This window comes from Lynx canadensis, chromosome E3 (genome assembly GCF_007474595.2).
Source record: "Lynx canadensis isolate LIC74 chromosome E3, mLynCan4.pri.v2, whole genome shotgun sequence".
Taxonomy (NCBI): domain Eukaryota; kingdom Metazoa; phylum Chordata; class Mammalia; order Carnivora; family Felidae; genus Lynx; species Lynx canadensis.
In genome coordinates, this window is record NC_044318.1 from 19,930,604 (window position 1) to 20,035,118 (window position 104,515).

Consider the following 104,515-nt stretch of genomic DNA (forward strand, 5'->3'; position numbering starts at 1 on the left):
GAACGACATTCATAGGGATAAAGAAACAAAGAGACCCCCAAGGCCTCCCAGCCCAGCAGCTGCCACGCTGGCCCGGCCGAGCGCCAACGCTTAACTTTCTCCCGCTCCCTTCGACGTGCGGGGACCGGGACCTGCGTCCCACCGCTTGCCTTCCACGCTGGCAGGCTTTGGGGGAAGCAGCGGCCGGTCCCCAGCGCTCTCTCACTGCAGGGCCGCTCCTCCCTGAGATCCCCGGGAAGTGGGCCAGGCGGCGCCCTGGAATCTTGTGCTTGAAGAAAATCGGGGAACTGCGCGCCCTTTCCAAGCACTGGCGGAGACTTTGCTTCATCGTCCATGTGCTGCTTCCCCTCAAACAAGCGGCCAGAAGGATGGACAAGTCTGTCCACAGCGAATCTCTGCTGGCCCAGGGGCAAAGCCACCGTGTCCCGGGCTGGGTCGGCCATCCTCAAGTCTGTGTTCTGGGCTCTCGTGGGGTCTGATGGGATCTCCGGTCTGGGCTGTTGGCCCCATGCACGGCTTAGAGCGAGGGCAGACCGCCAGAGCTAGCCGGGAGCCCACCTCTGGGGCGGCCCGGCGCCATGAGCGAGGATTCCAGTCCCGGGACAGAGGGGGCTGGCGGGGTGGATGGGAACCACGTGCTGGCGTGACAGGGCTGGGGAACAGGAGTCTCACAGGGGACCCTGGTTTCCACACTTGAGAGGAACATGGACAGGAAACCGGGGGCCGAGGAGCCATCGGCTCAGTCGCTCAGTGTGCTTCCCTCAGTACCTGGGGGCAGCCTTGTCGGAGGCCGGGCCTTGCCACGCTGATCCGTGGGCGGAGGCACACCCCAAACTTTGCGGGGAGCCCCTCCCCAGCGTGTTGCTGGCAAGAGCCTGAGACGGCATCTGAGGCGAGCGGGCTCCAGGGGGGCCAAACATCCCTCTCCAGGGGCCAAAGGCGGGGAGGGGGGGCCCGGCAGGCCCTGCTGGGGTCCTGAGCTCCCCCGCGCTGCCCCTCCGCCAGGCCCCAGAGATCTCTGCTGCTGCTGGTCGGGGTCGGAGCTGCGTTTCGAGCAGGCCACGGCCATCTCCCCCGGATCACTGCCACAGCCGCCCCACTGGCCTTCCTGCCTCTCGTCTCGCTCACTGTCCACCCACAGGCAGAGAGAGCGGATCTGATCGAGCCACTGTTCTGCGTAGGTCCCTTCGGTGACTTTCCCAGGCTCGCAGGATGAAGTCCACATTCCCTGATGGGAACAACCCCTGATGGCCAGGCCTCTCTGCGGCTTCGACCCTGACCCTCTCCCCTCGCAGGCTAAGTCCACGTCACTCTCGGGGTTTCCCACCTCTGGGCCAAGCACAGGGCTGGTGCACAGTGGGTCCTGAAAGTCCGGTTATATCTGTCTGCTCTTCCCTCCACCTAACCTACCCCTCCTTCTTCTGCCTAACTCCTAGTGTCTGCTTGAACACCACTTCCTCCGGGAAGCCTTCTGGGATCATCCCACTCAGGCCCATTAGGGCATGTGCCTTCAAAGCAGGTATCACACGTCATCATCGGTTCCTTAACTGTCTTCCCAACTGGAGTGAAAGTTCCACAAAGGTAAAGTCTGTCACACGGACACCTAGCACAGTGCCTGGCGAATGCACAGGTGGAGGGCCTCCAGGACGCAGATGTCATCCGGCTCCTGGTCTCACGTCCACCGGCCGCAGCCCTGCCCCGGCCTGACTGCCCACCCCTGCCCGGGGACCAGGAAGGAATACCCACTAGCCCTGCACAGATTCAGCCCCCGAGGTCTGAGCTTGTGCAGGGGACCAAATGGCCAGTCCAGTCACCTGTACAACCTCGATCACAGACCACGAAGGGTCTGCAGGGCCGCCCTTTGGATTGGCGCTCACCTTCGGGACGGTCGGTCGGCAAACGGGGCCACCTCTGCCTCCCTAAGGATGTGTTCCTCTGTCCGCTGGCCCCCCTTCCCGCCACCTCCACCTAAATCTGGGCCCGAATCAGCTCTTCTCCTGGGGTCCCCTGCCAAGCAGTCTTGCCCCTGCTCTAGTCCATTCCCTGCAGTCACAGCCGCAGGGGTCTAAACTACAAACCGCGGGGACTGCCACCCCCCTTCGCCCCCACCATGGCTCCCTCAGCGGCTCCCAACTGCCCTGGACAACTGGACGAGGCCCTTGGTGCTCCAGCTCCTCCTCACCTCTCAGCCTGGCTCCTTGCCTCTGAGGCATCTACTTCACCAGCTGTCCTTCCGTCTGCAGGGCCCGCCTCCACCTGCCCGTGGCTCCTCCCTCTCCGCACCCTGCTGTGTGTCCCGGGTTCGTGTGCCAGTTTCCCCGGCAGCCAGGGCCATGCTTGTGTGGCTCAGGTTGGGTCCCCAGGGTCTGGGCCAGCACATGGAAGAGCGAGCCCTCAGTATTTACTTGGAGGACATCCAGCAATTATCTAGAAGACCAGGCTTCAATTCTGAGGGTCCTTGTGTGAACATACAAATGCGGGGTCCCTATCATGAACTGACATGCAAACAATTTTTTGGTCGTTCAAATGTAATTTATTGATGTGCATAAAGACTCCATTCAGATACAAGTGGAGAGGGTGAAAACAGAACGCTGATGACTTTTTTTTGGTTCTCTCAAAAGAATATTTGGTTCGAATGTTGCCCCACATGTGTCATTTGTGATGACGTTCTCATGTGTGTGGTGTAGACCCTAAGGTGACCCTCGACGATCCCCACCTCCTGGTGTTCGTGCCCTTGTATAGTCTCTCCCCTTGATGGCGGACAGACCCACAACCGTCTACTGACCAGTTGAACACGGCAGAGGTGACGGGATATCAGTCGGTGGTTACATCACATCACGTAAGACCGTCTTGCCAGCAGATGCATCCTGGAGACTGTCTTTGCTGACCTGATGCACTAGTGGCCACACTGGGGAAGCCGACGAGTCGAGGGGCTGTGGGCAGCCTCTAAGAGCTGAGGGGGACCTCCATATGTGGGCCAGCAAGAAGCCAGGGCTCTCAGACCTTGTGGTCCTACAACCACAAGGGAGCTTAGGTGTGGATCCCTCCCCAGTCGAACCTCCAGATGAGACCCTGACCCTGGCCAGCACCTTGACAGCAGTCTGTGAGACCCTATGTGGAGGCCCCGCTGAGCTGTGCCTGGACTCCTGACCCACAGAAGCTGGGAGGTGATACGTGTGTGTCGTTTTAGGTTGCCAAGTCTGTGGGCGTCTGTCACGTAGCAATGGAGAACTGACTGTGTATGGCTCGTCAACGCGTGGGAGACGCAAAGGGGGAGTTGGCAGGGAGTATGGAAACGAAAGTTCGCCCATGGAGCCACAAGGGGTCGGTACAGCTGTGTCCCTGAGTGAGCAGAGGGGGACAGCTTCTTTTAGGAAGTGCATCAAATAGGGGCCATTTGGTTGTCAGTAACAGAAACGAACCCAAGAAAGCTGATGCAAAAAACACAAAAGGAATTTATTGTGTGGCTCTGAGGGCAGGAAGTGCAGAATGGCCTCAGGGCACAGATGGGCTGTGGGTGGCAAGGGGACTACAGAGACACCCCCAGAAATGGCTTCCAGGGAGAGGTGCCCCGACACCACCCCACTTTTTGCCTGGCTCCCCTTAGCTGGCAGTTGAGGTAGCTCAGGCCACTTTCTGCCTCTGGCTTTGCTGTGCCGGATCTTTCCCCGTCCCTAGCTCCGCCACCATGGTATCAGTGGGGGCCACTGGTTTAGAAACATCCGTCAGTGAGCTGCTGCTACCCAATGGGATGTAAGACTCTAGACTGTGAGTCACTGATGTCACCTGGGGCCCTAGAGCCAAGAGACGGCAGAACAGTCTGTGAGACAGGGTGGAATCTCTCGAGTTCGGTTGCAGACCACCAGGGCCACGGCGCTGGTGGGGAAACGGTGGGAACAGACGTCAGGTAAAGAAGCCAGAGAAGGATCGCCTTCAGACCTTCAACTATGAGCATGTGTGAGACTCACTGGGAGCTACAGTCCCAAGAGAGGGACAAGGGTCCATCCGTGGAGCCCCCAGGGATTTCCTTGGTCCAGCTGCATCTAAACTCCTGGGGATTCACAGGGTAGGACCAAGCAGAGTCAGGCCGCCGGGGGCCTGCGCTGACCCCCCGTGGTCTCCAAATGCTGGATTAAGAACAGGACAGATGGGTCCTGAATGCAACGTGTGTCAGTCAGGAATAGGGCCATGACCCTGGTGTTGCTGTGGACGGGGGAGCAGGAAGAGAAGGCCTGAGCACACAGGGCTAGAACATTCTATGAGAAAGCATTCCGTAGAGAAGGGAAGGAAACCATCTGAAGGGGCAGATGACCGGCACCATCTTCCTAGACACCAGCACCTTCCTGGATGAGCAGGATGGCCACCGTGAGTTTAAATCACAAGACCTCTCCTGCTCTCTGGCGGTGTTATTGCCAGAGAAGGGGACGGCAAGGTGGCGACTCTCCCAGCAGGGGTAATCACATCTCTGTGGGACCTTGGAGATGCTTCCACCATGATGCAGTTACAGCTCCAAATGCAAGCCAAGCCACCCACACCCCACTCTGGTCCTCCCCCATTCAGGAAGATGCGCAGTAGCCTTGGTTTGGTATTCACCTTTGACACGCATAACCATCATTTTTCTTTAGATTGGAGCTGTTGGGGTTGGGAGATCATTACCAACAAAGGAGAGTGAAAACCAAAACATTCTTAAAATAAAGAGGGTCTGTGTTGTATTTTGGAGCCAGCAATAATAAAACGCATGTGCCGCTCTGGAGAGAACTGTCCACCGTGGACCTTCCTGGTCCCCAGGCACCAACGCCATCTCCTCGGCAAGCACGGTGTCCCAGCTTCCCCCCGAGTGCCAGCTCAGGCTCCGCGGCATCTCCGAGGTGCTGCACAGATGCCGGATTATGGACAGTGGGCTCCCCGGGGAAGGGGCTCGATGCTGATGGGCAACCGACACCGAGCCTCTTGCTTTCTGCAAGGAACTTGGTCTACAGCAAAGGGGGGATGGGGGAGAGTGAGCCTTAAGTGAATATAAATTTAAGATACATGGGTTTATAGGTACCTATTTTTTAAAAAATACTTTCTTATTTTCTGTTTGTCCAGTGCTTAGTTTTGATGTGTTTTTTTTTTCAATGTTTATTTTTGAGAGAAAGAGAATGCGACCAAGGGAGGGGCAGAGAGAGGGGGGAACAGAGGATCTGAAGCAGCCTCTGTGCTGACAGCAGCGAGCCCGACGCTCACGAGTCGTGAGTCAGACACTTAGCCGACTGAGCCCCCAGGCGCTTCAATAGGTACCTATTTTCAATGTAGTTAATAATTAGTAAGTGTAGGAAGCACTTTGGGGGCACAGGGAATTTTGAGTTGGGAGGAAAAAGGGATTGCCCTTTGCAAGTTACGGCTGTTAAACTTCACAGCTTCACTTCTGTTTCGTGCCACCAGTACTGCGTGTGCTGCTGAAGCAGAACACAGGGCCGGTGTCCTCCGGGCAAGGCACAGGTCGCTGATGTGCCTGGCAACCAACTCCACCAACGGAATGGTTCAAGGCAGCCGACGCTGGCAGCGTGTGTCCCTGCCTAGTCCCCTGAGGAGCCCGCCACGTCTGGGCCACCGGGAGCGGCTGTCATCAGAACAGGCATCCAGCCTGTGGGCCCCACTCTGCTCTATTTCCCCACCTGCTCCTCCCGAGTCTTTCAACCCTGGGAGGGCAGTGCCTTCCCGCCACCGGAAAAGAGCGGCTTCGGGACTCCTGCACTGGGTCTGCGGGGCCGACTGTTCTGTGTCTCTGGCTGGACAGGGAAGGGAGTCAGGACCGGTAAGTGCACAGGAAGAGCCCGACCATGGAACACTCACTGGGGGACAGCCAGTCCGAGAAGTCTCTGGGGCACCTGGGGGCTGGTGTCACTGCCGCGACTTTGCTCTCCATTCCTTCAGGCTTCTATGGTCACAGACCCCCTGACGTCTCATCCGAATTCTATTTGGGTGAGAGATAGCACGCACACGCACGCATACACACAGTCCACGGTCTTGCTTCTAAGAATGATAAAGTTTTCATATAAACCACAGAATATATTTAATTCAAATTAAACATGAAACTAGAATATTGTTCGGTCCTTATCAAGTAGCAATTACATTGTTTAAAAAAAAAAAAAAGAACAGTACGTTTCTTTCTACATTCTGCAATCCGGCAAGGCACAGGTCACATCCAGTTTGCTGAGGTGACGGATCCAGCGGTCACCATCGATGCGCGTGGTTTTCGGGGGCTCGGGGAGGCACAGACCATACTTCATACAAAATGATTCTGCGGCGATTCTGAAGGAGAGGGACCTCCCTCCTAAGGTGTGAGAATCAAAGTCCAAGGAGCAGGAAGTGGGTGATCTGCATAATGAACGCATTTTATTAAATAGTTAACGCGGTGCTTCTTCATTCCGAACGGCCTGCACTAACCGCGCAGCGACAAAGCTTCCTCCCCACGTCCCGGCGAGCATACTCCTTCCATTCTAGCTACTTCGTTTTCTTTTGTCTTTTTCCGTTTTTCCTTCTTTTAGAAATGTTTCTGGGCATGATTTCCTTCCCAGGTAAAGAAAGCCAGCGTCCTCAAGACACAGGTCATTCGGCTTCAAGTGTCAGCCCCCACCTTGTCCTCGGGCTGCGGGAGGCGAGGCCCTGCACGTCAGGCCTTCGTTTCCCTTCACCGGAAGCTCTTCGCTGTTGGGTCTGCAAGGGTAACTGCGCACCTGCCCCTGCTCCACGCGCCAGGGTGGAGGGGGCCGGGCTGGGGGAGGCTTTCTTCACAGGGCGGTGCTTTCTGTGTCGTTGTCTATGTCCAATAGAATGCGCCCGGGCACGTCTCTGCTTGCGGAGTCTGAATGCGTGTCAGGAAAGGTGCTGCGAAGCGGTTCTGAAACTCTAGAACTGGTGTCTGGACAAAAACAGGAGACACGGGATCAGCGCGTGGTAATGCCGAAGCCGCCCGGGGGCGCTCCGAGAGGAAGGGGAGCCGGAAAGTCCGAGTCAGCCCATGCACACACGCCTTCTCGTGCTAGAGCCGCCATGAGCCCTTGGGAGCGGGGGTCAAGCCTCCAAGACCCCAGGGCAGCTCTCGGATGCAGCCTTGCAGCGCGTGCTCGCTCTGACCGAGGAGAGGAAACCTCATTCTCGCCAAGCCCTCTGACGCACTAATGGAACTCCCCTCACAACATCTGGGCCGCGGGGACAGGTGTGCTTCACTGGAGACAGCCCCCTCCTCCGGGGCTGAGGGGTTATTCCTCTTAGCAATGCTACGCCAGCCTCCCACCAGTGACATTCGGGGCTGGATCGTTCTGGCTTGCGGGGCTGTCTGCAGGGTGCACGGCAGCAGCCCTGCCCTTGATGCCCTAGATGCCGTGGCAAACGGCCCCCTCTCCCCCAGGGTGACCAAGATGTCTCCAGACACTTCCAAATGTCCCCTGGCAACAACCGCTGGTTGACAATCACTGAGGTGGATCGCCAACATCCCACAAGTATTTTCTCTTGTCTTCCTAACTTATACTCCAGTTCCTTTTTCTTGTCTTATTATGTTGACTAGAATTCCGTTAGCAAGAGGGCAACGCACAATCCTCGAGCCGTCGGTCCCTCACTCCTAAACTCACAAAAGACATCGTCACCTACCACAGCCCTCCTCCTAGTGAGGCCGGGGAGTCTCAGATGCGCTCACTCAGGAACAAGTGCTCACTGAGCACCCACCTGTGAGGGCACAACAGTGGACAAGCCAGACACGGCTTTAATGAAGCCGGCAGTTGACTGGGGGAGACAGCCCCTCATCAAGACAGAATCCTTTGTCTCTCTAGTAGGTGTGTGTTCTAGAAAATTGTGAGAGCCAGCTGAGAGGTGTCAGGGCTGGTGCAGGAGAGAAGGGAGATGTTCGGATCTGCTGTGGTTTCACGCTGCCGGGCTGGGGTGGGTGTGCTGGGGAGTTTTCCCGTTATGCTTAAGAGATGCTTTTCCTGTACTTGTTGTCTTGTTCAGTGCCTCCCTGATGCCTAGAACAGTGACTGGATGATGGCTGACGCTCCATCAGTTTTACGGCTGGCCAGCTGCAGGGATGGATGGTGAAGAGTCATCCAGCCCGGCCATCTTCCCAATCCTCCCCTCCTACTGCCTCAGGCAGAGCAGTCGTGTCTCAGAGACAAGACTCGTACCAGAAATGCATTGCAAATTCAATCCCCTTACCATTGTCCTAACCCGACCAGACAGATGGTGCAACCAGCCAGCGTCTCTTTTTAGCTCAAAGAGTCTACCAGAGACTGCCGAGCCGCCACGCCCGGTGGGGGTGCGTGATGCACGGGCACCGTATGCACTGGGTAGGTTCCTACTTGTTAACAGGTGGGTGCATGTGCAAACCAACACCGATGGGCCGAAGATCCTTCTCAGAGGACAAACTCACTACCTTTCTTTTTCTTTTTTTACATCACATATAAAGAATTCCTGGATTTGTACTTCCCAGAATTCCTCTATTTTTGATGAGCACGCACGACCTCCACACCCAGGGAAAAAACGTGTGGGGGAGCCTAAGGGAAGTTCCCCCTGCCTCCTGCCTGCTGCGCCTGGTTTGCCTGAGGTTGGCAGGTACGTTACTTCCCAGCCCCCCTTCTCTCTCTTACATGAACCATTTTTTAAAAAGAAGACAGCAGATCCGTTCACATGCAACAGGTAACGTTTACATGCAACAAAGAGGCACGGGGGCAGAGCCAGCTTCCAGAAGGAGACTCCTCTTTGTCACAACGGCTGCCACCATGGAGAGGGTGCCGTTTCCCAGATACGGTGCTAAGCGTTGCACACACGTCATCACGGCACTCGCTGACACCTCCACACGAAATAACTCCACGGCAGTAGCAATGCCACCGTGGAGGTAAGAAAGGGGGACTCGGAGAGACTCAACCCCTCAGAGGATCGGAGCCACACCGGTTGGACTGTGGGGTCTAACTGACACAGCGCTTCCCTCCTCCCGACAGGAGTCTGTGTGTCCTCGGGTGAGGGTCCTGACAGAGAAGATGGTATCTGAGGAGATAATGTGTGAGTCTTAAACACTCTGGTTCACTGTAGTAAAAAGGAGGAAAAGGTTATTTTAGAAAGATTCCCGCAGGAACTCTTTTCTGTTTTTTCAAAAAAAAACGCCTCTGAAACTTTTTGGCTGCGAATTTACATAAGGCATCATTTTTCATTAGATACGTTCTAAGAAGGGCTGGTCTTTGAGCATACAGCTCGGAGCTAAGTTCACAGGACTGATGTCTTATTAAAAAGCAAAAAACAAAAAGAGATGCCCAGGACGCTCCTTCCACTCAGGCAGAACATCACCCCTGATGTGGGGTTTGGACAAATCTAAGTGAGTTCCTTCCTGTTTTGAGTATCTGTATCAAGGATGTGGGCTCCCGGGGGGCCAGAACGGGCACCCTGTGATTGAGGATACGGTCCTAAAGGTTTATCACGTCAACAATTGTGAACACGTGCTTTAGGTTGTCAGTTGACCCTCCAGACAGTCCAAGGGTATTCTCCCGGCCACTCCAAACACAGCCTTGGAATTACACTTTGCAGACACAACTGTGGGGTGACCTATCCCGCCTCCTGACCCATCTGTCTGAGAGAATGACTCCCTTCTGCCCCGCATCGGCTCGCTAGGGCTGTCGGAGACTTTCCAGTCTGTCAGAGACTCTGCATCAACTTTTTATTATTTTTACAAAGGAGAGATTCTGCTCAAGTCTCACTAGGATATTCACCTTGACATGATTCTGGTATCTATTTGTTAAAAATAACCTGCAAAGAGAAGCAGGAGCCACTTAAAAATGTCCAACTATGAGCAAAAATAAACCCGCTTCATATCATGCAGTCATTGAGAAGATGGGTTGTAAAAACATCATAACATGGGAAGGGGCATATGATGTAAGGTAAAATGAAAAATGCAGGATCAAAAGCCATGATCACACACACCCTGGACTTTTAGGAAAGAAAAAATAGAGAAAAACCCACAATATGAGTAGTGAACTTCTTCAATTGTAGCAGCGTGGCTTATCATTTCTAGTTTCCAAATTTTCTTTAATACCTATGGTTAATTTTTTAAAATGTGTTACTTTCAGGATGTAAAAAGAGGTTAGTTTTTAAAAAAAAAAAACAACACTGTGAGAACCAGCAAAGTGCTGAGTTTTGAGTGGCGGCCCCGAGAGCAACAGGACGTACCATCGCACAGCGGACGGCAGCCCTGGGGATATGTATTCTCAGGCTCACGAAATATCATGAAATAGTAAGAAATATCTTCTACTCCTGAGCACTGTCTTTTTAACCCACAAAAGAACTGCTATTGGGAAAATCAAATGGTGCATTAGAATCTAAATATGGGTGCCCTCCTGTGGCTGGGTTTTTTTATTTTTATTTTTATTTATTTATTTTTTTGAGAGAGCACAAGTCGGGGAGGGCAGAGAGAGACGGGGACAGAGGATCTGAAGCGGCCTCTGCGCTGACCGCAGCAAGCCTGATGTGGGGCTCGAACTCACAAACTGCAAGCTCACGACCTGAGCCTAAGTTGGACGCTTCACCTACGGAGCCACCCAGGTGCCCCTGGGCATATGCATTCTTAAAGCACTGACCTATGAGTGTAGGACATAACTCTGATTATCTGTTTTTTCCAAGATAAACATGATCACAGATCGCTAGCGTTCACTTAGGACCCAGTGTATGCTGAGAACTGTAAGACATCTTATTTTATCTGATTCAATCCCTTCAACAAAAATTCTCACAAATGTCACCCTCTAACTGATCAGCCAGGCTGTGCCTTTGCCTGACGTTACACAGAGAGCTGAACTTCGAATTCGGGCCCAAGTCCACAAAGTCTTTCTACTACACCTCAAGCCTGCCTGGTACAGAAAAGGACAGAAATTAGAGAAGGCACAAGGCCGGCCCTGTGACCGCCTGTCACACACGTCTGTGAACACACTTAGTACTCAGAGTGATCGAGAGCAAGCATGAACGAAGCCAGCATCGTTTAGTACATGCACTGTTAGTAGGGATGCAAGCAGGCAGGGTTAGGGTGCCCGGTTAGTAACAGGCCGTTAGCGCACGAGTAACGATCATCAAGGAGCACAAAAGCTTTGGCCAATCAGGTGCCTTTTCCTTACCATTAAATATTCCAATTTGAGTTCTTACTGAATATGGCAGGTCATACATCTAAATTATTTAATAAAATGTTTCAATTAGAACACTCTTGGCTAAAATCTGTTCCTTTAAAAACAGCAAGATGCAAACTCTTTTACTTTCAAAGCTGAAAGGCTTGCGCGCTTTCTACAGTAACAATAAAGAGGAGCTTCGGAGGACATCAGAATCCCTCCGTTCTCCGGTGCTGGTGCTGAGCTGCTAGACGATGGCGGTCAGATCTGCTTGGCGGCATCGATCTCCCCCAAGGGTTTATCCTAATCCCCAGGCTGTAATTCAACTTTTTAGGATTAAATGCTCTAAGCAAATAACCTGTTTTTAGGAAACTGTCTACGGTTTTCCACATGAAAACATAATGTCATAATAAAGGATGGCCTTCCAAGGAAGTTACATTGTTTTTCTTCTTGAAATACCCAAGAATGGTTCATAATAGCAGCTTGCTCAATACTAGTGGATGCATGAATCCTAAACGGGGCTTTCTGTGTGCTCCCAATGGCAGTCCAGGAGATTTTAGGCAATTAAAAGTTACTTCCGCAATACAAAAATAATTGTGGTGGCCTGGGATTTCTTGAGTTTAGGAGAATTCATAACATAGATTTTTAAATACTTAGGTAATATCTTAAGGCAAAGTACTTTCATATAAAATTTCCCTGATCTGATAAAGTACAGAGCATTACAGTGTTGTACCGGATCAATAAGATAGTTTTCTGGAATAAACACATGTGAGGTGGGAATGGTTTTAAAGAACAGACGTGATTCCAGTTGGTAGTTTTCCTATCTACGTAAAAGGAAAGATCTGCGGGTGAAATGCTGGTGTCATGAAGGGTTAAAAGGCTCAGCCTTAATTAGGGTTTAGTCATGTCACTCTGGTGCACGACTTCCATACCCAGTGGGGCAACCCCAGACTGCTGGGTTATAAGGAGTCAGGATGTGGAATCATATTCGTGCCTTCCTCCACGCCTTTAAGGCCTCACTCATTTCCTTTTCTGGCTTCTACAGAAAGTCTTACTCAGACCGAGGCTGCGAACGCTGGCGAAGTAGCCCACCAAGGGTTTAAGGCTCAGATCAGCCGATTAGAGCAATGGTACGCATGACGAGAGCCCTAAGGCGTCCAAATGTGGACCCGGCTCAGATGAGGCTAACGGTGCCTTTTGAAAAGCTCGTATGGTTTAAGAAAGCAAAATGTAAGCGTGCTAGAACGCAAAGGAATTTAGTGTGGGATCTTTGGAAGAAGATCGGTTTGTTTGTTTGGTTTGGTCCTGAGAATTTCAAACATCAAATTAAGAAGCTCCATGCAGTTAACTCGCACTTAAGATATACAATTACAAATTAAAGCTCAAGACACAAGGAACACAATTTTCTGTGCTGACTGCACCCGAGTCCTCTTTGGTTGGATGTGATGAGCCAATCAACGACAGGGAAGTCACTGAGAAGAGCAGGACACTTACAAAAGGCTTACCAACAAGAAAGAAGGCACTCCTAGCATCTTAGGTGAGCGGCTTGAAATCGGGTTCTCAATCTACTGACAGCTACCTCGAATTTGGAGCACTGCAGCTCAAAATGCTTTTGGTAAGAACAAAAGTAACGTCCACATGCTACAGAATGGACGGCAGGGGGGTCCGGTAGCTGCTCCTGAGCACGTGGTCAAAAGCACATTTGCAAAACACGGCTAAGCAGGAGCGTATGGAGCTTGGTGCGAGCTGCTGGGGGGGTTACAGACCTTAGTCCTGGGAACCTTCCCCACCTGTGAGGGCACTAGGAAGGGCATCTATTGGGAAACAAACAAACAAACACACCAATGTGGCTTTGTTTTTTAAAAATAAAAGCTGGAGTGTCATCATACGTTATTAACCATTTATAATACGTGCAAGTTATGCAGTATGTTCCTGGGGGAGAAAAAAGGTTATCAGAAAGCTAGTGGGTTAACCCTCATCATCTGGAGTACCCCCAGTTTGGGGTACACCATTGGCTCATTTTCAGCAGACAAGTCACGCAGTAGAGCTGCACAGCCCAGAGGTATATTCCACCTCGTCTCTAAAACTAGCCCCACGTAGAAAATGGAAAATTAAACTGTTGTGATTCAAAGCTCCTAACGGCCATCAAAAAAAAAACACATTTAAAAAACCCCCATCTACCTCACCCTTAAATCAAATAGTGTATTAGAACACTTAGGGTGGAATTTTGAAAAGAAATCACAATTAAATAAATGCTCAACTGTTTTCGACTGGGTTTTTTAATAAAAACACTCCGTCAGGTGGCCTGCTGAAATCTGTACCATCATCACCACCGGAAACAGGTTTCCATGGGGATTATGGGAAAATGTCAATCTTTCCCTCCCCCGCCCCTGGAGGCCGCACTCTGATGTGATCGCCCCCCCAAGATCTCCCTTCCTGGGGCGTCCGAAGTGGCACAGACCCTGTTTTTTAAAGTTATACCTGAAATGCTTCACTATGAACATTTTTACCTTTAGAAGGAAAATAAGTATCCTAATGAGGAAGAAATGAATTTCATGCTTGTGTGGTCCAGTACCTTCCACATGGATTAGGTCATTACACTTAGAAAAATGTCAATGTAGGAGGTCTTAGACACATAATGAAACTAGAAGTCAGTGGCCAGCTAACTTCAAGGGCCAGGCACTAAATATTTTTAGGTTCTGCGAGCCCAATAATCTCTGACTATACAACTCTGTTATGTTAGCACAAAAGCGGCCCGAGACGATATGTAGACAAATTAGAGCCGCTGTGTCCCAGTAAAACTTCATTTACGAAAATGGGCTGGCTATGGGCCAGATGTGGCCGGCGTAAGGCTGGCTGTCCCCTGCTGTAAACCCAGGCCTAAATGGAAGGGGACAGAGACAACGGAGCGTGGGCGGGGAGCAGTTTCTCACTTACCCGTTACTATTTTGGAGGCAGTGGGAGCTGCGTTGCTGAGGGTGCCGTCCCCTGCGGAGTGGGCGCCAGGGGGATGTGGGGGCGGAGGCATGCTGGGCCGGTTCCTGGGCTTTGGTACTGGTCTCGGTCTCGGTAAGGTTCCGGCGTGTGGCTGCGCAGTCTCAGGGTTAGTCCCCGCCGCGGTCTGAGAAGCGGGCGGGCCGGGGTTCTGTTTTCCTAAAGGCGGAGTACTGGGGGGCGTCGGAGTCTGGGGAGGGGTGTGAGGTGGCTGCTCCAGTCCCTGCTCGCCGGCCGGTGCCGTGGGGGCGGTCGGGCCCTGGCCGCCGCCGCCGCCGGGTTTGGTGTGCCCCGGGGGCGGCGCGGCCTGCGTGGGGGGCTGCGGCGGCGGGTGGCTGGGGGCTTGTATGGGAGGCAGGCTGCTGGAGTACCTCCGGGGCGCCGAGGGCTGCGGGGCGGCGCACGGCTGGCCCGGGGCCTGGCCCGCCTGCTGAGTGGGAGGAGAAGGGCTTCGGGCGGCTGGCTTTGGCGACAGACTGGGCGGATGCTGAGACGGTCCCGGAGAACTCTGGCCCCCGGGGTGGCCGGGAGGCGGGTTTCCTGGTTTCGGGGGTGCAGGAGCAGGTTTTTTAACAGCTGCAAAGGAGGAGAACGCCTTTCAGTGAGAAGGGCACGGCGGCGAGAGCCAACGCCATCTTCCGCGGGCGAACCCGCGTAGGTACCGTGCGCCCCCGCAGAAGGACGCCGTCAGGGGGACACTTCGCCTTGGCGGTCGTCCTCCCCCAAAGCCCTCGGCCCCGTCCAACCAAGAGAAAACCAGCTGCCAGATGGAGGACGTCCTTCAAAATGCCTGACCCGCACTCCCCCATGCGGTCAAGGCCAGGGAAACGCACGGGAGGTCAGAAACCGTCACGGCCCAGGGGAGACTCGGGAGACGAGATGACACAGTGTGACGCGGTCTCCTGGGTGCCGTGGCCCCGCGGCGGGGAGTGAACGCCGGGGGAGCGGCTAGTTGTTCAGCAGCGACGCCGCAGGTGCTGCTTGCCCGGCTGTGAGAGGGCACCCCGGGGACCTAAGAGGTCAGCAGCAGGGGAAAGCGGGTGCGGGTACAAGGGAGCAACCAGTACTGTCTGCAGCTTCCCTGCAGATCCAAAACTGTTCCCAAACAATAAGTTTCTATTAAAAAAAAAAAAAGAAAGAAAGAAAAGCACCTCATACACACACAGAAACCCTTAAAGACCTGTTGTTTTATTTTGCATTTTTTAAGATTTTTTAGTAATCTCTACACCCGATGTGGGGCTTGAACTCATGACCAAGAGTCGCCTGCTCCTCTGAGCCAGCCAGGCCCCCCATGACCTGTTGTTTTAAAAGTTCAGTAAGAATAGGGGCCCCTGGTGGCAGAGTCAGTTGAGCTTCTGACTTCCGCTCAGGTCGTGATCTCATAGTTCATGGGTTCCAGCCCTGTGTCAGGCTCTGTGCTGACCGTGTGGAGCCTGCTTGGGATTCTGAGTCTCTCTCTCTCTCCCCTCCCCACCACTGTCTCTCTCTCAAAAATAAGTAAGTGTTAAAAAAAAAAGTTTAAAGTCCAGTAAAAAAAGAACTCAGTCAAGGGGCCGCCCCCCTACACAGAGTCACTGCTCTTAGCTCACCAAGCTGCCCTCATGTCAGTCCCCTTCCCTGGTGGCCTGATGGCCCAGTAAGAAAAGGGGAGAAGCGAGAACAGCTAAGGGGGCAACAGCCAAGCATGACTGATCTGCCTACACAACATACCATGGCCCCTTGCCCTAAGCCAGTTTCTTCAAGACGGGTTGATTTTTTTTTTAATGACAGAAATTCTTAGGCCCCTTGCCCTAAGCCAGTTTCTTCAAGACGGCTTGATTTTTTTTTTTAATGACAGAAATTCTACCAGTTCCAGAATCACTTGAATGAACAGATATATTCTGGATATAAATATAAATAAATCTGGACGAACTGCCTTAGGTATATCTGCGGAGAGTTGAAGCACTTCACTACCTTCCCAGTATCAGCTGAGATCTACTCCCGTGGGAGTAGAATTTGCTACCAACAGTGGGTCTGGAGACCGGGTTTTGGGCTGGGAGAGGTGGGTGGAGAGGCTTTAGTATTTTTCTTTTTTTTTAAGTTTATTTATTTATTTTGAGAGAGAGCGCGTGCACAAGTGCAAGTGGGGGAGGGGCAGAGAGACAGAGACAGAGACAGAGAGAGAGAATCCCAAGCAGGCTCTGAACCATCAGCACAGAGCCCGACTTGGGGCTTGAACCCATGAACTGTGAGATCATGACTTGAGCTGAAATCGAGAGTCAGATACTTAACCAACTGAGCCATCCACGCTCCTCAGTATTTTTCAAATTGTACCGAGATTCTACTCATCTTCCCAAAAAGGGATAGGGAAATTAAGGAAATGTTTCATTTGCCCAACACATCACCAGCACCAAGGCCGGCCCCTTACATAAACTGTCTCGGTTGAGTCTCATAAGCTCACATTGCAAGATGGACGTTGTTACACCCATTTCACGGTGGAGAAAACAGGCTCAGAGAGGTCAAGTATTTGCAAAAGCTCACACAGCTAGCAACTGGCAGAACCGCCTCACAACCATGTTCTGTGGACTCCTTGGACTCTCTTCATCCCTTTCCTTCTCCCCGCACAGCCTGGCTGTCTGCTCACAGGGCCCAGAATTAAGGAATGAAAAGGGTATAAAGTCTCCTTTGCTCTGCTGGCCTAGAACTTTTGACCCCAGACCTTGGAAGACCTTTTCCCAAAGAAACAACTGACCAGCGGACAAAGGAAGGAACCTTTGGAATATTAGCTGTACTCTGGCTACCATAAACAACTTAAAAAAAAAAAGTTCTGGGGCGCCTGGGTGGCTCAGTTGGTTAAGTGCCCGACTTCAGCTCAGGTCATGAGCTGTGAGGCTTGTGAGTTCGAGCCACGCATCGGGCTCTCTCCTGTCAGCACAGATCCTGTTTGGATCCTGTTTCCCCCTCTCTCTGCCCCTCCCCCACTAGCTCTCTCTCAAAAATAAACATTTAAAAAAGAAAAAGTTCTAGTTTTTTGTTCTGAGCAATATTAATTATGAATTCACATCAAGTAAAAGACTGTTCCTGTGGCGCCTGGCTGGCTCAGCCGGTTAAGTGTCAGACTCTTGATTTCGGCTCAGGTCATGATCTCACAGTTCATGGGTTCAAGCCCAGCATTGGACTCCACACTGACAGTGTGAAGCCTGCTTGGGATTCTCTCTCTTCCCTCTCTCTCTCTGCCCCAACCCCACTTGTTCTGTCTTTCTCACTCTCTCTCACAATAAATAAACTTTAAATAAATTAAAAAAAAAAAAAAAAGACCACTCCAGACAGGAAAGGGTATAGAGGGAATCAGAAGAGGAAGCAGGAGAGCTGGGTGCTGGGGAGATGGGAGAAAGGTGGACTTTCCATAGGACAAACCTATGAAGGTTTGGAGAGGCTGAGGCAGGGGCAGAAGGTTCAGACTAATCCTGTGAGGAAGCCGGAGGTCTGTGGTTTACGGAAGCAGGAAAGACTCCTAATGTGGCAATAAGGAGAGCCTCAACCCAAAAGCAGGATTACACCCAGAATCCAGGAAGAGAAGACCTAATTACGCTCCAGGATAAGCTGGGGTACAGACGAAGATCCTCAGGGGAGAGGACCACCTTAAAAAGGACCACATGGGTCTGTGACCAGGCAGCATATACCTGACTTTGCCTCCCTGCCTGTAATTTATTTTTATTTAAAAAAAATTTTTTTAATGCTTATTTAGTTTTTTTGGAGAGAGAGAGAGCGCGAGCCAGGGAGGGGCAGAAAAAGAGAGAGGGAGACGCAGATCTGAAACAGGCTCCAGCCTCTGAGCTGTCAGCAAGGAGCCTGATGCGGGGCTCAAACTCAGGAACCGTGAGATCGTGACCTGAGCCAAAGTCAGACACTTAATGGACTAAGCCATCCAGGGGCCCCTCCCTGCCTGTAATTTATAAAAATTCCACCTAACATTTATGTTACGCTTTATAAAGATGGTGCTTTCATGGGCATTCCCACAATATACCCCTTAAGAAGGCATTTTAATTTCTACTTTATATTTGTAGGAATTCAGTTAGGAAAGGTTAAACTAGCAGCCTTTGATCCAACCAGCTATGTGACTTTAGGCATAGCTACAGCTCAACTTTTGAGTCTGAGGCCTTTTATTATTTATCACAATTGCCCCTCCCATGACCAGCATTGACCAGGCCACCTGAGAGTAGCTGACTCCCCTGAAGCCGGCTGTCCCTGAGGCCTCTGCCACCCCCTGGGCGGGTGAGATCCCAGCTTTCTAAGAGGTACTAGGGGAAACTGGCAACAAGTTAAAAGACAAATTTAAAAATTTCAGATCAAGAAAAAAATGCCCGGAAAGAAAGACAGTGTTATGACAGAGGAAGACTTGGTGACTGGTAGGGACGGGAGTGGTCATCAGTTCAGAGGGGGTATATTGTGGAGGGCTCATGGAGGAGGTGATTTCTGAGCTGTGACCTGAGTGGTAAAAAGGAACCACGTGTGGAACAGAACAGAGAGCCCAGAGATAAGTCCACGCACAGACAGTTGGTCTTTGACAGGACACCAAAAACACACAGAGGGGAAAGGACGGTCTCTTCAACAGACGGTGTGGGGAAAAGTGGACATCCACAGGCAAAAGAATAAAATTCATCATCAGGGAAACAGAAATCCAAACCATAATGAGGCACCTCATATCTGTCAGAGTGGCTATTATTAAAAAAACAAAACAAAACAAAACAAAAAAACCCAAAAAACCACAAAAGAAGTGCTGGCAAAGATGTAGAGAAAATCGAACCCTTATACACTGTTGGTGGGAATACAAGTGGTACCGTCATTATGGAAAAGTGAGGAGACTCCTCAAAATATTAAAAATAGAATTACCATATGATCCAGCAAACCCACCTCTGGGTACTTAGCCAAAAGAACTGAAGTCAGGGTCTCAAAAAGATACTCGCACTCCTGTGTTCACTGCAGCACTGTTCACAATAGTCAAGATACAGAAACAGCCTAAATGTCCATCGATGGATGACTGGATCAAAAATGTGGGATATACATACACTGGAATATTATTTAGCCTTAAAAAAGAAGGAAATCCTGCCATACACAACAACATGGATGAACCTGGAGGACATTACCCGGGGTGAAATAAGCCGGTCACAGAAAGACAGGACTGCACGAAGTATCTAGAAGAGTCAAGCCCACAGAATCGGAGAGTGGAATGGCAGCTGCCAAGGGCTGGAGAGAGAGCACTGCAGAAGGGGTAACGGAGGGCTGCTAACTAACAGACACAGAGTTCCAGTTACACCAGATGAGTAAGTTCCAGAGGTCTGCCGTACCACAGTGTGCCTGTAGTACTCTTAGAAGTTTAAGAGGGGAGATCTCACGGTAGGTCTTCTTATCCCAATAAAATTTCAAAAGAGCCACGAGAAGATGTTGTGGGTCAGAATGTTCCGGAAGAGAAGACATGGAATGTGGATGCTCTAAAGAGGGAATGAGCTCAGTGCAGGCGAGGAACAGAGAGCAGACCAGCGCTGCTGGCAGCTTGGTGAGAGAGAGCAGTGGTTAAGAGCGGGGCCCAAAGGCAGGCCCGACCACACAGGGCCCACGGGGGAGGTTTACACAGAAGCCGCTGGAGCCTTTCAACCGAGAGATGACACAATCCGCTGTGTTTTCAAACAGTCCCCCTAACTGCCGGGTGGAGGGCTTGCAGGGGTATAGGTGGGGACGATTTGGATCACATGTCAGTGTCAGGACCCAGAAAGCCCCGACCACCATCTTGAGGGTTGCAGACCCATAAAGCTTGGCTACTACGGAGGCTGTGGTGCTTTCGAAACGGAGGGAGGGCTTGGCCTGCCAGATTCCTGGAAAACTGGGAGCACTGCTTCTGAGAAGCAACCTTCGTTTGTTGGACTTTGTGCCTTAAACATACTCAGCAGTGCCTGTTTCTCTGCTCTCCGTTATTTCATTTCTCTTCACTGACTTTGCTCTTAAAATGACTGATTTTTCTGCTTGCCCTTTTATGAACAGACATGGCCACGATCTGTCGGAAAGCCTTGCAAGTGAATCCCCACGCTAACCCAAGGATGTCTGCACATCCGTCCCTAAGGGGAAGGAGTAAAGGTGGCTACTTACCTCGGCGCAGAGTGTGTGGGCTGGGGCCGGCGGAATTGTGCCCTGGGCCGACTGAGAGCTGATGGGAGCCAGCCGCTGTCTGGGCCTGGTTCGGGCCAGCGGCCATCTGACTGTTGCTTCTCCCCGGGGTGGGTGCGGGGGCAGGGGCAGAGTCCTTGGGTTTCGGCGGACTAAGGGGAGCAAAGTCAAGTTAGATGTCGGATGGTCCCAGCTAGATAGCTAATAAGCAAGCTAAAAATACCAGATCCCAACCAGAGTTCTCACCTCCACAGGCAAGGAGGTGATCTGGAATTTGAAACAGTTCACACTGGGTCTACAAAGCTAGTATTTGTTTGGGGCCACACAGGACTAAATATTTCATGAGATTCATTGCATCAGACTGTCTTTCCACTCTTCTGCCCCTTGAACATCATGATAGAGACCATTTCATAGCAACCAACAAGAAATTTCTAGTTTGCCTGTACTTAAGATCGGGCAATACTGAAAAACACAAAAGGGCTTTTGGACTTCAAACTAATGAGATTTTGACACATACAGTGTATAAAACAAAGCAAAAGCTGTGGCAAAATACTAGTGCTGTAAATTACAAAGTACTCGGTTATTATCAATAGTTTGGACTTGAGGAAAGAGAAACCCTTTGATCGCTCAAAGTCTGGAGCTGGTTAGCAGCAGGGGAGACAGAGATCGGAACTCGGGCTAGTTCCCGGGTCAGACCCTCTTACACTAAACCTGACAGCTACATTTTGTCAGGGTCACCAAACAGTGAATGCCACTAGCCAAGTGTACACAAAATGTCTACAAAGCATAGAAAACAAAGGCAAACCGAGGACTGACATTCTATTTGTCCATCTGCAGTGAATTCTGATTATTATCTTAAATAATGTATTTAAGCCTTGATTGAATGGGTTGAATGCTAACAGGTACATGAAAATGTGAGGGTTTGCGAGTACTTTTTTCCCAAAGAAAAAAATTTAAGCCAAAACAAAGACGTGTGGAGCAGCGGTTAACGAGACAACACGGAGCCTCAGTTATTTTTCACCAAAATGTGAACTTGCGCAAATTATGGACTAAAAAGGAATTCAGGAAGACGCAGAGAGTCAGAGTTCAGGTGTGACGACCGAACAAGATTCCGCTCTCGTAAGCAGCTGGCTTACGAGGAGGCACTCCCTCCCCATGCAGAGGACAGGAAGTGAGGGAGCTCTCCTGAGGCAGCTTCGTCTCTGCACACAATGTATGCAGAAACAGGTGATCCTTGTTCTGTGCATCTGTTTTACTCAATATGTGATTATTTAGTGCTTTATAGAGGGCTGCGATAAACATTTGAGCACGTGCTCTGCAGAGGGGCTCATCTTTTACAGCAGCTTCCGGTCCGGAACCACCTGAGATACCACTTGAAGTGGCCTCTGGTGGTCATCTGCCTGGGTCAGTGTGGAGAAGTGAATTCATGCACATTAAACAGAAATCTCAAGTTCAAAGGTCCTCTTTTTTTCAAGCTGCTGTATATTTGTACCCCACTCCAGATGGTTAATCTAAAGGAATCAACAAAAGAGCCTTTTAAGAAAATGTATCATATTTTTTACCTTGTACTCACATTATCAATTTGCCTACGAGACTGAACGCTAGGGGTTGGGAAGGTCTCAGTCACCAATTGCATCTAGTACAGCGTCCAGTACTTAGTCAGTTATTCAATAAGGCTGACTGGATGGACGGACGGACGGGTGGACGGGTGGGTAGATGGATGGGTGGGTGAGTGGGTGAGTGAATGAATGAATGAATGAATGCCAAGGATACTATAAGTAACTTGCTACATTCAAGTGTTAACCAGTTAGCACACTAGATGGCAACAAGCGAGTGGTCAATGGACATCGAGTGCACATCCAACAGCTAAAAGAGGTTTACAATACGGCTAGCCACCTATTGGCTTCCAGCACCGAAGCAGTACGGTAAAGAATGCAAACGAATGTTGCTTCTTTTGGAAAACAGGAAAGGAAGCAAGCAATTTGCAGTCTTTTTTTCCCCATCCTTTGCCAACCAGAAGAGTGAAGGCGAATCCGGTTCACTCTCTGCCGAGTGATTCTGTGGGCCTGGATGCCGTGCCCACAGGCCAGCCCCTGCGAGAAGGCTGGGGCACCGGGCACCCAGCAGAAGCCGGCCTCCTTACCTGTCGCCCAGGCTTGGCCCCTGCTCCAGTATGCCCGCAGAGGAGGGGACAGCCCCACCCCCTGTGCTGCTTTCAGCCCTAGAGCTCTGGGGAGGGGGCTCTGGGCCCGCAGGAGCCAAGGTGCCGCCATCTGTGGGCGGGAGTGGTGGCTGGAAAGCTGGGGCTATGTGCTTTCTATTTAGAGTGCCACCTCGCCGGTGGGCCTGGAAGTCCATAAGCTTCACACCAAAGCTACACAGAAAGAAGAAACAGTCAACACACCATGCAAGCTGACTACTGAGACAGAAGCCCATCGGTCCACGCGTGTTGAAACCCACACGCGTGGACAGCCCCCCGGTTGCCCAGCATGCAGTGAAGCGGCGCGGACCAGGTTCGCGGCCATCCCTATTACCAAGGCAAGCAGCTCACCCGGGCTTTAGACCTGAGCGAGCCGACAGACCCGGTCCCGATCAGTGTCCTTTCTCAGTCTGGGGGTGAACAGCTGCAAGCCAACGGGCGGGCCTCGTCTCGAGTGAGTGGCATCACGTTAGCCTGCCTAGCTGCGTGCCACCCAAGGGCCACCTCGAGTCTGTGTGTTTGGGGGATGAGGTGGGAGCTGAGTGGGAAGGTTGTGACGCCACTCCGCTTCTTGAGCCGAGATGTAGAAACACTGGTACATGAGTGTGCAAAGAATAGACCTGAAAGGGTCGGTAACCTTGGGAAAAACAGTTGCTTTTGGGAAGGAGATGGCAGTTGGAGGGTGGGGAGGAGGAAGATTCACTTTTTGCTTAAGATTTACTTGATGCATGAACTTTCAAACTCTTCAGTTTGAAAAATCGAGGTGCATGGCTTCTTGAGCTCATGTTTACTGGGTCAGCTGGTGGGGAGAATCCACCCTGGGGGGTAACCAAGAATCGTTTACTATATGCCAGTCAGACCCGTAACACTGCATTTTGTAACCTAAAGTCCGTGAAGGCTCATTTCGTGGTGGACAGTTTGTCATCGAGCAGCAGGACCAAATGTGTGAATGGGACTGCAGAGAAGTAAGGTCTCGGCACGTAATAAATGCGGGCTTCGGGGGGACCGAGTAGGGAAGGAGAGCCTTCACCGTGGATTAAAAACAACCACTACCAAGCAAAATCAAACAAAAAAAGATCATAGCTCACTACAAGATCGGGTGATCGAAATAGGAGCCTGCTGTTTAGCTGTAATGTAACACCACGTCTGTGATGTTATTACTTATGCGTGTGCAAGAACAGCACGCTACTCAAACAGGCCTAACTTGGCCTTACTGGTGAGTATGGGGGTATTTCATCATACACACTGAGCAGGCTGGCCTCTGAAGACGCAAATCACAAAGAGCCTTACTAACCTTTGAAAATCCCACTAAAATCGCCCGTGGAGCACAGCACGGAGACCTACTGTCTCTCACTAGATCTGATACTACCCGCCATCTTTTTTTTCTTCCAGAATTGGAAATACTCAAGTTTCTCCAGCTGAACATCAGATTCAGTGGTTGGCTTCCACTGAAGGGCCACGTTCTATCCAAAATAGGTCTCTTTAAACACCAAGTCACACAACTTACTGTGAGAGATGGGTTATTCTCACACTCGCTCCTGGACATCTGTCCACAATATTTAACTTTTCTCCCCCGCCCTCTCTCTTTTCCCCGAGTGCGTTCGGGTGGCTCTGTCACGTGTATGATGCCATCCCACAGACCACCAAGGAAAGCCTGGACGCACACGGTCTGGATGTTAGCAGACAAGCTACCCATCTGTCTTACGTAAGTCATATTAATGTTTGGAATGAACTAGAGCAAAATTCCTTAAATATCTGGACCTAACAATCACGGGGGCATAGTGGGCCATTCTCATGACAGGTCGGCTGAGGCCGGACCAGATACCGAGGGTTCAACCATCCTTCTACATGACATCTGCTGCTGGATGCGAGTGAACAGCTCTGAACACACACCTCTCCTTCTTCACCAAGTCCCCTTCCATTACTGCCATGCTGGCAGGTCGTTTCCTCTCGAGGGTCCCTGAGTCAGAGTCATTTCCAGTGTGAGATGAGTGATTGGAATTTGGGGTGACGAGAGGCACGAATGCTTCTGAGACGTTAAATTCCACCTCTGCAACAAGAGAAAGAAACAAGTGTACAGGCACACCTCGGAGACGCTGCAGGTGCGCCGTCCGACCACTGCAACAAGGCGAATATCGCGATAAAGCAAGTATCACGATAAAGTGAATACCCCAATAAAATGAGTATCGTAATGAAGCAAGTCAAGTGACTTTTTTGGTTTCCCAGAGCATATGAAAGTTAGGTTTACTCTATACTGTCATCTATTCAGCATGTAATAGCATTATGTCTAAAAACACAACGTATATACTTGAAATAGAAAGTACCTTATTGTTAGGGTGCTTGGGTGGCTCAGTCGGTTAAGCGACCAACCCTTGATCTCAGCTCAGGTCATGATCTCACAGTTCACGGGTTCAAGTCCTGCATTGGGCTCTGCACTGACGGCATGGAGCCTGCTTGGGATTCTCTCTTTCTCCCTCTCTCTCTGCCCCTCCCCCAACCTCGCTTTCTTTCTCTTTCTCTCAAAATAAATTCACTTGTCTTTTAAAACGATTTTATTCCTAAGAAATGCTAACTATCATCTGAGCTCTCAGTGAGTCGTAATCACTGATCACAGATCACTACAACAAATATAATGAGAAAATTTGAAATACCACAAGAATTGCCATAATGTGACAGAGACACGAGATGAGCAAATGCTGTCAGAAAAACGGCACCGACAGACATGCCCAATGCAGGGTTACCACAAGCCTTGTCTGTAAAATAATGCAGTATCGAGACGCGCAATAAAGCAAAGCGCCATAAAATGAGGTTTGCCCGTGTGTGACAAGAGAGCATATGGGGGCACAGAGCTTTAAAACTCCCTCTGCAACGAGAGCCTCATTCTTCAGCCCCTCAGCCCTCATTGCTTCACAAGTGGAACCCCTGCACTCTCCTCTTAAGAATGGTTTGCCAAGAGGTACCTGGGTGGCTCTGTCGGTTAAGTGTCCCACTCTCGATTTTGGCTCAGGTCATGAGCTGGTGGTTCGTGAGATTGAGCCCCACGTTGGGCTTGGTGCTGGGTGTGGAGCCTGCTTGGGATTCTTTCTCCCTCTCTCTATCTCTCTCTGGCCCTCCCTCATTTGTGCTGGTTCTCTCTATCTAGTAATTAAAAAAAAAAAAAAAAAAAAAAAGAATGGTTTCCCAAGCCAGGGGAGGTAAAATGAAGGAACTAGAAATAAGGAAGGGGTGTGATTCAGAATATAACTTACATGATCCCTCTGCTTTCTTCTTTGTTTCAAAAAAAAAAAAAAATCATGGAATATGGACAAGGGCAATAAGCATGGATTACTTCTTTGGATAAAAAAATGAAAAGTATTTACATTTTGATTATAAAATGCAAATAAAAGGCAACACCAACTCTGTACTGCCTGAAGCAGTTTTTCCAAGACTCGTTTTCCCAAAGAAATCTTGGGCAGAATGCCAGGATTCACTCAGACATCACGTATTTGTTGAGCAGCCTCAATGAGGGAGGTGGGATTCTTGATGGTAAAGAAGAGGTGAGCCTGGCCTGGGGTCATTCACAGAGCTCACAGAATAAGGGGCGGGGGTCTGGACTCCCAAAACATGCCGACCAGTGGCCCCAAAGAGGGTCGTGGAAACTCTGAGGATCCCAGGACTACAACAGACGCAGTTTGAAAATCTACGGTCTGTAGACTGAAATCCTACTTCTCTGACATGCCAACTCCGACCTTCACAAAATGGCTCCAATCCACCTATCCTGTGTTACCTTCCACCTTTACGAAAAAACCAGCTCTCTGCCTAGAGAAACAAAAAGAGGTCTTCCCAATGGAAAACTGCATATTCAGTGTCACCTCTTCTACAAAGCAGTCCCTGGTTCTTTGTGCCCAGCATCTGACTTTGTCAAACTATCCGCCTTTCCTTCTCACTCGCCATGTGTTACAATATCTGTTTATGTGTCCTTCTCCAAGGGCCAATTTCCTCCAGGGGACAGCATGTCACCACCAGCATGTGGTGCCTAGTGGGTATTCCAGTATACGCTGGTTAGAGAGAACAGCTCCAGTGTTAAGTGAAACAAAGCGAAACACAAAATAATGTGGTGGCCAATATGTCAAAGATGAATGTAAGCGGTCTATTTTACACTTGATCTTAGCCAAAAGGCCGAGAAGCGATTGTAAGCGGTCTATTTTAAAAAGAAACGCGAAAAAGGGAAACCAGTTAGGTAATGGTGAAGGGATTACTGATGCATTTTCTTCTCAGAAGAATTTCTTATACTGTTATTGTGTTGCTTGGGCGGTCAGTGAAGTTGGAAAGGTGAATTACCTTCAGGGAAGAACCAGTCGGCGTGCTGAATGATGGGCTCAATGACCGCAACCACGTGGACAGATGTGGCCGCTGCCATTTCAGCTAGCGACCTGCAAAGGACATTCACAAAGTCAAAGTGCTTCCCCCAGGCAGGTTGTGTCACGGCAGTGTAATTACTTTAAAACGATAAAATCTTCAAGCACAAGTGCAAAAATTAGGTGCACGGGGCTCTGACCTAGGAGTGTGGCGGTGATGCCCCAGGAGGAAAAACTACCCCCACTTGATTATCGCTCCTTGGTCTGCGTGCACCGTGTTAACAGCGAGTGAGCCAGTGAACAACAGTGTTCAGTCCAAATGCTGATTTTAAGTTGGTTCGGAACAGGATGTCAACCAGGCATTTTCCCACCGTGTTCCCACCGTGTTGCCCGTGGTAGTTATCTTGTAAGACCCAAGATACCACCACCAGTTTTGGCACCACATACAGCAGAAAGTATGTATTGTTTGCTGTGCCCCTCGTATCAGAAAGCCTGAGCCCCCACAGTAAACATAGTATTAAGGGGGCACCTGGGTGGCTCAGTCGGTTAAGCATCTGACTCTTGCTTTCGGCTCAGGTCATGATCTCACGGTTCGTGGGTTCGAGCCCTGTGTCAGGCTCTGTGCTGACAGTTCAGGGCCTGCTTGGGACTCTCTCTCTCCCTCTCTCTCTCTGCCTCTCCTTTGCTCTCACTCTCTCAAAATGAATAAATAAACTTTAAAAAAAAAAAAAACCCACGGTATTAAGGCTGTGATATCTGGTCCCAAGATGCGTGTTCAGAAGTTGACAGTGTGAATGTCAGGGCTCAAAAGGAAGAAAATAAGAATCACTATCCCCGCTGTCAAGGAGCTCACGTTCCAGTTCAGAGTCAGAACACCACAGAAGCCAAGAAGCTGCGAAGGCCTGACACCCAGGGAGCCCCCATGTGCTTCAGTGAACTCACCTCACTGACCTCAATGTTTACAACACGGACTGTTACAAGGTCTGGGTCATAAATGAGGACACTGAACCCCCAAGAGGCTGGAGCCCTTGCCTGACTGCCCCAAACCTCCCTCTATACCCCTCTGACCTCTCTTCCCACCGGGAAGAACATCTTCACCCCCATTACCAATCAAGCAAACGTTCTAGCTCCTTTCAAATTCCAGCTTAAAATGCAAGCGTGGTTGTACATTTTCCCCACTGCCCACTCAGTCCTCCCTTCCGTCCTTCTGGATTCTGATTGCCCTTGTGCCTTAGAACCCTACTGGACTAGGGAGCAACTCTTCACTCATGATCTCAGCCAAGTTTTCTTTTTGAGGAGATACTATCTGCTGATTGATTTGCAAGACCTTTCAATATATTCTGGACACTTCTGGAGGAACCCCTTCATAGTTCGTGAATTACCATTTGCTTAAGGTGCTTTCTGACATTTAGAAGTTTGTAGCTGTTGAGACAAATCTATTCATTTTTAAATTATTTACACCAATTTTATGTTTCGAAAAGACCTCTCTATCCCAAAAGGCAGTAAGTATCTACCTGCCATGTTTATGGCATCACTTTTTATATAATTAATCCTTTGGTCTACCTGGAATTTATTGGCTGTAAGATATGATGTATGTAGTTAACTTTGTATATCAACGTAGTGTTAGTTTTGCTTTATGATATTGGATCTTTTTAAGTAATCTTATACATAATGGTTGGGCGGGCATGAGTGAATAAATAAATGAAAAAAAAAGAAAGGTTTTAATTCAGAAAGTCACTGCATTTTTTTTTAATGGAGATGAGGACTGCCCATGATTTTCCAATATGAAGAAACATGGAGGGAGTCCTGGGGTGGTGGGGAAGGTTCGGGATGTGGCCTGGGGGTCCCATGACTTCCCTGCTGTGCAAACTTAGGCAAGTTACTGGTCCTCTTCTGTAAAAATGAGGACAGAAGCACCTTTTAGAAAGGTTATTTGTGAGAATTGAAATGAGGTTAATTATTATGCCCCTGGACAGAGTAAATGTCAGTGTCAGTGATTTTCCAGGAGCTTTCTAGCTGGTCTCCCTGACCCCTCTCCTCCAATCCACATTTCTCAGTGCCAGCAAATTATCTATCCAAATATGGTTGGATGAAGTCATTCTTCTGCTTAGAAACCCTGATGCCTCCCTGACCACTTATGATCCCTTAAATTCGTTCTAAACCTCAGCAAGATACGTGAGGCTCTTCAGAACCTGGCTCTGGCTGCATAATCCCCAGTCATAGTCTCCTGGCCCCTGATCATACAAGACCATATGACAGCACTCCCAGACCCAAATTAGCAACCAGACCCTTCCATGCCTGCAATGACTTTGCTTATCTGGTCGCACCTGCAGGAAGGTATTCATTCATCCAAGTACAGCCCAAGTGCCGTGCGAGGCTCTCCCTGAACTTCTCAGCCTGAGCTGTGTTCCTTCAGTAAGTACCATGGTCATCCAACTTTATAACATCTGTGACAGCATTCCCACGAGCACAGACTATGTGCAGAGCTCATCACTGTGCCACAGCTGTTCATCTGCCTGACTGCCCAAGAGTGGGACCCTCTGAGGACTGTGCATGTGACCAGCACCGGGGACAGGACCCAGTTCATAGCTGTGTTCCAAGAATGTTGGCTAAATGGAAAAACCCAAGTTCAGAAGCGCAACTCTGAAGTGCATCTTACACCAGAATGTATTCCCACCAGGTGGAGAGAAGAGATGAATCCAGGCATACGGGGAAGACTTACCCTTCGTTTTTGGCCCATAGTAAGTTAGGGCCTAACACAATTGCAATGTTGCTGGGAGTCATTTTATTAATGTCGCTGGTCTGGGCAAGCTTTGCAAGGAACTTGATTAAATACCTATGGAAGAAACGAGAAGAGAGGAAGCATGTACTCCGAAACCTTTGCACTTATAGCATCCTCCTGCCCACGTGCTCAGTTCCAGATGGCTCAGGTGCTAACTGCAGAGTGCCGCTAAATCAGAATCTGGCTCAGGTTCAGTATTTTACAAAGTCCTGTGTTCTTTGCTTCAGAGAACAGGAAGCCCCACGTTAGGGCTTGGAAGAGGAAAAGAGCTCACGTGTAAACCTCAATGATTCAATCCCTATTTACTGTATATTTCTAATCCATTTCTCCTTTATGCCCTACCTATGTACCCCTCAATTACAATATGATTAGCTGTGGGCTCAATATATTTTAATACAAACATAAAAAAATACAAGTATAGGTACACTGCTTAAAGGAAATCGTATTTGAAAATGCTTTATGTGGTAATTATGAAAATCTCCAATTTATCATATAGATATACTCTCTTCTATATAAGCACAGCACCTCAGGGGCGCCTGGGTGGCTCAGGCTATGATTTCGAGGTTTGTGAGTTCAAGCCCTGCATTGGGCTCCGTGCTGTCAGTGCAGAGCCTGCTTGGAATCCTCTCTCTGGGCCCCGCCCCCTCTCTCAAGATAAATAAATAAACTTAAAAAAAATTATCTCTGCCTCTACCCTGCTTGTTCTTTCTTTCAAAATAAATAAACAAACTTAAAAATAATTAAAAAAAAAAAAAAAAAGCCGGGGTGGGGGGGCGCGTGGGTGGCTCAGTTGGTTAAGCATCTGACTCTTGATTTCAGCTCAGGTCATGATCTCACAGTTCATGAGCAGGGCTCTACGCTGTGGTGCAGAGCCTGTTTGGGACTCTCTCTGTCTCCCATGTCTCTCTTTGCCTCCACCCCACTTGCTCTCTCTTTCAAAACAAATTAAAAAAACCTAAAAAAAAATTTTAAATACATAAATTATAATATATCCATACAGTAGAGTACTATGCAGCCATAAAAAATTGTTATATACTGATATGGAAAAATCTTTAGGATGTATATCCAGCAAAGAAGTTAAAGAGAATGGGGGCGCCTGGGTGGCGCAGTCGGTTAAGCATCCGACTTCAGCCAGGTCACGATCTCGCGGTCCGTGAGTTCGAGCCCCGCGTCAGGCTCTGGGCTGATGGCTCAGAGCCTGGAGCCTGTTTCCGATCCTGTGTCTCCCTCTCTCTCTGCCCCTCCCCCGTTCATGCTCTGTCTCTCTCTGTCCCAAAAATAAATAAACGTTGAAAAAAAAAATTTAAAGAGAATGATGTATACAATATATACTACCATTTGGTTTTTTAAAAAAAAGGGAAGCATGTGAGAGAAAGAAATGTATGTATGTGTATATATGTGAGAGATTCTTCTCTGTACAGCTTTTGAATTTTGAACTATGGGAACATACTCCCTATTACAAATACAATTAGTAAAAATTATAAAGAGTAAAATAAACAAAAAAAGAAGCCAAATCCCAAAGTTCCACCATAGTTCTAACCAAGACTATCTGTAATCCCAGGCTGGGTGTGCTAAATGAAGCAATGAAGGTTACTAAAAATATTAACATATTCCTAAGGCAAAGTTGATACTTAAGGTATTAAAAGGGAATATTTAGCTTAGTTTAGTGGTAGAATCCAGGACTGAAATTAAAGGTCGGGTAACAGGGGCGCCTGGGTGGCGCAGTCGGTTAAGCGTCCGACTTCAGCCAGGTCACGATCTCGCGCTCCGTGAGTTCGAGCCCCGCATCAGGCTCTGGGCTGATGGCTCGGAGCCTGGAGCCTGTTTCCGATTCTGTGTCTGCCTCTCTCTCTGCCCCTCCCCCGTTCATGCTCTGTCTCTCTCTGTCCCAAAAATAAATAAACGTTGAAAAAAAAAAAATTAAAAAAAAAAATAAAGGTCGGGTAACATACCAGAAATTTCACAAGTATTTGTCATTTTGGGCCAAGTCCCCTGTACAAAATTCTCTTTGGTTTTCAATGACTTAGGGCTACCTTTTATCCTCTCTATGCTTCTTCAGAGTCACATTTTAAGTCCAAAGGAAAATAGAGGTTAAATTCTAGAAATTTATTCTGTGGTAAATTTTCTTAGAAACCTAGCTATTCCATAAAGCAATACATCATCTCCAGTTCTTGACCTTTCATTTAATGGGATGATTTATGCTCTATTAAAGATAAATTTATGTAGCGTATAAAAACACTATTGCAGAAAATAGAATTATTAATTTTTGCCTTTTACATGCTGGAAAATCTTATTTATTTACTTACTTATTTGCTTGCTTATTTACTTACTTATTTACCCATCCATCCACCCATCCATCTATCTCTATCCCCAGTGTGGGGCTTGACTCACAACCCCAACCCCAAGATCAGGAGTCACATGCTCCACCAACTAAGCCAGCCCAGCGCACCCCCATAGAACAACTTAGACTCTGAATCCAACGTGCAGTCAAGTCAACTTTCCATGAGAACCTTCTTCCCCGTAGCTGCAGTGGTAAACTGACCAGGTGACTCACGTGTTCGTGCAGACGCAATGCAGGTGCTTCACGTGCAGCACGATAACACACATCAAATCCCATGCCCTGCGCCCCCCTGGCACCCTCCAAAGCACTTCTGTAGTGCGCTTGAATTAAGTGGCCTCTGCTGCAGGTGGAACCTTTCTTCACTCCAGAGTCGCTGTGGCTTGGTAGTTTAATTTGCAGAATGCCGGTCATTCGTACCTGAAGTTAACAAAATTTTGTGGTGGCAACTTCTGACATGTTCTCCATAAATCTTGAAGTTTTTTGTCTTGATCCTGCACACTGAGGAAAAAAAAAAACCCGGTATTCATAACTCTTTATCAAAACACCTATTAGTAACACCTGTGTCAACAGGCTACATTAACAGCAATGTCTTCGTTGACAGAGAAAGCACAGTTGTGACACAGGGTAGATTTGGAAATAAATAAATTTGGAGTCAGATACCAACCAAATATTTAACTCTGGGAAGTTGGTTAGCCTCACTGAGACTCAATCTCCTGACGTGCCCAACAGGGGATGAGAGTGTTGATTCCACCGAGTGACTGTGAGTTTCCAGAAGCATCACCGTGCAAACTGCCCGTGCCAGTGCCCGGCACTCGTGAGACAAGACACCACCGAAAATTCTGTCTAGAAAACGCGTATCTCTGTGTGTGGCTTCATGGAGCCCAGATCTCTTGTCGGCCCAGCCACACATGAGGTGGCCAAGCTCCCAGGTACTCAGGTACCAGTGTCTTTCCCTGCCCTTCATGCCACTCCAAGTCTCCAGGCCAAGAAGCCCTTTTCTGTGCTGAAGCATCTGCAGGAGCTCTTCTGCTCTACAGTTCCAACACACAAACTTTCACAGACACAAAAAAGGGCCAGATGAGATCAGTCACCCCGGCCCGCCAGGAGGAGAGCACGTTAGAAGCTGCCCACACAATACACCTTTGGATCTAAAACATCCTCCACAACTGAAGCAATCTGGAGTTACAAGAAGGGGTCAAACGTAGTTATACTTTAAGTAAGCTTCACGCCCCATGTGCAGCCCAACACAGGGCTTGAGCTCACGACCCTGAGATCAAGACCTGAGCTAAGATCAAGAGTAGGATGCTTAACCTACTGAGCCACCCAGGCGCCCCAAACACAATGATACTTCAAAGGCCAGTCGATGTGTCACCGGGATGGGATGGTGGCCCATGCTGACATTTCTCAAGTATATGGAATCAATACACCAATAAACAGATACCTTCTTTGAAAAGTGTATTTCCTCACAGGGATGAGTTTGAGAGTCTCAGAACTGAGAGAAGAATCAAGTTCGGGAGGAGTAGAGGCTACCTAAGAAAAGAGACCCCAGAAAGCTCCCCTACCTGACACTGATGTTGGGTTCCATTTATTCAGCCCCACAAACATGGACCCTTACAACAGGTTGGGCCACACGCAGGTTCCAAGGATATGACCACAACTAAGAACTTATTCTGACTTTAAAAACCTCATCACCTACCCAGGACGTGTTTCGCATTCTGTGGCCACAAAGGTTCTGGTGCAAATGCGGTTAACACGATGGGGCAGCCCCACCTCCTGCTGCAACCGAGCTCATCAGACCCAGCGGCCCATCTGCTGGGAATGGGTGACAGTGGCTAAAGACAGGGGAAAGGGTGGAGGGGAAGGGAGATTTGTTCCTCTTCCCTTAGGGGTGAGGAATTAGGGACCTGCCGGAGGAGGTGAGTCAGAACTGTGAGGCACAAGCTAACAGGGAGGCAGGCTGGTGGGCCAGATTGAAGCCCCTGGGACTTTTTGGACAAAGCTGCCAGCGGCTCCTGGACAGAATGAAGCTGGGGGTGGAGGGGAAGGGACAAAGATAGAGGCACAGTCTTTGGGTCCGACAGGTCTGGGTCTAAATTCCCACTCTGCCAATTACTTGCTGTTACCTTGGCCCTGTTCCTCCCCAAGCCTCAGTTTCCACGTCTGTAAAATAAGGATAATGGCATCTTCCCTTTAGGTCATTGATTGTGGATTACAGGAGGTAATGGGTACAAAGATTAGTAGGTACTTAGGACACAGTAAATGCTTAGCAAGTGTAAACTGTCATGACTGGTGCCATCAACATTGTGTTATTGTCCTGCTGAGTTTCCACAGTTCACCAGGCACATCGCCACTGATCACTATGACACCTGTCCCCGTTATAGGGCTGTCTTCAATATAAAAGGGGCTTGGGATCAGCTGATCTATTAGTGCGGGTTCCACTATATGTCTTCATCGACATACATCACACATATTGAAGCCAATGCACTAGGGGTGACTTTCCTATACTAATAATCATACTCACACTCAATATTTTCACCCTAAACTTAAGAGCATGCTAAATAACGAATGTGCTATTTTAATGTTATTCTATATCCCCCAAGAGTAAGATAATTCACAAAGGGAACATAATATTCCATAATATTCCTTTAACTTATAAAACTCCGTGTTCTTTAAACTTACCTTGCCACTTGGGTCCATTCTTCATACAGACTGAAGGTCATCAAAGGTTCAGGTAATTCCCGTAAATAGGACTTTAAAGCACCTGGAATTATTAACACTCACTTTGAGTATGTCCAGGGGTAAGCATGGGAATCTGGGACGTGTTACTTTGCAAGCTGAAATGATCTCAGTTACCACCTTCCGAGAGTATCTAGAACAAGCCACGAACCAGCGGGAGTGGCTAGAGAATTAGGTGCTCCTAAAACAAATTCTGTCTCTTGCATAATATAGAGAGGGATCAATGGAAAATAAAATTAGCTTCAAAGTCACCTTCTAATAGACATCACTTCCCCAGGAAGATCTCGAGTCTGAAGGTGAAAGAAGGGAAGGAAAGGGGCACTTGGGGTCTCAGTCAGTTGAACATCTGACTTCAGCTCAGGTCATGATCTTACGGTTCATGGGTTCGAGTCCCTTGTCGGGCTCTGTGCTGACAGCTCAGAGCCTGGAGCCTGCTTCAGATTCTGTCTCCCTCTCTCTCTGCCCCTCCCCTGCTTGTGCTCTCTCACTCAAAAATAAACATTAAAAAATTTTTTTTTTATTAAAAAAAAAAGAAGGGAAGGAAATACAAGCATGTCTCCAAATATCTGGATTATAAACCACCTTTACCTTTTACGTAATAATCAAGAAAACAAAGAAACAAATAAACCCTCCAGAACAGAATAGACGTGTGTGTGTGTGTACACTCAGCTTTTTAAAAAAGTTTTATTCATTTAAGTAATCTCTACACCCCATGTGGGGTTCGAACCCATGACCCTAAGATCAAGAGTTGCACACTGTTCTATTTGTCCTTTCAGTTTTTTCCAATTAAACTTATATAGGGAGACCATTTCAATTTTATCTGTCACTTAAACCTAAAATGAAAAAAAAATTTTTAAGTAGGCTCCACACTCAGCACAGAACCCAACGCAGGGCTTGAACGTCAGACCCTGGGATCATGACCTGAGCTGAGATCAAGAGTCGGATGCTTAACTGACTGAGCCACCCAGGCACCCCCAGAACTGGATTTTTGACTGATGCTCTGTCTGAGATGCGACCTGCCACCCACCCTGAGGGCGACTCCTTGCGGCTCACCTGCTACAGCGTGGGGGTCTGAGTAGAACTCATCCAGATGAGAAGTGGAGCAGTCTAAAGCAGCTTTCAGTTTCTTTAACTTGGAGGCCCCAGCTCCAATTCGGAAAAGGCCCTGAAGACAACAAAAAGCCATCAGTGTCAAGTTCAAGTTGGGGGCGGCAGTACAAATCCGATGGAAGAGCCTTCTGCCCCAGCCCTGCAGACCCCTCTCCGAGGGCAGGAATGCTGCCTGCCTTGTAGGGTTGCCAGGAAGGGTGACGAGGACAAACGCAGGCAGAGAGCAGTGCATTCCCGATCAGCGAGAACTCGTGCCCTGCCCCGCTGCTAAAATACCTGTCTCTATTAGAAATCTAAATGCGCTATTTTATACTTCCACAAGGCTGATTGCTACAGATTTTCTAAATTTAGGATTCTTTTGTATTTTTTTTAATGGACATCGCATGAGAAATTGTTAGACTAGGCCCCTTAGTCACTTTCACTGCTCTAAAAGTTACTTGGAGAAAAACACGTGAAGGTCGCCCAAGAAAGGCAGGACTGTGAAGACACTGGTCCAGGAGTTATGAGATTCGGGTTTTAAGCAAAATAAATCTAGGCAGGGTTCCTCAGTCTCAGCAGTACTGACATTTCAGGAGCGGTAATTCCTCATCATGGTCCTGTCCTGTGCATTGCAGGCTGCTTATTAGCAGCAGCCCTGGTCTCTGCCCACCAGAGGCCAGGAGCAACCCCCCTCCAAGATCGTGACAATCAAAAATGTGTCCAGACTTCGCCAAATCGCTCCCAAAAGGGGAAAAAATTTAGCCCCGGCTGAGAAGCTCTGATCTCGGCTACTAGAAGTTGGGGGTCATGTCAGTGGGGGATGGGGCAGTGCCTGGAAGCAAACACAAGAGGGCTTCTAGAGTGTTCCTTGATCTGGATGCTGATCACACAGGTAGGCTCAGTTTGTTAACATTTATCAATGCATCACTTATGATACATACATTTTTCTATCTACATTACACTTCAATACGGTTCTTTTTTTTTTTTAATTTTTTTTCCTAACGTTTATTTATTTTTGAGACAGGGAGAGACAGCATGAACGGGGGAGGGTCAGAGAGAGAGGGAGACACAGAATCTGAAACAGGCTCCAGGCTCTGAGCTGTCAGCACAGAGCCTGACGTGGGGTTCGAACTCACGGACCGCGAGATCATGACCTGAGCTGAAGTCGGATGCTTAACCGACTGAGCCACCCAGGCGCCCCTCAATACGGTTCTTAAAAGGAAAAAAAAAAAAAAAAAAGACTCGGCATTTGATTTTCATCCCCCCACCATGAGCTCACTGTGTGCCGAATTCCTTATCTACATAGGGAGTAAGTAACAAGACCTGCTCGGCTCCTGGGTTTTTCTACCATACCCATGAAATAAACCTCCACCAAAACTGCACAGTACCACACGAGGGTAAGATTCTCGCTACGAACAAAGTTCACGGAAGCTCTGGTCCATTTAATGCATCATGAAAGTCAATGCCACAAATCACAGCCAGAGTCTAACGTGAAACAATCAAGGGGACAAAAGAAAGTCAGAGTGTACTGCAGGCGGGAAGGGTAAGTATTGTTTTCCTATGAATTTGGTTTTATTCACAGTGTCTAATGTGCAGGGTCTCAAAATGTGGGAAAACCACCAACGGGTCTACACAGTACAGACGGCGGCAAGCAGGCCCGCTCGGCGCCCTTACCTCCTCCTTCATGCCTGTCTCCAGAAGCAGCATGACACAGGCCTCGATGGGCAATGCGATCTCACGCCCGCTCCGCTTCAGGTGCTCTTGCAAAGGAGTCCCAAAGGCTGGCTTTTCCGCCCACTTATCTAGAGCAGCAAAGCATCCAGTGAGACACCCAACAACCTCACGGCATCAATGGGGAGTCTTTTTCCTTACCCAAATTACCAAAGGGGATCTTTTTTTTTAAGCGGACTGGTGGTTGAGGCTTTGGGAAAAGGGGAAACATCTGTTCTGTTTGCTTTTGCTGTTTACCATTTACTAGAGCAAAAATAGGCATGGGGCTGGGAGGTTACTTGCAGAGCAGAAGCCCTGAACACCCTCTGTGGCACCCCGTGAGAGCGGCCCAGCTGAAGTCACGAGGGTGCTCCTGCATGGGACTGGCGGGCTGCCTGGCCCTACACCGAGGATGCGTCTAGGCACCCTGATTTCACTGGAAGGAAACTGATTCCAGCCATGCAAAGCAGCACTGGCCTTCCATCTAGGGGACTCCCTCAGTGCAAGAGGAAATAACTTCTTAAGATTTTAAACACAAGCCAAGCATCATCACACAAGACCGGAAGATGGCCGATGGGAACTCGTAGCAAATGCAACGTCTCCGTGACATGCAGTGCTTCTGAATGCCGGCCCCAGACAGGTCCCAAACATTCTGCGTAGGGAACAACGCGGGATCCGCAGCCCCAAAGCAGCTGAGGCTGAAGCCTGTGCCAGCAGTAAAGCGATCATTTATATTATTTTGGGGTCACATACTCTGCTCCACTCCATAAGAGATTTGAGGCAGCTTAGCAGAAATACATACAATAAAGCAGCAAAACAGAAACAAGAGTTTGGCGAATGGATGTGTCCCATTGGGATGAGAAGCACTCGGTTGGGTCTGGCCCGCCTGCGGGTCCTGTGCATATCTACCGCTGCCCAAGAAGCACACGGACGCAGAAGAGGGGAAACCGGCCCAAGAAAAATGCTCAGCTGAGGAACACTTAGTTCCTTCCGGTGACGGGAAAGGTTCCCGTCCTCCTCCGCACCACCAATGGACAATTATCCTTCAGCCGCTCTGCTGTTCGAACCACGAGTTCAAAGCAGGCACGATCACCCTGGTGTGTCCTCTTAGACTCCACTACACAAAAGAGCAGGGACAGGCCCCATCGTGTGATCTGCACATAGTGGGAGGAAGAAGAATGGAATCCCCAGGTCCCTGGGCCTGAGAGCTTGTGCAAGGCTAGAATCGATGGGAAGAGCGAGTGGGGTCCCGGTTGAAGAGAGGTGAGGGCAAGAGAGGCAGGCGCCCTCCTCATCTCTGGCCCTGGCCCCGGCCCCAGCCCCAGCCCCAGCCATGGTCAGCATAATTCCTAGCAGCAAGAGCATCCAGGGGCCTGGCCCTTCTCCGTGACAGCCCTCTCAGAGGCCAGACCTTCCCCCGCATACTTTGTCCCTTTCATCTAAAACGAGGATTCTCAATCAGGCAGAAAACGGCCACATGACCCCTCCCCTGGGAGATACATAGAGTGCCCCAGGGGAGTTCTGCAAATGGCACCTGCCATCACGGCCACCCCACATGCCTGACCCCGTGGTGGCAAGGGCTGGGTGTTCTCCAAACACCTGCTGGAACTTTCTAGTAAACACTCTACGGTGTGCCCTGCCCCCCACCGCGGTGTAATGTTGGCAGAGGGTGGACGTGAGAACCAGTGACCTAGACGACTCCTGAGCCAAACCGCCCTGAGGATGCCGGCCTCTCACACAACAGACCAGTCAAGTGCTGGCTGCCACAGCGGCACCCACAGTTCACAACACCACCCCCCCCCCAAATAAATATAAGACACACATGTAAACGTACAACACTCATTCACAAGACAACGCATGTTTGCTAAGTCACGGCCAAAAAATGGTATAGATGAGGGTCACAAATGCAGTTGTCCACAGGGGCCAGGGACATACCAGCCCTGCGCCTGGCGCCCGACCCACGCTGCCATGTAGGAAAACAGATCCAGGGTTGCCAGACTCCCACAACTTCCAGGAGAAGCCAGAAACCAGATTGCTACATGAAGGTGTCTGGTGTTTCAATGATGGCAACATTTTTTTTTTAATGAGACGTGGCTGTTTGCGACTTCTGGCATAGACCACAGATGCTAGAGTGACTCAGGAGACAAGGTGTGTGCTGTTGGCTTCAGAGAAGGCTTCTCAAAGGAGGGGGGCTTAGATGAATGAAACAGACCAAGGAAGACCAGCTGAGAAAGGTCCAGGGACCTTGAGTCTCAGAAGTGATATCTGATTCCACGGTTCACGCGTGAAGTGACACAGGCCCGGGGGGGACGGCATGAGAGGAGGAGAAGGCCTAGCAAAAGGCAGAAAGGGCAGACCCCGGCAACAGGTGGCTCCAAGTTCAAGCCCAGATGGTTTGGAAAAAGGCGGCACTCGGGAGAGCCAGAGGATGAAGGGACAGCTGGCATGAGGGGAAGAATCGGCTTGCTTTCTGGGATGTGTGGAGTTTCAGGGCACAGCAGGCCCTCAGAGGGAACCAGCACTGAGGAGGCCGTGAGGCCAAAGACGCTGGTGAGATGGGAACTGTCACCAGGAAGGGGCTCTGGGGACAAGGAGGGCAGGAGGGGGAAGAGCACAGCCCTAACAACGAACTTTCCTGTTCCCTGTCACTGGCTGACCTACTTCTCTAGGGAAAACAGCCTTGGGAAAAAAAGAGGTTGTTTTGGGTTTTTTTTTTTTAAAGTCCTGCTCACAAAACCCAATCTTCCCTTTTGCTGTGCTTGTTCGTCAGCTCCAAACCAGATTTTAATTCATTCAAAGGCTAAGATGATGACGGTTACCATCTTGTCCTACATGGGGCCAGGCACACGGTAGGTATCCCATAAATACACACTCCTGGAGCTCAGAACTTGCCCGGCAAGAGCCTGCCCCTTGCAAGGCTGGATGTATGCCAGCGGCTTCATTCCCTCGCACGGGGACTTGACCTCGTCATCCACAAACGAGGAAACCGGATCACGTAGGAAAGCAAGAGCAGCTTGCCCTAGGAAGAGCTCATCAGATGCATGCACTCGAGCTGGGTGAATATCTGCCTATGCAGATCGGGGCCTCCTCAAATTTAGAGAAGTGGCGTTGTTGAGGGTGCCGGTGTGCATGCACACCCACACACGCTCGCTCTCTTTCGCGATCACAGAGTCACTGCGCTCAGCACCTGGCTTGAGACCAAAGGTTCTGCAGGGGGAACCTAGGCTCCAAATGCGGGGTCTACACAACCAAACAGTACAATAGGTCCAAAGAAGACAGACTAACTTCTGTCTCAACCAGGTTTTCGGATCTCTGCTGGCAGATGCTCTGATGGCAAATGAGAAAATGAGAATCAAAAGCTCTAATGTTGGGCTAAAACTAAACATCAGAAGGAAGTTCAGTCCACTCATGACTTGTGGGTAAAGTCTGCTGAAAGCTTGAGTATGGAGGGCAGAACGTGAGTGCTGAGAACAAGAGCCTTGTATGCAGGCAAGGAAGAGGGGGAAGGAAGTTGTCTATGGCCTCATGGTTCATTCCCACCAACTGAGTGCCTGATGAAGGGCTATCAAGTACTGGCTTCTAAAAATCCCTTTCGCAAAGTCCAATATTTTCCCCAGAATGTATGCTCTTGGAGTCGCAGGGTCAGAGTTAAACCCAAGGGAACAAATAACTGACCCGGAAAAGGAGAAGACACGAAAACACATACAGGTACTCCCCCAAAGGGTCCAGCAACTGAACATGTCAGAATTGCACATGTCCCATTAGTATGTTAATTTGGGTTTGGAAGAAATTAGAGAATGTGGCGAGGAAAGATGAGATTATGCTGGGAAACAGTATTCTCTGAGGACAAAGGCGTTATCCAAAGGAAATGCATGCAAAGGAGTCAGGGTGAAGAAGAACAGAGCGCAAGTGGCAGAGGCAAAAAGGAGGCATCAGCCAGCACGCAGGTTACATTACCTTGATGGGCTCGCATTTCGGGAAGGGCCTTTTCTAAGACTGCTAATGCTTTTCTATGGTAATCTGCTTGGGCTTCTAATAACTGAGAACAGACCCACATTCAAAAACAAAAGCAACGTTAGCATCGGATGGACACACACACAATGGCTGAGCAAAACCAAAAATGAAATCTTTTGCAAAACAAAACAAAACAAAAAAAACTAAAATGACTCCATTTTTACAATGTTTTCATACTTTGTCAAGGCGAGGTGCTTACCGTAATGAAGAATTTGCCATACTCCCCTTCTTTGGCCATAAAGTTGTACATGTCCGCTGCAAGCTGGTCCTGGTGAGTGGAAGAGAAGAGAGGTCACTGAAGAAAATGGCATCTGAGAATTAATATCCATGAGCTCTTAGAGCAAAACATCATGGAAAGAGCCACAGATTAAACGTCCATCAATTGCCTGGTATAACCATACATTGGGACAACAGCAACAACAAAAAAGGAAGCTTATTAGGGGAATGATGTGGGAAGATCTCCAAGATACACGGTTAATACTCCTTATTAAGAAGTGAAGTATATACAGCCACCTGGGTGGCTCAATCTGTTAAGTGTCCAACTCTTAATTCCAGCTCAGGTCATGATCTCACAGTTGGTGAAATTGAGCCCCACGTCGGGCTCTGCGCTGACAGTTTGGAGCCTGGTTGGGATCCTTTCTCTCTGTCCTCTCTCTCTGCCTCTCCCCATGCTGGCTGGTTCTCTCTCTCAAAATAAATAAATAAGCATTTAAAAAAAAAAAAAAAAAAGAAAAAGAAAAAAATGAAGTGAAGTATAGGGGTGCCTGGGTCGTTCAGTCGGTTTAGCATCCAGACTCTTGATTTTGGCTCAGGTCCTGATCTCATGGTTCATGAGATTGAGCCCTGCATTGGGCTCTGTGCTGACAGTGCAGAGCCTGCTTGGGATTCTCTCTCTCTCTCTGTCTCCCTCTGCCCCTGTCACTCTCTCTCTCAAAATAAATAAATAAACATTAAAAAAAAAAAAAAACAAGTATAGAGCATTAGTTATGCTATGTTACCACCTGTGTAAAAATAGAAGAGAAAAAAATGTTATATTTTTGCTGCCACATTAGCATAAAAATATCTCCGGAAGAAAAAACAAGAAATTGGCAATCGAGGTTACCTTTTGGGAGCAGAGGAAATTCGGTAGAAGCAGGACAAGGGTGGAAGAAAGACTTACTGTATATTGCTTTATGCTTTTGATACTTGAACTAATGTAGATGAATTGCTTATAAAAATTAAATAATTTGCTTAAAAGTGATAGATTAGGCAATTGTGTATATATATATATATATATATATATATATTTCCTATATTATATTTGAATTAGATTGTATTTGAATTACATATGTATATATTTATAAAATGTACTTCTTTCTGTTTTTAGCATCAAGGTGCACAAATTAACATGAAGGCCCTTCTCATTTATGAAAAAACTTAGAAATGCTAGTTGGTAGCAACAAACATTCGTTTAGAATAACTGGGAAAGCAATGGAGTAAATTCATGGAGACCCACCACACATCTCCAAAAAAGAAAGGGAGAGAAAGAAAAGAGAAAGAGGGCAGGGCAGAGGAGAAAGAAAACAAAGGAAGAGAGAAGGCCTTTCACTCATAAGTGGAATTTAAGAAACAAAACAGATGAACACAGGAGAAAGAAAAAGAGAGGGAGGTAAACGATAAAAGCTACTTTTTTTAAAGTAAGCTCCACACCCAACATGGGGCTTGAACTCACGACGCCAAGATCAAGGGTCACATGCTCTGCCAACTGAGCCAACCAGGGGCCCCAGAGACTCTTAACGACAGAGAAAAAAACGAGCATTGCTGGTGGGAGGTGGGCAGGGGTTAGACTAAATGAGTGATGGGCATTATGGAGGGTACTTGTTGGCATGAGCACTGGGTGTTGTATGTAAGTGATGAACCACTAAATTCTACTCCTGAAACCAATATTACACTGTATGTTAACTAACTAGAATTTAAATAAAAACTTGAAGCATTAATTTTTTTTTAAAGGAAAAGGCCTGACAAGTGGAAGCTGGGGATGACCTGGGTGGGTCTATGCCACTCTTGATGGCCAAGGTGTTGGAATCTGGCAGTCACGTGGAGTCAGAGGACAGAAAATGAAGCCTTGGGTCCGGCAAGGTGAGGAACTGTAACTGACAAGTATGCTCACATCACACACAAAGATCCCCGAGAAACTATATCCTCAGCGGAAGGGTGGATCAGAAAATATTCGCTCAGTAGCATATGGAAAGAATAGAGTATATGTGTTTTGCATTGGGAAAGTAAAAATATTTTCCTGGATTTTACAAATACAGCCTGATTTCATGAAGGTCTGAAGTCTATGTTTATAATACGTGTGGTTCAGGAATCCTCAAACTGAGAAAGTTAAAGTTAGTTAAAAATGGCCTTGAACTGGTAATACTCTGTAGGGAAAGTCACTCCCAATCCTTAACAGTCCCACAGATAAAGTCTCTCTTAAAATGAACTCACAATACAAAATTGCAAAACACAGGAAGAAACAATCCACCATGAAGTAAACTCCCACCACTCTCACTGAGGAAACAGAATTACCAAAGATTCTTACAGTAAGTATACATAAAATGGTTAAAGACATTAAAAAAAAAACAGGCACTAGAGAACAATATCATAGTATCAAAAAAGGCTGACCTGAAGAAATTTGAATGGAAAAATGCAGTAAATGAAATTCCAAACTCAATGTTGATTAATTATACAGCAGATGAGACTTAGCTACAGAGAAAATCAGTGAAACAGAACTTAGATGTTGGGAAATTACCCAGAAGTTAGCATACAGAGACAGAAGATATTTTCACAAGTTTTAACCATCTGAATTGAGAAGCTCTGGGGTGGAAGTCGAGAGAAGACACATCAGCCCATAATGCACCAGTCCAGACTCCCAAGACCTCTGTAACTCTTCTGCACAGGAATAAGCCACTATGAGACCATTTTATCAGAAGCATTTATCTGAAGGTCATCTTTTCAAATGCAAAGGCTATGGCATGACTTTGTGAGTTCAGTTTTAAACAACTCATTTTACTGCAGTTAATTGATCCTAAAATTCATTATCTGAAGAATGAATTATAGCGTGACTTATACAAACTAAAATATAACAGTCCCAACACTATCTAATAGAATAGAGACCATTTTTGGAAAAATGCTGAATAGTAAGAGGAAGAAAAGCTTAGGTCAATGACCCTAAGACTCACCAAAGACCTGTTTCTTTAACACCTCAAATAACATTTAGAATAAAGATCTATCTTCACAGATAGATGTACAGAGAATGAGATCACTTAACCATCTAATCTGTAATTTAATGACATAAAAAATAGTATTTCTCCCAAATAAATCACAAACCAATTGTCCCAGCAACATTTAAAAAATAATTCTTCTCTTCTCTACGGATATATGATGACCTCTTTACTGTATATTCCATTGTTTAAAGTAATAGCATTGAGGGGCGCCTGGATGGCTCAGTCGGTTGAGCGTCCGTCTGACTTTGGCTCAGGTCACGATCTTGAAGTTCACAAGTGCCAGCCCCATGTCAGGCTCTGTGCTGACAGCTCAGAGCCTAGAGCCTGATTCGGATTCTGTGTCTTCCTCTCTCTCTGCCCTCTGCATTCTGTCTCTCTCTCTCTCAAAAATAAACAAAAAAAATTTTTAAAATAAAGTAATAGCATCGATTCTAGAAAAACTATGCTATTCCACAGAACTATTTTTGTGCTTATTGTGCATTTTTGTTAAAGATTTGTTTAAGTAATCTCTACACCCAACATGGGGCTTGAACTCACAACCCTGAGATCAAGAGTTGCACACTCCACCAACTGAACCAGCCAGGCACCCCTATGTACGTTGTTGTAACAGTTGTAACTTTATACAGTTTGCTATGGTTTTCTTTTTTTCCCCATCTATTCCTTATTTTAAATAAGCTCAGACATTTCTGTCATTTAAAAAATTAAAAAAAATTTTTTTTAAATGTTTGTTTATTTTTGAGAGAGAGAGAGAGAGAGAGAGAGACAGAGAGCAAGCAGGGCAGGGGCAGAGAAAGAGGGAGACACAGAATCGGAAGCAGGCTCCGGGCTCTGAGCTATTAGCACAGTGCCCAACGTGGGGCTTGAACCCATGCACCGCGAGATCATGACCTGAGCCGAAGTCGGACCCTTAATGACTGAACCACCCAGGCGCCCCCTACTTAAAACTTTTTTAAAGGCTATGCTATTCTTAGTATAAAGTAATACAGTCTTGGAAAATAAAGAAAGAAGGCAGAAGAAACTAGAACGCATTTTTCATATCACTCAGAGTATTTGTGCCAAACACTAAATAATCTGCAATATTTGGCCTTTCATCCATCATTTGTAAAAAGCAGACTGATGCAAGCGCGTATGTATCAGGGAAGTCTTGTACCTTGCACTGCTCTACTTTATTTCCAGCTTCATCCATCTCTTCCTTTAGGGTATCTATTTTTGATGGAAGCCCCTGGAAGTTGGTTCCTGAAGATTTGTGAGCTTGGTTCCACCTGTAAAACATGGGGGCGATCAGCATCTGAGAGCTGGCTGCACATACTCAACCTTGCGGAATCAAGGCCCTGAGGGAAACAGACTCTTTCCCCAAAGCCGATTCTACCTGGGATCGGTATGAGTACCTAGGATGCCAGCTCCTCTTGAGTTTATCCTCTAGGAATGGAAGCAAGCAAAAAGAGACATTACATCCCCACTGTGATGGGACTCTTGCAGTGCTGGGAGTAGCTGTCTGCTCTGAGTATAATCCTGTCTCATACACGCCCCACTGCTAGAAACCATGCCATGAACCCCCTTTCCTGTAGTGTCTGATCATGGCACCGTTGCCATGAAACACTCCTGTGCTTCCTGCTTTGATCTGGAATGTTCCTGTGCCCCTGGGAGTCGGTCCTGCTCCTGGACCCCTGGGACCCTTCCTGCTGCCATCCTCCTCTGTGATTACCTCCAGCAAGTAAAGACCGAGCTTTGGTCATGCAGCTAACAATCCATAGCTAGGAAAACACATGTAGAACTAAAAACATCTGTTAAGAATTAATATTCTAAAGATGAAGTTTACAGAAAGTCTAAAGCATAATGTGGGAAATTTACATCAAGTCAAAAGGACTGAGAAAAAAAAAGGAAAGAATTATACCACAGCAAGAGTAGGGGAGTGCATGGGTGGGGAGGGGTAATAATCTAAAACAATTTCTGTTTGGTTTTCAGGTGTGCTTTGACCTTCTGTTCGAATATGAATTATGTCTGCTATTGTGGAAGCAATTTAAATGTAAACATGGATATTACACAGATGCAGCATGAAAACCCGTGCGAGCAACTGCTCAAGCTTCCCAGCTGCTGCACTGCCCCCAAAACAGTAGGCTCTACCTTCTTCCCAGTTCCTGATGAGGCTCTCCTCCAAAGCCGGCCTTCGGCAAGTCTGCCTAAGCAAGACTGGCGATGCCACGGAGTGGCCAGAGCACGGACCTGGGAGGCTGACAAGCTCAGGTTTGAAGCCTGGCTCTCCCACACTAGCTGTGTGACCTTGGGCAATGACTTAACCTCTCTGTGCCTCAGTAATCTCATCTGTAAAGCTAAGATAACAAACACTTTGCAGAACCGTCATAAGGAATCGAGAACAAATCGATATGCATGTGCACGTGTGTGCATATGCTATCTGCCCCATTAGGGATTCCTCCTTAGGAATTAGGTAGTAATTAGTCATTAGGTACTATCATTTTCCCCCAGGGAAAAGCCACAGGAAGAAGTAAAGGTGAAATATTCAACTGTGTGTTTCTCTGATACCTGCTTTGATTGGTTAAAAGTGAACAAGATCCTGAACGCAGATCAAGAATCAGTGTTGAAATCCCCTCCGGGATACCTGTATTGTAGACGTAAAATTCCTGGGGCACAAGCACCTGTAATGTCGCTCAACCAGCTCCGGGGAGGGAGCATTCACGGCCTTGTTTAACGAACCATTAGAACATTCTTCCTTATCCTGAGCAAAAGTCTACCTCAGGGTGGCCCCACTCCTGGTCCCGGCTCGGGGATTCTCCTTACAGATGTACACATGACAAAGCGTGAAGCAAGCCATGTAGAGAACCTGTGCAGGTTCCTCTCTCATCTAGAAAAGGAGTCTCTTCCCGAGAGAACAGAACCCCTGTTCCCTCTCCAGTCCTCACTGAGGGGGCCTCTGAATTTAGTCCCCGGCACGAAGTCGGGCACACAGGACACACCCGATCGAGATCTGTCGAAAACATGAATGAGCGAATGAACAGGAACTGGTGGAGGAATCAGAGGAGGTGACACGTCATGTCCGTCGCTCCATACCTGGCACGCGGCAAGTGTCCGGTAAGTGGTGGCAATTATTTTTACCATGTGTTAATTCTTAGACGCACCCTCTATCATCTCAGTATGTCCTACATCACCACATGTCTTAACGAGTGACCCGTACATTTAATGGAGTGGTGTTTCTTCACCCCTCCCCCAAGGAGATATCTAGTCAGTGGTGCACGGATAGTCACCGGCATCTCAGGAACGAGGAAATGCTGCATGTTGCATTGCTACAGATGTTCTAAATCTGTTAAAAAAAAAAGCATCTGACAGGTAGAAGCTTAGTAAATGACAGTTATATCTCCATCCATTTGCCAGAGAGAAATAGTCATCTCTGCTTCACAGGACTGCAGTGAGAATTAAGTTACAAAATAAACAAGTCACGGAGATGAAAAGTACAGCAAAGGGAATATAATCAATAATATTGTAAGGACACTGCATGGTGACAGATGGTGACCACACTTATCGTGATGAGCACTGAGTAACGTACAGAATTGTCGAATCGATGTTGTGCACCTAAAATTAATACATCATGTGTCAGTTACACTGCAGTAATTTAAAAAAATTAAAAGAAGAAAAAGTGAGAGCTAACAAAACAGGGGTCGATCAACAAAGCCACCTTTTTTTTTTTAATTTAAATAAAGTTTTATTGGAACACGGTCAGGCTTTCATTTACTTATGGTCCGGGGTTGTTTTTACACTACAATAGCAGAGTTGAAAAGTTGCAAAAGGGACCATCTGGGTTGCAAAGCTGAAAATATTTACTATCCGGCCCTTTATGGAATGTTTGCCAACTCTTGTGGTAAAGCATGAGAAAGGTCGGGGCAGGCGGCAGCTGCCTCCATAGATATTCCCTATTCTCATCCACGGAGAAAGCCGCATAAGTCACGGATACACATGCCCTCAAGGACAGAGCTGGGCTGGAGTCCTGCCACGAAGCACCACAGACAGTCATCTGGCAGCAGGCCACAAGTCGGCAGCCCTCTGGGATGGTTACTTACTTTTACGGGGAGTTTTCTCCCTTTGGGAGCAGCATTCGATCATGAAAGTATCATAACCACACAGGGTTTGGACGTGGCAGGACCCTCAGGAACTGCTAAGATCACAGATCTATTTATTCCTACACTCCACTATCCTAGAACAGGATGTTCTAACATCATTCCCACTGCCACACTTGGGAGAATGGGCCCTCGAGGCAGGTGTAAGTGGGTGCGACTTGGTCTGTGGGTCAAGTGCGTGAATCTGGAACCCTGCATGCTGTCCACTGAGTGGTCTTCCTCTCGTCCGTACCTTACCTGGCTCTGACCGAATCCCAGTCTAACACCAATTTAGCGAGCTGCTTCCTTTGTTTTTGGATGTTGGGAATCTCCAACTAGAAAGAAGAACATACCACAGACCGAATGCGATAAGCTTTGGGGTTTTTACCTTAACATCTGAAAAGGCAGTATTTATTTACATTTTTCCCCCTGAGGCATAGGATTTTGTACCCTCAACTGATTCCCCTCATTTCCAAAAGGAAGCATATGTCAAAGTCACCGACTGTCGTGAAACTTGCAGACCCAAGCGAACCATTCACCACGCAGCCCACACCGGTCTTGGCTCTTCTATGCGGCCTGGCAGAAGCACTCACCTCTGCGATGCTGCAGAGAGGATCCACAATCTCTCCCTCAACAAAGACCTCGTGCTGAGAAAGTTCTAGAGCCAGCTGGTTCTCAGCATTGCCACACGTCTCCAGAATCTTCCTTTAAAAACACAAGATACCCCCACAACAAGCATCCGCTCGTTAAACCAGGTGCCCGATTACCATACTCGGCCAGCTCTCTACACGATGGGGACACCTTAGGGTGCTACACGGTAGAACCTTAAAAACGTGGTAAGTCTGGGGCATCGCCTAAAATGCAAGCCCACGGGTTTGTGCTCTAACATGAAAAAGGCACTCTCAGATACACTTTGTGAGTACGTGTGTGGGATGTGTGTGAACAGTGAGGTGATGAGTCTAGGATTAGCTTCAGGGGAAGACCAAATGTTCTCCAAATAACCCTGGAATTCTTTAGAACCTTATGTAAAGTTCGTTATGTGCTGTTTTATGTCTGTCAGTGAGGCCAGCCGAGGCAGGGTTTGCTCCGGAGTTAATGCAAGTGCTGGTTTTCTACTGGGGATGGTGGGCTAAGCTCAAGGGACATGTTGCATGAAAACCATGTCTGCTTTTGTTTTCCTGGGAGCACGCAGTTGACGTCACACCGAGGACGCGTGCGAATGAAACGGCTGCTCTGACTCTGTCCTTCCCTCTCTCCTCATACCCTTCTCCTTCTCTCCCTGCCCCTCGAGATCCCCACGGGGTCCTTTTAAAATGACCAACGTGTGTGGCGCTGGCATGAGGTGGCCATGGTGCTATCATTAAGAACACGATCTCCAATACCACGCCGCCTGGGTTTGAATACGGGCTTTGCTATTCACCAGCTGTGGGGTCTTGGGCAACTGACTCACCCTCTCTGTTTGTCAATTTCTTCAATGGGAGGTAGAATGTAGGTTGTCTTGAGGACTGAACGAGTGAGTACACGGAAAACACGTAGAGCAGTGCTAGTGCAGAGCAAGGACTCCCTCCATCAGCCGGGAGGACCAGGAGTGCCAGCATGCACACACCAGCCACCCTCTTCCCAGGACCATCACTCCCAAATATGGGAGCATGGACAGGACGGAGGAAGGGTGAAGAGTGGGGGGAAACTATCATCCTGGAAAGGACAAAGTTACGGGGTGCCTGGGTGGCTCAGTCAGTTAAGCATCTGACTCTTGGTTTTGGCTCAGGTCATGACTGCACGGTTCCTGAGTTCGAGCCCTGTCGGGCTCTACACTGATAGTGTGGAACACACTTGGGATTTTCTCACTCTCTCTCTCTGCCCCTCCCCCCATCAAAATAAATAAATAAACTGCAAAATAAAAAAGAACACAGGTAGCGTTGTAGGGCATGGAGTATAACAGGCCCCTGGAAAGGGGGCTGTGGAGTCCAAAGCCCAGGGCAGCTGGGAAGCACAGTGAGCGGTATAGCAGAGACAGCAGATTGGCTCAAAGGCCCCCAGCCTCATGTAGAAGCAGGTGGAAGGAAGGGTTAACCTTCCCTCTTATAGTAAAAACAACTTCATGATTAGATTTTTAAAAGTTATTTATAGAACACATGCCTACTGCAAAAAAAAAAAAAAAATCCAAATAATTCAGAAAACACAAGATTTTGAGACAACCACCATTGATATTACGGTGGCCACCCTCAAAGGAGGTGGCTCTTAAGGACTGGACGGGACTGCTCAGGGAAGGGACATGTTCTTTATACCGAGGCTCAGGGGAATAAAGAATGACCCTATCGATCACTTTCGCTAGTGGCCCTTCCAATCATCGGAAGCCAGCGTTGCTCCTGCTAAAGGGAAGACTGCCTGCCGTCCCGGGGGCCCAGACCCCACTTCTTCCCATGGAGACTGCGCCATTCTCCTCCTGGAGCATGAGCCACACCGTCACGCTCACGGCCCCTCTGTCACGCAGATGCCTGCCGCGCACAGCACCCGCCCACCCGCTCCCGCTGACGCGCAGGCTAGCGGGCTCGCTCTCTGAAAGCAGCCCACTCTTACCCCAGCAGGGAGTCTTCCAGCTGAGTCGATGCTTCTTGCATGTTCTGAGCAAGAGCGGTCAGAGGGAGTTTTTTCTGGAAGGCAGAAGACAATGTGTTGTTTTCATTATTACTGATACCCGTTCTCAATGACCAGCCGCAGATCATCATTCGGTGATTTGTCCTCCAGGCACACTGCACAGGTAAGAGTTAGACTGTCTGGGTTCAGGATCCAGTCTCACACATGTGCGCTGTGTGACTTAACCTCTATGTCCACGTCCTCACGCCTGGATGATACCGAGGCATGATAACAGCAAGGGTGTCCTAGGGCTGTCTACCCACCTAAGGAGATCTTCAACGTCAAGTACCTAGCATGTGCTACGTACTTAGTAGGTGTTGGCTGCTAGTATTATTGTTGGGGTAGCTGTTAACTGTTCTTATTAACTAATCAAGTACATACTGTGTCTGAAGCCCTGGGAACATAAGACACAGATCTTACTCTCTGATTATCATAACACATAAATGCAAGAAAATGCTCAATTTCAAGAACTTTTGCTAGAATACTCATTCTTAAACAGGCTCTTAACCTAGCTGTAATCATAAGGGCCCAGCTCTAGTTAATATCTAAAAACGTCTGGCTAAATATCGGAAAAAAATTTTTTTTTCTTAATGTTTTTATTTTTATTTTTGAGACAGAGAGAGACAGAACGTGAGCAGGGGAGGGGCAGAGAGAGAGCGAGACACAGAATCCAAAGCAGGCTCCAGGCTCCGAGCTGTCAGCACAGAGCCCGATGTGGGGCTCGAACTCACAGACTGTGAGATCATGACCTGAGCCGAAGTCGGATGCTCAACCGACTGAGCCACCCAGGCGCCCCTGAAAATTTTTTGAGGTATTTAATCACGAAGCGGTTTTCCTATCAGAGATTTGTTTTGCAGCTGGAAATGACCATAAGGATCATCTGATTTATGTTCTAATTGTACAGTCAAGGGACCTGAAGCCCAGGGTGGTCAGGTGGGCTGGCTGGGCACCCCAGTGAGGGGCAGCAGAGCCAGACCTTTGTGCCATGGGCCTGAGCCCCAGTTCAGTTTCTTTCCACCACTGCTTGATGGCTCATCTCATAAGGGTAGAAAGGGCCTGTCAAGTACGAGTGGGTTGGTTATAGCACATAACGTGCAAACAAAAATATGCATTCAGGGCGCCTAGTAGCTCAGTCGGTTAAGCGTCCAACTTTGGCTCAGGTCACAATCCTATGGCTCATGAGTTCGATCCCTGTATCGGTCTCTCTGCTGTCCGCACAGAGCCTGCTTTGGATCCTTTGTTCCCCCTCCATCTCTGCACCTCCCTTCCCCTTCTCAAAAACGAATAAACATTTTTTCAAAATGCATCCAATGTGGCAATGCTCCCCATGATTTTGCCTCCCCAGTAGAAAGGGCTGTTATGTCAAAGACACAGGGTCCACCTTGCTGTGGCATTGTTGTGCCTTGACCTCTAGCATATCACCTGCCTTTCCCGCTTTAAAGGGCTCCATGTGATACACTTACACCGTATTTGCTTGTATTGTAGAGAATATCTCTTGAAAACTATACAAGAAGCTACTAATGCTGGTCACTCTGGAGAGGGCAGCAGGGTGCCTGGGGACTGGGTGGTGAGAGATCTCACTTTATGTTCTTCTGTATCTTCTGGATTTTGACCATGTAAATATGCAGCCTACTTAAAACAGTATATTGAAATTTAAAAATAAACAACAACTGGGGCACCTGGGTGGCTCAGTCGTTTAAGTGTCCGACTTCAGCTCAGGTCATGTTCTCACAGTTCATGGGTTTGAGCCCCGCGTCGGGCTCTGTGCCGATAGCTCGGAGCCTGGAGCCTGCTTCAGATTCTGTGTCTCCCTCTCTCTCTCTGCCCCTCCCCGACTCATGCTCTCGCTCTCTCTCTCTCTCTCTCTCAATGTCAAAAATAAACTTTAAAATAAAAAATAAAAATAAATAACAATTCTATTTACCCACCTCTCATCCTCCCAAGTTATTTTCACGTAAGTAAATATTAGGCATCCCCTGCCCCACAAGGGGACATTGCCAGCTTCTGCACTTTCAGATCAGGAAGATAGGAGAAAACGGGCAATGTGCCTTGTCATAATGAGGATAATTCATACATGTTAGTCATGCTGCCTTTATAAGGGAAATTAAATCTAGGTTAAGTGCAATAATCTGGAGAAATACACTTTGTGCAACTCTGGAGCTCGGAACCAAAATCATAAAGAGCAGAGTCTACTTTGACAAAATCATTCAAGTTCCCGGCTATAAATAGCCTTGTGGTTTCCATGCCCTGACCCCAAGCCACAACAGTCCTGCATCTTGATGTACATAAATAAGGACATCCCGCTTATTTAACCCCATGCTCTTCGATGAGGATGCTATCCACCAACAACATACTCCTCCACAAACATGGCTAAGCACTTCCTAGGCATGAACAGCTTTTTTTTTTTTTTTAATCACCAGGGATTCATTTAAAAAGATCTAAAGCCATAATTTACGAAATGCATGCCCACTGCCCAAAAGAGAGCCGCTCCAGATCCTACACGATTCTTGCCTCCTCACATGCGTGGGGGGTCTCTCGTGGGACCTTTGGGAGGCTCCTCCTGTGTATTCTAGAGTGCTAGAGACTGCTGTCATTTCTTCCACAATATTGACCGCCGTGGTCACCCATCTTCTATCGTTTCCATGGTGTCTACTCTCTCCCACATGCACAGTGTAGACAGCCTCAGAGGCCTGTCTTTGGCACTTTTTGTTCGAGGTTGGAAAAGGAAGCCCAAGGCATCAGGTTTTAGAAATGACCTTTGCATCCTGCTGCCTAGAATATGCCGGTCACTTGCCACTCACTGCCCTCGTTTATGGCTGGGCTACCACCTCCTCTGGGAAGCCTCCCCTGACTACGTCTCTCCTCCTGTGCCTATTCTCAGTCCTCCTGTAATACCCTGTGCACACTTTGTTCGGCATGTCATTTTAGGATTATGCATCTGTGTGTATCTCCCCCTGCCAGGCCGTGAGCACCTTTAAGGCGGAGGCCACATCTTGTTCATTTTATTATCTCCAGCACTTGTACACAGTAGGTGTTTGATAAACACCTGCTTAAAAGGCAGTCAAAGGAATGGACAGGACACAACAATGTGAAGGACAGAGACGTATGGCAGACGGAAGTGGGAGACAATGGGACTGGATAAGGGGAAAGGAAACAGGATGGGATTATGAAAGGTTCCTCGTGCTAATGAAGAGCTCAGACTTTCAATCCTGGCAATGGGAGCCAGCCAGCGCCCCTCAAAAGAGGCACCACTGGTGTTAGGGGCCACTTCCGGTGTGGAACTATGCCCCTAGGCACTGCAGAATGTTCAGCATCTCGGTCCCCACCCTCTACATGCCAGTAGTGTCCCCCGGTCCCTATGGCAACACAAAATGTCTCTATGTATTTCCAAGTATCCCCAGGAGTGTAATCCTGGCCCCTGTTGAGAACCGCTAAGCTACGATGTTTTTTCGGCAGGAGGATGTCTGTATCTATCTGTATTTCAGAAAAACAATTCTGGTGATCAGGCTGGAGCCAGGCTGGACGAGAAGGAAATCAAAGGCAGGAAACAAAGCTCAGGAGGTGACTGCACCATCCAGGTTTTGCGATCATCGCCTTTGTGAAAGGGATCAGGTTTTGCTTTAAGGCAAAGGTGGCAGAGATGAGGCGGGGGTGAGGAATTCCAAAGACAGTCACAGAGAATCACAGGCCTTGCTAATGAAGCAGCCATGGGAGGGTGAGGATACAATAAAAGGGAACATAAGGTAAGCCGACAGTTTCTAGCTTGCACAGCAGGGTGGGTGGAACTCAAGAGTCCATGCACAATGAAGAACTGGTGACGCGTGCCAAAACAGACATCTAGGGAAGGAAGTGTTTTGCTTGGTTGAGATGCTTGAGACGTCCCTGGCATCAACACACCAGTCAGAAGCCACGAGGACAGAAGAGGTGGCCCAAGGAACGTGACGGGAGCAACGAGGAGGAGGACAGAGCCTTAGGAAACAATGTTGAAAGGGGAGGCAGAACAGAAGCCACAGCGAGAGAACAAGAAGGAGCCGTGGGGACAGGACCGGTGGCTTGGGTCCGGTTCTGCCAGACAGGACGTGCAGCAAGCATTCCTGGAGTCGTAGGTGTGTGCAAACGTCCGCCCTCTGATACCTGTTACTGCAGCAAACCAAGTACTGCACGAGAGAGGAATATCCTGGCGTTGGGACGTCCTTCTCAGACGTGTGTAGGAAATCTGAGAGAAGGGTGACACAGGTCACCCGCATACCGGTTCTTCCTCTTGCGACATCGGGTGTCCCACAACACACCACGGCAAATCATAGCCTCCCTGTATGCCACTGCAGCTACCACCGTAACGCTGTATGGCTTCCGAGGGCTAGCACGTGCTCGTAAGCTAGGAACCTGTAAACCCAAGGATGGAGCTGCCTGGCGACGGAGAGTGGCTGTGCTCTGCTGGTGGCACAAGAGGACCCGGATGCTTCAGACAAATGTATCCTGGAGCAGATGTTCGGCGGTTCTCCTCGAGGCCATCCCCCTCCCTCTTAGGACAGTGTCCTGACTTCTCATTCGGGTCCACCCCAGTCTAAATAAAGCCTGTGAGCTACAGAGGCAGCTCCACAGCCCACGCTCTAAGGGCAGGCCCTGATTAGCTTAAGCCAACCAGCACATCCCGCCTCCTCCCAACCTCACCCCTACCCAAGGTAGCCAGGGTGGAATGGGAATGTTCAGGAATGGGGAATATGACTCAATACAGACCAATGCAATGGAAGGCCATTTCTACCTGCCAAGGACTTGGAAAAAGAAGTTCTCTCGCTCCCTTAAAGAAACCCGCTGGAAAGCGTGCTTTCTACTTCTGCTGGACATGCACAAGGAAGCAAGTAGCCGGTGGAAGCTGCTGGTAGCCAACCCACAGCCATGGGAGGTGCCCATTTAGGGGCAAAGCAGACACTGAGGAAGGCAGAGGGGGCAGAAGGAAAAAGAGTGACATTTTGCTTACACCACTGACCTGCTAGCCCAGGCCTCTCCTCAAGTCCATCCCAGCTTCTGGCCTTTTCAGTTAGAAGACCAATAAACTGCGTCATTTTCTAAGTCCATTTAAGACAGGCTTTCAGCTTTTTGCCATCAAAGCATTCCTAACAGACATCTCTATTCTCTTATCAATGACAAATGGCTTATCGAGTCTTTTTAAAAGCACCTGGGGAAAATGCAGTGTGAGCAGTGCCTTCAGCACAGCCACATCTGAAGCACAAAAAAATGTTCTGGTCTGGCAGGTGTCGGGAGAGTAAACGGCAGTACGAGGTACAAATCTGCAGGCAAATGTGCTGACGCTGCTTGGGAAAAACCAAGCGAGCGAAGGGTGAAGAGCCTCACGGAGACACAAGAAAGACCCAACAGCCGTGGCCCCATGTCACATCCGATACTCACGTATCTCTTCTCCACGTCGGGGCCGTGGCCCTGGAAGCATGCTGCCAGGCGCTTGTGGGAGTGGTGGCATATTGACCGAACCGTGTCCAGGCGCCGCTCGATCTGACAAATGAGACAAACGAGCCATCAGCAAGGCTTCAGAACACATCTCTTCCTATGTGGCATTGGCATGTAGGTAGAAGCAGCACGTGGGGGTCTAACTTTTTAGCTCTTGGTGTAAATGCCCATGGTCTCCATTCCCCTGGAGCAGGGTTTCTTTCTACTGACATTTGAGGCCAGATAATTCTGGGTGTGTGTGTCGGGGGGCTGCTCTGTGCATATGGTACGTTTAGCCTCATCTCTCTGGCGTCTACCCACTAGATGCCAGGTGCACCCCATTCCGAGTTGTGACAACCAGAAGTGTCTCCACACACTGATGAATATCCTCCCAGTGGGCGAAACGGCCCCTGGTTCAGAACCGCCTACCTCTCCTACACCGAGGGGTTTAGATCTCCTAAAGGCTAAGTGTGTGTGCAGGGAGGGGGCGCGGTCACGGCCACAACTCCTATCAGGAAGGGTGGCGGCAGTCGGGCTATGCGCTCCCTGCAAAGGCCCGGCGCCAGCCTGCAGAACCGCAGATGAACACCTCAGGCCCAGACCCACAGCCAAGTGGAAAAACCACGGGACTGTCAGAAGCCATCCCCTGTGGATAGTGGCAGAGCCTTCCACACACGCGACATCAGACAGAAGAGTCCAAATCAAGGCTCCACAGTTTCCATTCAAAGTCAGTTGTTTTCAAAATTATTCTTTATTGGGGTTAGGGTGGGTTTTTGTCTTTGTTTTTGCTTTGGTTTTAACTAAACCCCTGAAGCACAATGGACTGCAAGAAACACTGACTTAGGGACCCACGCATCAAGATTTAGTTTCCCAAAATATTATTGCTGGGTTATGGCTGTTTATGGCAAAGAGAGCTGCTTTTCACGGAAGGAATGCCAAAAATGTGTATTCTGATGACTCATTAAGAATGAGTGCAGGCCCTCAGGGATGCTTTCTATTTTAAAGAAAAATCAACAAATTCAAAGCAGAATGCATTTTTACCCCACAACATTTTACCCAATGACATGGTTCTATGCTTCTCTCCTGAAGGTCCGCACCGCGCTCCCCCCCCCCCCCGCCCCGCCCCCGCCCCACAGCTTTTCTTCAGAGCCAAGGCCCGACTACCAGGGCCCTGATCGAGCAGGCACATTTATGTAAGGAGCAGTGGCCACATCACTGACCCCTCATCTTATAATGACCACACTGTAACACACTGGAAAACTAATATGCACTTCTTTACTGACCACAAAAAACAGGCAAAATCAAACAAAAACAAAACCCCACAAAACTCCATTTGGCTTTGATTCTAATTTCCACTAGAAAATTATAAAGTCCACTGGGGGACAGGGACCTTGGTCTGTTCTGTGCACGGATTTATCCCAGATACCCAGAACACTGTCTGGAACACGAACGCAAGGTGTTCATTTAATATTTGCTGAAAGGTCAAGTACATGTATTAAGTCCCTGTGCAAGGTATCAGAAAAACAACAGTAAATAAGCTGTAGTTCTCATCCTCCTGGGATTCACAGCCTCCCAGGGAAACTCCACACAAGCACAACAAACTTATGAGCAAAAAATAAGAGGCAAAATAGAGCCATTTGAACTGCTCTCACAGATCAAACAGGGAGCACACGATTAAGTGAAGGGAAATCTCACACCAGAAACAAAAAATAAAATTTCTATGGCCCAGGATCCATCCCTAGTGTTCTCCCATTTAACCTGTTAATTCCTGCTAATGATCTGATGGAGTGGATACCACCATTATCCTCATTTTAGAGAAGTGGAAACTGAGGCACAGGAAGTTAAGTAATCCCCTGAGGCCACAGAGCCAGTCAGGGAAAGACCTGGGTAGGCAGGCACCAGCCTCCACACTTTCAAACAGGACTCTCTTCTTTATAGTCAAAGAAGGGGGAAACACCTGTGGCAATGATGGCAGATGGGGGTGGGGTGGGGGTGGGGTGGGGTGGGGGGATAAGCATCTGCATGAATGAAACAAGGCGTTCCTTGAAACTGGCAAACTCTTGAGGCCCCCGTGGATGTTCTAAGAAAGGGACAGGAGCAGACAGTTGCCACCTGCCTCCTGTGGGAATTCTGCAGTCCTCAAACTGCCTGCAAGGCTTGGGGCTTCAAGGGTTCAAGGAGGTTGTGCATATTTATTACTAACATGGGATGTGGGAGAGAGAACACTGATGTGAAACCTAGTCTAGTTAAAGGTTATCGAGCCCAAGCAACATTTCTGAAAGTCTGAAAGTGAAGCTGAAATATACGATAAAAGCCAATGAGCAAATATTACTAAGAATAAGATTGTCAGGGCTCCTGGGTGGCTCAGTTGGTTAAGTGTCCAATTTTGGCTCAGCTCATGAATTCACGGTTCAGGAGTTCAAGCCCCATATTGGGCTGTGTGCTGACAGCTCAGAGCCTGGAGCCTGCTTCGGATTCTGTGTCTCCCTCTCTCTCTGCCCCTCCCCTGCTCACATTCTCTCTCTCTCTCTCAAAAATAAAATAAACATTAAAAAGAAAAATTAAAAAAAAAAGAATATGATTATCTAATAATTCTTAAAAAAAAAACCCTCCTACTCTTAATAAAAACTTCTGGTCCTTAAAAAGAACAACAACAACAAAAACGTGCTCTCAGAATCTTCTACCTGCAGGTGGCTGTCATAATTTAGAAGGATGTTCTGACATGGGCTGGCATGGCACCATTTTTCTAAGCTATGCCAGCTCCTCTCTGTGGGAAGAGACAGAAAGTCACCCGGGAGCAGACTGCTGGTCTTCAGGGGCTCAGGTGAAAAGACCTGCCGAAGGTCATGGAATGAGAAGCAAGGACACAAGCAAGGAGGCTTAAGGGAAACCTCAGTGCAGAAGGGTTCTGTCTTTCCCGGTGTGCTCTGGGGTGGGCGGAGACGGAACGGGGTTGAGGCCGAGTGAAGGGATGTGCACAAAGGGCCCCAGGCCTTCTGGAAGAAACCCCCAGCCCCAAAGTTAGGGAAGCCTGTGGCCGAGGTCCCTGCAGGAAATATCCCTCCTGCAGGGCAGAAAAGTCCAGGCTGATAACAGGCCACCTCAGGGCCTCAGGGTGGTTCTGACATGTCTGGTCACCGTCACTGAGACTCTAAGTCCTTCAGGAGCCAACTCAGCCCAGAAGTGGAGGATGATAGCATGAGAGAGAAGTGGAAACTCTAGGCTGTTGCTGGCAGGGCCTGTCCCATCAAGGACACCGTCATAGCAGCGAGCGACAGGCCCGCAGCCTGCCCGGGACCCGTGACCAGGCTGCAGTGCCAGTGGACCAGCCAGGCCAGCCAGCGCCTCCCCCACCCCACCCCGACACCTGGCACTTGAAAGCAGGACAGCCCCATCTGAACTTCACAACATGACACCGAAGTTCCAGATCCCCTTTTCATCACCGTGCAACCCAACTGCTTTTCTTTCCTGCTCGGGACCAGGCCGATCAGTCTCATCGTGTCTCAGATCATACATACAGACGTACGTACACAGATCTGCTTCAGTTCTCGCCGATGAGGCTTTGTTTTGTTTTCCTCTTTAAGCAAAGCACTTTAAGAAGATTTTATTTTGTTACCTGTAACAGATCTTCACTGAGGACTTCTGTTTTCTCAGCTCTGTGGGAAAAAATGAAAAGCTCAGAGTCAGAAATCCAGAAATGCAAAGGAACTCGTCAAATGTAACAATTATTATCCCAGAGTTTAAAACAAAACAGCTAGGGACGGACGCCTGGGTGGCTCGGTCGGTCGAGCGTTCAACTCTTGACTTCAGCTCAGGTCATGATCCAGGGTCGTGGGATCAAACCCCACGTCAGGCTCTGTGTGGAGGGTGGCGCCTGCTTGGGGTTCTCTCCGTCTCCCTCGGCCCCTGTCTCACCCCGTTCCCCACTTGTGTATGCACACTCTCTGTCTTTAAAATAAAAACATAAAAAGTAAAACAGGAAGAAATGAATGATAACATGGGAAGAAATTCCACTAATGTGGAAATTCCACCAATCAGAGGGCTCCTTGAGCAAAACCAAAGAAAAAAACCAGCAAACAAAAGTCTGCAAAGAATAGCAACCCCAAACAAGAACAAAGCCTCAAGACCAGTGGCTCCCAGACCTGGGCGTGTATAGAATCACTGAGGGTGGGGAGTGTGCGGATTTAAAATGCCAGTTTCCAGGCCTCACCTCTGTTCAAAAGAGGGTCTAGAACAAGATCCTGCTTCTTTAAGAGGCCCTTGCCTCCCAGAATTCCATGACCGAGACCCACAGGCCACCCTTGGAGAAAAGACTGCTCTAGAGGCGCCTCGCTGGCTCAGTCGGTAGAATGTGCAACTCTAGATCTGGGGGTCATGAGTTTGAGCCCCACATTGGGCATGGAGCCTACTTAAAATAAATTAAAAAAAAAAAAAAAAAAAAAAAGACCGCTGTAGAGAAGCTGAATCTTCAGTTCCTAAAAGGATCATTTCTGAGCTACACAGCCTTACTGAAACAAGTTTGTCACAAATCCAGGAACGTGATTCAATACTACACACACAAATAGTTAACAACTGAGTACTCCTTCCTTCAGGCATCTCATTTTTACTTTAAAAAGAAACAAAGTATTTTCACAGCTTTCTCCCACTCATGCTTTCCAATTATCATTAACTATGTAGACCTTTCCAGAAAGCCGACCTGGCGGCCATCAATCGGCAGAGGAACAGCCTGAGTTGCTCGAGCCTCAGTTGCCAGATCACGGTACTTTCCGAGGACTCCTCTGCAGTCCAAAGGGGCAGCACTGTTGCTGTACGTAATACCCAGAATGATGGCAATCGAGGTGCCATAGTGGGACTTCCTGGTTCAAACAGTGATTTAAGTCGAGTCATTTGACACCCCTGCCCAATTCCCATTGAAACGAACAAGGAAACTCTTATTATTTTTGAGTGTTTATTTATTTATTTTGAGAGAGAGAGAGAGAGAGAGAGAGCATGCAAGCAGGGAAAGGGTAGACAGAGAGAAGGAGAGAAAGAATACCAAACAGGCTCCATGCCGACAGCACAGAGCCCGACGTGGGGCTCAGTCCCACAAACTGCAAGATTATGACCTGAGCCAAAATCCAGAGTCAGACGCCCGACCGACTGAGCCACCCGGGTGCCCTCGAACAAGGAAACTTTTAAAGGGACAAGAAAAAAGTCTTTTTCAGCCCTGAACATTGGGGGAGCTGGGGAGAAAGGCAGACCATCAATGAACCAGAACTGTAACGCCTTTTAATAAGACATATCGCAGAATGGAAGGCTGCATGATCTTGCCTCTGAATGAGTCTAATGCACGAGAAGGAAAAGCCGTTTGGCGGGCAAGTTGATAGGACCCCCGAGAAGGACCTTCAAACGCTGCTAAGCTCAGAGCAGCACCAGCTGCATGAGGCACGGTGGTGCACGCTTCCAGCCCACGCTTGGGCCATGGCATGTCAAGTAAAAGCCGGCATTGCCACAGAGGATTCCAACACCAGTTGTCGCCGCGGTGCCCTGCATAACTCAGAGATGCCAATGGGAATGGCTCACTCATCAGTTTCTGCAGGAAATCAGAACTCTGACCTAACTCAGATACCTCCCTGGTGTGCAGGGGCAGGGCCTGGAGATGAGGTCGAGGCCCCAGCTTTCAGAGGAGGCCACCTTTAAATTCCATGAACAAGTCCTGCAAGCGGCGGGCCAAAATCTGCCATCCCAGCCCTTGCTTGGCATACGTGGTGCCAGGCATTGCTGAAGCGCCAAACATATGTAGTCATGCCAGTTAGGGAAGTGGAGCAGGGCCCAGCTGACCAGCAGCTCAAGCAACCAGCCTCAGAAAGAACTCCAACAGTCAGCCTCGCAGACCGCCCCAGCTTCACCCTAACTCCTATTCGCCAATAGCCTTGTCCCTCCTCTAGCAAAATACCACCACGAGATTGTGTAACTTCCGCCTCATCTTCTCTGGCCAGAGCTCTGAAATCTCTGCCTTCTGTAAGTAGAAGTGTACACAGAGAAAAGCCCTCAAGGCCTCTTAAAACACTCAAAGTTCAAAAGAAGAGATTCAGAGCAAATAAGTCCTTTTACAAAACGGAATTTTTTAAAAAATGTAACAGAAGAGAAAAACTTAATTTCAAAACCCGAAGGTGGGCCGTTAGCAGGTATGAGAACGTTAGTAACAGCTCAATGGTATAGGAAAACCAACTGTGTACATCTTTTCTCAGCAACTTGTTCAGTGACCTCACACTGGTCATTTGAAATGAAAACTCGAATACAACACAAAGAAATGCAAACAATACAAACCGGGGCTTTGTGTGTGTGGGGGGGCGGGGGGCTGTCAAACACTTATGAGCGAGCACAGCACTGCAACAGCCACAAAAATAATAAAGCAAATGTAAAAACAAAGCAAGTGTTAACTTTGGGAAAAACAAAAAGCCCATCAGAAAAAATCATACTGCATTACTATGCTTAGCTGCAAATAATTGATTGGATATAATAATGTAAATACCAAACAGTAATATATCCAAAAATTGTACTCTAAGTGCATTGCAAGCATAAGGGAGTAGAAGCAAAGAGGGAAATCATACACTAAAGCGTGTGTGATCTCACACTAATCACACACATGAGCACTAAGCCCTCATTTTTCATGACAGGGGGCCAATAGGTAATAACTAAAACTTGATGACTTGAAGGATAGCTGTTTATATATTATCTATACATGTAGACATGAGTAAATGCCAAAATAAACAGAAATTTGAAAACAGCTTCCTCTGGGGTTAGAGAGTCTCAAGTGGGAGAGTGGGATTACTAGAGAGAAGATCCACTGTAATAAGCCTTTTACTATTATATTTGACTTTTTAGACTATATGCATACTTAATTTCAAAGTTTAAAAAATAGTACGTTAGTTACATTTTTTAGTGACATGCTTGACATGGTTTCAAGTGAAGCCTAACTCTAACTGAAAACAATGAGTCCAACTGCCAGTCTGCACAAAACTATACAAGAATACAAAAGTGTAAAAACTACAAAGCAAATCAATATATTTATTATCCTTTTTTTCATTTTACCAACTAGACCCTTTGCTTTCGATTTAGAGGTACTTCACCTAATAAGTTATCTGGAGACTGAAATATATGTGGAACATATTATATGAAAATGTTAACATACTGCTTAAAAATAAGTTTACACTATGTTTCCTGCCTTTATGGACACTCAGCCATATATTACATTGATAAAATTAATTTTAGAAAGAGATCCAATATCTCTTCTTAATCAGATTTATTTCTGGGCTTTCTAGTCTGTTCCATTTATGTATCTTTTTTATGCCAATACCATACTATTTTGATGACTACTGCTTTGTAATATACAGCTGACCCCTGAACTACATAGGAGTTAGGGGTGTTGACCATGTGCAGTGAACAATTGGCACGTAACTTTTAACTCCCTGAAAATTTAACTACTAGTAGCTACTGTTGACCAGAAGCATCACTGAGAACATAAATAGTTGGTTAACATGTACTATATGTTATGTGCATTATTTAATGTATTCTTACAATAAAGAAAGTTAGAAAATATAATTACTTTTTAAATTCTTTTAATGTTTATTTACTTTTGAGAGAAAGAGAGAGAGAGAGAGTGTGTGTGCGCGCGCGCGCAGGTAAGGGACAGAGAGAGGGAGACAGAATCCAAACCAGGCTTCAGACTCTGAGCTGTTAGCGCAGAGCCCAATGCAGGGCTCGAACTCACGAACTGCAAGACCATGACCTGAGTCGAAGTTGGACGCTTAACCGACTGAGCCAGCCAGGCAGCCCTAGAAAGAAAATGTTATAAGCAAATTGTATGGAAGAGAAAATACATCTACAGTATTGTACTGTAAAAAATCTGCATATAAGTGGGCCCATGCAATTCAAACCCACGTTGTTCAAGGATCAAGGAGTTTGAAATCGGGAAGTGTGACGCCTCCAGCCTTGTTCTTCTAGCTCAGGATTGCTTTTGCTGTTTCAGTCGTTTGTGGTTCCATGTGGGTTTTACAATTATTTTCTTTTTTTGTGAAGAATGCCATTAGAATTTTGATAGGAACTGTACTGAAACTGTAGACAGCTTTGGGTAGTATGGAGGTTTTAATAACATTAAGTCGTCTAAACCATGAATACAGGCTATCTGGGAAGATTACTTTTCGTGACGAATCATGAGTCTGGAATGTAACATACAAACTGGGGTGGCTCCTTCACACAAAGATACCCCCATTGCTCTATGCTATCCCCACCTTAATTTTAGGGAACCACCATGGTCCCTACCTCCCCCAATATGTGCTCCAAATGACTCGATCTTTCTCATCACTGTGTCTGGTCCAAGGCTCAGCCCTTTCTATGCTGAACTGTTTGGGAGTGTTCATCTTTACCAGAGAATTTGCCAGTAGAATTTTTACCCAGGGAAAGTCTAGCAATTACTCAGAATACTGGCCACGGTGCCCATTCAAAGAGTATATTAGCCACAGAAACTTGGTTTTTACTGAGATGTGATTTTTTTTTAAGTTTACTTATTTATTTTGAGAGAGACAGGGAGAGTGTGACTAGGGGAGGGGCAGAGAGAGAGGGAGAATCCCGAGCAGGCTCCTCGAGATCAGTGCACAGAATCTGATGCAGGGCTCAATCTCACAATCTGAACCGCGAGATCGTGACCTGAGCCGAAATCAAGAGTTGGACACTCAACCGACTGAGCCACCCCGGCGCCCCTGAGATGTGATTTTTGATCAGATTTTAAAAATTCATGAATAAAGCAAAGAGGGAGAGCAATATGTTAAGCTTATCAAGGCACCTAGAGACAACACAAGCCAACGATTAAACATAATACTTGCTAAATCACATTGTTTTCAATCAGACATTTTGCTCCACAGACCTAAACTTTTTGTGTACAGGTCTTTTTTCTGCTTCGTCAGAGCCTTCTTTGTGTCCAATGTTCTGTGCTTGAAAACACACTTGAATGTTTCCTGTCTGTAACTGGGAAAACAATACAAAGCAGGAAAGCACTTCCGGCTCACCATTTTACTCTGGGGTTTGTTTTTTCCTATGCAAGCCACCGTGCAATCTCACTAGTCATTCAAACAAGGCTTACTTACATAGGGCAGGATTTTTAAATTTATTACTTATTGGTAAAGCATTAACTTTTTCCCTTGTAATCCCCAAAACCTACAAGCAGCAGGGCTGTGCAGGCCTTGATGTCTTCCCCGGTTCCCTTGACTGGTTGTGGTAATGGCCGCCTTTCAGTCGTGCCTAACGGGAGTCTCAGTCTTACTGGGCCAGAAGAAAATGGAAACGCCCCCAACCTGAAGCAGTTCAACTTACCCGGAAAGACACAGATGCTTACACTAGGACACAGGGTCAAAGGAAAATCTCCAACTGGCGTGACAATTTCCAACTCTAATTGTGGACTGATTTCTGGAGAAGTTTCTGCCATCGGTACACTCAAATGCCCAACGCCACTAATGTGAAACACCACCCTGTTTCCCAGGATACAGACTACTGCTCGTGGGCCGCGTCCACCTGCATAACGCACGTATTATGGGACCGTGGAAATAAATGCTCAAGTCCACACCTTCAATGCATGCTGTGATCTGCCAAGCACTGTGCATGACTGACCTCTTCCCTGCGAGCCAGAGAGATCCACGGGGGCAGAGACCAAGTCTATCTCGGCCATCACTGCCCCCTTCCCCGGAGCACCCGGCTTGCCATGGCCACCTGCCTGCCACACCATTGTGGGTGGTTCGTAAATACACACTGAATGCATTAATGAAAAAGCAAATGGCTGTCCCAACAATAGAGAATGGTTTGAAAAAAAGGTCTTTCTAGATTTCAACAGAGGTAGCAAGAAAAAAATTCAATAGCAGTAGGCAGAAAAGCAGACATGTGTGTAGAATTGCCTTCCACAGTAAAATCCACAGCGACTAAAATTAAAACATGATAGTGCCTTCCAAAGCTAATGTTGTTGTTTTTTTTTTAATGAAAAAAATACAGCAAGTAAACTACCCATATTACCAGGGGTCAGCAAACTGTGGCCCACAGATCCAATCTAGCTCACTGCCTATTTTTGTATGGCAAGCTAATGGTTTTTACTTTAAAATGGCTGGGGGTGGGGGAAAGAAACTCAGAAGAGGAACATACGTACGATGAGCAAGGACGATACGAAATTCAAGTTCCGGTGTGCACAAATCAAGTGTGACTGGAGCACAGCCAGGCTGATACGTTTCTGCATCATCTATGGCTGCTTTCACACCACAACGGCAGGGTGGCGTTACTGCGACAGAGACCAGACGGCCTGTGGAGCTCAAAATATTTACTCTCTGGCTGCTTACCAACCAGGGTGCCAACCCCAGCTGCACACCAGTGATCCTCACGGGGTGTGGTGCAAACCTCGCAAGGAGGCTTTCTGGAGTCACTTTGAGGACTGGTACGTGAAGCCAGTCTGGAGGCGTGTAGCCGGCCTTCTCCGAAGTCCCGCCTCATGTTTGAGAAGCTGCTGCTAAAATGAACGGGGCGGCTGACTCTGATGATACAGTCCAAATGTGAGGCACAACCCGATGCTGGTGACGTTGGTGACAGGCGGAAATCAGAAGTGATGTCTCTCCTCCCCCTACCCACCTCCACCCACTCCCCTCCCCAAAACCCACTGAAATATTGTAACTATTGTTCTCTTCCCAATCCTTACCGACACACCAACGTCAGGACAAGTTCTAAATAAATACAACTGCCTGGGTCAGGCTTCGGCAAACGTTTTCCGGAAAGGCCAGATCGTAAATATTTCGGGCTTGCAGGCCACACCATTGCTGCTGCAACTACTCCGCTCCGCCGCTGAGACACAGAGGTTGTCACAGACAACATACAGACGAATGGACCTGGCCATGTTCCAATAACCGTGACTTCTGGCCGCTGAAATGTGAGTTCACATAACTTTCCTAAGTCACAAAATATTCTCCTGATTTTTTCGCCAAACATTTAAACCTGCATAGTTTGCTGACCTCTGATCTGTGTACCGGTTCAGTGTGGTTTCCCAAGAAGCTTCGATCTTTTCTAATCACTCCCAATTCTTCTTACTTTGAAGGGGGATGTCTGCGCGTTCCCAACTTGCTCTTCTGAAGGCAAGCGGCGCCGCTAGCTTTTTGGGATTTCACCAGCTCTGAGCCACTCTCAGCCCGAGAGCAAAAGCTCACCTTTTACCACTCAGTCCCTCTCTCCCCAGGGATGGCAAACACACGACCCGAGAGCCAACACGAACTTCAAACATCAGTGCCTTCCCACTGCCCCAAGATTCTGGTGTTGACGGCTTTGGTTGACGAATCCACACAAGAGCTCATAATTCTGTTGGTTTTTCACTTAAACAATCACACTTGGGTGTATCAAAAAAAAAAGGGGGGGAGACATGGAGGGAATTTTTAATAAACTGATTTGAAATGCTGGTTACCTGCAAGTATTTAAGTGCATGTTTGAGAAAGAATATAAACTATGACCAATTGAGGCATCTCAATATGGTCTACAGGGCAAAGACATACATGGTCACCGACTGCAATGAAATTTATATTTGCAGGGAAATGACAGCGGCCAGATGCATTCTGCTGGGAACCAGATTTTGAGCAACGCTGTCCTCTCCTGGTACAAGCCTTTACAAAACCCACTTGAGCCTCTGTGCCCAGTCTGGACACACTCATCTGATTTCACAGTGAGCCAGGGAACTACTGGGTGAGTTTTTCCTGTTCTGTCTCATTAGATTAGCTGTCTTCTTAAATTTCTGGGCAGTGATCTGAAGTCTACCTAATGGGATTTTAAAAGTAAAGGAACCCTATGACACTTTATAAATGAAACAATTTGTTACACATTCCAAAAGTAGTTTTAAAAGACTTAAAAGAGGGTTTATAGACTTCTAAAGGGAAAGTATGGGAAAAGAAAAACAGAAGACCCCCCCCCCGGCATAACACTGAAAAGAAAAAAGGTATTTTTCAGAGGGAAAATGATCAAAGTATTTTGGTAATAGGATGGGTGAAATATACCTAATACCTATTTGTATATACCTAACACATACACCTACGTACATATTTGCCTTCATATTTATAGCTTTCCTAAGATTAATACCGTTTACTTTTTACCTTAAACAACGATAACAAAACCCTGATGGCCCTTAACTGAATCTCTATATTATTATTTGAATTCCAGTCAATAAGACGAAAGGTTTTATTCTCAGATAAACGGAATTGGGTTTTATTGTCTTCCTACGCACGTAAGCTTATCCCACAGCTTTTTGTTTGGTCAGTTGGCCTTTTTCCCCCTCTGGCACACGAAATGGAATCTATTTGCTGTCCCTGCTGTAACCATGTGCTCCACCAACAATTTCTGCTCGTGGCAAAGTCGGAAGGAAGCTCGCTGCCGGGGACACTGTGCAAGTCCCTGCAGCGGTCTCCCCAGGGGAGTCATTTAGATAGTAAACCTGCTTGGGCCTGAGGGCAGCTCAGTTTGACATTTCAAAATGTACTGAAGCAGGCAGAAATATGTGAGACATATTTTGTAAAGGATCTCAATGCGGACAAAGCATGTGGAGCTAAATCCTATCGGGGAGGGGGGGCGGTTCTGGGATGGGGGATTCAGTTTACTGCCACAGCCGGGCAAGAAGTCAGGCGGAGGCGAAAGGCCATACACAAAAAAATGTAAAGCAGAAGTGCCAAAGGCAAGGCCACACGAATTCAGGGCTCGGCTCTGACTCAGTGCCACCGGCAGGGAGGCACTCCGCATCTTAAGACAGGTTGTGCAAGCTCTTTTCCAAATGCTTCTCCCTAAGTCAGCACATTTGGACTTTGAAAAGCACGTTCCCATAAAAATCGGGTAATAAATGATCATTAAGTTCTCAGTCCAGGACCCATTGTGCTTACGGCTTATCTGAAGTGCCCATTACGCTTACAGCTTATCTAAAAGGCAGCCCTTGTAGGCGCCTATTGATTTCTCTGAGCCACTGTGAATCTAGGCAACAGTAGTAAAAAAAAAAAAAAGAAAAATCCAAGAGGTAACAGCGATTCTCAACCATAGCTACACATTATAATCCTGGGGGCTTTAAAAATACTACAGGTGATTCCATTTTTTTTTTTTTTAATATTTATTTTTGAGAGACAGAGAGACAGAACACGAGCAGGGGAGGGGCAGAGAGAGAGGGAGACACAGGATCCGAAGCAGGCTCCAGGCTCTGATCTGTCAGCACAGAGCCCGACGGGGGGCTCGATCTCACTAACGGTGAGAGTGTGACCCGAGCCAAAGTTGGAGTTTAACTGACTGAGTCACCCAGCCACCCCCAGATGATTCCATTTTTATGAAATGGTCAGAAAAAGTAAATCTACACAGGCAGAAAGCAGATTAGTGTTAACTGAGGGCAGGGGTGGAACTGAGCACTGACTCTAAAATGGCCTAAGGGATCTCATCGGGGTGAGAGAACTTTTGTAAAATCAGACTGTGGTGACGGTCACACGATGCTGTCGGTTTGCTAAGAAATCACTGAGTTTTGGGGGCGCCTGGGTGGCTCAGTCAGTTAAGCATCTGATTGCGTTCGGCTCAGGTCATGATCTCGCAGTTCGTGAGCTCAAGCCCCACATCAGGCTCCATGCTGACAGCTCAGAGCCTGGAGCCTGCTTCAGATTCTGTGTCTTCCTCTCTCTCTGTTCCTCCCCTGCTTGCACGCTGTCTGTCTGTCTGTCTGTCTCTCAAAAATAAACATAAACATTAAAAAAGGAAAAGAAAGAAAGAAATCACCGAGTGTTGCACTTAAAACGTGCGAATTCTATGACATCCCAAGGTGGTTTCAGAAAGATTAATACCCGGACCCCAAGCCGGAATGACCGAATGGAAACTCTGGGGGGTAGGGCCGGGCATTCTGTTGTAAAGCTTCCCCGGCCATTCCAAAGCACAGCGAGGGTTGAGAACCCCCGAGGGAGAAGGGTCAGAGGACCGAAGCTGGCAGGTGGCGCGGTAACCACCAGGACACGACAGAAAGAGGGTCCAGCAGTAAATGGCTGGCAGTAGCAAAAACAGAGGTGCTCCCATAGAACGGGCCGCGGCCACACCCTTGCTGGGTCAGTACTGCCTGGAACATGGTCTGATGTGTGTGACTCACAACCGAGCTCACGCTCCTGCCTTTGCAGGCTGAAAGATAAGAACCCGAGGGCTGGCGGACTCTAAGGTTCACCGCAGGCAAAGAAGGAGACGGAATGCGGTACGAGCTGAGTCAGGGCTCTGGGGTCAGACAGATCTGACTTGGGAGTCCCAGTGCTGTTGCTTGGTCCCTGCAAATATGAGTGCCCATGCCTTCCACAGTCAAATGGGAATGATGGTCATGATAATGCCACCACCACAGTGATCCTTTAGCGATGCCATTCATCTCCTTCAGCTCATTAATGTGGTCCCGGGTCTCCGAGGGTTCACGGAGCGTCAGCTGTCCGGAGCAGTACGACAGATGACCGCCACCTTCAGATAACTCCCAAGCTAAGTCTTATCTGTGGAAGGCTTCTGCAGTGACCAAGCGTTCTAGCTTCTCCCAGAAGTTACGGCCGAGTGCAGGCCACACAAAGATAAAACCACAACAGAAGCGGGCAGCCCGTTCAACTACAACAAAGAGTTGGTTGTGGTCACACTGCGTGGGCTGGAGGCCCCCAAACAGAATCACAGGCATGTAACGCACAGAAACTCAGAGACCTAGTATGTGGTGAGTTAGCAAAAACCCTTCATCAAAGGATCAACGTCTCAGTCCTCTGTGCCTGACGCCGCTGGGAATGAGGCTATAAAAATGCCAGCCCTGGTGGTTCTCAGGTGTGCCTTCCCAGAGGGCCAAAGAACTCTCTGGACAGAAACCATCTTAGGATGACCTTGCTATGAGATGTGTAGATCTTCATTCATTCAGCCGGTATTCGTGGAGCCCTCTCTAAATGTCAAGAACTGGGGAGGCTAGAAGGAGAGAAATGAGCCGCAGTCCCCACCCTTGGGAGCTAAAAGGAAAGACAGAAATGTAAAGAACCAACTTTGTTCCGAGTTTCTGGGAGCAGAGAGAGAAGCAGAATGGATTGTGTGGCCAGGGAAGGCTTTACAGGGAAGCAGCCTAAGCAGACCCCAACAGTATGGGAGACGGAATGCGCAAAGGGTCCTACACTGGGGCACAGAAGAAGAGGAGAGGGGGGCCTGGCTGAAAAGAACCAAGAACCAGGAACTAAGGGGCAACAGGGAGCCATTGATGGTTTCTCTGTCCTGGAGTGGCATCTGACTTGAGTTTCAGAATGAAAATTCTGACACTGGAGGACAGGCCAAAGGTAGGAGAGCATTTGAGGGCCTCTGCAGTTATTCAGGCAGTGAACAAGAACACAGGCAGGAAGCCCTCCCAGTCTGATCTGGGCCAATGCCATGCTGCTATTTTAAAAGAAATGGTAGGACTGACTCACTGACTATAAACTATCAACTTGAAAAACGCTTTAAAAAGTTCAAGAAAAACCTATAAAATGTGGAGGTCTCTCTCATCAGGAAAAAAATCAGAATAGAAACTAGAATTCATGGACCATAACTCAGGTAATCAACCAGCTTTCCAATACTAGATTAAGCTTGCATTCGTACATTCCTCTCTGTTATGAAAGCACTTTTGCATAATTATTTCATTTTATTCTCTTACACATACCTTTATGGGGCAATTTTTATCCCTATCTCACGGGTGTGGAAACTGGGGCAGCCACCTGTTAAATAAATGACATGGGAACCGAAGCCTCTGGACCCTCAGGAAGAGCAGTTTTAAGGTCCCTGACCAAAGCGGACTCTCTCCTCATTTGTTTTCACGCCAGATTCTGGTCCCAGCTCCACCACAAACTAACCATATGCTCTAAAAATACAACTCGTGACATTCCTGTACCTCACTTTATTTACATTTGCATCAACCATCTCATGCAACTTTTAAGAGATTGCAACAAAACAGAATATTTGTGAGAAAAGAGAATATTTGAAACCTTCAGAGCTGTGCTTTGCAAATGTACGGTCGTATCTCTATAAACAACAATAAATGCTACATATTTTTCAAGGCACGCAAGGCAAAGGATTTGGAGTAACTGTGGATCCTCTAAGTGTTGAGGAGGAGAACACATTGCAGATGTAGCCCAGAAAGTTCCATGATCAGCGTGGTGCAGAAAATGAAGGGAAAAAATGTTCACCTGGAAAACTGGGGTGAGGCTCTTTTGCTGGATGACGACGAGATTCTGGGTGGAGAACACCATAAATCTTCACTTGCCCTTTTTTAAAGGTCAAAGAAAAGAGTGTTCCAACACCGTGGCTTGATGGAGGGAAGGACGCTATTGATGACTCAAAACAGAATGCGAGTTTTTTTTTTTACCCTTAAAAAGCGGCTTTTCCTCCAAAGGATATTCAGAATGATGAAATGGTCCCTGAGTGGAACAGTACGGCCCATCGCTGCATTCGACCCCACAGGTGTCATGCATACTTTGCCACTAACCTTTTCATTCAGTTAGTCACTGAGCAAATATGTGTTGGAGTCCCTTCCATGAGCCATCGCGAGTAAGAGTCACGGCCCCTGTGCTGACTGGGCGCAAGGGCTGTCAAGGAAAGTAAGCGATTATGCTCCAGCGCAGTGAGTGAGGCACAGGGCCTCCGAGAGGAGAGGGCTGTCGTCACCACCATCACAGCTAACTAACGTTTACTGAGCTCATACTACGTGCTTGGCACTGGTCCAGGTGCTTCGTAAGAGTTAATCCCCTTGACATTTGCGGTAACATCCAGGGGGTAAGTATCGTTATCTCCACGTTAGGTAGGAGGAAACGGAGGCACTGAAAAGTGATGTGATCTGCTCCAGGTTTCACGGGAGGGCGCTGAGTCTGGGCAATTTTGCTCCCGAGATCCCGTTCTTCGCCTCTGTGTTCCGAGTGCTTTGCACGTGTGGACTCACTGAATCCTCAAGATAACTAAGCCATCGATGCTATCACCATACCCATTCTGGAGATGAGAAACCTAGACGCAGAGATGATGATAACTTACCAAAGGTTAGAAGTGATGGGAGGGCATCTGATGCAGGCCTGAGACAGCAGGAAGGTTTTCTGAAACCAGTGATGGCTCTTGAGAGACCTACTCCGTGAGCTGGATTTAGAAGCTTGGGTGCTGAGGAAGGGTATGTGAAGGCAGTGAGGACGGAGGTGGGAAAGAGAGCGCGGGAAGAACACACGCAAGGCGATAACGGGGGTGGGAGAACCCCGGGCCCCGGAACCCCTCAAGCTTGGGTGTGTGGGGCCTGCTGGAGTCTGAGGGGGAGCGGGAGGTCAGGGCCGCCCACCACGGAAGGAGGGCAAGGGACAGCTGACGACACCCCCGACCCTGGGACCATCCGAGGCTCAGACAGGCAGAGCCTGCTGAAGAGCGGTGGGAACGAGCGAGAGGAGGAGCGGTCCCTGCCGGCCTCTGCACCTCAAAATGAGTATCGGGCACTGGTCCACTACCGTAGGGAGGGCACGAGAGCTGAGGAGAGTTCTAGCTCTCCTGAGGTAGGCACACAAGTCCTACTAAGTTTGGGGGTAAGGCAGGACAACTGAGATAAACAAGAGCTGCCAAAGGAGACATTTTCATCCGACCCTCAAATAAGCGGAAACCTGTGGCGAACTGAATGCGCCCAGAGCCACAGCAGAGCCCAGACTCCTGCAACAACAGACTAGCAGAGCTGAGTGCCTGCACGAACAGCCTGACACAAGAGGTGTGGCACTCTCAGTGTCTACACGTGGCTAGCATCCCGTCAAAACTCACCACAGGAGAAAAATAGAAACTATGCATTATCAGGACACACAGTCAATGGAACTAGATCCAAAGATGGCCAAGATGTTGGAATTATTTTGCAGGAACTTAATTACAGTAAGCACCTTAGAGCATCTAGTGAAAAAGGCGGACTGAATGAATGAGTAGATGAGGGGTTTCATCAGAGGTTTGGAAGTTGAAAGAAATTATCCAAACGAGGGGCACCGGGGTGTCTCAAGCCAGTTAAGCGTCTGACTTTGGCTCAGGTCATGATCTCACAGTTTGTGGGTTTGAGCCCCGCATCAGGCTCTGTGCTGACAGCTCGGGAGCCTGAAGCCTGCTTTGGATTCTGTGTTTCCCTCTGTCTCTCTGTCTCTGTCTCTGTCTCTGTCTCTCTCTGCCGCTTCCCCACTCGTGCTCTCTCTCGAAAATAAATAAAAACATGAAAAAAATTTTAAAAATGATCCACATGAAATACAGAGAGGAAGAAAATTGGAACAATATCCAAGAACACTGGGGCAGAGAACTACTGATACACAATGGCTGGGAAGTATCCAAATTTAATAAACAATACCAATCCACTTATTCAGAACTCCAAGCAGGATACACAGAGAACAACACACCTAAAAGGAGGATCAAGGTTGAAGTGTTGAGAAGAGAAAGAGAAAATCTTGAAGGCAGACAGAAAAAAAAAAAAAAAAAAGAGGCACTTAACGTGCAGGGGAGCGACACAGGAACGACGCTGACTCATCATCAGAAACACTAGGACCAAGTGACAATAGAGTGGCATTTAAAGTGCTAAAGGAAGAAAAAAACGAACAATCCAGTCAACCTGCAATTGCACACCAAATGCCAATATTTCAAAGATGAAGACAAACTAGTAACGTTTTTGTAAGTAATCTCTACAGCCGATGTGGGGCTCGAACTCACGACCCCAAGATCAAGAGTCGCGTGCTCTACCAACTGAGCCAGCCAGGCAACCCTAAAATCATGACATTTATCAAAGAGACAAAGGTTAAAGAGATCTCATCTCCTGAAGACCTCACCACGGCACGGTCGTGCGGAGGGGAGGGAGAGGGAGGTGGAGAAGGAAAGAATTTAGGCATCTGCCATCTATACTGGACCAGTCTGGGTGGGGATAGCTCTTAGGGAAGGATGATGCCAGCACTGACTCGTCATGGCTGTCTGCAGTCCCGGTCAAAGGGGGGCTGTGAGACTGCACCCAGGCACCCTGGGAAAGAGAACCAGACAGACTGACAGTGACGACAGAAGGATGTACCAAACAGTCCAACTACGGATGTTTTTTTCCCCCAGGCTAAATGTTATTCTTGATGTCACGCCTTAAGCTTCACTGTACGGACACATCAGGCACAAGAAGTGTTTGTTAGAGATTTATCTACTTTCTAGTAAAGTATTAGGAGAGTTTAGCATAAAGAAAAGACTGCCAACTTCAGCTTGCAGCTTTTAACTTCTTAGGTCTCTGACATCTTGGGAGAATAAGGAAAAGTTCTGGTTGCAAGTCGGCTTGGCAATTTACAGTTAACTATTTCCCAGCCTTGACACTTTTGACATTTTGGTCTAAATAATTCCTTCCTGTGGGCTGTCCAGAACACTGTAGAATGTTAACAGCATCACCTGGCCCTTACACGCTTAAAACCCAGTGGCAACATGTCCCCCTCTCCCCAGCAGGGACAGGCACAACCATCTGGAGACACTGCCAGATCAGGGGGCGAGAAGGACGGCAAAACTGCTTCCGGTTAAGAACCACTGGGATAAAAAAAAAAAAATCTTTAGGGCTGCCAGGAAGGCTAAAGATAGCAGTCTTTTTGTGTGAAAGTCAACGTAACTTAGTCCACATTAATAGGACGGGAGGCTTGCAGGAACAGGAAGGACGCTGCTCTGACTGTGTAATGGTCTGTTTTATGAGTGCTATTCCTGACGATGTACTTTTTGGGGGAGTCCTATATCCTGAGAAATCAAAGAACGCAGAAACTTGCTTCACTGCTTTTCCAAAGACCGTTTCTTTGCTTAGTGTCCTAAGACTTTTTATGAACTGGTGACAGATTTTTTAATTGCCAAGAACTCTGTACCTTTTTCTCAGTAGCTTGCTTTTTTTTTTTTTAATGGATGTACTAGCCTTTCTGAGGATTTTCTTACATCCTATTGTCCTGCCTTGGACAATGAGCAGGACAGGGCTGCTTCTTAATCAGTCATCTGGGACTTTCTCTGAATGGCTTTTAGTACCATCTTTTCTAATTCCCAGATTTTTTTTTTTTAAATACCTACCGTTTCAGTGGAGTGTAATGAGAGAGAAGAAATACACACGTGTTCACCGGGTCACCTGAAATGAAAATGTCTCCCATAATGTCTTAAGTTCACAAGAGAATTTTCCTACCCTGGATAATTTCAGGAACCTACTGGTGGAGACAAGCTCTTGTGCTATAACATATTACTATGGTAGTTGTGTTCCTAAGGATTTATGAAAAATCCCAAATTACACGATCAACGCCTACAAAGTCAGGAGGGAAAACAGAATGAAGCATGTTCAACTGGCACAGGAAATTTAATGGCACTACTGGGCAAAGCGTTCCATTCCATCTGGATATCACTTGAACAGGCGCTGGCCTTTCCTCACCACACTCTTAGTAGCATGAACATCTCACACAAGTATACCTCCTTTGCCACCCACAACCCAGAAGAACAGAAAAATACTCCTGAAAGTGTGAGTTCAGAAGGTGCTGGCCCCTTGTGGGCAGGTGAGGTGGCTAAGACTGACAGCCCAGAGCACATCTGCTGCGGGTCAAAGCCCCGTCCACCACCTAAAAGCCGTGTAAGTATGAGCGGGTTACTTCATGTCTCCGTGCCCCTGTTTCCTCGTCCGAAAAGTGGAGACGTTAAGAATTTCCAACTTCCAGAACTGAGTGGATTAAAAGAGAGGATATACGCAACGAGCTAATTCCTAGAAAGCTCAAAATGTGGTTTTGTTGTTATGACGTAAGTGGCTGAGAGTGTAGACTCTGCAGACAGACTTGCTGGTTCTGTGACCTGGGACAACTTAACTGAAGCTCTCTGGCCTCTGTTTTCTCACCTGTAAAAGGGGATAATACAGCACTGATTTTGGTATTAAATGAGTCACACAAGACTAGCACTTGGGAAAAGGCCTGGCAGATGGTAAGCACCCAAACACACATAAGCTAGCAGTGTTACAATTATTTTCTTTGGAAGGGTCTTCCTGGCAACAGTGTGGAAGGTGCGTAGAGGGCTGGGGAGGGAAGACACACTGGTGCGCAGGGAAACCGAGGAGTTGAGAATGAAGAGACCGGAGGGAGAATGGGAGATCCAAGTGAGAATAAGGAGCCCCCCCCCCCCCCCCCCCCCCGCCCAAAACAGCGGATAAGGAGGGGAGGCGACAGAGAGCTATTACAAAGATACAACATGCAGGACTTTGTGACGTGGCGTGGATGGAGAGGGAGAAGGAATCCCCTAGAACGGCCACCATGTTTTCACGCTGAGTGACCGGCTAGACGGCGAGGCTCTTCAACTCCAGAGAAAGTCTGGGAGCCTCTGAGGTTGGGGTCAACACGGTCAGCTCCGGAAATGCCGGATTTAAGGGGTCGATTGGGCGTGCAGTGGAGACGTCCGGTGTGTTTCTTGCTATGAGGTTCCGAAGCACAGCAGAGGCGCCCGGAAAGGAAACTCAGAGCGTGTTAGCAGGAGCAGCAAAAAACACTGCTTTGGGGGAGTTTGCTCGGAACGCAGATCTGGGGAGAAGACGAAGGCTAAGCACAGAAGCCTTAGGGGCACGCAGCGCAAGAGCAGCCCAAGAGCAAGAGCAGCGGGGAGGCCGGGGGAAGAAGCCCAAGAAGCCGGGAGTGTGGGCCACCAGAGCAAGGATGAAGGACCAGCCGAGAATGCAGAGTGTGGCAGGGAGGGCAGGAAGGTGTGAGGGCGGTGGCTCCCGGGAGCCAAGACGCAGGGCGCCGAGCGCAGACAGAGAAGCAAAGCCACGTGAAGAGAGACGCGAGCTGTCGCAAACCTGAACATCGCGAGTGGCAGAAAGAGCCAGTGGAGAGAGGGAAGCTGGAAACGCAGAGTGGCCAGAGGAAGGCCGAGGAGGGAAGCCCCCGGGAGGGGGAGAGCGGTGTGCGTGCGGGAGGTAACGACCTTGACGGCAGGGAAGGTGGCGGCAGCAGGTCTTCTCTGGGAACTGGGAGGCAGGTCATCAGGCCCAGGAGAGTGGGTGTGTCTGCAGAAGGGGTGGAGTAGGTTTGAGGGAAGTAAAAGTCTGGCAACAGGCTTAGGAAAAACGGGACGGGAAACTGCGCCAAGGGCTGGAAGGCAGTCTTTAAAGCCCAGCTGAGCTTGGAGGCCGTGACAGTTGGGCCGGCCTGACCCTCCACATGAGACGATCTTTCTGGACCACGCCCTGCATCCCAGGTACAGGTGCCAAGAAGCCCCAGATGAACGAGCCTGGCTGTGGCTCTGCGCAACAGGTGAAGGAAAGAGGCCGGCTGGACAGACGGCTGGAAGGGATGTGAAAGACACCCTCTGTGACTGACTGAGGTCAGAGAAGGAAAGAGACCCAGCAAAGCACAGAGGGGGACTGTTCAGGAAAGGAATCCAAAAAGACAAGAGACTGGAGGATGAGGTGGACGATTTGGGTTCCAATTTTAGAAATGGTTCTTAAAACGCCAAGGCACATTTCTTTCTGGAAAGGAATGCCAGTTTATATTCCCACCTGTGTATGGCTGTATGACGGCCTTCGTCAGTTCTCCCAAGACAGCAACATATCATCATTTTGAGCTGTGCCACTTTAGTAAGTGAAAATGCAGTCTCAGAGCTTTGGGTTTCTTCGGTTAGTTACAATTTGAATGAGTCTTATATACTTACTGGTCATCTGTAATTTCACCTGTGAGCATTCTGTTCATGGCATTTGCTCACTATAGTGTGTTTTGAGTGAGTGAGTGAGAGAGAGAGAGACAGGTTAGTGCAGGAGAGGGGCAGAGGGAAGAGATAGAGAGCAGGAGGGAGGGAGGGACTGAGGGAGGGAGGGAGGGAGGGAGGAAGAGGAAGAGAGAGAGAGAGAGAGAGAGAGAGAGAGAGAAAATCTTAAGCAGGTTCTATGCTCAGTGTGGGGCCCAACATGGGACTTGATCCCATGACCTTGGGATCATGACCTGAGCTGAATTCAAGAGTCAGAACGCTCGGCCAACTGAGCCACCCGGGTGCCCCCGTCGTGCACTTCTTTAAACTGATCGTAACAGAGCTTCATACATTAAAGATCTTAATGCTACCGTTGTGGCTGCTCCTGTTTCCACCTAGTCATTGGCCATAATTTTAATTATGAGATAGGCAGACAGAAGTTTAATTCTTGTGTGGTTAAGTTTATAATGGTGGTTTTATTTGCGTGGTTATCTTTTATTGTTCGTTCTCTGTACTTTATGCCAGAGCGTGAAGAACTTTCCATCTTTTCCTCCGTTCTGTGGTTCTGGGTTGTCACTTGAAACTCTTCATCATTGGAATCGACTTTGGCCCCTAACGGTGAGGTACAATCTAACCCGCCTACTTTTTCCAGTGCTAACCTGTTGTTTCATACTGTTTCCTCCCTGTCTTCTGACGCCTCCTTACCTCATGCCGCCTTCTTAAATCTCCCAGGGCCGGTTCCCAGGTGGTAGCAGGAGCCCGTCTCACCAGCGTGGGAGCGCAGCCGGGAGGCTCAGGCGGCCAAGGTCAGACAGAGAGCTGGGGGACCACACGGACTCAAGTCCAGTTACTCTTTACTAGACTCCAGCTGCCCCACAGGAGTCTTCGTTTTCTTAAGCCCTCACCTAAAGCTCTGAAAACATTATGGAACGGACTAACTATCAAAAGAAGCCGATTATTCAGGGAAAGTAATTTCATGTGATCGCCAGATCTCATCGTGGAGAATATCCCATCTCAGCTTTTCTGGGGAAGGCTCTCACAGACGTCAAGTGTGTGTTCTGGAGAACAGCGGAACACCACCCACCTGCACGGGAGGTAGACACCTGTAAACAGCGCTTCTCCACAGATGTGTTTCTAGCGTGGGGGCCGTGACTACACATCTCTCCAGGAACCAGCCTGGGGTTCTTGGCCATGGGCTTGAAGAGGTCTGTAGAGTCCGTGAAATTCTCTGCCAATTTGTGTGTGTGGATGATTTTTTGGGGGGGAAGAGGCCGTCAGAACCTCCATGTAACATCTACAGGGAGCAAGGTTTCTATTCCTAAAGACTGTTCTAAGAGTCAAAGGCTGCAGTTAAGTCCACTGCCCTGTGACCTGCTGATCACTTCTTTAGAAGTTATATTAACACATGTTGCCGGGGCGCCTGGGTGGCTCAGTCAGTTAAGCATCCGACGTCAGCTCCTGTCACGATCTCGCGATTTGTAGGTTTGAGCCCCGTGTTGGGCTCTGTGCTGACAGCTCAGAGCCCGGAGCCTGCTTCGGATTCTGTGTCTCCCTCTCTCTCTGCCCCTCCCCTGCTCACATTTTCTCTCTCTCTCTCTCTCTCTCAAAAATAAAAACCTTTTAAAAATTAAAACTAACGAAACAAATACAAGCCTATTGCCACATAGGCTCCATTTCAATTTCTCTTCCAGTTCCTTCCTCAGTCCAAGTTGCAACTGTGATTGTTTTCTCATAAAGTTAGGCTACCTCAATTCAGTAGATCTGCCTTTAAGCCACACCCTGCCAATCTTATGACCGGAGCCTTGGAATAAAGGCTCAAACATCAGACACACTACAGGTGTATGGCTCCAAAGGAGAGGGAAAATGCTTGTAGATTTCCACTGAGAACCACTCAGATTAGGACTTCGCATTTAAACACGACTTCACCTTACCACATTTCGGGAACGCCTAATTAGGGTGAAATCACACACGCTTTAGACAATCTTGCTATAAACAATTATACAGCTACACATTATTTTTGAGTCTAACCAATTAAATGAGGGATGAAAAGAAATTGCTGAAAGAAAGGAAAAGGAGAAATAAAAACATAGATAATACATATGTAGAAATTCAAAGAAGTCACAAAAATGATCAGCTATGACTAATTTAGCACATCTTTATTAGTACATAAAGATATAGACAGACATAACATCACTCACGTTTGCCACTGAACTAATTAGGGCACTCTTCCAACAACAACAAAGCCCTCAGGAAGCACAGAAAACCTTTGTGCTGTAGAAAGAGACATGCCAGGCTCATGGGAAAGGACATCAATCCTCCCCAAAGTTTAGTTCACAGATATGCCAGGCCATCAATGCCTGGGATTTACTTATTTTTGGGTTCTCAGGACCCACCCCATAGCAGGGATCCACTAAATATATGGATTAATGTGCTCTAGACCAATCACAATCATAGAATTTTTTTTTTTTAAATTTTTTTTTTCACGTTTATTTATTTATTTTTTTGGGGACAGAGAGAGACAGAGCATGAACGGGGGGTAGGGGCGAGAGGAGAGGGAGACACAGAATCGGAAACAGGCTCCAGGCTCTGAGCCATCAGCCCAGAGCCCGACGCGGGGCTCGAACTCACGGACCGCGAGATCGTGACCTGGCTGGTCGGACGCTTAACCGACTGCGCCCACCCAGGCGCCCCTGAATTTTCTAGGAACTAGAAACGATACCAAAATTCACTTCTACACAGAAATGGGAGACAGCAACTGAAAAAGGAAAGCCAAAGGAACCCAGCTCTGCCAGATTGAGAACACATTACAATCCACAGTTATTATTAGCACAGCGTGGTGTCGGTGTACACAAACACACCCACCCGAATCCATGTGTCAATGAAAACAAAGTCAACAGAAAGTCGAAGCAGGTGTGAGAATTACAGTTTCAAAAAGACAAGCATTTGAAACGAATGAAAAGCGAATAATCACTGCGTCACCGATGTCAGTAAATAACATCCAGACATAACCCGAATCACGCCAACCCCTCCCTTCTTCGCCCCTAAAGCCATGGTGCTCAATAGTTTCTCACGTCAGTCCCATGCCATTGTCCTGCTCTGGTGGCCATCACCTCTCCCTTAGGCTGCTGCTATCGCTTCCTGACTCGACTTTCACTCGTGTCCCTTCCCATTCCTCCACAGTCCTGGCCCACCTGCCACCACAGGACACCTCCTCAATCACCAGCTTGGCTTCCTCACCTTCTGCACATATGGGCTCCCCCAATTCTACTGCAGTGGTCCTCAAACCACGATCCCCCAAACTGGCCCGGAAGCTCTTCGAACAATGGTCCTCCACCGATGAGCACAAAGGCCGATCGATAACGGCCACGCCTCTAAAAGTTGACAGTCCACGGTCACAGGTGTTTGTGTGTTTTAGTACCTGCCATCTTGGGGTTGTTGAGGAACGTTACACGATCCTAGCGTGTCCAAGAAGGTAAAAGGCCGTGAGAGTAGTGAAAGGTTCTAAGGGGAGATGAACAAGCATGATGCAAATTAAGGAAAACGATAAGCTTCACCGTGAGAAATGATGCCTCCACAGATTTTCCCATACAAATATGGGACACATTCATTCAACCTTAGCAGAAAAAATTAAAATTGTCTATTCTGGGGAAAGATGGCTGTCAGTGTTTATTAAGCAAAGAAAATAAGGGTACACTGGTTTTAAAACCTTGTTTACTAATGTTGATTTATTTTGAGAGGAGAGAGAGAGAACAAGTTGGGGAGGGGTTGAGAGAGGGAGAGAGAGAATCCTAAGCAGCCTTCAAGCTATCAGCGCAGAGCCTGACACGGACGGGGCTCGAACCCATGACCGTGGGATCATGACCGAGAGCCGAAATCAAGAGCTGTTACTTAACTATGAGCCACCTAAGTCCCCTGATTTTAGAGCTTCAAAGCTTTAAGAACCAACTTACTCTATCTATTGGGTGGAAATGCATCCAGAGGCTTGTGAATTTAAACACCACAATTGCTCTGGACTTGAGACATATGGATCTACAAACAGCCATTAGTTCACTACCTCATTGGAAAATAAGAGCTGGACAGACTTTTCCCACTGCTAGCAATCAGATAGTGTCGCCTTTTTCCAATTTATAGTAAACAAACAAGCAAACAAAACAAAACATGAAGTTAAGGACAAAATGGTCAGTGGGTTAGGTTTCCCCCGAGAATTTTCTTCTCCCTGGGAATCCTCTACCACCCATCACCCCTACCTTCCCGTTCTCAAGATTAATTCAAGTGTCACATGTCAGAGAAGGCTTCACGGACCCCTGGGCACGTCTCAGCGACCCCATGCCAGCGCCCACAGCTACATCTATCCTGCACCCACCGTACCTAGTGAAGTAGAAGTACTTTCGTGTATTTCCCCAAGGTACAGATGCGCATGGGTTCAAGTGGCCAGTCCTGTCTATGCATCAAAGTATCCAGCGACCACGTGGAGTCCAGCTGGTAGACTTATAAATGGAGCTGGTCATTGCTTAGGAGAATTTCTGTGCAGTTCTGAACATTTATTTTCATTGAGTACCTTGTCACTCAGTCTACCGCTTATACTATAAACTCTTTAGGAGGCAGAATTTAACGAACCCATTCAGAAATGACAGAAAAACTGCTAATGAAACATGAATGGAGAGATCAAGTGGGACAACTAGGCCGAAGTATCTCTGATAAGGAAGACACGTAAAAAAAGAACTGTGAGAAAGGACAGAGAGAAACATGCTGGGGACCCAATCAAAAGGAAGGAGTCTAGGCAAGTAATTAATAAGCTGTAATTCACAGGGAAATAGCAAGACTTCAGAAAACGAGTCTTAAAACCTGGAGAGCTGAGATGAACTTAATATTGTTTTCGTGTCACTGGCTACAAAGAGGCTCCTCCTATTCAAAGCAGTTTCTTTCTATAAACCACAGGGTCGGTCGGATTTTCAACAGAATCCGCTTTATTTCTGAATCTTGTATCAAACCTGTACCTAGTCGGAAGGGCGTTCCCTCAAGATTCTGTCACTGCACTCATTACGTGATGTACCTGAGGAGAAGAATGTGAACTTGTTTACCTTGTCATGTATAAATAAATCAAGATGTGGCATTCATACTCCTAAGGCCTGCTGGAATAAGTACAACCGGCTGTATTCAAATTATCTGCTTGTAGGTCTCTCTCCCCACTCAAATTCCTAGGAATCCGTTATCTTTTTAACCCCAGCATTTGACAGGTTCTCAGCAGACAGGTGTTGAACCGAACTGGTGATTAAAAAAACGAAATTGACAACTGGCAATTAAATGACCAAATAACACATATAGGAAACTCATCAAGAAATACAAATATGGGACACATTCATTTCAACCTTAACAGAAAAAATTAAAATAGGTAGATTTTTTACAAGACAGCATCTAAAAGTCAGCACAGCATGACGGTGAAACACAACATTTCATCATATCACGCACGTGACATACAATCCAGTGTAAATTATTTGCCGCACAGTACTCAATGACAGCACTATCGTTTCGAAGAAAATTTAGCAACACTAGGACGACATAAAATGTCCTACGAACGTCATGATTCATCAGAAGAAAATAATGAGAGGAATAGCTATGACCATTAAAATTTGGATTGGCCATGTCAGACCAAAGTAGAAGCCAGATGTCCCATGTATGGATAAAATCCAGCTCAAGCTAGCTAAGCCAGTTGGAAGACAATTGTGAGTCCAGGTTAAAAAAAAAAAAAAAAAACAGTTCAAACCGTAAGAGACTCTTAAATATGGAGAACAAACTGAGAGTTGATGGGGGGGGGGGGGGGGAGAGGAAAGCGGGTGATGGGCCTTGAGGAGGGCACCTGTTGGGATGAACACTGGGTGTTGTATGGAAACAATTTGACAGTACATTCATTAAAAAAAAAAAAAAAAGAAGAAAGAAAGAAAGAAAAAACCCCGCGAGCTTGAACTAACTAAGGCCACCGAGAGGCAGAGACCAAGTCAGAAGACAGTCCAGAGGCAGAGCTGCCAGATGGCAGGGAGAGCCTGGATATAAAGAAGATGGAGGAGAAAGAGGGGGATCGCAGGTGACAGAGGAGATGCGCTTCCGGCATTCAGTGCGCCAGGGCGGGTGTCCACAAACTCTTCCTGCAAAGGGCCAGGCGGTAAATAGCATGGGCTCCGGGGCCATATAGTCACCGTGAGATCTGCTTGACTGTGCGCTGCAGTGCGTGGCTGTGATCCAATACCCTTTTTTGCAAAACAGGCAGTGGGCAGGAGTTGGCCTACAGGCCAGAGGTTGCTGACCCACGGCCTAAGGAATACAAGGGAAAGAAGGCCAATTTGAGGATGCAGTTCATGAGCTGAATTTCAGCAGGACTTTTAAATAGAGAAGTTCAAGACAAAGATCAATCTAGAGATGAAGAGATGCCAGGACTAGAGACATCAAAATTAAGGAGCACACAGAGGGGGGTCAGTCGGTTAAGCATCTGACTCTTGATCTCGGCTCAGGTCACGATCTCCCGGTTTGTGAGTTTGAGCCTTGCGTCAGCTCTGCCCTCACAGCGTGGAGCCTGCTTGGGATTCCTCTTTTCCCTCTCTCTCTGCCCCTTTCCCTGCTTGTGTGCGCCTCCCTCTCTCTCTCGCTCTCATCTCTCTCCCAAAATAAATAAACTTAAAAAAAAAAAAAACACATCAAGTTGAAAGTTATCAGCTGTGTGGCGGTAGGTATGGGGATAGGAACAGGGATAACGGTCTGAGGGACAGAAGATGAGGCACACCATCCCAGTCCAAATACGGGGCGGACATGCAATGGCACTTCAGATCACTGTGGCCCTGGAAAGGCAGGGACATTATATCTACCCCCCTTAACTCAAACTTTTTAAAAAAGAGGCCCTATTTTAACTTGGGTTCTCACTCCCTTTTCCAAAATAAATAACAGTAAACTTTCAAATTCATAGATGAGAAAGAAAAGTTCCCACTGGCTAGAAATAAGGCAGTGCTCCAGTGTTTTTCTTTTGAAATATTTTACCACTCCAAAATTAATATAATAGGGGTATAGCTCAGGGGTAGAGCATCTGACTGCAAAATTATGTGACATATACGTAAAGCACAATGAATAATGATAAAGCCAATGTCCCATCCCCATCTCAAGAAAGCGTTCACTACCAAAACACCACGTCCCAACTTTTCATTCAGTAAGAATCAGTCTGGCAACTAGAGGTCAGAGCAGGGCAGCCCAAGGCCAGATAAAAGCTTGCAGATAGATTTTCTCTGGCCTACGTCCAGCGGTTTTCTTTTCTTTTCCTTTTTCATTGCTGATATTTAAGTATCAATAAACTTCACAAAAAAAAATCAGTGTTCTGGAGTATCCTTAAAAATGGGAAGGGTGAGTGTTCCTGCACCCACATTCACCATGTCAACAGGTAGCTAGACTTGCCAAGAGCAAGCAAGCCCGTGCAATGAGCTAGTTTTGCTATTCCTCGCCTCTCTCTACTACCTTACATCTACCTTCCCTTCGCTTATTAATTTTACCTGCCTAGCACTTGAGTCCTGTGACCCCTAGTTACAGACATCATTGTGGTTTCTAACTTTTGGAGTAAGGGGGCATTACGTAGAGTAAAAGGCAAAAAACAAAACAAAACAAAAAACAAAAACCATCTCACACTCTCTCAATAGGAGCATTACTACTGAGTAAACCAGCTCCATAACCCCTTGATCCATCATTTGAAATCTAAAAAAACAAGGTTTTTGGTAACTTATTTGGTAACAATTCTTGACCTGAACTATATGAAGCCATTTACAATCTTAAGTGTTCCATTTAGCATGAAGTACCTTTATATTTTCACTCTAGAAATATTAACATATTCAATGAGGGATGCTGACCCACACCATGGATTATACAGTAACAGCATATGTACATTTTTACTTTTCTAAAATCTGAAAAAGGGGCGCCTGGGTGGCTCCGTCGGTTAAGCGCCGACTTCGGCTCAGGTCATGATCTCACGGTCCCGTGAGTTCGAGCCCCGCGTCGGGCCCTGTGCTGACAGCTCAGAGCCTGGAGCCTGTTTCAGATTCTGTGTCTCCTCTCTCTGATTCTCCCCCCGTTCATGCTCAGTCTCTCTCTGTCTCAAAAATCAATAAATGTTAAAAAAAAATTTTTTTTTAATAAATAAAACCTGAAAACGTCTGAATTCCAAAACTCATCTGGCCCCTAGGGTTTTGGAAAAAGGACTGTGGGCCTGTTGTACTTTTACACCCACGTTTAAGGAAATAGACACACACAGCAGATAGGAGTGTAATAATATTTGTACATGGATCTATACTTGATTGATAACGATGGCACCTGCCTACATTTGAGAAAGAGAAACAGAATGATAAAGGCCACACATCGCCAGTCCGACAAGACTGCGTGGTGTGCATACTGACTCTGGGACCCTATGCCATACACCCATGTCCAATCTCGGGGGCAGGGGGCTGCCGTGGACACAATGGGAACCACGACCACAGACATCGTTTCCTCTTAGAATAACATGCTGCCTTCACGTGTAAAACCAACGCCATAAGGCCACACGTGAGCACATCTGTTTAGGGTTCATCTTGGTTCAGTGAACCACGGGCTTTCTTCACTCACCTATAAACAACCCTGTTTGATTTCACAGGAGGAAAAGTGGATGACCAGGCCACGGAAGCTCGGATTCAGAGGTCGTGGGGAGAACACATTCCTTTCCTCCTCTGCTCTATGCAGAGGCTGGACGGGATCCACCCAGACTGAAGCGAACCAAGCACAGCCACCTCCCCTGGATAAGGCGGAGGAAGGCGGGGTGTGGAATAGGTGAGGGGTGGAGAACGTTACCGCTGATCGAGCGAGGACACGGTGTGCGGTTTGCGACGCCGAATACAGAAAGGGCCGTCTCGCGGAAGAGTGACACATGCGTCGTGGCAGCAGAGGACTCCCCTGGGACTCACGGGCAGAGAGGCCTTTGACTCACGTTGCCCCTGACGCAACGGGCTACCTCACGAGGCAGAGACTCTGCTGCTCCTGGAGAGGTCGTTGAGAGATCCGTGAGCAGGAAGGGGTCCACAAGGAACGTACCACAGCAGGACAAGCCAGGTAGGGACCAGGGCACACTAGACGGTCGATGCCCCACCCCAGACGGGGACAGCACCTACGCAGCTGCAGCTATGACACGTGTACTCTCGCGAGGGTGCGATGCCAGGCTTCGCTAGGTCTTGCAGATTTGAGAAGAAGCTGGAATCGAGGTTTCCACGTGAAAACTCCCAAGTGTTAAATGTGGGCCAATGATTGTCATTAATACTTCCACACATAAGAAATAGACCAAACAGAACACATCTTCACCCTGCAGGCAAACATCACGGATCTTTGGTTTTCACGATTCACGTATCCAGAATCTCAAAGGACTCGACCAGGCTTTCCCAACCTCACCACTCTTGGCATTGGGACCAGATAATTCTGTGCGGCGAGGCTGTCCTGGGCAGTGTAGGCTGGTCAGCAGCATCCCCGGCCTGTGTCGCCAGATGCCAGGAGCACCCCACGCCCGAGCCAAGTCACGACAAAAACAGAAACGTCTCCGGCCATTGCCAAATGTCCCCCAGGGGGCCATCCCTGGCGGGAGCCTCTGGGCAAGAGCAACATCCAACTCTCAGCTTCCAGGATTCGGTGGAAGCGTCGTCACACAGAATTCTAACACGGGGTTTCTTAAAGAAAAGAGTTGCCTTCCGTGAAGTAAGGACTTCTATCTGCTTTGGAAGCAGAACCCTGGTTTCTGATGAACGGCAGCGCTCTTATTAACTAGCCCGGTGACCTCTTTGAGTCCTCGCTTCCTCATCATTAAACCAGGAATCCATAACATCACCTCTGGGAGTTGCCGTGGACAAGGCAGCGACAGACTTGACTCAAAAGCATCTAGCCCAGCAAGTCAGCAAGCACCAAAGACATTTCATCCACAGGAACCCTTCCCTGGCAGGCAGCCGGCCCAGTGTCTACAGTCGGAAACACACGGGGTCCAGAGTCACACCCTGGCCCCAAGTCCTGCCTCGGCCACTCGCTGGCCGGGCAGACAACGGCAGGTCATTTTTCTTCTCTCTAAACCAGAAATGATAACAAGCACCAGTAGGTGAGACCAGGCCAGGTGGTTCGGTACAGCACTTGGCAAACCAAACCAGGAGAGAAGTAGTGATGATGGCTACTCTCGGATCTCTGAAACGTTTCTGTAAAGGAAAGGACGAGCTCGTCGACAGACCCAAGAACTCAGAAGGCAGTGATAGGAGGGTGGGGTGCAGGAGGAAAAAAGAGAAAAATCACCACAGGAATCTTCACCTCCCCAACCTTTTACACAAGCAACTGCCCACTGGTGACCCACAGACCGAGTCTGGCCACAGATGTATTTTGTTTAGTCCCGCTCAGGGTCCTGGTGGTTGTTTTCAATTGGCATTAAATGCCACCTCATCTTCATGAAAATCCAGACTTGAGGCCTTTCTCAACAACTCCAAAGGTCGGGCCCGACAGCGGGCCCACATTCTCACGAGGCCCTTTGGTAAGACAGGCACCGTCGGGTCCCCCACGGCCCTCCCCTGGTCTAAGTCGCTCTTATTTTCTTCTTATTAGCCTGGCCCCCTGAGGCTTGGAGTTTGCAACCCTGACTTATCTAAAGGCTACTATCTAGGAGAACATTCAGGCCTCCAGGGAGAGCTTCCATCTTGGCAGAAACCTACACCCAAAGAGACACTCCCTTCCAGAGCCTCACCCGCGTAGTCAACTCTGCTATTAGGCCCCCAGATCCCTGTCCTCCTGGACTCATCGACCTCACAACCAAATGCGCAAGTTCCCCACCTTGCTGCACCCCTGCCTCCACACCCTCCACGCCAACTGCCATCTGCAGCTACTGGCTTCTCTGCGTCAGGGATTTCCAAAAAGCTCTTTCTTTCCTTTTAGCAGGACTAGAAAAGACCACACTTCCTGCCTCCTGCTGGTAAGAACACCCCGGTTATCTTGCGGGGGAGGGGGCTCAGCACCCTCCCATTCTAGGCCCCTGTGGCTTGCGTGGGGCTGACTCCATTTCCATGTCCAGGGAAAGGCCACTGACCCCATCAGATACCTCCAGAGTCAATCCTGGGGCTCTGGCCACAGTGAAAGGTATTCTTTGTCCCCCTGGGACTTGAACTGAACACGTTGGAAGCTGGGGTGGGGGTGGAGGGGTGGGCGATTCCTGCTTATCAACACAGCTTCCCTAAAGAGTGGAACCCCTGGAGCCAGCCCTGGCTGCAACTATGTTGCTTTTGGACTCTTTTCCTCACATAGGAGCCAATCAAATTCGCAGCTTGGCTTATAACAATTCCAGTTGGTTTGGTTTTGTGTGTTTTTTTCTTTTTTCATCTGAGACAGAGAGCGGGGAAGGGGCAGAGACAGAGAAGATCCCAAGCAGGCTCCCCACCATTGGCACAGAGCTTGATCCCAGGAACTGTGAGATCATGACCTGAGCTGAAATCAAGAGCCGGATCCTCAGCCAACCGAGCCACCCAGGCGCCCCTCGAGGTGGGTTGACTGACAATCAAACGAGACCTACGCGGCACCTGGGTGGCTCACTGGGTCAAGTGTCTGACTTCGTCCAGTCATGATCTCTCAGTTCGTGGGTTTGAGGCCCGCGTCAGGCTCTGTGCTGACAGCTCGGAGCCTGGAGCCTGCTTCGGATTCTTTGTTTCCCTCTCTCTCTCCCTTCTCCCGCTCATGTTCTGTCTACCCTCTCTCTCAAAAATAAATATTAACAAAAAAAAAATTTTTTTTAATAAAAAAAAAAGGGACCTACTCAATACAACAGAAGTTCTAAAGAAGTGTTGAAAAATAGAGGGAAAAAGCTCTGGTCAAATTTTCTCCTGTTTTTTTTTTTGTTTGTTTTCTTTTGTTGTGTTACCTCTCTCCGTCCGTTAAGAGTAGAGTTTCACTTAGTGTGTTGGCCATCCCTCTATAAGGACTTACCTCATGGTATATAATCATTTTTGCTTGCCTATATCTTCCACAAGTCTGTGGAGCCCCTTCAGGGCAGAAACCGCGTTTGTATTCACTTGGATTCTTTTCTACTTTCAACAATGGCACGTAATTTGGGCTCAATAAGGGTCTCTTGCACGGATGAATCAGCCATCCTAATTCTCTTCTTTGGGACACCCCACTCAAGAGACCACTGCATCATCCTCGCGCCTGTGATACACAAACCATCTTCCGAAACAGACTCATGCACCCATTGTCCACAAACTGCATCATGAGAACTCAACTTCTTCTAGCCGTTACGAATTCTCCCACACGTCCATCCCACAGAACCTCACTGTGGGGTGACTCACGAGGTCCTCAATCTTGGGAAGAGAATATTTCCTCGCAAGACACCACTCAGAACTCTATGAATCGGGAACAGACACAATGGGCGAGCCACTCACACACAGAATATCACTCCTGGCTGTGGCGGGGGGTGGGGGGGGGGAGACGTAACTTCTCTGCTTTCTAGCTTTCCTCTTGACCCAAATACCCGCCAAATCCCAATCCTGATGCCTACGCCAATAACACACAATTACAATTCTAGGCTCTCTCTTGCCTCCGTTTTTCCTCCCTAGTCCTTCATCATTCTTGACGTGGAAAAAATACAAACTTATCCAGGGAATCAACAGGAGTAAAGCCAAAGCTTCCCCAGGAAACAGTTTTGGCTCTGGGAGCAGAAATTGCCACACCCCTAACAGCTCCGTAACAGCTGCTGCTTCCACTGGCATCTAGCAATAAAGATTTTCAAACAGAGTCAAAGGTCAGGGCCAGAATTACAATCCTACCACGAATCACCATTTACTCTATCCAGCTTTCATTTTCCCATTCTTGGGCTCACAGCACCGGAGCGAGCTGGTAAGAACTAGATGTGTGCTAGATTGACAAATGTTTATGGAGAATCGACCCTAGGACAGGAGCCACAGCAGAGCTGGCCAAGGAAACAGAAAGATGGCAAGGACTCTCAAGGCGTTCAGTCTAATGGAGAACACTAACAAGTAAACAGGCGTTGCATTATAGAAAAGCAGGTGCTACGTGGACGTATGTAAGTGGCCAGGAGAGGGACTCCCAATCCACGTTGGAGCATCAGAGAAGGTCTTTTAGAGGCAGAGACCTTTGCCTGGACACCTAAAGAATGAGTAGGAGGCAGGTATAGGGCAGGTGACGTGAAAGGAGCTTTGGAGACTTCCAGGCAGAGGCTAACAGGGAAGAAGGTTCGGCAGCCTCTGGCAACCGAAAGGAGGCACATACGGCTGTAATTCGGAAGTGTGAAGAGAGAAGCTGCCACAGAGGAAGCCGGAGCCAAAGAGACCCTGAGTGGCTTGATAGCTTGAAAAGTCTCAGAACTTTGTGCAAAAAGAGCAAATGCCCCTTTCCTCATAAGATGTACAAACTGGCCAGAACGACAATGTGACAGATGTGTCTTGATAGTCACTAAATACTGATTTCACAATGCATGTTACTGAGAATGCTGGGGGGGTGGGGGGAGAGAAAACTCCTAAGGAGTTATCTTGTAACTCATTCACCAATGCCTGCTTGAAGCTTTGGGCCCCACGACTATTCCGTCTGCCTTCCACTTGGCACTCGTTATTTCTATCAGTTTCCTACAAATGACAGAAAAGTGGACACTGCTAGGCTGTAGGGACAGGGATCCACTCTGGAAACAGGATAAGTGCACAGGAAGATAATAGGGTGGGAGTAGCAACAAAATTGAACAAAACTAAGCAAAAAAGTTAGGTGGGGAAACGAAACTGTAAAAAGCAAATATAGAAACTCAAGGGGAAGTAAAAGTATTTTCAGACACACACAGAAAAGAAGTGTCCCCACGTGCTTTGGCCAAACCAAACTCCCCCTTTTACTCAACTGTTGAAAACAAAGAAGAAGAAAAAGCGATGAAAAGTCACACTTTCATACCCCTTCTCCGAATAAACAGTCAGCGGGACAGGACAGCTCACTGCCCTGAAAGACCTTGAAAGATTTACCCCAGATAACACAGCACACCATGATCAACCTCCAGAGGCTCTCAAAACCACCACAAACTCCGTTCTCTTCTGTCATTTCATCATCGATCGTTTCCTGTCAAGCATTAAAGCCATACCAGAGAAACCTGGAGAAGGATTTGCTCCCCAATCAAAGGTGAGAAAAGCTGTTTGAAAGCCCCCCCCTTTTTGTTTTTCCATTTGCCCAAGGCGTTTCCACAATTCTTTCCTCCCGGTTCCAAATGTCTACAGGTCAAGAACTTGAGCAGTCCGGTCCATAGGGGCCACGGTTGGGAGAGGGCACACCCTCCAAAGTCCCTCCAAGGGAGTCCTGAGTCTCCCTAAGCGGCTCCGATGGGGTCTGATCGCCCCTTCCTTATTTACTGCCATCAGACACTTGGAGGTGGACAGTCGGTCGGCAGCGGCCAGGCGACCCGGAAAGGCTGAGAATGCCGCCCCCCAGAGCACCGCGCCTGCCCGGCCTCGGGCACACCAGTTAGCCAAGTTTTCGCCCAAGGCAAAGCCCCAAGAGAAGGGGGGAGGCCCGGGGAAAGCTTGGGTCCAGACCCCAGAGGACGATGCTCAGCGGGGCCGGGACAATGGGCAGCGGGGATCCGCGCGGGGGGCGTCCCGGGAGGCCGGCCGGCCCTCCCCGCTGTTCCCGGGGGTTCGGGCGGCGGCCCGAGCTGGGCGCCAGGCCGCGGCGTGGCGCAGCCCTCGTCCCTGGCCCGCAGCGGACCCGGCGCGGAGCGGGCGGGCGGCCGGACGGGAGCGCGGAGCCCCGCGGGGCAGCCGGCCCATCCCGGCCCAGGCCACGACCCCGACCCCGAGCCCCGGTCCCCGGCCCGCGCGCTCCCGGCCGGCCGGGCGCGGCTCACTCACCTGCCCACGGTCTGGTTGGCCAGCTGCTTCATGCGGTTGAACTGCTTCTTCATGGCGGCGACAGCGACGGCCTGCCGGGCTCCGGCCGGGCAGCTCGGGGGACGGCCTGGCGTGGCTACATCGCTTCCCCCCGAGGAGGCGGCGGCGGCGGCGGCTCTGGGCCGGAGCTCCGCCCTCGACGCGTCACTTCCAGCGGCGCCGCCCGCCGGGGGCGCGCGGGGCCGGGCTGGCAGACGAGCGCCAGGCTCGGGCGCGTCGCGCGGCCTGGCCCCCAACGACCAGCCCCCCTCCCCGCCCCCGCCGCCCCGCTGAGCGTGCGGAACCCCGCGTCCCAGCGCCCCCGCGTTGTTGACTCCCCGGCGGCTAGGCCGCGCACCGGTGGGAGGGGGATGCAGGCGCCAGCAGCGTGACCCCGCGGTCTTGGCGGCAGGGAACAGCCACACCCGGGCGTGGGACGCGCTGTCCCCGCAGGGCTGGCCCGGGGCGTTACGGGCAGGGGTGGGGACGGGGGGAGGGGGGGAGGAAGACGGGAGGGGGTTGGGGTACGCGGGAGCCTCCGGATGCCCACCTTAGGTTGTGCCGAGGTGTGGCTGTAGACATTTCTCTACGCTCCTAGGTGGATGGGTGCGTGTCACTGTGTATGTTTTATGTCAATTAAAAGAAATCATTGCGTGGAAACCACAAACTACAGAGCCCTGTGTACTGTGATCTGACTTCGCGAGAAAGTCGAGGGCGAGGCTCATTTTCGGACCGCAGGTGCTCACACGCAATGGGGACTGCCAGGGATGGCCCCCGGGGCATTGGGGGGAGGGTAAGGGGTGGGAGGTCCTGGGCATGGGTGAAGCAGACCCTAGCAGCCCCGCGTGCGGTGTGGCGTTGCCTAGAAACGCCTGATTGTGTTTTGATTATTAGCCTGGGGCAGGCCTTCCTTCGGAGACACTTAGCGGGATTGACCGACTCTGCACTGGACGCTTTTTGCAGAGCGTACCAGGTCAGTTCCGTGACCCGCAGTGATATCCTTTTCGTTTGGTGGCCTGGGCCATTCCCTACAGCAAGTGGGTGGCAGTGTGGCTTCCTTCACTGACCGCATCTCTGAGGTCATCAAAGATGTGAGGATGAAGGGAACCAAAAAGGTGGGAGAAGGGCCTGACTCTGACCGAAAAGAGAGTGAAGTGAGTCAGGAAACCTTAAGATCGGAGAATCAGAGACTTAAAAGTCTTTGTAGTCATCTGGAAGAGAAGTATGAAGCCTCGGAGCTTCAAATAAAGCGGCAGACTCTTACCTACCGACATCAGCTACAACAGAAAGAGGTAGAAATGAAACTTCTTAAAGTGAGACAGATAGGGCTCAAGAACCAGTTGCTGGAGCTCCAATCAGCCCTTCAATCAACCACAGCGTCACCTTCCTTGGGTTACGGTATCAACTACTTTGCTTCAGCTTCCTGGGGGATGACCTGGACTTTGCTGACCTAATTTGGTCACAACAAGAAATAAGCAGACTGTCAAATGAAGTTTTAAGACTGGAGGCTGAAGTTAGCCATTGGAAGCATTTGTCCCAGACTTCAGCACTGGGAGCGAATAGCGCCGAGCAAAATGAAATCTACAAACTGCAGGTTACCATCAGGGAACTTGAACACAATCGAAATGAGGAAATTGATGACCATCAACTTGAAAACGCAGTACTGCAGAACGTCTATCAACAGACACTGGCAGAAATACGTTGCAGGTACCATCAAAAGTCAAAAGGCTATGGAAAAAGAATCAAAGAACTGGAAAATCTGTTAGAGAAGGATGACTCTGGAATCAGAGCAGCTGATGAGTCTGTCATTGAGGATATGCAAAACACCATTCAAGTGCTACAGACTGAAAAAGTGGAGTCTACCAGGAAAATTGAAGAACTTGAGGACACCATCAAATACATCAATAGCAAATTATCTTCGGTAGAAAGTGAGAGAGATGCTTTAAGGAGAGAATGGGACCGGATAGATGAGGAAAAGAAAGAGAGGATTGAAGAATGTGAATCGCAGCCTTCCGTTTTGAGGCAAAGTGATACAGTGACAGAAAAGGAAAGAGTTCTTTCCGAGAGTACAGCGGTGGAAGAAGTGTCTGGACTGCGGCAAGTGCTGTCCGATGCGGAAAAGGAGATGACGCCACGGTGTAGCTTAACCCAGGGTGACAATCTCATTGGAGACGATCTGAAACTTGAAGAGCCACTCTACGTTTTAGAACAAGAAAACTCATTAGGTCAAGGACGGGAAGCACTTCAACTGGCACTTTGGAAAGTGAGCCATGAGCAGGAAGTGATTGAACGTACGGCTCCAGGAGGTGTGAATTTGGATTCAGAAGGAGAGCATTTAAGATGTGACTTGGAGGCCGACGGACAAAAATCCACTCAGGGTAGGACCGAGAAGGAACTCCCAACAGCAGAGCTGGGGGACTTCGATGGACAGAAACAAACTACACAGCCCAGGGTTTTGATGAAAGGTCAGCTATCAGAACCACAAAATGAAGGCAACGGCATCAACGGCAACGTGGAACACGATCTCAATGATGAAAAGAGAGCTTGTCCATTTGAAGATGAGCAAGTGGACATAGCTAAAGAGTTAGATGCGCAAAACGAAGAATCACCTCAAAGTCAACTGCCTGTTAATGATTTGCATCGGTCAGATCCGTCGCAAACACATAATTTAAACATCCCGAAGGAGAACGTTGAACTTAAGGAACATATTAAACAAGAGGAGGAGGAATCTGCTAGAGCTGAGAAGGAGCCAGCACAGTCTCTTAATCAAGACTCTGACAATACTGTTGAAGATGACTCACTTCGAGGGAGGGAAACAACAGTTAGAAAGTTGCAGCAAAGCCTTTCAGAAATGGAAGAGCTGAATGGCAATTTAAAGAAAGCTGCTTTCAACCTCAAGGTGGAAAATGGAAAGTTGGTTTTGGAGCTTGAAGACGTAAGACGTCGGCTGGAAGAAACTACTGTCTGTAACCATAAGAATTCTCTGGAAAAAAAAAATCTATTACGCGGGCCTTAAAAATAGAAAAAGGACTTGGGGCGCCTGGGTGGCGCAGTTGGTTAAGCGTCCGACTTCAGCCAGGTCACGATCTCGCGGTCCTGGAGTTCGAGCCCCGCGTCAGGCTCTGGGCTGATGGCTCAGAGCCTGGAGCCTGTTTCCGATTCTGTGTCTCCCTCTCTCTCTCTGCCCCTCCCCCGTTCATGCTCTGTCTCTCTCTGTCCCAAAAATAAATAAAAAAAACGTTGAAAAATATTTAAAAAAAAATAGAAAAAGGACAGTTAATAGTAAAATTGTGCTGGGCTCAAAAGAAGCTGTTGGAGAAAACAGCCAGGTATGAGCAAGCTATTAAAGAACTGACCAACACGTATCACTTGTCTAAGTCCTCCTCCCAGTTAGAGCAGGACTGTTTAATTCAATGCAGTCAAGAGAAAGACGATGAAATACTACAACTCAAAAAGAGTGTTGAGCAGATGGATGCCGACCATAGAGAAACTAAGGAAATGCTCTCCTCTGCTTTGGAGGAGCATAAGCGATTGACACAACTTATTAAAGAGAAAGAAATCTGTATCGAAAAACTTGAAAGAAGGCCAGAGCTCCAGGAGCTATTAGAGAAGTACGTCCAAGTCTTAAGAGAAAACGAAATTTTACAGCAAACCGTGGAGGAGCAAGACGTTCGTCTTGCATCCACCAGAGAAGAAAATGCATTTCTGCAAGACGAATTGGAGTGTCTGAGAGAACACAGCCAAACCGTACCTGTGGTCGACCCGTAAACGTAAGACAGTATCATGGAACTAGAATGCGAGGTGTATCAGCTGAATATACAAAGAGTTTGTCTGGAAGACGAAACCAAACAACAACAAAAGATCATTGAGGATCAACGCCAGGGTAAACTGCAATGGCTTCGTGCTTTACAAGACCAGAAACGGAAGGTAGATGATCTAACACACCAGCATGAGCAAGTGAACATTCAACACGCTCAGCTCCTTTCAGCGAAAGATGAGGAGATTAAGATTTTGCAGAACACAATAGAGCAAATGAAAACCCAGATCTTTAAAAAACCCAGCACATTCCTGCAAAACATTCTGATGTTTCTCAAGTAACAACGATTCACCATCTTCCTGTAGAAAAACGGAAGTGAAAAGCATGATTTATCTAAAGCTGAAACTGAAAGATTAAGTAAAAGGAACAAAAGGACAAGAATTGGAGATTAAAAATAAATAAAACATAAAAAAAAGAATTGGAGATTAATCTCCTCACTGAAAAGAACATCTGATTAACTGAACAGACTGATCACCCATCCAAAGATGAGACTGGTAAACTAACTCAGATTCTCCGGCAAAATGATTTGGAGATAGAGGACCACCCCAGCAGGACGTCTGTGGCTTCCTACAAACAGAATGTGGCAAACCTTCAGCAGCAATTGCAAGGTATGCTTTGGAAAGACAACAAGTATTAGCTGCCTTACAGGAGAACTAGGGAAAACAGCAATCTGAACAGAGAGTACCACAAAATGACAGATAGAATGGTTGCCAAAGAAGCATATCTCATGAAGCTGTAAGATGAAAATATTCACTAGAATTGAGTCTAGCGACCAGGACGTGTTTAGAGAAACGATTCAGAATTTATCACACGTTATTCAAGAAAAAGACATTGAAGTGGATGCATTAAGGCAGGAATGTCAGGCTTTATTGGCAATTTTGCAAACATCCGGCACTGCTGATGAGGTTACAGGTGTTCGTATCGATGGGGTCAAGGAGCTTCTACAGGAACGGGACAAATTAAAAGAGCAGGTTAAGATCATGGAAGAATGCAAATAGCACCTGATGACTTCGGCACGAAATACGAAGCGGGAGTCACCCCAGCTTCAGAAACATCTTCAACAACTTCAGCCGAGGGTTCTAAGTGACAGTGACAATAATCCTAGACTACAGATGACCTGTATTGGCCTGGTCCAGAGTCACGAAGGAAACGAAATCAAACTAAAAAAATTCAGAGACAGGACTGACACAAATTCAGCTTAGCATCGCAGAGCTCTGCAATGGCAAGGATCTGCTTTTAGGGAAATTCGCCATCATTTCGTTCCAGCCCTCCACCGAATCGTCCGAGTCAGCAGGCTCTCTTAAGGCAATTAAGTCTGACGTATAGAGTGGGTCTTCTCGATTGCTCCATTAAGAGGTAGAAGAGCTAAGAAAATCAATGCAGGAAAAAAGGTGCCACAATGAGAATCCTCCAGGACGATAACCAGAGATTGTCTGCTTCGACTGCTGCCCCTTCAGAACTGGAAAGAAAACAACACGAACACTCCGATTCAGAGATCAAGCAGCTCAAGGAGAAGCGAGATGTTTTACCAAACTTACTTCAGGAAAAACAGCTCCTGTTTTCCCAAAGCAGAAAAAGTGATGAATTGCTTCCCCTGAACGAGAATTTCACCCGCGAAGTGGGTGAAAAGGAACTTTGGAGGCAGGCAGTAACAAAAATGAAGGAGAGAATATCAAATTTTGAAATGGATGTGTGTAAACTAAAACAGGACAATGAAACAAGAGTGGAAACGTCTAGAGAACGGGAGACACAAAATCAAGCACTACCAGAGACAAATACGCAGCTTTTTTTTTAATTTTTTTTTTCAACGTTTATTTTGGGACAGAGAGAGACAGAGCATGAACGGGGGAGGGGCAGAGAGAGAGGGAGACACAGAATCGGAAACAGGCTCCAGGCTCTGAGCCATCAGCCCAGAGCCCGATGCGGGGCTCAAACTCACGGACCGCAAGATCGTGACCTGGCTGAAGTCGGACGCTTAACCGACTGCGCCACCCAGGCGCCCCACAAATACGCAGCTTTTAATGGTGCAGAGAGAGGAAGAATCCTAGCGTGCTCCAACGAAACAGAAGGTGCTTGCTTTGAAAGGGCTATTGAAAGACAAAGAACAGGGCAAGACCGGGAAATTACATCAGCTTGTAAATGCAGTTACATCAATTCAGGACAAGACAGCCATGTGGCAGCGGGAAGAGAGATGAAGTCATGTGGGCCCCGAAACAAAGAAATGGAAACCTGTGCCCTCCAGAATGAGATCCAACATCCACGTGAAGAAGAATGACACCTAAAGCAGGAGCTGGAGAGATCACAGCGCCACGCTTTGGGATCCGAAGATTCTCGTCAGCGCGGTGCTTTGGCCACAGAATACACAGCGGCTAAACTAAGAAAGAAGACCATGGTATTGGAGGAGAAGCTAGTTGTGTCTTCCAACGCAATGGACAATGCGAGCCATCGAGCCAGTCCGCAGACAGCGTCACCGCAGGAGCAATTACACGTGGTCACCAGGCAAAAAGATGAAAGCATATTCTGGCTTTCTGCCTCCCAGGAACAAGAAAAAAGCAGCACGCTGGAGCACTAGCTAAGCTAAAGCTGGAAGCAGCCCAATGGATGGAAAAAGCGGACACCCTACAAGGAAAACTGATGTCATTGCAGGGACAATTAACCGAAGCGGATGCTGTCTTGGACCCGAAGGAAGACCAAACTGAAGAATTCAAAACGCAAAATGAGGTCCAACAGGAAATACCGGATGATGCGCAGAAGCAATTCATGAACTCACTGACGCCGAGAGGTGGATAGAATCCTGATAAGGAAACTCTTAACTGGATATGTTCAAGCACAGGAACACGGACGTCGTGAAGCTTGATGGCTGATGGGATGCAGCCTGGGTATCAAAGAGGAAGAAATGAGGAACAAGGTGGTGTCACCGGATGGATGACTGGGTGGTTTGGACCCAAAGGTGCCCCCAACGCACCTGTGAAACCGAATCACCAATCCACGCCCGGTAACTCTTTTCCAGGACTTTTGGTAAACATTCTAAAAACAGAACCTCAATTAGCTTTTCCACCGCCCAAGCTCCCTGCTCATGACATGAAGCCTCCAGACTCAGCAGGAAGGAAAGCACTGTCTTTAAGAAAAGTACCACCATGTCTTAAAACTACCCTCGGATCCACACCCAGAAACACAGATGGAATTTCCCAAGCCACGGCCACTGCTGTGTCTCTTATTAACCCACCTGGACCGGAAACGGATGGGGGTGGGCATCATCTTCTAAATGCTGTGACTGACACTTTACCCACGTACAACACCATTAATACTGTCACCTGGGAAGAGGACTGACCTGGCCAAAGACCTTTCAAAGCAATACAGGATTCTTAAGCCAGAGAGGAGACAGTACTTGAAAGAAACCAAGTCACTATGTGTGTGTACCTTATCACAAAATGGCCTTTTGCGAAATGTAATAAATTTATAGTTTTGGTTTAAGTTAAGTTTTGGTTAAGTTAAATAAAAATTTGTTAATATTTGAAAAAGACTGTCTTTTAATGACTGCAGAGGTATTCACCAAACTGAAAACAGTGGCTATGTATGGGGCACCTGGGTGGCTCAGTCAGTTGAGCATCCGACTTCGGCTCAGGTCACGATCTCGCGGTCCGTGAGTTAGAGCCCCGCGTCGGGCTCTGTGCTGACGGCTCGGAGCCTGGAGGTGCTTGGGATTCTGTGTCCCCCTCTCTCTCCACCCCACCCCTACTTGTGCTCTCTCTCTGTCTTTCAAAAATGAATAAACATAAAAAAAAGTTTAGGGGCGTCTGGGTGGCTCCGTTGGTTGAGCGTCCAACTTGGGCTCAGGTCATGACCTCACAGTTTGTGAGTTTGAGCCCCGCGTCGGGCTCCGTGCAGACAGCTGGAAGCCTGGAGCCTGCTCCAGATCCTGTGTCTCCCTCTGTCTCTCTCTCTCTGCCCCTTCCCCGCCCATGCTCTGTCTCTGTCTCTCAAAAATAAATAAACGTTAATAAAAAAATGTTTTTAATTTAAAAAAACAGTGGCTACTTCTTTTTTTTGCAATAATTTTTTGATGTTTATTTTTCTTGTTTAAGAGTGAAAATGGGGGAGGGCAGAGAGAGAGAGGGAGAAAGACGACCTGAAGCAGATTTTGCGCTGACAGAGGCGGGGCTTGAGCTCAAGAGCTGAGGTCACAAGGTACATGATCAGAAGGCACAAGATCACAACCTGAGCCAAAGTCAGATGCTTACACTGACCGAGCCACCAAGGCACCCCAAAACAGTGGTTACTTCTGACCAGGGTAGACATTGGTGGGTTTGGAGGCTGTGGCCAAAGGAAGACATACACGGATATTTATCTATATGGGAGTAGAGTATTCTCCAACTGCTTTGTTTGGGTGGAGGCCCACTCAATGTCATGTGATTTCCAAGTAACAGCATAAATGGGCTGAAGTAAAATTTATCAACAAGGAATATGTTGCCTCCAGAACCCAAAAAATACTGAAAGATTTTAGACTTGTATGTCCTCAACAAACGTGTCCTCACGGTAGGTATGTCCCAACAAATGTCCTCACGGTAGGATGTCATACATGCGATGTCATACCGGTGCTCCCAGAGAAAGATGGGTTAAGATCCCGCCTGCAAAGATGACATGTGATAGCAGAAGGGTTTGGGTGCCCTGTGCATAACAAGGTAAAACATGTCCCCTTCAAGGTCAAGGGAAAGGTGGCCGAGAGGACATTGAAATCGGCGCTGAACAGAACCTATTAGCCAAATCTATAAGAAAGAGCAAAATATTTACCGTCTTTAAATTTGTTGGGATCCCAGGTGTTTTAAGGGTACCAGGGTTTATATTGATTTTTTTTTCTAAGAGAGAGTGCAAGGTGGGGAAAGGGGCAGAGGGAGGGAGACTGAATCTTAAGCAGGCTCCACCCTCAGCACAGGGCTCAATCCCAGGACCCTGGAATCATGACCTGAGCCCAAATCAAGAGTCAGATGCTCAACCGACTGAGCCACCCAGGCACCCCTCACCTGATCCCCGTGGGCTGAAAGCTCCCCATAATAAACTCAGGCTGTCATAGAAGAAAAAATACTGGAAAGACACAACCACAAATGTCTACTTCAGCCTCTCTCGGAGAAGTTTCATGATTAATGCCTGCTTTTTGGTCCCAATATTAATGTTCACAGGGGTTTTAAGTGTAAGTTCGTCTTTGTCAGAAGATGCAAATTAGGTGGCAAACTTTCTCTGATATTGTCTCATGACGTTGTTCATGACAACCGCGGTGTAGCCTCAAATTGGGAGGCAAGACACAGCCTGAGTTGGCTAAGCTTGCCGCTTCTAGCCTCCACTCCTCAGTCATAAAGGTCTAGCTCTTCAACCAGAAACTTAAATGAAATGAATTGGCCCTGCCTGCAGGAACCCCAGCGGAGGTCCTCGGTGAAAAATGACAAAGTCCTCTGAATCACGAGCTTTTTTCTGAATCAAAGGCTCAGCAAAGAACACTCTTTGCTTGTCAAACGACACAGGTGTACCAGGATATCTGTCTCCACCTTCTTCCCCTTACCCTGAGCCTTACCGTCCGCACCTACGGGATTGACACCTTGTACTACTCACCAATGACACTTTCTACTTATGACACCCATGGAATGTGTACACTGCCAAGCTGGGAGACTATGCTTATTCAGTGTTTTGCATTTACCCTCTTGGCAGAGCACGACTCAGAGAAAGTGGTGTATTCCATCTCATCACAACTCCCCCTGGCAAGCCTTCCGAACCTCAGTCTTCCCCACTGTCATTTCTACCTTGGGTATCAATGAGCTCTTATCCCTCCAATGACTACTAAGCAAACTTTCGATATATGATTTTGCCCGAAGATATGTGCACTGAGTTTTTGTTGTTATTTTGCGCGCGCGCGCGCGTGTGTGTGTGTTTGCGTAATCCATGGTTCTTAAAGTTTGAGTATGTCTGTTCAGTGCTCCTGACAAATAGAGAAATGGAACATACAAACACACTACTTACCTAGAAAATGTTTTAGAAGGCCAGTACAAAATATATGTAACGAATGTCTTCGGTATGTGTAATAATGAAACACATGTGAACCACCCCGACTTGAGAAATTATTGAAGGGCCTAAGTAACCCTTCCCTTTCAGTGTTCTATCCTCTCCACTCTCTA

The 104,515-nt window shown here is 48.0% G+C and overlaps 1 protein-coding gene and 1 pseudogene across 4 annotated transcripts; both read right to left on the minus strand.

The window, feature by feature from the left end:
- Positions 1–6,030: 6,030 nt before the first annotated feature.
- ARHGAP17 (Rho GTPase activating protein 17) lies at positions 6,031–94,828 on the minus strand. Of its 4 annotated transcripts, none has more exons than XM_030300692.1 (20): positions 94,517–94,828; positions 60,511–60,550; positions 56,859–56,960; positions 51,396–51,469; positions 49,409–49,520; positions 49,074–49,150; positions 45,860–45,971; positions 41,661–41,729; positions 41,405–41,486; positions 37,412–37,539; positions 35,702–35,813; positions 34,592–34,673; positions 32,330–32,410; positions 29,512–29,625; positions 26,773–26,864; positions 24,346–24,502; positions 22,396–22,626; positions 20,235–20,404; positions 14,055–14,687; positions 6,031–6,904 (listed from the first exon to the last, which is right to left on the minus strand). In XM_030300692.1, exons 1-20 carry the CDS (start codon positions 94,567–94,569, stop codon positions 6,774–6,776), a joined length of 2,652 nt encoding a protein of 883 aa, XP_030156552.1. In that variant the 5' UTR covers positions 94,570–94,828; the 3' UTR covers positions 6,031–6,773. The 4 variants fall into 4 exon arrangements, with proteins under 4 accessions (XP_030156552.1, XP_030156551.1, XP_030156555.1 ...); XM_030300691.1 differs by lacking the exon at positions 94,517–94,828 and adding an exon at positions 79,432–79,502; XM_030300695.1 differs by lacking the exons at positions 22,396–22,626; positions 94,517–94,828 and adding an exon at positions 79,432–79,502.
- On the minus strand, positions 26,502–26,622 carry LOC115504621 (annotated as a pseudogene).
- Positions 94,829–104,515: the final 9,687 nt, after the last annotated feature.

Coding starts and splice junctions, on each gene's coding strand:
- ARHGAP17 (XM_030300691.1), bottom strand. CDS start 79,490: ATGATGATATGTTGCTGTCTTGGGAGAACTGACGAAGGCCGTCATACA. Junction 34,674..35,701: donor AGACCCCCACGCTGTAGCAG/GTGAGCCGCAAG, acceptor TAATAATTCCAG/GTGCTTTAAAGTCCTATTTA. Junction 24,503..26,772: donor CGACTGGTTCTTCCCTGAAG/GTAATTCACCTT, acceptor CTCTTGTTGCAG/AGGTGGAATTTAACGTCTCA.